This window comes from Myiozetetes cayanensis, unplaced genomic scaffold, assembly GCF_022539395.1.
Source record: "Myiozetetes cayanensis isolate MyiCay16 unplaced genomic scaffold, myiCay2020 scf18, whole genome shotgun sequence".
Taxonomy (NCBI): Eukaryota; Metazoa; Chordata; class Aves; order Passeriformes; family Tyrannidae; genus Myiozetetes; species Myiozetetes cayanensis.
In genome coordinates, this window is record NW_026087389.1 from 4,807,842 (window position 1) to 4,944,381 (window position 136,540).

The window sequence follows — 136,540 nt, forward strand, 5'->3', positions numbered from 1 at the left end:
TGAAGATGGAGTAGGGTTGCTTTAGAGCAGGAAGAAAACCCAGTCTGGAAAGGGGGACAAGAGTCTAGAATAAACCAGGGGGAAAAGGAGGAGAGCAGTGAGGCAGAGTCATTGCTCTGGACTGCGCTGGGCACTGCACAAAAGGCAGCTGCCATCCCAAACCTAGCCTTGGGCTGAGATCAGAGGACGTTGATGTATTTTATGTGACAAAACACCTCTAGAGGCATAGCAGTGCTAAATGTGTAGGTTACTGGGACACGGTTACTGCATCTGTCTGAACAGTCCTGCTTGGATGTTATGGAAGGCAGATGTACAGATGTTTGGTAACTGTTGTGCAAGAGCTGAGTCAAACTGGTAAGGAAAGCAGCTCCTATAAAGGTAAAATGGCTTAAATATCAAAAGATTAAAAAAAAAAAAAAAGGTAATGTTCATATTCAAGGTCTGTGACATGGTCTATCAAGCTTTTTGTTCCTGAAGGTGAAAGTGATGAAAAAATACGTGCCCAGAGCTTGGGAAACATCTCTGAACAGTGCCCAGGGCACAGAGCACAGCAGTTGTCTAATGATCTGGGGGCTTTCTCCTTCTTATTTTCTTCTGACACTTTTTCTTTATCTGTTAGTTTAGATGTCTGTCTCTAGTTTAGGAAACAAACTACAAAGCCCTCTGGATTGCAGACCATACAATTCAAGCATATTTAATTCCGACGCCGAGTTCCCTCTTGTGCATAATACCAAGGAAATGTCTTTGTTTGCAGGAATGCTGCCTGACAGCAGGGCCTGGTTAAAAGCAAATTTTAAATTACCTAGATCTTAATAATACTGTTTCAGTAACATGACTGCACCACATATGATAGCTGCACACGGAGCGGGAATGGGAAGCGTGGGAACTGAACAAGGATGTGCTGCAGTAGGAGTCTTTCTAATCAATACCATATTTCTCAATTTTACAGTAAAATAGACTGTGTTTCAAGTAACTTGTTCCTCCTCCACTGTCAAAAAAGCTTAGCAGAGAGTTCACAGAATCTAACATTTTAGCAGCTGAAACACAATTGGCATTTATTGTAAGGATACTTGTTAGTGGGATGGAGAGATGTGTATATGTTGGGTAGCTAATGTATTAGATTCTGAATGCCTGCACTTGGTTCATCCTTCTTGCTTTCAAAAAATATTTTCTAACTAGGTAACAGAAATTTTTCTAATTTTGCTGTTGTCTCTCTCACCTTGAAAATCAGTTACATCTTTATCTGATTTAGCAGTCTGCAGTCTTGTGCAGAGGAGAAAGTTTGGAGAAGGAACTTCTTCTAACCCCTTCTCCAGCCCCACCTGAATTTGCTTACATGGGAGGCAGAAATGGGAAGCTCCAGGAGGTGTCTGCTTGGCAGCCTCCAGGCTGATGCATTATCTGGCACAGAGTGAGTGGTTATGTGCTTATCTGTCAGTGCTTCCTAATGCTGACCGTGTGAGTCTGCCTCTCTTGGCAACAGCATAACTCTTTTTCCATGTTTTTACCTTCGTTGCGCTTACAAGAAAATCACTGTGAGGCTTGGATGTGAGGATCTGCTGGAAACCAGGGAGAGGAGACACCTGTTGCTGGGTTTCCCTGAAACAGAAGGTGGAATGAAGTTGACATCTAATTGTGTTGTGTTAGTTTAGGGCATTCAGGAGACACCAGCAAACTTGGACAGCTGTTTCTGTAGGCAAGAACGTGGGCCTGATAAACACATCAGTGTCAAGGCTTCTTCAGGTTATCACTTAGATGAGTTGATTGTCATTGGGGGAAGGAGAAGAAAACCAATGGGCTTTCTCAAGTTGACCTGACAGTGGGTGTGGGGAAGGTAAGAGGGTATGCGTGAATGCTGGGGGTTACTGGTTTGATGCAAGATCCTTCTCCCTTGCAATCCTTGCACCTCTTTAAAAGTATTGATGGCCACTGCTTCAGTAGTATGCACTTCCATGAAGATTTGTCGTGTTGTGCTACATTACTTCTTTTAGTGGTCTTTTGGGACGGGGTTTTCATGATTGTCCACCTCTAATGAGGAGAGGATGTGAGTCAAAGCCATGTGGGTACATGATGGGTTTGGAAGGGAGGGGAAGGGTCTTGAGGGGGTGTGTATAATCTAGATCCTTGTGTGGAAAATCAAACTGGAGGAAGGAGAAACCAGGAAGCAAAAATGGAAAAGGCTCTACTTTGGTATCTGGTGTATCAGATTTGTCAATTTGTCATTAAACAAGTTTCATAACAAATGTATTTGGAGAAATCTGTAGGGAAAGCTATTCAGTCAGGTGAAACTAAGTGCATTTTTAATACTGTTTTGGAGTACTTTGAGGGTATTTTGCAGCCTGGAGTTAATTTTGCTACTAACTTGGTTCCTTCCCCTTTGAGCACTGGGGAGCTGGTGCTTAGACTAATTTTAACTCCCTCATTCTCAGCCTGAATCTCTATTTTAAACCCAGCATTGATGCTTAATGATAGAAAGTTTTGTTAGCAGTGCTTTAACACCTTGTCTTTCACAAATTACACCCTGTCACAGCATCATACCCATTTTGGGGGGCAAGCTGCACCTCTTCTCCCTGTGTGAGAAATCCCTTTCCCTGCCCCAAACTGCTCCACAGTACTCGAACAGAGCCTGGGCTGTGCAGCAGCTGAGACACGAGAATGTTTATTCCAATACATCTGAGTGTGTCATCTTTACTCTCGTCTAAACCATCGCTGCGTGGGATTTCAGTGGCACCAGGAGTCAGGCTCCCACTTTGCTTTTCACAGTTGTTGCCTCCCGCTCTGCCGTGGAAGTGCGGGTTGTGCTGTGTGGCAGACTGTGCGTCTGGCACTTCCCCGGCAAAGTCGTACTTGTTTGGTTTTGTTTTTTGCATGCTAGTGGTGTTCTGTAGTCCTGCCTTAAAATAAAACGTTTTTTGGGGGAGGGGGGCGTGGATGGGAACCAAAACAAAACCAACAACCAAAGGAGTAAGAACAGCTAACCATGGGTGGGACTGAGCTGGGGAGAGCAGCCAGAGGAGGGACTGAGGCCAGCAGTGCTCAGTGAGCAGCGAGGGTGGAAATGCTGCAGGGAATGAACTGCCTGCCAGTGTATCCTTAGAAAGCTTCACCCAGCGAGTCCAGGTAGGTGGAAAGGCAACCTGAGGTTTGTAGTCTGGCCACTGCTATGCTTGGGGTGTGCAGTCCTGCTGCAGGCTTGGGGAGAAGAAATGTGTTTGCTTTTATGGCTCTGCGTAATCAGTCGGGAAAGATGTTGTGTCATTCCTTTCCCTTACTTGTGCAAAAACATGAGGGTAGGCTTGGGAGATGTGTTCTGTTCTCTCAGCTGAGACCTGAGCTGTGGAGGCTGCAGGGGGAGATGTGGCTGCCTGGAGCAGGGTGAGAGGCTGCAGCCTGGGACTCCTCTCCTCGGAGTTTACAGCACAACTCCCACATGATGAGTCTTTTAGAGATGTGCCTTATGAAGGAGCAGTGGTTGCAGGTTAAACCCCTACTTTGAGGTGCCAGAAGTTGCATTTAATTTCCTTTTTTTTTTTCTTTTTAATGTGCCAGTAATTTCTGTGGTTGCAGTCCAACCTTTTAAATCTTAGATACTTGGAGTCCCCGACTAACACTTAGATGTGTTGGCCTGGGCTGTAACAGCTAATCTTAAACAACAGTGGGCATACTTTACTCAATGATGGAGCTGTTTAGTGACTTTAAAGCACAGCAGGGAGGTAGTGAAGGTTACTGGGAGAGGAGGAAGGTCAGAGACTACAGTCTGACCTGGCTGTGTTGTCCTCCACAACCCTCCAGCTGCAGAGCAGTGGGACTTGGCCCTTACACACCTGGATTTTAGGTACAAGCTTTCCATGTGGCTTCACATCCTCAGGCTGCCAAGTGGGGCTGTGCAGAATTGCCAGGTGTAAAGAGGAAATGGCAAATGAAGCTATTTGCAAAAATTTAGATCCTGGTTCCTTTCTCACAGGACTAGTCTTGAAATCAGGAGGAGGAAATGGAGCCAAAGGTATGAACTTCAGTCATTTCCATTTAGAAGAACATACTGGTGGATCTAACACAGTGTCTACTGGTGGCACCACTGGCTGTGCTGCTGAGATGTTCCTGCAGCAGCCTGTTCACCCTGCTGCAAGGAATAGCCAAGTATATTGTTTTACACAATGAACTGGAGAGAGTAAGGGGAAAATGGGATATTTGATTCCTCTGAGCATTCTACAGGACAACAGGGCATGTGGTTTAAAATACACCTTATGTGTTTATGCTGTATTTGGTACTCAAGGGCTGTCACTGGTGCTTCACCAGGATGCCAAGGTCACACTGTGGTTAAAAGGGATTTTCCTGGCAATTTATCACCTGTGCCTGTCACCTTTGCAAAGCTTGTGTGAGTGAAAGCACCGTTCTGGGTACCATGTGACAGTAGTGCTGGGCCTCAGGGGGTGTCAGGGATGTGCTGCAGGAGGGTGTGTGAGTGCTGGACACAGAAGAGGGGGATCTCTGCCTGATGCCATCTCCAGCTGCTCCACACAGCACTTCCCAGTCTTCTACCCTGCAGCCATCAAATCCCACGGCCTCTCCCAGGCCCGGGGAAGGGGTTCAGGGCTGCTCTGCCTCCTGGGGCAGGCAGGAGTGGAAAGTCCTGTTGTAGAGAAAAAGATGTCTGATAACACTCCAGGTACTGCTCTGCCCAGAGCAGCTGATAAGCTTCTGGAAAAGAATAAAAGGTTTGAGAGGAGGAGGAGGTGGTGTCTGATGAGGAAGTTGGTAGTAGATGAATCATAACACCTGTGTGTAGTCTGCTTTCTTCCGCTCAGGCTAAGACAGTTGCTTTCAGCAGCAGTGCCCATCACCTCAGGCTGGAGGGACTTTGGCTTTTAAGGCTGCACATCACATTCAGTCCCTGCTGTCACTGGCTCTTGTGCAGGCTTTGGGCTCACGCAACTCGCACCACACCCCCTCTGAGCTCTGGATGTCCTGAGGTCAGTCCTGATGCTGGTTATCGTGTTGCTTTAGCATCATTTAACCCTCAGAAAAAGAAGGAAAGGCTCTTGGGAATTAGCTCATCTTAACTGGTTTCCTTATCCTGAGAAATTCTGCAAGGTTGCAACTCTGTACCTTCATTTGTGGAATGTGAGAGGTGGTCCCCAAGGCTTGTGACTTTGAATTCAGAGTTTAATTCTGTGTGGAATGCCAAAGATATTTGTGCACAGGGAGAAAAACCATGGAAAGTTAAAAACAAAGCAAAATCTGTTTTTCAGGAGTTGGGAAGATGTTCTTGAAATAATTCCATGGTTTAGTGGTCTCTTATGTGAGCTGCTTCTTGTAACTGGTGTAGAGTAAATGAGTTTAAGGGCTGCAATTCTGAGTCGAGGGGCTCTTTACAGCACAGGCCGGGGCTGCAAACAAACATCAAAGCAAGAGGGGGTTTGCACAGGGCAGTGAATTAAAAACCATGACAAATGTTGGATGGGGCCGAACCTGAAGGCAGGAGAACTCCTCAGTACAGTGCAAGGAGGAGTGATAGCACAGAGAGCTGAGGCAGCAGGTATGAGCCTGCTTTGGGGATACTCTGTGTTAGGGAATTCTTCAGATAAAAATCCCTGCCAGGCCCCAGGATGTTGGCTTGAAAAACGAGCAGAGTGTTTAAGGCAGAGCAGAGGCTTTGAAGCAGATTAATCTTGGGCCAGACATACTGACGGGATCCAAGGGGGTGGACTTTCTTTGTGACTTTGTGCAGTTCCTCAACATCAGCATCTCCCTCCTGGTGATGGGCCAGGGCTGTAAAACATATTTGTAACAGTGTCCGATTGTAACTGTGTCAGTTATCTTCTGGTTTACTGTGACTGTTTCTTTTGCTTGAAACTGTTTTGCTTTTTTTGTTTTATGTTTTTGTTTTGGGGTTTTTGTTTGTTTGGTTTGGGTGGGGTTTTGTTTTGGTTTTTTGTTTTGGTTTGGTTTTTTTCGGTACTACATCCTGATGGCCTGGTATTGTGCTTAAGTAAGGTGTTGGTTAAATCATGGCACCTTATTCTGTTGTGAGGAAGGACTCAGAGGGATTTGTTGATGGTGCTTTGTGCCCTTTTCAAGGGCAAAAAGTTCTGAAAGTTTTGTTTGCCTTTTCGCTGTGTAATTAATTTCAAGCCATCTGTGACACCCATGTCCAATCCGAGGATGGGGCAAGATAGGTAGAAAAATTTAATTAAATTCGAATTTGATGCTGTCCAGTAAATTCTCAGTACTGATATGACACGAATACAACATTATCAATGGCTTCATTACCATAAATCATAGGTTCTTTTCTTACAGGACACTTTTTTACCTGCAAGAACCTCCTGGCATTGGTTACAGCTACCCTTTTGTCTAAATGCAGTTTAGAGTAACCATTTACTGGGATAAATGTGTCCACTAGTGGAATTTAATTATATTGATTAGCAGGGGACAAAATCAGTTGTCATGTCCTTGCTTTTAGTGAAAAGCAGCAGCAAGGGGAGAGCTTTCAGGCTCCGCTCCTGGGATTAGAATCCAAGCTGTTTGTGTGAGCTGGGCAGGAATGTGCTGATATTTACCCAAATTTTGAAGAAGACACTTAATGGAGGAATGTGCTCTGCATGCTCACCATTCCACCAGGGAATTCTGCATATAAAACAAACCTCAAGCAAATATTTAGAGGGCTGGGGTGGGGGCGGGGGGGGTTGCTTCAGAAGAACAGCATGTCCTCCAGATTTTAGAGAGAGTAACTCATCCCCATTTATTCAGTTGTTTCTTGTCCTCTCTGCAAGCTCCATCCCAACCAATGCTGCTGCCTGGGTGGTTACAATAATCCTCTTTATTTCATTTTAATGCGTGTCTGTGTGAATACCTGATATTCAGAATGGGATTAGGAGAGATGAATTGCTGCTGAAATTGGTAATAACAGAAAGCAAACCTGTCTGACAGCATCTGCCCTGTGATCTTCAGAGAGCAGGTAAAAGGATCCTTAATTAACTTTTTGCCAGGGTGGGGTATGGTTTTTGTGAAGAATTCATTTCGGGAAGTTGCAGCATGAATTGTTGCTGCCTGACTTAGAATAGCCTAATGAATTGCCATAAATTAGCTCCTAGCCCATAGGGAATACCGGGTGTAAGGAAAAAGAGCTGGAAGGTTTGCTCTAGGCTGAAGGGAGGCAGCTGACTCAGAGAAACTTGTTAAAGGTAATACAAGTGTGTGGTGGTTCTCAACTGTTGTCAAAACATTTTCAGAAGCTCTTTGCACTGCTCCTGTTTGGCTTTTCTGCCTCCTGTCTCCGTGAATCACCTCCAAGCCTTGCAAAACCTCTGGTGCAGGCGTGATGTGCTTGTCACAGATCCCAGGCCAGTTACTCAGTGAATATTTTATCTGACTTGTGTCTTGGATTGCTGCAGTTTCCTTATTAAAAACTAGTTGAGTGATGGAAAATGGGAGGGCATTATAAAGCAATATAGAATTAAATATTTATCTGGGGACTAAATCCATGGAAGAAGCATGGGGTGGATGGAGAGCAAGTTTGGAAAAGCAAAGGCAGGAAGGGTCCCAAGATGAGTGTCCCTCTGTATTGTCATACTGGAGATGGATCTGGGTGGCCTTACACTGGTGGGACAGAATGAGTCAGAGACACTTTGCTTCCCAAGAAATCACTGTCTCAAAGCAAGGTACTCCTCTTCCCAGACAATAAAACCACAGGGGGTTATTTGAATGGGAGGCAACAAGTACCTTTAACTCAGTACAATTGCCTGGGAGGGTTAACAAGCCTGATGTTTGTGATTGAGTGCCTTCTGTGCTGCTATCTTGGTGCACCATGAAATTCTTGTGCTTCTCATGTTAAACGCCCTTTCACCTTGGCCACTGCGAAGGTGATGAAATCTTCATACAAAATTTAAAGTCTCAAGTGAAGCCTGTAGAAATTATCTGAATTGATTGGGTAGTTTAATATCCCATCTCCAACAGCAGGAGATACCAGCTCCTTCAGGAGCTGATCTATCAGAAGTGCTGTGTGTGCTGGGATGGTTTTTCCCAAAAAGTTATTTCTCAACTCAGTTAGAAACTGGCTTGTGTCCAGAAGTATCCAAGTGACTTTAAGTCCTGGTAAAACTCCAATTTACTTAGACCTTGCTCAGGAAAAAGGCCAAATATTGTCATGCCTTTATGCTTTGGAGGTGCAAGAATTTAATCATCTGTGTGTTTGGCTTGCTGGAGGAAGTCTGAATTCCTGAATTCAGGGAGGTGGAAAAAAAGGCTGTAGCATAAATTAAACATAGCTGGTATTTCTAAAGGCATGGTGTTCTTGACTGAATGGTTTTAATCAGCATCATTTAAATACTGTCATTGCTTTGCAAACAAAGTCCTAGTTGGCTCACAGAAGTAGTGAAAAACTAAACTAGGCAATATCCCTGCCAGGGTAGTCTTATCTTCCCAATTTGGTTTCTGTCTGTGCACACAAGTAGAAGGAAATTGGTGCATGTGGAGGAGGAGGTAAGGGGAGCAGTTTTGCATGAATATGGAGGTGTCTGTCCAGAAAGCAGCTGCCTGTCTGCAAAAGGGTTTGAGGCTCCACTTCTGGAAATAGCCCCGGGCACCTCCTGGTTTTTGCTGTGCAAGTTTTTTGGGTTTAAGCATGTTGTGAGCAGGGAGAGTCTGGTTTGAAACAGTTGGGCAGAAACGTGGAACCCCCTCAGGTATATCTTAAAAGATTCATTTAAAGAAGAGAAATTGCTAACATAAAGCTGTTTGGTGTGTTCTCTAAATGCATGCACAGCTCTGCAGTGTAAACTACTTCTTCTACCCTTGTTTTGACAGTCTCTGCATGAGAACCCGGGTGCCTCACAAAGCCATTGAGTTAGGCAGGGAGATGTACTTGAGCTCACTCTTCCTGTGGCTCTACTGCTTGCTCAGAAATAAATGGGAAGATGGCAAATCCTGGAGGAGAGGTGTTACCAGGAGATAGGGCTCATTGACCTCCCCCTGTGGCCTTGGAGGTGGGTGCTGCATTCCCTGGCAGGCAAGCCTTGGCTTGCTCTCCTTGGGGATCCCAGCACTCCCAGGGGTGTTGGCAGTGTGTTCCCTGGCCATGTGAGATGGGTGCAGCTCCTGGATCCGAGAGGGGTGAAGCAGGAGGTTGGAATGATTTGGTGCTGCGTGGAATGACTGCCAATAGCAGGGGGGATGGAGCAGGAGGAATCCCCGTGTCTGGTGCTGAGCTGGCAGGCTGGTGCTTGTGCTGCCCTGGGGCTGCAGTCAATCCTAGCTCTGAACAACAGACATGGTGGCCTCGGTCCTCTTCTGCCAAATGAGAAAGGATGAAGCCCTGAGAACCCTCTGAGAAAGGATGAAGCCCTGAACTTTCTGACAGTACCTTTCACTACCTCAGTTTAAAGGTAATTTAACAGGCAAACACCTCCCACTGGTGTGTCTGAGGTGAAGGTGCCCAGCACAGCCACTCCACGGGGTGTGCAGGAACATCCCTGTGAGCAGGAATAACTGCATGGCTGACCTCCAGGAATTCCCACGGATCCAGCTGCTTTTGCAGGCAGTTGTGTTGGTTGCACAGCCTTGTGTGTAAGCAGACTGTCATCTTCTCGTGCCCCTGTATTTCTGAAAGCTGATCACTGAATGCCTGGTAGTGTTAAATGGAGTATTAATTCTCAAGGCTTTCCAGGCACATCAATGCTGTTGTGCAGGGATGTGTGCCAAGGTGTTCCCATTCAAGCTGTTAGTGAAATCTGACCCTGTTTGGAGCTGTCTAGCTTTCAGGGTTGCTCTGAACCAACGAACCTGGGCTGCTACTTAAATATAAAGGCTGCTTAATCCAGAGTTTTCTGCTAAAGAAAATCTAAACCAGCTCCAAAATAACCCTAGAAAAAGTGATGCTACTGCTTTGAGGGACCAGAAGAAATATGACAGACCAGTGTCTGTGCCTTTGCTAAATTACACAGGGAGCAGGAAAACTGTCTTTTGCTGATGCTTCTGTGAGTTATGACCACATTATCCTGGTGCTCATGTGGTGCCAGGCATGGCAAGTGCAGCTGTGGGGATACAGCCTCTTTAGTGGCTCTGCTGTTCTGCAGTGATCCACTCACTGGAAATACTCCCCTATATTTTTCTTGCTGCTTACAATCTTTGCTCTGGTGTGGCTCCTTGTTTTAGGCACTCTGTTTTGGTGACTGTCACAAGGTATTTTCAGAATAATCTGCCTCCTCTCGTCCTGCACCATCCCCATCCCCCATCATGATGTGGTCTTTGGCTCTTTTCATGGGTGTTTTGCTTCCTGCATTGCTGAGACAAAGGAAAACTCACCTTCTGTAGGCTGGTTTTGGGCCAAGCCTGCCTTATTTAAAATTGGTGTGGGCACTTGCCAAAAAGGAGTCCCAAGTCACAGTGTTTGAATTACCATGGCACTGCCACTGGCTGTAAATGGGCAGAGTGAAAACATACAGAAAACGAGTTTTATACTTTCATATCTAGCTGTGGATTTACATGATGTGAAAGTTTATAGCCATGCCATGGAAACCAGCTTGGGTAGGTATGATATGTTCCCAGGGAGGTCTCTGCCAAGGGCAGGTACAAGAGCAGCATCCTGCCTGCATTTCTTGGGCTGCTGGCAGGGAAAAGCAGCAAGGTCACTGATTTTCCCAAAAGGGTCGTGTTTTATGAGGATGTTTGTGGCACATGTTCTCCTCGTGTCAGTGGAAATAAAGAGCAGGTCAGCCCTCTGCTGAGGTCTCCTTGGCCAGGGAGCAGTGTCTGTGCACAGGATGGTGCAGGGAAGGAGGGGAGAGAGGGGCTCTGGGTTTGCAGGGCATGTCCAAAAAAGCATTTCATAGCCCCTTTCCTTCCTTTAGGATAAGGTAAGGAATATAAGCAGCAGACAAATCCTGGAGCTGTGTTGTTATTAAAGGGCTGGATGTGTTTGTTGTGACGGAAAGCTCATTGCTGCTCTGATTTGTTGCTAATAAGGGTCCTTTCCCTGGCAGGTACATAGGTCACTGTGGCAGGAAACAAGGAACATGCTGCTGCTGTAGGAAATGTACTTCTTGTTCTTATACTCTGTCTTCTGGACATCTGTGGCTGTCTGCACTGGGGATTCAACATTTCAGACCCTTTTTCCCATTTTGGAGGGTGAGTGCCTGGCCCAGATGGATGAGCACCCTAAGAGGGGACTAGGTGTTGTCCGCTCTGGCTCCCACACAACCTCATTGGGAACAACTGGAATCCCCCCTGCTTTGGACAGTTTGTGACATTCACTTGCTGCTGTACCTCATCCCCAGCTCTTTGTGGCAGTTGTACTGTCTTCCCCCTGATTTGCAAAGGGGTAGGCTTTTGTTTTCCCCTCTGGAGAGCAGCCTTGTATCCCCAGGAGCCCTGCCTGGTTTGCCCGGGCTGTGCCTTAAACATCCCTTGTTTAAAAGACATTGCAATAAATATTTCATTTTCAGCAGTGAAAACAGCTCCATACCTTGCACCTGTAGTGAGAGCAGTGGTAAACTATTTCACAGTGTGCCACCAAGGTGAGCAAATGCCATTCCTTCTGGGATCCCAGCTCCTGGATCCGTGCATGCCTCGGCAGGAGCACGGCGAGCGTTCGCTGCCACCGTCTTTGTTCCTGGTTTATTGGACCTGTCTAACAGCAGAGCTGGGATTTGCTCTGCCATGGTTTCTTCTGCCTGTTTAATACAGGTGCTTGTGGGCATCTAATAATCAAACCCAGAATGAAATGCATGAGAAGGTGAGGCTGCCAACGGGAGATGTACGAGCTTTCAGCTGTGTCTGCGAGGGATTCGCATCCCTGGGGATTGCATCTTCATAAAGGCTGGATTTGTTGATGGCACAACAGAGACATAATTACAGGTCTGTTCTCTGTCACAGCTGTGCTGTCCTCTTGTATAGACCAGGCATAAATTTGGGGTTCCCAGGGGAAAATCTGTGTAATTATGTGTGTGTGTGTATTTTAATGTTACCCACGTAAGTGAAAATGAAGAATTTCCCATCTTTCTGCTCTCTATCACATGTCAAGCCTGCCCTGCTCCTTTGCCAGTAGCTGTGGATTTTTAATACTTCATTTTAAATTTTTCTTTCCCCTCTCCAATTTGATGTTCTCTATTTCTGAACTTTAGAGGGTGCCTTTTTCTAGGTCAAAGCAGCAGGATTTGTATTTCTTGCTCATTGCATCTGCATGTCTCACAAGTCACAAGTCATCTGATGCCTTTTCCCCCCAAAAAAAAGTATTTTTAAAAAGGGTCATGTAACAAAATTTCCTGCAGTAAAGATGGTTTTAAATAGAAGCCCCCCTTGGAGCTACTGAACCTCAAAGCATAGTGCCACCCAAGGCTGTAAAATAAGGAGGTGGGGTGGGATGTAAATCTCCATGTTAAATCACAGTAAAACCAGAGTCCCTTGAGTATCTCTAATGCTTTGTGATGGATGAGAACTTCCTAAAATAGGCATTTGGATATTTTTTTTTTTTTTTGAAAGGACTTTGTGTCACTGTGCGGTTGCTGACAGTGATGCAGAAAAGGAATACAGGGAGTGAGCTCTTCCCTTGCTTTCCTTCTTCTGTTAGAGGAAGAGAATAAATAGTATTTTGGATTCATATGCCATGTTTCTTACTGGGGCAAATGTTTTAAAACATCTGGCAGCAGGTGTGGAGCCTGACTGCAGTTGTCCCATTGTGGCTGTGCAGAGAACCTGGTTGGATTTCTGTGAAGCCACTCAGGACAGAAAATGGGGATGGAGCTCAGAGTACCACCTTCCCAGGGGCTGCGCTCACAGGAGCATTTTACTGCAGTGCAGAAAAAGAGGGACTGGATTTGAACCAGTGGTACAAATTCTTCCACACTGAACTGCTGTGTGTGTGCCTGTGACATGTGATGAACACAGCCAGGGCTCTGCAAGTGGAGTTAATGGATTGGAGTGAGGCGTTATGGTTCACCTGAAATGGGACTCAGACCATGTAATACCTTCACATAACCAGTATGCTTGGTATTGAATTCCCAGGTCTACCTGAAGAAGCCATTGGAAAGATTTGAATTCTTCAGAATACGGTAAAAATGTTAATGATAGGCAATACAGCAGCATAGGCAAAGTGCTGTGTCTTGGTGCTTACTAAGTTGGTGGAAAATAAACAGCTTGAACATGCATGTCAAGTCCTAGAGAGGTTGAGATGCCCAATTTTCTAAGCTATTCAACAAAGTGCTGCATCAAAGAGTCCCTTGTCACAGTGTGTGCCCTGAATTCATGTGGAATTAGTAGTGGAAAATGAAGTCATTTTCATTGACTGGAAAGTGGCCAGACAGGGGAGTGTGGACCACAGAGCTTTGAGAACTTCAGGTAGAGAGAACCAAACTTGGCTGTCACTCATCAAACTTACAGGAGATTTAGAATGCAGGCCCTGGTTCCATTGAAATTAAAATGTGCAAGCTTTTGTTCCTTATGGAAAACAGGGAAAACTTTCTACTGTGACAACAGGAGCCTGTGTGTGTGTAGGTGTCATTTACATAATGCACCATATCAGGACATCTACTAAATCAAAACTGGCATCCTCAGCTGCAGTCAGCCACCTTATTTTCTGCTATAAATAATAAATACTTTTTTATTATTAGTTATTTCTGTGAAAGTAGTCCCTTTGGGGAAAACTGATCAAGGCCATATCCAGGGTCTTGAAGCTTTTAATGTGTTTTCCAGCTGGGATGCTTTGTCTGCTGTGCTGGTCCTCAAGCTCTGGCTGGCAATGGCACAGCTAAAGGTGAGCTGTGCTCCTGCCAGAGTGACACAGCTCTAGTGCAGGGAGTCACCCTGTGAAGCTGTGAGGGACTTGGTTTGTGTCACATCTCGTGCTAAGGACTGGAGAAATCCGTGCTCAACTTCCCACCCATTGCTTCTAGTGGGACAGCAGTAACCTGAAACACCCTCACTTTGCCTGTGTCAGGTATGTTTTGTCCTTTGAGACTCTTGAAAGGATCATTATTTGGTTGGAGTTTGGTCTGTGAGGATTCACTGATGTTTGTAAAGCAATCTGTGATCTGTTACTAAGATGAAATCATCTTTTCTTACAGCTGTGAAAATGTAACTGGTGCTGAGTTTGAAAGCAATAAAGCTTTTGCCAGGAAAGATTTCCCTGACTCTGTTCTGAGGATAAATTACTTCTTAGGAGGACTCTATTACGATGGGGTCATGTGGGTAGGAAGACTCATGACTGGTGCTGCATCAGGCTGAGAAATCAGAGGTGCTTGAAGGTACAGCAATTTTAAACACAGTTCTTGGAGGGAAGTTGTGGTGTTAGCTGGTGGCTCTTGCTGAGAGGCAGTTTGAGGCCTTTAAGATGTCATTTAAGTGCCAGGTTTCATGTAAAAGGGTAGCAGGGCAGTACTGCAGGTTGGGGCTGCAGTGATAGGTCCTTCACCTTGGGAGCAGCTTTCAAAACTGGAGCACTTTAGTCTTCATTGATACTGCTGGAGACAGCAAAGCATATCCTGAATGATTAGAAGCTTAATTAGCAAAATTCAGATGAGAGGGAGCTGTTTTCATCATGTGTTGTGAGCAGCCTCAGCCAATAAATAGTGGCTTTGTGGTCACATAATGGTTTGGGTTGGAAGGAACATTAAAGATCATCTAGTTCCAACAAGCAGGGCCACCCTCCACTAGATGAGGTTGCTCCAAGTCTTGTCCAACCTGGCCTTGAACACTTCCAGGGATGGGGCATCCACAGCTTCTCTGGGCAACCTGTGCCAGGCCCTCACCACCCTGACAAGAAAGAATTTCTTCCCAATGTCTCATCTAAGCCTGTTCTCTGTCAGCTTGAGGCCATTCCTCCTGTCCTGTGCATCCCCCTGCCCTGGCCAGGCTGCAGAGCTGTGGTTGCTTGTGCTGGTGGGTGCCATCACTTTTGCTGCTGTTCTTATTTTAATTTGCTCTCCTACTCCAGCTCTGGGCTTTAAATACTTGCAAGTGGAATGGGGTGGATTTTGATTAAAATAAACATGATACAGCTGTTATGCGTGTGATCATGGGATTTGTGCTCCCACCATCGCTAGGTGGGTTAAGCAAAAAAAAGGAGTGTTTAAAAGTGGAACTAGCTTGAATTAAAAAAAAAAAAAAGCTGAGTACTTGTCAGGGATGTAAATCTGTTTGTCAGATTTCTAAGTGCTTTGATTCAAGCAAAGTCCATGAGATACTGAAAACCAGGCTTTCTGTTGCTGCCCTGAAATCAAAATGAAGCCAAAAATCACAGAACTGAATTAATCATCTTTGAGTTAAATCTTGCAAGTAATACTGTATAAACACTTCAGATCCAAAGGGGATTACAGGCAAATACTGAACTGATGGAGGAGTTTAGGGATGCTCTGAATTGCAAAACGGGCATTTAGAAAGCATTTCTGGAGCTGCACCTCTGGGCTGGGAGCACATGGCAGGGGGGATGAAGTGGTGCTTAAGGCAAGCAGCTTAGAGGAAATTAGACTTGGCTGAGCCTGGAGAGACTGAATGGGAGCAGAGGACAGAGAGTGGCTGAATGCCTGTGGGTCAGCCATGCCTTAGTGTCTGCTCCATCCCATCCCTTCCCAGGTGCTGCCAGGGATGTTTCCTATGGGCCATTTGGGTTTTGGGGTGTTTTTTTCTGTCAGGTACTGTGGCTGAGGAGGGTGGGTGGAAGCTCTGGCTGCTCCTGGCACCAGTGATCTTTGGGCAAACATCTTTGTATGGATCTGTTTACTCATCTGTGAAATGAGCATCAGCTCTAGCAGGAAACTCAAATAAACTGATCATCAGTGAGTGCTTGGGATGGTGTTTTGCTTTGGATCACTGTGTAGCACAGAGGAGTATGAAATTCTGTGTTACAGTGATGTACCAGAGGTCACCTCATTGTGATGGCAGGGAAGGGGAGCAGAGACAGCTTATGTATTTTTTGTGATGAAGGAAAATAAGTGTATTGTGTAGTTTTTAGTGCTGTATCAGAATGGGTATCAAGTGTCAGATTTTTCCTTGTAGGAGACAAATTCTTGAGTTTTTTATCCTCTGTTCATCTGCAGCAGAGCACACACGATTAACTAATGGCTTCATTTCCTAAAGAACAGCAAGTGCATCTAAAGTCTCTATTATCCTTCCTGTGCAGGCACCTACCCAGATTTTGTATTTGTTAGGGAAATAATTTGAAATAACTTACTTTGTTTTCCTAGCATTTTGGAGTTTTTCCTCTGTTTGAAATGCTTTGACTTCTCTGTTCTCATTTCTACCTGCTGTGACTTGCGGTGCAAGCTCCCTGCACAGTTAATTTCCTTGGATGATTTATTTACCAGTGACACTGCAGAGCCCTTGACATACTAATTGTGATGATGTGATCATCTGAACATCAAAGGCAGGAGCCCCTGGTTTCTCATCTCCCTCATGCTGCTGCAGTCCTCCCACCTCTCTCTTTGTGCTCCCTCTTTGTTGCTTTAATCCTTTTGGGGAAGGAAAAAATTATGTCATAATTGGATAAACACTGGGTGAGTGCTGGAGGAGGTTTCTGTTCAAAACTGCTTCCATGGCTGGCTTTGGTCAGAGGTGCCAGAATGCTGTGTTACACTGTTTGGGATTTTTCTGTCCCCCTGTCCCCTGCTTGCCCCAGTGCTTTAAGTGGCTGTGTCCCAGCAAAGATGGGTTTTGTTGTGGCTGAGCAGAGAGCAGGAGTGTCGCCTGTACTGCTCTCCCTGGAGGTGACGTGGGAAAGTGGGGGTGGGTGTGTGGGGAGAGCCCTGGTTTGCCTCCTCACCACCTGGTGAGAAGCAGCTTTGTTTGCATCTTCAGGGATCAGCCAGGTCTTGTGGAGGAGGGGAAGGAGCTCACCCCTTGATGGCCTGAGCAGGACCTGGCTGTGCTCCAGTCCTCCTTCAGCTCCCTGAGACTGATCTCATAGCATCATTATGTTTGGAAAAACCCTCTAAAACCATTGAGTGCAACCATTAACAGAACACTGCCTGGTCCATCACTAAACCATATCCCTGAGCACCACACCTGCATGTTTTTTGGAACATTTCCAGGGATAATGATTCCACCAGTTTCCTGGATGTTCTGCTCAGCCTCTGCAGGAGGAAGACCTCTGCAAAGCCTTCAGCAGTGGCTTCTTGATATTTGTGCTTAGCTCAGACCTCTGTCATTGTCAGCTCTGCAGTGTGGAGCCTGTCCCAGGCAGGAGTGATGCTCTTCCTGGCTGTGAGTGAAATTTGGGTCTTGAGAGCAGTCACCACTCTGCTCCAGTGTGCACAGCTCATACTGGGGTACAGTGACTGCTGCAAATCAGAATCTGAGCGTGCTGGATAAACACAACTTTGTAGCTCTTAGAAACGTTTTCTACTCTCCCCACCCTCCTCTCTTTCTTCTCTTCTTTCACATAAGATGAGAAAATATATCTTGCAAGAGAAGATGCTGGCTGGATGAAGCAGAATCAAAACCAGGTTTTAGCAGGAAGGAATCTTAAGTTTTAAACCTGCATCAGTAGAAACTTTGGTACCTTGAAAATGAGTGTTCAGTGATCTAAATGGGAATTAGATGGAGAGCTCACCTCTTCTGTGCTCTCCTGTTTATCTCTCTGTTGGTGTGAGCAGATGTTCATCTGTCTGCTGTCAGAGTGCTGTGCTGGTTCCCTCTAAGCTCTGCAGGTTACTCCAGCTCCTAAGCTTAGTAGGGAACCTGGATGCTTCTATCTTGAGAACAAGCTCCCAAAGAGCTTGAGGCTTGCAAGTGACTCCTCAGCAGGCAGCTAAATGTTAATATGGGGGATTAAAGACCTCTTGGACGGTGAAAGTCTGGCAGGCAGTGTTGAAGTGCTAAATCACTGCTTAAGGCATGCTGATTTCACCAGTTTGGGCTGAGACCATTAATTAACTCATTCTGAGTGTGTACATCTCATTTAAGCACCTCTCTGTTACTTGGGAGAACTACAAAAGGGGAAAAACAAAAGGGGCCAAAGCACTAGGAAACACATTGATAGTTTTGGGGTTTTTTCATCTTGTGAAAAGCAACTGAAAGCTCCAGTTCCTGCTGGGAGCAGTGGATTCCCACTCCCAAGAAGATGTACTCTGGGATTCAGAGGGACCAGCTGACCCAAGGCAATGCACTTACCCCTTGGCACAAATTCTTATCTCTTCCCAGGCAGCAGGAGCCAAGGCTGCTGCTGATCCATTACATGCTAATAGTCTGAGAGATAAAATACAATTATTAGTTGAATTGTTAAATGGACCTAGAGCCTGCACCAGAAGTCTCTTTGCAACAGCAACTGGAGCATTCAGTAACACCACCACCAAAAAAAAGCTGTAAAAGCAGGATGAGTGCAGAGTTTATTTTTATATGCTTCTGAAGTGCAGTGCAGTGGACTGTTTGGTGGAAGGGATGCAGCTCTAGATGGGACTAGAATGTTGCTGCGCTCCCAGCTCTGGAGCTGGCTTTTTGTGTGCAGTCAGGTCTGTGCTTCAGTTCCTCTGTGAGAAGGGAGTGGGGTTTATGAGAAAATGGCAAAGTATATCAAATTTAATGTGTTTTTTTGAGAAGCACCTTCACAGATGCACTGAAGTTAAATATCACTCTGTGATTCAGCCAAATACATGTCAAGCCCAGCACTGCCATCCTTGAGCAAAAACAAGTTCTGTTCTTCTGAATCTGACTGCTGAGTGCTTCAAAACACACAGCAAAATCCTTGGGGTGCTTTGGGAGGTCTTGTGGGCAAAACTCCCCTCTCCCAGGGGACTACAAGATGTCCTTGGATTCTTAGTGAAGGTGGTAGAATCCAGGGAGGATCCAGCCTCTACTTCTCCCTCTGCAACAGGAAGAAAGATTATGCTGTGAGACAACTGCCCTCACCCTCTTCCACATTGGAAAAAAAAAAAAAAATTGAGGCCAGTGGTGTTTAAGCTTGGCTGCAAAGCTATAGGTCAGCGTGGAATCTGCTCTTCCCAGCAGGGAATGCACGGTGGGGCGTGGAGAGAGGGGATGTTTGGTTGTAAGAGTTTTGTTTATGCCAGAAGCTTGGCTGGGTGAAGGCAGATGGAAGTAATTTTAAGGGACAGGAGCCAGCTGACAGTTGCATCTTGATTCAGAACAGCTATGGGTGAGCCAGTCCTTAGAGGAAGTTTTTATCCTAGCCCCTGTCATTTAGTGGTTGGTCTGTGCCCCAAGAAGGTTTTATGTGCCCTTACTGTCTGCCCAGGGTGTTTTTAGATGCTGCTGCAACTGCAGCTCTCCCTGGTAATCACAGAATCACAGATGATGTGGAATGATGATCTCCTTGATGTTTGCAGCTCTTGAAGGGTTGTGGCCCTCTGCTTTTTATTTCTCTTCTTACATCTTAAATTCCAGGCTCTTGGAGTATTGATGCTGCAGTAGCTTGTGTCCCTTTGGTAGGTTTTTGTATCTCAGGGCAGCTGAGGAGATCCTGGAGATAAGAACCTCAGAAGGCAAATGGAAAGAAGCCCAAATGTAACTGTATAATGCATTTCTCGCTGCTTTATGCAGTCTTATCCCAGACAAAGCTTTATCTTTCATCCCATAATTATGTGATTCCCTGTGGGCGACTTAAAATTATCGACTTTTCGAGAGCCTGCTTTATCTATTAGATGCCTCCTATGATCTCTTAAGTGTAGACATCGGTACTAGAAGGAAGGTTTCGAGGGCAAATTCCTGTAGTTTCAGTGAACTGCACTATGAGACTGAACTGCTCTGAGCCTGTTTAACAGGATTGTCCACCACATTTGCATTTGTAATTGATATGTTGAGTAATGTGCTGCTGAAGGGGGCTGCTTCCTCTTCCCACCTTCCCCTTCAGTTTAAGCTTTGAGTGCATTCCATCCTTGTCTTTTGCTGTAGTTGTCCCAGCAAATAAGCAGAACCAACAGCTGACATGGTTTTTTGCTCTCAGAACTAATATTTTGCATTTGATACGCATTTTGTAATGTGTCCACTCTTATTTTGCTTGTCATCCTCTAGATCCTATTATGTGTAGTGGTTCATACTAAAAGAAAACAAACTTTCATTGGTGGTGAATGGCATAGATGTTTTTCCAGGACAACACTTCCAAAGAGTGGCTCAGAAATGTGGTTCAGGGCAAGAGAAGTCACTCAGACCAGTAATTACAGAGCCACGTCCATTCATCCCTCCTTGCTGCTGCCTAAACCCACAGCCCAAGCTGGTACGTGGCCTTTCCCTAAGGAGAGGGGAAAAAGAACAAAGTTGTGAGCTGTAGGCTAAAGCAAACAGATAAGAAGCTTTGAAAACAGATGGGACTGTTTTGAATCAAATCCTGGAAGGGGGAGCGAAAGGCGTTTGGGGCTCGTTCAGAAGGGGGATGACTCACTGCTGTTGTCATCGAGGTCTCCTCTGACAGGATTAGTGATTGTTACCCAGGAACATAATTTATCAGAATCCAAATTGAAGACAGAAGTCTCTAGCCTGAGATCCCTTAGCTAAGGCACAGGGTGCTGCGTGGTGTCAGCTCACTTCTCCAGCAAGGCCCTCCTGCAGGGCTCTGGCAGAGGGACCCTCAGGACCCTGCAAAGGGACCTTCAGACTGTCAGGGCTGGAGACTTGCCAGCCCTGCTCCTCAGAAAATTATAAGCACCAGGAGCCCCATGGAACTGCATCAGGGATTCATTTGGCTGGTGCAGAGATGAAGTGAAGTTGTTGGAGCTGTGTTTGGAGAGGAACGTCTCTGATCCTAAAGAGCCTGACGCGATGGGAAACTGCATTTGGAGGATGCTGCCAGCTGAACCTCTGCACTCCTCTGTCAAAGTATTTTCCTTCCTTTTGCCCCAGTAATTGTGAGTTCAGATTCCTGGTACCTTGCAAACTGACCCATCCATGGGGTACATCTAGATGCGTGTTGGGGTGAGGGCACCTCCTCACAATTCCTGGTCCTAGAGCAGGCCCCTGCTTTGTTGGAAGTGCAGCATGGCTTTTAGGCACAACTTGCCATTGCTTAGTCTTTGCTAGGTCTAAACCTTGGTTTTATGGTGAGCTTTTATTTCACTATAACAGAGCAGAGCAATGGTTTGGTTAGATGGGCACTTCTCAATAGGGGATAAAATCTGAAAGCGTGGGCAGACAGTGGCAAGTGAGAAAATAACTTGAAGTCACCCAAAATCACTTGAGTCCAGTTTTTTTCCTTGTCAGGGGCTGCTGCAGCCTCCTGCTGGGCTGCTGCTGAGCCTGGGTCTGTCCCTGCACTCACACAAATTCCAGCTTGAATGGACAGGAACAGCTCATAAATACAGGGATGCATCTCTGGGCAGGAGGTTTCCAGCCACTCTGGCTCCCCACATTAAATCTTCCTGTGCTGGGAGGAGATCAGTGTTTGAAGATGCATGGTCACAGGACCCTGAGACCTTTCTACCAAGCCACAGCCCTTCCCTTGCCTTAATGTTTAGGACAGGCATTACTGTGTATAATTTCTCACTGCCAGTGTGTGTTAGCAGGAGTTTTTGTGGCCCCTTCCTAGCTGGCAGGTGACAACTGATGGAAAGTGGGACTTGTTGAGACACAAGAAGAGCTCTGAAGAGTTTCAGCACAGCAGCTGCCCTTGTGTGCCCCCCAAACGTGGGATTTGCCATAGGGTTACTGCTCCAAGGAGGGGTCTTCTCTAGCTCTGCTTCGTGCTGGGTGCACGGAGGACGTTTGTCTTCTTCCAGGTGTTGTGGTGCCTTCTCGGAAATGGCACAGCCACCTGCCCTGGGAATGACAATCCCAGGTCTCTGACTTCTGAGCTTTCCTGTCTGTTGTGAAAGGAAAAACCTGTCCTCCTGCTGGGGTTCCAGCATGTCCCTGTGGGCTCTGTGCTGTGCAGCCAGGACTGTGACCAGCTGAGGTCTCCCACCCTGGGATAGGTTGGGAGCAGCTGGGAGGTGGCATCTTCCAAGAGTGTTGAGTGAGTCTGCATATGCATAAGTGCTGTGGATTGCCCTCTTCTCCCCAGCTGGTGCAGGATGCTCATCCTGAGCAGAGGTAACTTCAGTAGTTTCCCTCACTTTTTTCTTTTTTTTAAACACCAGCCCCCCCCCCCCATCCCCAAAAACAAATCACCAACCCCTCCCTAAATGTGGACATGTCATGCAACAGAAGAAAGGAAGAGTTGCCTTTTTAACTTCACCACTGCTGCACCTGTGCCTGTTTAGACAACATGACTTGGGGAATAGAACAGTGCACGACACACACAGCAGAGTCACAGCTCCACAGGACCTGAGGTGATGTGGCAAAGACTCCAAACTGTGCTGTGGATCAAAACCAGCCTCTTTAGAGACTGTACTCAGCAACTCGAGCCAAGCCCCTTGTTGCCTTGCAGGGCGCTGCAGATTAGTGCTGGTGCAAGATTGGGCTCTTACCACAATCTCAAGCATTTAATTAAAATCCCGGGGAACAAAAAGGGAGAATTAGTTAAAAATAACAACTCTCGGAAGCCCAGCTTGTCTTTTTATTAGACTTGTCCTCACTTTCTCTGCTGCTCTGATAAGAAGGATGTTCTCCCTCTGGGATAGAGTGAATAAACTGGGATGAAACTCATTTGTTGGGGCATTATGTGTTAATTAATTTTGAACACTAATCCTGTCCCCATGCGCTGTTTCTTTTTTCCTCTGGTTTTAGATACTAGAATACAGTTCTGTTCCAAGGAGAGGATGGGCAGCTTTTGTTGTGTTACAGAGTGGAGAAGGTTGTGTTGTGCCCCTTTTCCCCAGGCCTAGGGGAGGGTTTGCCTAGTCCTGTGCAGCAGGTCATTTTTGGGAAGGTGGGAGGTTTCCCAAAACCCAATCCAAAGCATGTGAAACTTAATATTCACCTCAGTTGATGCCCTGAGCCTCAGGTGCTGTACTGCAGCCTCTTGCAGGTGTGAGTCCCCAGACAGCAAGGTGAAGGGGCTGATTCTGTGCACTGCATGGGAAAGCACCAGGGTCACTGCCAGGTAATGTTTTTAGTGTGTGTGAGGGGGAAAGAAAATGTATATTTTCTATAAAATTCTCCTTTTAGAATAAACTGAAATAATCTTTGAACCTCTGGGCTGGTTTCCTTTTTCTACCCAGATTTCTTTTGGAAGACATTCTGTTTTTAAGCAGTCTCTTTAATCTGATGGGAAGTTTGCCATTCAAATGGAGGAAGATGTGGGCTCCCTTTTTAATCTTTTTTGATTAAGTGATTTTATTTTTTTCCTATTCTTTTTAGTCCTTTCTCTGGCTCAGCAGTTATTCCTGGCTGCCCCTGCATCCTGCTTACTTAGCTTTGCCCATTCTTTCAAAATCAATATGTGCTGCTAAATTACTGGAGCTAGAGAAAAAAATTTTGAAAAATCCAATTTAATGTTTTGGCATGTAAGTATTGCTTATAAAGTCCTAGGATGGTCTTTCATACAAACCATCTTGCTTTCTCATTTCTAGTGTATACATAAGTGTCTGACGGTGAAAATTCCTGTTCAAGGAGAGGAATAATAATGTTCAGCAATACTGGAAAAGGCCTAATTTTTCATTCTGTCCAAGTTTCTAAGCTACTACAGGTGTCTTGAGCAGTGACTTCATTTACTGCCCTGCAAATTCTTTCCCACACTGTGATTCCTCTGGGCTCACTTTCTGGTAACAAAGGGGTGACCTCTGTCCTGTCGTCTTGCTGTGATTTCAGGTGGATTAGGGGACAGACTGGAAAAAATGTGTATGAAACAAATTCCAGCTTGCCAGCATGCTCTTAACATATACAAAGCAAGAAAACATTAATTACATAGTGACTGTGGGAAGGACTGACTTGTCATAGGGGAATTCCTGGATACAGTGTGTTTCACTCTTTGAAAGCAAGGAGATGTTTGGGATCTGACTTGGGTCTGAGTGTGGAATTGGGACTGTGGTGGCCCTGGAGAGCTGAGAGCAGCTCATAAAATAAGGAGGAAAATTGCCCTCTTCTTAAAAAAAAAAATCTATGTTCGTTTTTTGAAGTGTATTTTAAATTGTGTTCTTTTCTAATCTCACAGCAGTTTTGTTCTAACAGAGATCAGTTTGCAAAGACATTGATCTGTAATAAAACTGAATTTGGGTGGTTAAAACATGGAGCAGAACTGATGGAAGGGCTGCCCCCACTGAGATGAGCTGGGGTCATCCATGGGACTGTGCTGGGTTCAAGCCCCTCCAGAACCATCTGTTGGCACTGGAGGGACTGATCCAGCATGGAAAGGCTCCAGTGAGCTTTGGGTCAGGTTGCTGGTCCCTCACATAAATAGCATGCCATCAGAAAAGGTTCCATTGGGAATATTTGGTCTGTTTAACTATTGATCTAAGCAAATCAGTCCCAGTGGAGGTTATTAAATCCTGGTGAGAACTTACACTATCTACCTTAAGTCCCTGTTCCTATGGTATTTCCTAATAGGATAACAGATCGTTTCCATACAAAGGCCATTACACCATGGCAAGAATTTACCATGAGAATACTTAAAATGCAGAGTACATCTCCCAGCAGTGGGCTTAGGTCTCACTGCTTCTGGCATGAAGGAGTTCAGCAGGTGAGGTCATGGGTATTCCCATCGGAGAGGGAACCTCCCTGGGAAGAGGGGGATGTGTTTGTGGTAGGTGGTGCTGCTGGTTCATTGATCCATATTTGTCTGGTATAATCAAGAAAACAAAAAAATATGGCCTGGGTTTTTTTTATTAATTGCTGTTTTTTTCCCCTCAGTAGGTAGCTGAATAACTCTATCTCCTGGGGTCATGGAGACAAATATAGAGGTTCTGCTGAAAAGCCTGCATTGTTCACTAAATATTGGCACTTCTGTGGAGAAAACAATCAAAAGTAGGGTTGTTATTGGAGCTGCTGATTAGATTTGAGCAGTCAGGGTGTTGGGAGCAAGGTACGTGCCTCTGTTTGAGAGTCCCAGCCTGTATCTGATCCACACCACATGCACAGAACAGGGTTAATAAGGTTTTTTACTCCTCCCTCATTACACTATCCCTTCTGAAATCCCACTGTGCCGTTCATATGTTTATCCTGGAGCCCTCCAAGGCCGAGGCTCTCTGCTGTGGAGGTTTGGGGTGTTGGAGTGGAGCTGTGTGCCGGCTGCCCTCTAGTGAGCCACTGCCCGGGATGAATCCCTGTGGGAGCGGAGATCACTGCTCTCCATCCGTGGCCTCCCGAAGTTTTTGATCAGCATAATCCTTTTAATCTCAACCTGATGATGCTTTGCCTTCCTGCACTGACCAATTAATGTGTGTTAAGTGTGTGTGGGGGCTAAATTTTGCTTTCCTGAGGAGTCTTGCTGCTGCAGGAGGTGGGAAGGTGCCTGTTGGGATCTGGTATCCATAAAATAAAATTCAGTGAAATTGTAGGGTGGCTCTTAACAGCTGCAGGATCGAATCAGTGGGCTCGGGGCAGTGTGTGCCCTGTGTGCTGCCATGCCTGGTGGTGACAGCCCCCACTGGGGCCGTGCCCTGTGTTCCAGTCACGCTACCCTACGGGACAGGCTATGACCACCACGGTGTGCTGGCATCCCTCTGTGCCAGCCACACCATGCAAGCACTGGGAAAGGTTTTTATGTTTCCATAGGGCTGAAGTACTTCAGGGTGGGCTTTTCTGTGCTGTATTTCTCTGGCTGTTTGTGTGTTATGGTAATCGTGGTGTGCACACGTGTGGGGAGGGTTGAAACTGGTGCAAGTCCTGCCAGCTGCCATCATCATAGGGATCACTAGGATCCAAAATACAACTTCTGAGATGATGTTGGCAACCCAGAAATCCCTGGGGGCCAGGGGCTACTCAAGCAGTGTGGCCTAGAAAACTCCTATAAACTACAAAACTCCTCCAGGCTTGAGTTTGGTATGTGAGGGTCCCCAAAACTTGTAAGCAAGGCATGCTGCAGCTACCGAGGAGAAAAGCCAGGGAGAGCAGGGGATTTTGGCAACGTTGGATGGTTTTAGTGCTGGAGCTGCCCTGTCTAAGAGCAGGTGTGTGGATGCAGGAGGGGAGTCAAAGCAGAATTCACCCAGGAGGTGAGTTGGATGGGTTCCCTGCATGAGAGCAGGCTTGAAACAGTCGCCGGTGCCCTGGGCCATGGAAAGACCGGTCCTGCAGCAGCAAAGTGCTGCTGCATTTTGGGGATACCCAGGGGCTGGAGGGGAGAGATTAGGTAAACAGGGTTGGAAGAGCTTAGTCAGGATGTGTTTGTTTAAGGGATCTGCTCCAGCCTGACTCCTGTAATTAGGTAACATATGTATATTTCTGTTCCTTGGAAACACTTCGTTCATTAGGCTAATGGAGGGAAGGATTATGCAGAGATGAACATAAAAGATGCTAAGAAAGGTGGGGTTTGCATCTGGAATGAAGCAAGGCATGCAGCAGGCAGAGCTGCTGGACAGGGGGGTACAAAAGTGTTATCACAGAGCTGAGCTGCAGTTCAGTCTGCACCAGTGTCCTGGCTGTGTACCTGGTGTCATCTGTAGATCATGTCTGCTATTAACAGGCAGGGACAGGGAGGTTGTTCTGCATGATGGTAGGCAAAAATTTGGAAGAATGTTCCCATTAAGGATGCCTGAGATTTCTGTAAGGAAAAATATATATTCTGTTTTGTAGTGTCTCGTGAAGACACTGCATAAAAGAGTGAAATAACGATAAGGATTAAATCCATACCTGGTGTATAAAACAGGATAAAAAAGGCTGGAGAACTGCAGGTGTGAATTGATCAGGCTTCTCCCAGCAAAGCAGACCAATAACATGCCAGAGGTACACTCATGGATCTCCAGGTGGAGCATTCTGTATACTGTAGGCAAGGCAGCAGCTCCTCTGGGGGTGCTGATTTCACAGGCACCTCTAGGATGGACAGTGAACCAGGGGAATCTCTCCCCAGACAGCAACAAGTATCTACTAGAAGGCTGAAATGCAGCAAAGCACAGACACTCCCAGTACTGCAGTGATGAAGAAAGAGGCATCCAGGAACTTGATTTCCCCCTAGACAGTCATGTTATTGGGAGAAATGAGGAAAAGTGACCCCAAGTCTGAGCTCCCTGGGCTAACGTGAAGAACTGAAGTGAGAGTTGTTTCTGATGGCATTGAGGGGGAGTCCTGCAGCCACAGGTGGGCCAGTGGCTCCTGTGCTCATTGCTACCCACCACAACCAGGCTGGCTAGGCTTGGGATCAGCCTTTCCCTTGGCACTCTGATGGCTCAGAGCTGCAGCAGCAACTTGCTTTGTGTTTTGGTACATTTGTATGGTCCTGTAGGCAACTAAACAGCTGCTAAACTGTGGGAACTGAGATATTTAAGGTATAAGAACAGGTTTTACTTCTAGGTCAGATGCACCTTTATTAATGGATCCTGTCCTTTCCTTCCATGGGAGGTGTGGGCTGGTTGTAAAGTGATGCTGGTTGTCTTGATTCCTTGCAGCCTATGAGATAGATGAGGCTGGAGGGGAGAGAAGTGGAAACAAGACTCCCCATACCTGACTGAACAGTAAAACTAGGGCTGCAGAGGAGGAGGTGTGTATATGTGGAAAAAAAAATCTGGGAGGAGGAAGGGTTTGTTTTGTTACAGCTTTGGCATTGAAGTTCTAACTCCTGTTTTGTTCTGATTTCGGTCATCAGATATCCTCTTTGAAAGTGGTTAGGAGAAAGTCTTAAATCCTATGAAACCACTTTCTGGTTTGTTTGTTTGTTTTTTTTTTTTCCCTTTCCAAGCTGGGGCAGGAGAAAACACATGACTTAAACACCTCCTGTGCCGAGCTGGCCTTCAGCAGAGGCAGCAACAGGCTGAACCAGTTTGCTCTTTGCTTTCGTCTCCTGACAGGCGCTCTCTTGTCCCGGGCGCCCTGGGAGGTGCTTGGCCTCTTCTCCCGGTGCTGCAGGAATTCCCCTGCCTCCAGCCACCAGCTTGGGTGCCCTGGTGTGTGACCAGCAGCCTTTGACCAGCAGCAGCCTCACGGAGGAGGCTGTGCAAGAAGACCCGAGCCGAGGCTGGGGGGACTGAGCGGAGTATCCAAATACAGAGTTCAGGAGAGGTTTATGGCGTGTGGCAGAGGGTGAGGTGAGCAAGCAGCTTTCGCTTCCAGAAGGTGCCTGTCTCCTGAGTCTCAGGTGAGAGTTGACAAGTTGAGCTGCTTGAGCCTGGGAGGCTGTTACTGCGTTAGGAGCTGGGGGGATGTTCCTGTGGTGGGTGGAAGTGTTCCCGGGAGCTCTGATCAGAAGTGACTGTAAAGGGTATTCAAAGGCTTCTCCCAGGTTTACTTTGCATGGCTGTTGCTCATGGCAGACCCACTGCTGGTGTGGTTCTTATGCTGGGCTGGCTTGTGGGTCAGGAATTCATTTGGACACGATGTCTACTGTGGGTGTTGAGGGGATGGAGGCTTACCTGTGTGGGAATGCTGCCCTGGCTTGGGCCAGGTGCTGGAGCCTGTACCAGAACCTCACAGGCTGAACACTGCAGCAGCAGCCAGCACTGCTGAGCACAGAGCCCCACCAGCTGCTCCACAGGCAGAAGAGCAGGAATTTGGGTTGAGTTGGCAGTGAGTTTTGCTCCGTTGCCTGCCGGGTCTGCCCTTCAGCAATAGCTCCGTGCTCAGACAAAGGAGCTGCAGATGGGGCAGCTCAACCTCAACCCAGAGCACTGGGAGGGCTCTGCTCCTCCAGCACTGGGCACCCACTGACCCCTCTGGGGGGATAGTCACTTTTGGGGGCTGCACTGAGCTCCTGGTGCTTTGGCTGCTGTTTGAGATCTGCCTGAAACCAACAGACATGAGAAGCTGAAAGCTGCCTGACAAATGTCTGAGGCTTTCACAAGTACTTGTGCACAAGTCCCTTATATTAATATCTAAAGATGTGAAAAGGTTGGCAGCTTTTCTCCTTCCATTTTATCAGAGTGCAAAAGCTTGCAGCAATCCTTGGAATATTTAGAAAAGAAATTGCTGATCTAAACGTGCTCTAGCATAAGGCACAAGCAGCTGGAAAATGTGCCATCTCCAGCAGTATTTTAAGGATGTGTGTAGCATCATCAAGGGCTATTCACTAGAGCTGGCACTGGGAGCCTGTGCTGTATGACAGAAAATAGATGATCTGTCCCCACCTTTCAGTAGGTTACATCCAAAATCTGCAGCCAGCAGGTGACAGATCCCTTTCTCTTGTGACAGACGTTCTTGCTCATCAGCTCAGCTGTACCTCAGAAGGGAGATGTGAGTAAATCCCTGCAATGGAAGCTGGCAGCAAGCATATTGAGGAACAGATGGTGCTGTGCTACAATTTTACCTGCTGTAAGGCCAGTGCCTCATTCAGCAACACAGAAACAGGAATTGTATTCCAGTGGCTGATGTGTTCTTGTGGGCAGGCGTGGGGGGTTATCTGATTTAACAATCAGCAGGAGAAAGGGAGGAGGAAAAGGATGTTATATGTAACTATATTTTTTTAAAAAACTCCCTGAGGATTTGGAAAGGTAGCATCCACTAGATTTGTTTCTGAATACCTGAATTTATTTTCCCCTCACCATTTCTGTGTGAATCCTAGCAATGAGGTAGTTGTGTGCTGAAGGAGCTTCTCTCTCTGTGCAGAAGGGACAAGTGTCCCCATGTCCTGCCAAGGCCGCTTAGTGCATGAGGAGGGTGGGAAGGACAGGGTTGTGTAGGGGAGGGACAGTCCCCTTGTTCTGTGCCCCTGATGAGCAATATTAATCTCTCTACAGGCAGCCTGTGGGACATTGGAACCCCCCTCAGCATTTAGCTGTGCTTTCTTTGCCTCTCCAAGACCCTAGTCCTGGAGTTTTTCCCACCCTATAGTTACAACTTGTCTCTGATAGTTCCTCCAGCCCTTTTTTCCCCCTCTCCCAGTGGCACAAAATACCCTTGTTTGCCTCCCTGAGGGATGAAAAATGTTAGGATGTAGGGGCAACCTCAGCTTTGGTGGATGCTGGAGATGGGGCAGGACCTGGCAAGCCACCTGATATCCTGTAGTTCCTGGTTTCTCATACTGAGAGGGCCAGGTAAATGTAAGGAGAGGGAAGTCTGTCCCCACTGTTCCTTGTGTGGCTTTTCAAGGACTTGAGGAACAGGTACGTGGGGCTGGAGATAATGAAGTAGGAGTAGCAAGGTCCAGTCAGCAGGAGCTGTGAGTTGTTCTTCCTCTTGCAGAACTGGAGGAAGAGGACCAGGTGCTTTGGTTTCCCTGGGCTTGATGTCCCCTGTCCCCTTCCCTTCCAGCCACTTGTGCAGGAAGGGATCAGGGTTCCTGAGAAGCATCCTCCAGGTACAGCTGGGCAGGGCAGAGTGATTGCTCAAACAGGCAGGAAAAGAGCTTCTTTGTGCTACTGTTTTTCCCCAATAATGTGAATGAGAATAGCAGAGTTTTAAAAAATTTTTTGAATGTCAGTTTCATCCTCTGACCTCAGAAAGGGCCTACTATGAGCACTCCAGCTCTGTTTCCAAGCATCCCCTTCCTGCTCCAAATGGCTTCCTTTCCCTGGCTAAGCTCTCATGTCCTCTCCAAGGAGGAAGGGAAAAATGCATTATAATTCTGCAGTCTTGGCAAATGAAGAATCACACCCATGAAAACAAATACCCTTTAATTGGGACCATGAAATGCTGATTGAATCACAGCTCCAATAATGGCAAGGGCAGTTTTCACGCCTGCTTTACATCCTAAGGAGGGTGAGGAGGGAGAAGCAATGGGAATTTTTCTTTATGAAGCAATTTCAGCCGCTCTTATCCATCCATTTAAAAACTTCTTTGCCAACAGGTACTACTCAGTTCCTACATTGTTTCCATTTGCAGTAGGAGGGGGAGACTGAAGTTATTGCCTGGGATAATTGTTAACAAATGCTGACTTCTCGTTTGTGCCCATTATAGCAGGAATCACTTTTTAAAATATGTGAATGGTCTCAGATTGACCCCCATTGGGGAGTTTATGCTGTTGCAGAATGGCCAGAAGAGAGATTAGGAAACTGTGGGGAGCCTGGCTGGGTAAAGCCCCACTCCCAGCACGTCTGTCCTGCTTCCCTCTCTGCCAGTGTGACAAGGGAAGAGTTTAAATGAGTTAAAAACCAGATCAAAACATTGGATCCAAACTATATTAAGATGAGTTTTTTATCAGTAACTCTTTAGTAAAGTTCACTCTCCTGTTTTGCCATCACCTCTGTCTTGCTCTCCCCAGATAGCTACAAGTGAGTGATTCTGAGTCACTGGTTGGGGTAACCCCCTCCCTGCACTCATGGTCCTCCCCTCTGCAGATACCAGGATAAGGGGCTTGCACAGCTTTACCTGCTGGATCTGGCCATGGCCATCAGCTGTGTGGACAGATGAGCTGGCAAGAGAGGAGCTGGGCCCTGGTGCTGTGGCCCCATGTGTGTCTGGGGGGGCTGTGAGAAAGGGGTGAGATGTGGGTAAACCTCACCTGGCAGGGTCAGGGCTCTGTGCCTGACACCTGCACCCTGCTTCCTGAGGTCCTGCTGACCTGAACTGACTCAGCAGAGACCACACCACCGTGTCCATCCCATCCCTCCGCCTTTCCCTCCCGCTTCCTGTCTCATTGTTTGCGTTTCTGACATTTCCCAACGTCACTGCTCCCGCCCTGCTGGCATCAGGCCTCTCTCTTGGTGCTTTTATTAAAAAGGGAGGGAAAACTGGACCAAGACTCCTTCCTTTTGGAGGAGCTCTGCTCAGCTTGAACATGCAAAATAAGTGTTGTCTTAACTTGACCCGTCTTTCCTGGTGAGAGGAACTTTGAATTTCTGTGGTGTCACTGTGGGTTTCTTGTCCAACTGCTGGAAACTTGAGGGCAAATACAAGGCTGGTGACTGCAGGGGGAAGGAGGAGGGCTGACCTGTGGGGTGGCTCCAGAAGGCACCTTGTGAACCCCAGAGCAGGTTTTTGATGCAGATCCTGTGGGCCACAGCTACGTGGGTGATTGGTTTGTGACCTGTACATGTTCCTTTGATAAATATATATGTTACTTAATATACTATAATTTTGGATGGCTCGAATAACTAATGATTGCAGAATGCCTGCAATCTGGGGGCCAAGGAGAGGAGAACTGAGCAGTGGCAGGAGGAGCTGTGGGAGGTGGTGGAGAAGAGTCCCTGCTGGGGTCGGTGTGTTGGGGCAGCGCGTGGAGCTCCCATGGCATTCCCGGCCTCACCATGAGCCTATTGAGGGCAGCTGGAGCCTTTCCATTGATTTCAATGGGCTTTGGATCAAGCCCGTGGCGTGCTGCTTGTTTGTTTTGGAGGCCTTCTGAGGATGAAAGAGTCCTTTCAGCGACTGCTCTTTCTCCTTCCCCTTCGGTTCAGCTGTTCCTTCCCACCCCATGGCTGTGATGTGACCCCTCGTTGGGAAAATGCCATGAGCTGCTCAGCTTGTTTCCACCTCCACAGCCAAACACCCAGAACCCAGGCTAACCTGCAAGAGATGCTTTACACCAGAGCTCATCTGATCTAACAACAAAACATACCGACCTGCCTCCTTTGATCCTTTCATCACAGTTCTAGATGGTTATTGCCCATTTATTTGTCCAGAGCTGGCAAATGAGCTCTGTACAGGTACTTTGTTAGTATAATGAGGCACTAATTGCTGTAGCAACATATGATACATTGTGAAATGTTATTTTGCTTCCTAACTTGAGAAGTGCAGTTGCAGCTGACCTGTGTTCTTGGAAAACATCACTCTGTCACACCAAGAGTGCTGGCTATTTGTTATATAGATTTACAGTACCAATTCCTTCTTGCCTCTTCTATTTACCAATACTGTTTCTTTCCCCTGGTTTGTGGTTCTCCTGTGGCAAAAATTGTCTGGGAAAATGCATTGCTCTGCCTCCAAAGGCTTTGAACTGAGCTCACCTATAGCAGGTGCAACAAGATTTGTTGACTTCAGGGTGTGCAGGATCAAGTCCCAGATTAAAATTTACACAGGACCATTCTCTTGAAAGTGCCAAGAGAAGAAGGGAGAAGAGGCACAAAGGCATCCAAGATGATGTCTTGGTTTGTTTGTGTTTGATGGGATTCAGTGATCTAAACTCTGCCATCTGAGCACGTAGGGAAGGGCAAGTCCTTCTCTGGGTGTACACCTTTCCTAGGTGAGGCATGGCCCATAACGTCTAATCAAGGGCAGAGCATTGCTCTGAGTCATGATTTTTCTGGAGGCTACAGCATTCTGGGTTACTCATCCTGAGAGAATGAATGCACTGAGGATATAATTACAAGAGTTAGACATCACTTATTCTCACTCCTTAAAAGATTCTTGTCAGGGGACTGATAGGTTTGAGTTGTTATTTTTGTCTTCATATATATATGTCCTCATATATATCATGTGAAATGCTGAAACTTTACTATCTCATTTATGCCTCCTCTTACAGTGCTGTAGATCTCTGTCCAGTATTTAGGTTATGTAGCAATTCTACCTCCATTTGCCACAGATTAACGAGGCCATAAAATAATCATAAAGCTGGGGCAGCCCTGGATTTTCACGCTCCTCACGTACTTCTATCTACTGTGAAATACTTCATCCAGAAGTAATTACCTGGCTTCTCCAGGCTCCCTTTAATACTCCTTGGCGACTCAAAATGAAGGAGACGCTGCCCCATTTTTGTCTGGGACATCAGCAGGGCGATGCTGACATCCACCCACCCATCGTGGGCCGGTGCCTGAGGGAAGCTGAGCAGGTTTTGGTGCCTGTCAGGGAGCCCAGTGTCCATCCAGGTGACCGGTCAGCAGAGCCAGGGGAGAAACCCTCCCTCTGCCAGGGAAGGGTGGGACAAACCGGTGGGGCCGGATGTGTCACCGTGCCTGTAACTCCAACCCTTTGGTCCTCCAGGCTTCGAACCTGCCACTCCTCTGGTAAGACCCCAGAGCATTTCATGGCTCCAGTGGGACGATGGGCAGGAGGAGTGTCCAGCCACAGAGAGAGGGATGTGGTGTCGCTGTGACCTGCTGGAAACGCTGCTGCAGCAGGTCTGGGTGGGAGGCAGAGGGGACTGTGCTGACCCACCTCAATATTTGAGAATGGGAAGTGGAAATATTCGTTGGAACAGTGTGGCAGTGCACAGAAGCTATTACAACTTTGCCTCCAAAATTAGGATGGTGAAAGCGTTTTGTGCACTTTATTACTCCTCTACCAGTTTGGGGGAGGTACAAGGTTGTAGGGGGAAAATGTAGGTTTATCCATTTATCTAATTCATTTTTATGGCGTGTCCCTCTGCTCTGCAGGGTCTCAGTCCCTCTTTGGAGGATCCTTGTACTTTCTCAGGCTTTGGGAACCATCTCTGAGGGCTGGTTCTTGGGGTAGGAGGCATGGCACAGCCTGAATGGGAGTGAGAGTGACCTGCTACGGGGCTGGGCACTATTTCGGAAGCAGTGAGGTGAAATCAGCAACTTGGAGAGAAGTCACTTTTCCTGCTGCAGCTTCCAAAGGCAGCCACAGCCTGTCTTCCCTGTGCCATCACTTCCCATGGATCCTTTCCTGAGAGATGGCCCTGAGCTGGGGGTTGGGGTGTGCCTTTCTCTCGCAGGGGGCTGGTGGTGGTGAGTCATTTCCTCAGACCAGAGAGGCTCTGGGCAAAGCCCTCTCCAGGAGGGCCCTGGTAGTGCCACTCTCTCTCTCTCTGCAGCTCTGAGGATGCTCCTTGTTTCCACCCTGTGCTGTTTGATCTCTCATTTCCTCCAGATGTGACTTGGGAGTAGCCCCAAGTGCAGGATGGGTTCCCACGTCACCGGTGGTGACTCCCCTCCCGATGAAGCTTTCCTTGAGAAGGAAGCCCTTCCCATGAAACACAGAACAAGAGGGTGGTTTTCCAGGCTCCTGCCCCATCCTGGAGCAGGGATGGCAGTGTCACACCCTGACCTGAGGTGGGTCTCTGTGCCTGGGAGCTGCAGGCAGCTGTGCTGGTGATTGGGTAGAAGTCAGCCTTCCTGCTGGTCCCCAGCCTGCTCCACTGGCCATCACCCATGATGCTGAGAAAGGGCATGAAGTTGTAGCTTGAAAGCATTCACAGGCTCTGTGTGATACAAACAAATCCCCTTTCATCTGGAGATCAATTATTTTCTCACCTTTTTCTTCATCCTTCTTTCCCCACAGGTCTGGGCTGGTGTTTCCCCTTGTTACGTATCTTCTCAGTGCAGACTGACCTTATGAGGCTGTAAACTTGTACCACCTTAGAAATACGTGTGTATAAAGATTTAAATACAATTTGTATGTAGGTGTGTGTTAATAGTGACCTGCATTAGAAGTCATGCTCCCTGCTGCCAAATGGCACGTAGACTCCTGGAGCATCCTCACCTGATTACATGTGCTTGGACACGTGAGGTTTCGCTGAAGCCAGTGGAGCTGTGCCAAATTATACCCCTGCTGCACTGGCCATGGGGTACTGGAGGAACTAGACTGGTGTTACAGAAACTGGGTGACGTGTTCTGCTGGTGATAGCGTGGTAGTGACAGATGATAAACCCTGACTCGTGAAACTGGAGCATCTGCTGCTTGTTTTGAACCTGACCTGATTTCGTAGTTCTAGGTATGGCAGGTATGAAATTTGCTGTTTGAGGAATCAGACAGCAGCTGTTTAATCATTTATAAAGTTAAAAGACAGTGGCACTTCAGTTCTGATGTGAAGTGCTAATTAGTTTACCATGGGATCCAGACTGCAAGAAATTCATGTTTCTGGCACAGCGGCTGTTCATCTTTAAAAATGTGTTTATCTGTCACGGTGTTATGTTTATATCATTAATGTAGAGCAATATAGTGCAGCCCAGGCTCTCAGAGAGGAGGGAAAACATCAGCATCTCATTTAGAAGTATGTAAGGCTGTTGTTAAATAAGCCTGTTAGGGGCTGTGCCTTACCCAGAGAGGAGGCACTGAAACCTCCCTCTGCAACCCTGGATCACTTTGGGTGTAGTTGTGCCTTTCAGCTTCATCAGTTGGGTGCAGCTCAGTGGACAAAAGCTGGGAATCAAAATTCCTGGTGTAGCACCTGGGGAGGCATCCAAATATCTACATTAGATACTTTTGTTAGCATTACAGGAGAATTGATGGCCCTTTCATGCTGATTTAATTTGCTTTCTAAATTAAAGTTTGGTAATGTGAATGACAGTAAATAAATCTTTGTGGAAGTGTAGACTTATTCCTGAGAGATCCCAAATTTATGCTAATGCAAAGGATTAAGTAGGTCAGTTAGGAGTATATTCCATTTTTTCCTCCCTTCCCAATAATCTCAAATAACCAAATTGGTTTGCAAACACCTTTTACCAGATGTTGAATCTTGCTTGAAAAGCTCTTGATCAGGGCAGGTTGGATTACAGGCTTATCCTCTGCACTGGTGCTGCTGCTTAAGCATCTTATGTACCGAGAGGTTTGAACATCAAAGACAGGGCACCCGATGTCTGCATTTCACTTTATCTTTAAGTTGGTAATTAAGGGCCAGAGTGTAGTGAAAATGGTTTTTGAAAAGTCACTTCATCTTTATGTGGGGTTAATTGCATTAATGCTCACAGCTTGACAGACTTGGTTCATGACAGGAATTTAAAAAAATTAAGTTGTAGGGGATATGCAGCTTCAGCATTGTCTGAGAAAGTTCTAATTCCAAAGTAATCCTGTTGTTCATGCCATGAAACCTCCTATAAAACAGCACCTTTGAGCAGCTTTTAAATTTATTTTCAAAGACAATGTAATCATGTGCTGTTGGCTTCTAACTTGAGCAAAGTGGGGAAGATTTTGATGAAAATCTGCACACAGACTTGTACAGAACAGACAGACACGTCTGGGTGAAGCAGGGTGAGGTGGGACTGGTGGGAATTCAAGGACAGGGTGGTACCACGTGCTTTTGTATCCTAGTATGGACCTCAGCAATGCCTATCATTGCCCTGAGCCCACCCCAGGGTATTGGAGCTCGAGGGTTTGAGCCCTTGGAGTTGAGGTAACAGCAGATGTCAATAGTGATGTGTGCCATCAAACAGAACTGTCTCTCATAACCTTGTGAGGGCGCTTGATATTTTATATTTTTCTCTTTCCTGAACTTTACTGCTTGTGCTGCAGAATATGACGAATATGGGTTGCAGTCGTGTAGTCACTGTGAGTACAAATTATGGATTAAAGCATGTTTTAGAGCATGGGTCAGGACAGACATCTGCTGGCCCATAGAATTAGGCATTTTGTGTGTCTGTACAATAAACTCAGTTTTTATAGTTGAAGGTTCAGAGACCGAAAATGATCAAAGCTTTAATTTCATTAGCTATCACTAGGGACTGTGTGTGTGTATTTCCTTTTCTGTATGTCTAATCAAAAGTCTTATCTAGGAGCAATGTTGCTTTGTAGATTTTAAAAAAGATTGATGGTCTTGTCCTCTGGCCTCACAGGTAGATGAATTCTTCATTCATGTGAACTTCGTATGAGTGACTTTGAAAACAGAAGCAGCGATTCAGCTAAGCCTCATTCTGTTCATTTTGGCACAGAAGATAACATGCAAGGAAGCCTGACAATCCACTTGGGATCATCTTTTCCTATTATGTTGGTAGCAGACCTTTGTTCTTTTTAATACTCATTATTCTGGACCTACAGTCAATAACATAAGGAAAAGCGTGAATCTGCCACACATCAAGTTTTCCGTCGCCTTTTAAAGTGACATTCTCCTCAGATCCCTGTGGTGTAGGCTTATTCCTTATCAGAAATGAATGCTGTGTTGTTCACATGACTGTACATCAAACAGATCTGCAGTAGCTGCCTGTTGTGTTCCCTTGACAGTGGTACATATATCTACAAAGACCTTCTCTGAGATCTCTCTCTTCCCCTCTTTTCCTTATGGAATAGATATCTGGGTACTACAGCCTCTGAAAACCACATGGGTATCTATGCTACTGACTTTCCCTTGCTGAATTTTGTGATCTCTGTTCTGACTCTGAGGAGCTTGGCTATTATTTAGGTATTTCAAATTAACTCACTTGCAACCAGGTTCTGAAAGTGGAAGTCAATAAAAGATTGATGTGAATAGGTAATTCATCAGCTGCATTATAACCCCCAGCTCACCAACCAAAATTACCCTAAATTGCATTTAGCTACTCTTTGCATCATAAGCTTTCTTTGCTCTTTTTTTGTTCTGTGGGTGTTCAGTGCCATCCAGGTTCAAGGGACAGTGCACTCATGTACTTGGGTCAGCTGAGAAGGCGAAGTCCAGATGGCATTTGATTCATATCTTTCATCACCTACATCACCTGCTGAAGGGATGACAAGATGGGTGAAGTTCCTATTCATGAGACTGGACTTTAAATCCATGTTCCCAAAGTAAGTGTGGGAAAATGGCTCTTGCTTTGCTCAAGCCTACACATGAAGCTGTAACTTTACTATACTGAGGAGGGAAGGCTTGAGTACACATGGCTCTACCTTCTGAGGTGGAGCCATCTGAGGCCATCACTCAGGTTCACAGTAACTTGTGAAGCATAAAGAATAATTGTGCAGAACATATAGGTTCAATTTAAAGATACCATGAATCATAGACCAATTGAAAACAAACAAACAACAACAAACATGAAAAAAACCACACAAACAAAAAAAATGCTCAAGAAATCCCTTGTGCTCTCTTAGAGGGGGAAAAACCTCACCATCCTTATTTTTCAATCTAGTTGGGTGATGGGGAGGAAAAAAAAGGCAAAACAAAAAGGCACTGAGGTCTGCAGGCACAGTGCAGAAGCACGTAAACTTTTCCTAGTGGGTTGGTTGGATTTTCCTGGCGCGGGACAGGGGACTGTTCCCTGCCCTGTTTCTTTAGCTACAAAGCTCCTTTTCTTTCCTTTTTGAAATGCAACTTGAAAATTGGATTTTCTTTCCTTTTTTTTTTTTTTTTAATCTATGTTTAAATTTGGATATGACTTGACCACAGTGCACAGATGCCACTGGAGATCTCCCTGGCTGGTTCCTCTCCAAAGCAGTGTTTTGTGAGGGAATGGCAATCGCCCGCTGCCAAGCCTGGCGCTGGTACTGGGTTAGATTAGTGGAATAACCCTGTGGATATTTGTCACATCTCTCTCCCAGTGGAAGATGGAAATTTTTTCCATTTAGTACATTTGGTTGATGTCAAAGTCCTCTAAATAGAGAACAGCGTTGGGCAACACTGGAGGAGGAGGATTTGCTTGTGGCTACAGGCTCTAAGTAATTCCAAAAGGTGATAAAACCCTTAGGGTGGGAATATTGGTGCAGGATTTCATTGTAGAGCCCAAATCTTTACTTGTTTCTTATTATATGAAGCCATATCCTTCTGTGAACCAGGTCACTTTGTAACAGCCTCTAATAACATATGAAATATAGTTGTTGTTTTCCCCGTATGAAAGCAAGGCTCGGAGGGATTGAAACTCCCTGGCAACAGCATAGCCAAGGGATACCAGCACCTGAGAGGGGCAGAGCTGCTTTTGCTCTGTTCTGTGTGCAAGGAAAACGTGTGATCCTGGAGACACAGGTCCAAAGCCTGAATGAAATGGGCTTCCTTTCTGTCTGCAGAATTACATCACCCCAGCTACGACGCCGGAGCTCACTGTGCATGAGCATCGGCTCCTGCAGTACGGAGAAGGCTGATTAATAAGGAATGAAATGGGATTTGTGAATACTTGCACTGTGCTGCAGGCATGCAGGTGTCTTCCTCCCTTGAGGATCATTTGGGATAGGCAGGCAGTGCCCTTGGGGAAGCAGTGCCAGCAGTGCTGTGGGATTTACTTCTCCCATCCAGCCTCTATACAAGCTGTTCCTGCCCCTTTCCGATCATCTCGTTGCACAAGAGAGTTTACTCTTACATGTTTGTCTTGCTGATGTTTTTAGCCAAAAATCTGCTCTTTGAGTGGTTTCTTCAGCAAGGTGCTGATGGTGGCATGTGGGTTCCCCACGGCTTCTGTCCCAAAAAGCTTAGGAAGTGTCAGATCCTCTGAGGGAGTCTTAGAAAGAGTTAATCACCCTTTGACTTCCACCCTCCCTTAGCTTGTGCTAAGAAGGAGCTCACAAATGAAAGGTGCGGCTTGGCAGCATTAACAGTTTAAGCCCCAGAAGGGCAGGGTGCTGCTTAATTTTAAACCGACTAGAGGCAAGGCTGGAGTCTCTCGTGGGTTATTATTTCAGTGTTTATTTGCTGTGGGCTGTTTTCAGAGAGCTCAGCTAGAACATCCAGCCTTGTTTTTCTCATGCAGCAAGTGCTGTGTTAATGGAGTTGGTCTGAGCATAGAGCAACATCATCGCTTTAGCAGGTGTTGGGTGTTTAACCTGTACGGTGCAACAGCTGAGAGGGAAGTGTTGAACAGAGGTGGTTCTGAGCTGTGGGTATTTGCCACATTCTGAGCTTGAGGAGAAGTTACTGCTTCTGTGAGGTGGTGTGAGGGTGGTGAGGCTCTGCCACAGGAGCCCAGAGAAGTTGTGGCTGCCCCATCCTTTGAGGTGTTCAAAGCCAGGTCGGAGCAACCTGTTCTGGTGGAAGGTGTCCCTGGCCATGGCAGGGGGTTGGAAGGAGATGTTCTTAAAATACACCCTTCCAAGGTGTATTCTATGATTCTGTTTCTGCAGGACTATTCTGATCTCTTTTTATTCCCTATTCCTCCACTTGCTGGCTCCCAGAGGTGGTTTTTTTTTTTTGTTTGTTTTTTTTCAAGTAGGATTTCTAGTGTATAATTTGATCGTGGGCTCAGCTGGGAGAAAACGATGACAGCTTTGTTCCCTGCATGGCAGATAATGAGGTGTCGGAGGCAGATAGCGCCGGGTGTGTGTGCAGCGCCTGCCCAGCTCACTCAAGTGCGGCAGCGCTGAACGCCGGCGAGCGACTTCGCTCTCCTCCCACAGCGCCTGAACGGGGTTGCTGTCAGGGCATATGGCAAAAGGGTTAAAATTTAATTAGAAAACACAGTGGTAGCTACTGGGGCTTAACAGAGCTTTATATAAGCTGCTAAGAAGGACAAGGCTGCTGTGTGAGCTGCTGGTAGGGCTGAGCTACTGCAGCCGCTGGCTGGGCGTCAGGCGCCGGGGCATGCCTGGGAATCTGCCCAGGAAGCGCCGTGAAAGAGGAGTTTGTTTTAAGGCTTGACCCTGGCTCTGTGCAACACCCCTGCCCGCCGCCCGCCGTATAAAGCCAGGCTGCCGTCATGCCAGGCGTCTGAGCGAGGCAGCGGGAGCCAGCCGGGACGGGGGGGTTTGCTTTCTTGCTTTCCCGACGGAGCAGCTCATGGCTTCGGTGTTCATGTGCGGGGTGGAGGATCTGCTGTTCAGCGGGAGCCGCTTCGTGTGGACGGTGACGGTGGCAGCGCTCAGGCGATGGTACGCTGCCCGGCTGCGGGCGTGCCGGCAAGCCCTGCGAGCCTGGTGTGGCCTCCGGGATGTCTACCAGGTAAAAAAAAAACAAACCTAAAAAACCCACCCTGCTCATCGCCCCAGGTTTTGTTTGGAAGAGCATCGTGGCACCTGACGGGTGCGTGCTCGCTCTCCGGAGCGGTACCGCTGTGCGCACCCCGCGGTGAGGCGGGGACGGGATGGAGTGAAGAGCATGGAGGCAGAGCTGGGAAAGTGCTCAGCGGTGCCTCTCCTGGGTCTGAGCTAATGCCCTGAAGTCAAGGTTTGGGAGAGATATTTTTTTGTGCCAAATATGTTGTATAAGTCAGTTTATCTGAACGTGTTTCAGCAGCCAGCTGCCCCCTATTATCACAGCCCCTCGGAACCCCTCTGGCTGCTGTCACCATCCTTGCACTCGGATCTGGGGGACAGAGCTCAGCTCTGGCTGCCCTGCCATGGGGCACTGGGAGCACGATGCCCCCATGGGAGAGACTGGCTGTAGCTTTTTCTGCTGTGTTTGTGTCACTGAATAGTGACAGCTTGTAACGTGATAGTCTTTTGCATTGCAAAGCGGCTGCTGCCTGGGGGGGCTGCAATGAGTCCTGGAACAGCAGCTGGGGGGCTCCCCTTCCTGCAGGCAGGAAACACAACCCATACTTGCAGTGACTGTGGTGTCCAGTTGCAGTGCGGGTGGTGTCACTCTTTTTGGAGTCTGTTCTTGCTGGCAGTTGTTTATTGCTGTGTGTCTCTATATCTGTCTCACGTGTAAACTTGTGCTGCGTGCCGGGTCCCAGTGTCAGTGTGCGTGTTTGCTACGTTACTGGAATGTTTCAAAGCAGCTTCTTCCCTCCTCCTGCTGTGTTGCAATACAGAGAATGACACAGCTCGTAGCAAACAGACACAGCTCTCCAGAAGCATCAAGATGTAACTTCCATGGGAAAGTCATGCTAACAAGACATCTGTGCCTATTTAATCCTAAAGGGATCTGTTGCTGTTTAGCTTTAAGGTATGCTCAGGAGTGGGAGAACAGCTTTGCAGTCATAGAATTGCTTGCAAGTGCTGGAATGCATCGTGGCATTTTGTACAGATGATGGATGTAAGCACTTTGTGATGTATCTGACACGGGTGTCACTTCAGGAATATGCATCATGAGTAGTTAGGGAATGCAGGAGTCAAGGCATCATTGCTCCTCATTTGCCCATCTTTACTGAGCTGAAGGAATGTGGTGGGATGCAGTCCTGGTGCTCTGCTTTGCATAGGTGTTGTTTTTGGAGTCCACTCACATAAAGAGTGTGGAGCTCTGCCTCCGTGGGGATGCAGTGGAGAGCAGTCTAACTCCATCCCTCCAGGGCTGGAATAACGGCTTGGTGAGGACCAGCTCTGACAACAGCTGTATTCAGCCTGTTCAGCTGCCATTCTCTGATGGTTGGCCTGAAGTGAAAAGAGATGTTTCAGAAACAAAGTGTGACTGTCTCTCTGCCCAAAGTTACTGTGTCCTGGTTGCTGTTTGTAGGTTAATCTTGTCTTTGTGAAAAGCATCACTGACTTGTGCCTGTGTCCAAAAGTGAAAATGGGTAAAGAGATAGGAGGTTGGTCTTTCTGTCATCTTTCTAGGCAGACCTTGAGCCAGAGCAGTAGACAGGGAGTGCCTCTTCCCCTGTCCCCTCTACCCACAGCTTGTCAACTTCAAACTGCTGGGGACATGCAGGGACCTGTTGCTCCACACTCACTGCTCCAAGGGTCATCCCTGGGAGATGAAACCCAGCAGGAACAAGGCAACTCTCACGTTTTAACATCAGGAATTTCCTAGGGGTAATTTGGGGTCTATTAAAGTGAGATGGCTGAAAAGAATGCCCTGCAGCTCTTCCTCGCAGGGTTGCGTAACACTCTGCTTTTTGTGCCGGAGTCTTGGCCACTCAAACCTCTGGCTGAATCCAGTGCAGGACTGAGTACACAGCATTAAATGTCACCCAACTGTTTAGGAACCAGAGCCCTGCAAGAAGTTGAATCAAATATATTTTTTCAATGCTTTTTAGGCACTTTAGGCTATGGAAACAGATAGAGATTGTAGCTGGGTGACCTTTGTGTGTAAGGATGAACTCTGAGCTGTTCTGGGTTACACTTGTTCACCTCGGGCTCAGTGGAGCAATACAAGAGCAAAACATGCAGTGCAGAGCTCTCTGTGGGGTTGTTTCTCTGAGGAGGTGGATGTTGCAGCATCTCTGGGGCTCTGCTTTAATCTTGGGCATGAGACTGTATGTCCCATCATTACCATAGATCCTGCATTGTCTTGGGCAGACTGTCTTCCTCCTCTGTGCTCCTGTATAATGGGTATAACAGCACTATCCCACCCACCAGGGATGTTCTTTGTCCTCTCAGATATTTGCTAGAAGTCCTGTATTTAATGCAGCCACATGAAAGCACCTTTTTGTCCTGTGTTCTTATTGAAATTGATGCCTGGACAGGTGCTTAAACAACTCCTTTCCCAGCCTGGCTTCTTGGGGACTGCTTATATTTCTGTAACTCCTTTGCATTCGTATTCCAGATGTGAAAACACTGGTTTAATATACAGGCTCTTCTGACTAAAATTACACTTTTGCTCTCTCTGAGGACTCCCTGGGCTGCCTGTGTTGTAACTGATCAGGAAACAGGGCAGAACTTGGTCACTGAGCCACATTCAAGTGATGAGCAGGGAAGGGTGAGGTGACAGGTGCTTGTGCTACTGGTCAGCCCTGGAGACTACAGATGGCTTTGATATGTATTTGGAGTTCATGTTGTTTTGTGGGCACGTGGCTATTTTTGGGTGAGCTGGACACTGCTAGCAGGACTCTGTTTAATCATCAGTGCATTATTGTGGTGAAAGGAAAGCCAGCAGAATTCCTTCTCCCTGGGCTGTTACACTTGTTGTTCTGGTGAGGGGGGGTTTCTGGTATTTTTAAAATACTTCCTTTAGGCTCAGGGGGGACCTGAGCTTGAGTCCCAGCTGGAGAAGCCACTAACACCTTGGTGTGCCCGTGCAGGGCTCTCACCTCTGAAGCCGGCAGGTGCGGAGGTGGTCACGGGGCTGCACCGTCTGGGCAGGGGAGGCTGAAATCCTCTCTGCCACCATAAAGCCCTTACCTGCCTTAGCAGCTTTAAGTACAACTAAAACCCACCCCAACATTGACAAACCTGCCTCTGTCAGTCACTTTCTCCATACCCGTTGTGTTCCTGGCATGTGTGTGTGGGAAACACCTTCCAAGCTATTACCTGGTCACTGGTGCAGGGACTTCAGCTCCAGCCCAGCAAACCAAGCTCAGGCATTTCCCAGGTCCCTGCTCCAGGGTGCTTGGCATCATCTGTCCCACCTGCCAAAAGAGAAGGGGTGTCCTGTTTGCCCACAGCCTATTCATCTGGAGGAGCCTGTGAGCCAGAGCTCTGCTGGAGTGTCCTGTTTCACTCTGAAATAACCCCTGAACCCAAGCAAGGCTAGGGGACTGTACAGGATGTGAGTTTATCCTCAGAGAGCTTGGGTTGTGTGCCAGGGAACATTGTCTCGTCCATGGCAGGGAGCATTTGAAGCCTGTCCTAGAAATAACAGATTTGCAGAGACAACTGATGGAAAAGCTGGCACAAGTCTTCTGTCTAACAGCAGCAAGTCAATATGAGTTATTGGGGCTGTTAGGGCTTGGAAAAAATCCTGGGTGAGAACTCAGCATAAAGCCTTCACACAAGGATTCCCATTTCCTGCCAGAGAAAGGAGTTAGGGCTGTGTTTTGTTGTGGAGCTGTGGCCTGCAGCTGGGCTTTTGGGGTCTTCCCAGAGTCCCTCTTGATGTCCAAGATGGGATAGCATGGCATTTCTAGGTGTCCTGATGCTCTCCCAAAAGAAAGCTTTCTGCAGGGCTCTCTGCATGCTGGTTTTATAGGCCACCTGTCTTAGATTTAATTATAGAGCAGTAAAACAAAGTGAAACTTTTATATGAATGAGGTTAATAAACAGTGGCAAAGCCAAAAAACTTTGAGGATCAACATCTATCCCATGTTTAGTCAACTGTATTACCACTAGCCTGATTTTCATTGGGATGTCAATGCTAACAGATTTTGGTGCAAGTCTTCCCCTGGTGTATCAGTGCCAGTTTCCACCTATACATCCCACATCAGAATGATTACTCATTATGTTCTAAGCATGAATGAAACTTTGCATCAAAGTCTATATGCAACTAACTCTACAAAATAAAAAACTGGTCAAGTGAATGCTTTAGTGTCAGGGTTAAATGTGTGTCAGTCAGTCTGCTCTCTGCAAAGTGGAAGAGAAACCAGGCTAACTGCCCCCAGACTCCCTGCAGAATACAATGGCATGCTGTGATTGATCTGCTGGACGTGAAATCAAGTATGAGAGCATCTCTGTGATTAAGCAGTTTACAAATAACTGTGATTCCCAGTTACACTGGGAATTTGGCTAATAAATTCTGGTGTAAAAGTGTAAACTTTTCATGTGGGTCTTTCGGACAAAGTGCTTTTTAACCTCTGAAAGGTCACTTCCGCTGTGTGAAGTGAAAAAATTTTGCTGATGAAGCACAATAAATCAGCTCTGTACGTGTGTCTGGCCCGTAAGTACCTGGGGTGGAGGAGCGAGAGAGGAAGAGGCTGACGACTTCTGTTTCCTCTGGTGCTAACGTAGTTGGTTTGGATAGTGAGCACCACGTTTCCTCTGCTACCACACCTTAACTTTTCATTATAAAAAACGCTGACATGAAGTTGAAGTGCCTTTTCCTTTTCACAGTGATACAAAGCAGCGCTGGAGCAGTGAGGGGGAGCGTGGAGTGGGGGCTGCATTGTCAGGGCAGAGCTTTCCTTCTTCCCCTCCAGACAGACCCCACGAGTGATGCTCAGCAGAGACATCTCAGGTGTCCTAATGGGTCAGGACTTTCCAGAGGGAGCTTGAAGTCCTTTTTAGAGGACACTGAATATGTGCCTGTGTCCCTCCAACGATTTAAACTTGCGCACTGGGGATTACCGGTTGCCCTGGAAAAGCTTTACTCTGCCTGCTTTCATCCAGATGTTTTTCTTTTTGAAAGGATCTGATCTAATGCTCTGATGCTGCTCATACGTCACCTGCAGAGCTTTGACTCTGCTAAAACCCCCATCACGTCCAAACAGGGCATGGGGAGGTGTCCCTGTGGTTGGGATTTTGGGGGAGCCTCCAGCAGAGCTGAGGAAGGACTGGCTCTGGGCACTGCCTCTTGACAGCTTAGAGTTAATCTTGGCTCTACAACAGCAGCTTTCCAAAGCTCTCTGCCAGACATATTTTCATCTGAGCTCATGATATAGCATTTGCTGTTTGAGAGAGTTTATTCAAACCAAAATATGATTTCTGTACCGCTTCTCCCTCTTCCCTCACAGACAAACTTCACAACCAGACTGTGAACTTCATCTCATTTCCTTCAGGGTGTCACAGTGCCAGTTTCAAACAGAGCCTTCTATTCATGAGCCAATTGGGCCTGTATAAATATTGTTTTTCCTTCTATGTGACGCAGCTCACAAATACGTTAGATTTTGAACATCGCTGGCGCCACTTTTCAGAAGCAGAGTCCTGTACAAAGGTATCACTGTATGAGCTTGCCTGGATAAATCTCCAGTTTGGTCTTGTGCAGAGAGGCTGGTGAGCTCTCTCTGACTGGACAAGAACCATATGAAAAGATAAATTAAAAGTGTTTCAGGCACATGCTTCATTTTTGCCCTTCTGAGTGTTTAGCTCTGTCACTCCTTTTGCAAGCGCTGTCACTGCAGTGCTTTGTGATCTTGGATGGACTGTCCATGTGCTTAAAATAACACTGTGCTATCTTTGTCTCCTCATTTTCTGAAAATCAGGCCATGCTTGTACAGTCTGCATTGCTCTTAAAACCTCTGAGTCATAATTAGTGATTAGTAATTCTACTAATCTCCTGTACAGATGGAGGCCAGTTCATTCTCAGGGACTGCAAAGAGGATAAAGCTATCAGTGCTGGAATATATTAGCTTAAATACCCTCCCACACACAAATACACATGTACGCTTTTCCCCACTGACTGATCTGTCGTTCATTTAAACATGCATCGATGGTGGTGCTGGGGAAGGAGATGGGGAGAGCAGGGGTCATCAAAATGCTGAGAAGAGCCTGAATGTGCTGGTTTTAGCCATTAAAAGCCACCGTGGAAAGTCCAAGCAACATTGGGATTAAGACTGTGACATTTCTGTGGTTGCTTTCTCAGCTGATGTGGAGTAAGTGCTGTCCTGGTGATGGGTGTCCAAGTGATGGGTGCCCCACTGTTGCTACTGGGCACAGGTGGGGGCAGAGCTGGCAACAGTGATGGAGAAGCCACTGCACACAGCGCTTACGCCCATGGCACTGCTGTTTTCTGAGCATCCTGGCTTTACCTTTTGTTGGGCCAGTGGTTTTCAGGTAGGGTGAGGTGGGCTGGGCACAGGGTGTGTGGTTTGGAGAAAGCCATGCTTGGTGGTGTCTCATGCAGGCAGCTTACTGGCTTGTGCATGGGCAACAGGAGGCAGAGGACTAGAGGATGGGAGTTAAGCTGGAAGAGTGGGAGAGGGTAGTGCAAGAATTACATAGAATGAGAAGTACATGCTGTGTGAGCAAGGAAAGAGAGGGGAGAGACCAAGGAATAAAAAATTAATAATCCTGACCACCTTCAGGTCTATGTCAAACCCCCCAGTACTCCAAACTGAGCACAAACTTAAAAGAAAGTGCAGGAAAGCAAACAGGTAGGAAAAAAAGGCAGCACTTGTGCTGTGGGAGATGAAAACTGAGGTTGGAGATAGGCAGGAAAAAAGAACAAGGAGAACAGTCTTTCTGCCTGAATGGTGGAGTTTGCTAAGCCATAGCCAAAGTGGCAGTAATTCCTCTCTCATATCAAGCACACTGCATCTGTTCACCTTATCAGAGAGGCTGCAGTGGGCTGCATTCGCTGTAGGGTCAGGTACCCTTTGGTGAGTTTTGACACTGCCATCCCCAAACCCGGCTCGGAGCTCTTCTGGGGCCTCAGAGCTGCAGGGACTTCCCCCTGCTCAACTCCCAGCAGCTTCCCACCTCTTATGGGTGCACTGTATTTCTTTTAAACTCTAATTTTTCTCATTTAGAGAAGTTTTTCATACAGCTGAATTACACAGCTCAGGTTGGTGTTTGTTTGGGAGCCCTGGATCCTCTGAGGAGCTGTGCTCTTCTCCTCCAGCTGTTCCCGTCCCTGTGGTTATCCCAGCAGGGCAGAAGTTGGCACCACCCAGGTAACCTTCACGTCATTTCTCTAAGGAAACATGACTCATTGTCTGTTTTTCATCTTATTTTTGGGGCTTTGGAGTCTGTGTTTTGGAGACAAATGCAAGTTTGTTGCTCTGAAATCCTCTCCCAAAACTGTCTGGGCTGCCACCCCTTAGGTTGCTGGTGCAGTCTGGACCAGCTGGCTGGACCTGACCTGGCACCCTCCTGCCTGATGTGGGGCCAGCTTATGTTTTTTTTATGAAACCTGTGATATTGAGCATTGCTTGGAAAGCTTTTGTAGTCTCATGACTATGAGAACGTTGGCTTTTACAAAGTAACTTTGGGAAAAAAGACAGCTCTTTGTCTGCAGCTATTTAAAAGGTGGATATTTGATCAAAGCCAGTTCTGAATTAAACAAGGAGGGTGAGACAGCTTTGGCACCTCACTGCTTCCCAGTTAACTGGGGCAAGTTGCCCTCTGGAGGTGTCTGGGTTGATGTTAATTCAGGGAGGCAGCTCCAGGTGAGGGGATCTGGGATGACACACTGTGTGATCGGGTGGATCAGCCCTGCTTCTCTCCCCAGCAGGGTTGGGAAGGCTCTCGGTTTACACAGTGCTCTGCAGCTTTGTTGAGCCCCTTGTTGGCCTCAAACACTCAGCACACAAAGTCTCCTCTCTGGGGGACTTTATTTGGACCAAGAGGGCTTGGACCCTCTAAGAAGTAGGAGCTGTTCCTCTGAAGTGTTGCTTTCAAAAGTTTGACCCTGAGGTTCTTGCTTTCCATTCTGACACGAGCAAATTAGTTTGTTCCAGGTGTTGAACTTTTTTTTTTCCTATTAAAACAGATCCCTGGATTATAAAAATTAGGATGGAAAGGTCTTCATAGTTTGTCCTCTCTGTGCATAGCGACTGCTCAGCTGGGAGCATAAATAACTGAGTAAGAGCATCCAACTAAACAAAAGAGATTGTTCCTGGTCCCGGGTGAGGTTGTTTTGGTGCTCTTCTGCTCTGGTAGTGTTCTGTGATGTTCTCCCAGCCCATGTTGGATGCTGTGGTCCTGGGGTGGGTTGTTCTGTTGGTATCAATCTTCCATCAATAAATTATGTGGCCAGAGGATGTGAGTCAGTGATGTTATTTAAAACCTTGGGTACCCATACTCACAGCACATAAAGGGAAATTAATAATCCTGGGCTGTGTCTGTGAAATAGGAACAGATTTGTATTTTGAAGTAGCTGTTGTGTAGTAGTGTAGATTTGAGATCGTGTGCCTCTTGTGTGCCTGCCTTGCAGGTTGCAGTGGAGCTCTGGAGGTTGCAGCCTCCTGGATTTGGGTTGCAGAGTTCTGTGTTTTGATGTCTGTAGTGAAAGCAGTGTTACTTAGTTGCTTGACATTTGTTTTGGGAGGAGAGTTCAGCGTTTGTGCCTCTGTGAGATACCCGTGCTCTGCCTGGCACAGTTACACAGTTAGTGCTGCTGTGTCAGAGCCCGGAGGTGTGTGAAGCCTCGCAGGTTGATGTGTCAGAGGAGAAGAAATCAGGGAGATGAAGCACACAGAGAACTGCCTGCAAAGGGAGCAGCAGAACAGCAGGTAGATGATTTGCTCTTGCATCTCTAGCGGTAGCAAAGCGAACTCGTGGAGCCCAGCTCTGACCCCCAGACAAATTCAGGTTGATGGCCAAGGGTGTAAACTCCATCTGCACTCATGGTTCCCTCTCCAGAGGGCAGCACCCCACATCAGAGACAGCAAACCTGTGCCTTGGAAAGGAGTCTGGGAGAAATCCACTGAAACGCTGTACCTGGGGGTGTCTGCAGGGAGGGTCTGTGGAGTTGTGAGTGGGTGAAGTGAGGGCAGGAGTGCTGAGAAGACAAGCTCTGGTTATCTCTGTTCCTGTATCCCTTCAGATGGGTCAGTGAGGCTCCTGCTGCCGCAGGGCTCAGCCTTGCTCCAAGGGGTTGAAAGTGGGACTGATATGAAGTTCTAATGCTGTGCCAGATTTCAACAAAAAGGCCTCTCCTGTCCCCTGGATGAGTGGGGTGGAAGAGCTGGAGGGGTGATGGCAGCTCCCAGTGAGGACAGAGCTGTTGGTGTGGGGCTCCTTGGCTGTGTGCTGCGGTGCAGGGGCTGGCAGGGACCAAGGTGTCACTGCCTCAGGACTGGCACCTGTGACGTGTCTTCAGTTGGTAGCTGCTGGTTTTTAACTTGGTTTTGTTTCACAATAAAGGGGTTAATATTACAAAGGGAAAAAACCCCCACAATTGTAATGCTTTCTCAGCTCGCCTCCATTTTTAACAATCGCATTTCAACCCCTTGTGTCCCCTGACTCACAGTGGAAGGGCTTTTGTTTCTGAATCTGTAATCAAAGCAACAAATGCGAAGGTCACTTCCTTCAGATTATATGGCAGCGGAAGAAGTCCGGGATTGTGTCTCCCTTCTTCCCCCAGCACGAATGTACAGAAAATGTGAAGGCTTAGCACATGCACGCTGTGAGTGCTTCTTGAGTTTCTTCAGTCCTTTTAAACCAGCAGGGTGTGTGATGTGGAGGTAAGAGGCTGTATTTTAATTTTTGATGTTTAGCAGTGGTGGATAATGTTGTTTAGTGTTGTTCAAGTGTGCCCCCGAGTTAAACTCTGGTGCAGAACTCGGAGCAGTGAGCGCAGGAGAACTGGCAGCCAGAAAGCAGCAAAGAGAGTTTGTTTCAGGGTACTTGGGTGGTACAGGCTAAAACTTTTCTGCTTGCTCTTCTCTTTGCCTGGGAGGATCAGTCCATAAAAATTTATTTTGCACTCCACTGTGGAGATAAGGGGCTGTTTGTTTATCCCAGCGTTTACAGCTGCTTTTTCCTGCCTTTGTTGTAAGTGCTGCCTTGGCTGCTTTAGCAAAGGGCTAAATCCATGCTGGATTCTGATAACTTTGCTGTAGCTGGAGAGCAGCTCTGTAACTTCTTGTTATAGAGAACCTCTTTTCAGAGATTACTCTTACAGGCTGCTCTGAGATATGACTTGACCCGAACAAAGCACAGATTCATGAGTCCCAAGGAAAGGCGGTCGGAGCCTGGTACAGTAACTCCTTTCAGCATGCAACTATTAAATGTCTCCTCAAAAGGTCCCCACCCCTCTCACCCCCCAAAAAACCCTTGTGAAGAGGTTGGCTGGAGATGCAGCAGCACGCGTGGAGCTGGGTAACGGCTGCTGAGAAAGAGTCTTTGATCCAAAGCACTTGTTTTGCTTTAAAAGCAGAGTTTGGAGCCCCTCAGATCAGCCCCCCTGAGCGCCTGGCAAGGTGCTGGCACTGGGCTTGCTTTCCCCTCACCACACAGAAACCCTGCTCCAGCCCACTACCTGCTATTTTGACTTGTTACAGAAGGCTCAGGATTTTAAAAAAAGTTATAGATTCAAAGGCAATGCAGATGGACTTGAGCTATAGCCTTTTTTAAAATTATTTTTCATCTCCTTCTCATCTAATGTCTGTTCAAGACTGGCATCTGGGTTTCCTGAAGGGCTGCTGCCAAGCATGAGTGGCTGGAAAAGGCCAGGAGTAAGATGAGCACAAGCCTGGAGAGGATGGCAGATATTTGGTAGGGCTTGCTTTGCCTGTGTCTCCTGCCTCAGAAGCCTTCCCTCAAAAACCCAACCGGTGGGATGAGCTGGAGGCAGTGGAGGGGAGGGAAACAGAGGAGAAACCTGTGAGAAGCCACCAGAGGTGGGGGAGATCTTCAGGGCTGGGGAGAAGCAAAGAGGCATAAAGGTAGGATGCAGGTGTCCAGGGATGGGAAACCCCTTTGTAAGAGTGTTTTTTAGTTTTCTGTAACTATACCCATTACAGGGAAAGCAGAGTTTGTTCAAGTGGCTCAGGGATGGCTTCTGGGGTGGGATAAAACACAGGAAAAGTTGACAGAAGCTCTGCACAGAATATCTCCTGAGATTCATGTTGTGGAGACTTAAGCAAAGAAGCAGGAGCTTCTTAACTGATTTGCCTCCTGGCTGAGGAGTGAAGGTCAGAACAGGTCATGGGGAGGGCAGATGTCCAGTCCTGCCCCGTGGTGGGCACTCCTCGTCCAGGGACAGAGGATGCTGCTGCCTCCACTCAGTGTCCTTCCCCAGGCTGCCGCTGCATTTGTTCTGTCAGGGAACATCAGGAAAGCTCTCTGATCCCACAGGATCTTTTTCTCCCCTGAATTCCCAGGAGATTGCACTGGAACAAAACATCACCACGGGCTTGTGTGCAGTAATGACCTGCCTGCAGTGTCTCAGCGCTGCTGGTGATAAGCATGTCTCCACCAGACACGAATTTATTAGCTGTGTTCTGCCAAGGAAAGCAGATGTTGGATTTCATTGACTTGATATTTGTGGCAGATTTGTGCTGATTGTTTCCTATTAATTTTCCTGATATTTTTTTTTTTTAGCTGTAGAGTTGCCTGCCTTTTCCTTTCTTCTTGGTGTTTTAAATACATTGTGAAATGGCATGACCTGTTTGAGAAACACTTCAGTTTTCAGCATGAGACACCTTTAAGGAGAATACTCATGCAGCAAAGGGGCTGTTCCTTCAAGAGGATGGCTAACCTCTCCCCCTCTGTCAGAGGGACTCAGCATCTCTGATAACACTGCCTGTGAGATCCCATGGCCTTTGGCAGTGTCAGGAGAGGTGAAATGCTACCTGAATACTGACTGTCAGCTGGAAAGTCTGGGGCCAGCAGAGCCATGGAAGGCTTTTCTGCAGCAGATTGTCCCTCTGCCTCCTGCCTTGGGAGCCAATGCTGCCTGTGCACTTGAGTGTGCTCATCCCCGTGCTGCTGCACAGGCTGTGGGTGAACATCTCCTGCAACCCACAGGGGCTGGAGCATCAGCAAGTACAGGAAACAACCATGGGCAGCATCAGGAAAGGCAGCCACACTGCAACATTTCCTTGTGGGGAGTAGAGAGAGGGGTGAGTTTTTTACATTGCATGTGGTGGTGAGCAAGAAGCAGCAATTCTCTTGGCAATATTTTGCTCTTGGCAAAGGGCTTTATCTCCTGGCTGGAATATTGGATTTATCATTTTGAGGATGATTGAATTAATTTATTCCCTGGATTTTATTTTATCACTGCTCTTTGGTTTTGTTGAGTTTTGGTTTGTTTTTTTCTTTTTTTTTATTGCAATGTGCTCATCATTATTTCTGAGAACTTTGGGAGAGGGGGAGATTTAGAACCACACGACCTGCTCTGCTGGGTGGGATCTTTCTGATGACCACAAGAGAGGCTGTGTCTGTCATCCTGTACAAACCATCAATAGAGAAAATGAAGGAATCCCTTAGATTTGCTCTCCCCTGCAATGAGAAATAATAGAATTAATGGGAAAAAAGCAGAACTGCATGGAAAGTGTGTTGGCACTTGGCCCTGCAAAGCCAGAGTGCCTGCGGTGAGGGAGAGCACTTGAGCTGTTTGTTTGCCAGACTTTTTCACTGGCTCAGCTGGTGGGGCTTACATGAAAGTCAGTTGATGCTCTGCAGGAGCCAGTTTTTTCATCGTATCTCCAGTTCACATGGCTATTTTAGGAAGGTGCCATGCAACCCAGGGAGCCTCTCAGCCCCCTGTTCCAGGCACTGTCTTTTATCTCTAACTCTTTGCCAAACTGCAGCAGAGCCAACATTTCCATGTAAAGCATCATCAAAGGGGCATCAAAGTACAAAACTTGCACTTAAGATGAGACAGGCTGGAGAAAAATAAAACATTGTTTTCTGTACATGTTGTTCAGTCATCTGTCCCTGCCTGGTTGGTCCTGAGGAAGAACACCCTGAGTCTGGGAATCGCTCTGTCCAGTCCCTACAATGGCTGTGGGTAAAGCAGGGATGGGAATATGAAGAGCCAGGGTGGGCTCTGCAGCACTTTGGAATGATGAGGGTGGCACTTGGAGTCAAGCTGGTGAGGTGAAATAGAATGGGCCTGGGTTGGGAGTGACCTTAAAGATCATTTAGTTCCAACCCCTCCTGCCATGGGCAGGGACACCTTTTGACTGGGTTGCTTAGAGCTCCATCCAACCTGGCCTTGAACAGTTCCAGGAATGGGGCATCCACAACTTCTCTGGGCAACCTTGCACAAAGGGTGAGAGAGGAAGCCAGCTACTTCAGTGCATTACTGGCTATTTAACATTAAGCAGATACTGGCTTCTGTTAAAGGTTAATAGCAAGATAACAAATGATTTAAGGCAAAATCCTGACCCTGTTAAAATTAATGGCAAAATTAATTGACTACACTGGAGCCAGGGTTTCAGCCAGAGGTTTCTTTATGACTTAAAGATTAGGAAGGAGAGGCAGCATGTCTGGAGACATGGTCTGTCCCTGTAAAGCTGGTGGAAGCTCTGCCATTGCCTTCAAAGGCATCACAGTGGGTTTATTGTGTCTCTGTGCCTTGGCAGGAGCCCACTGGCTGCCTGGGCTGGTGTGGGCAGAGACTGGGAAAACCTGAGTTTTTGGGCCCCGAATGACTCGTGGTGTTTTGCAGGAGGTGTTGTGAGTCCAGGAGACTGTGAGGGGAGGGCAGCCATGCAGAAGAGGCATCACTTGGGAGCTCTTGCAATGCACCCCTCTCTGGCAAAGGAGGTGGTGGAGAGGCACGCAGTGGGGTGGGATGAGGGTGTGTTCCCCAGATCTTCACCTGTGGGAGAGGGGAGCATTTCTAATCCTCATCTGTTTCCCCCTGAGCACCTCCCACCCTGGGACACTGGGTGGCAGGCACCCACATTGATCAGGGAGGACCTGTGTGCTGCAGACAGGCTCCCCAAAATGTGCATTATGGTGTTTTTGGAGGCCTATGGAGATCCTTTAAAAATCTTCCTTAGAAGTGCTGGTATAAACCCAAACTTCTGTTTGTTATTTTTCTGCTTGTTCTTTAAAGTTTTGAGCGATTCCAAGTGCTGGAATATGATGAAGCTTTGCTCTCCCAACAGACACACCAGGAAACTCTGAGGTCATTTAAACCATTATAACTTTTTCCCTCTTCCCCCCAGCTGCATGCAGGCCCCTTCCTTCCAGAAGGAAAAGCAAAGGCTTTTATTTTCCTGAGATGTGCCTAGTTAGGGCAAGCTCCATGTTGGAATACATTCTTGCATCTAATTTCGTATTTTGATCAAGCCATGCCCATTCAGGGGCCCCACATAAGCTGGCTGGTTGTACCCAAGTCAGTGAAGCAGTGCTGATCTGAGGCAGCTGAGGAGCTGATCCTAAATACCTTCAGGACCAAAGGAAAAACCCACCTAAATGCCAATGAAAATCTGAAGTCAGTGTAGGGGCTTCAGTGTTAAGCTTTGAAATCTCTTATAGGCTTATGATTTACAGAAGAGAGGTTTGGATAAAAAACCAAAGCCCTGACAGGAAATTACTGGTGATGCTTTATAGGTGGTTAACTGCAGCTGAGTCTGGGATTTGGAGATGAAATCCTTTAAAGTTCCAGGTTGTTCTCTGGGCTCATGCACCTGCAAAGCAGTGCTGCTGCTTCTGAGTCACCAGCCAAAAGCAGGATGGAAGAATTTTGGGACCCCCTCATGGCACAGGCTTTGTGGCAAAGGGACAGCACTGCCTCCTGTGAGTGGGAATATTGCTCTTTGGCTTTTTGTTATCTACAGGTTTTTCTTCAGTGCTCTGACTGCTTGAGCCACAGTGTTGTGCCTGTCTCAGGAATAAATGAGCCAGTTTTTATAAGCTTATGTACTAATGATGCACCACATTCCAATTTCTCACTTTTAAAAGTGCAGTTTTGCTGGCCATTTAATTAGTCAGAATGGTTCCCCTTTCTCTCTCATCACTGGATGCATCAGTGCAGGTGGTTTTTCTTGCCTGTAAAATACCTTCTGGAGCTACTTACCTGCCAGTGAAGTTTAATTTCTCGTGGTTACCCTGCCAGGAGCTAATGGAAATAACGTGCACAGTTCAGTGCAGCTGGGACTGAATCCCTGGTGTCACACTCAGATGTTTCCAGGCAGAGCCCTTTGGGTGCTCAGGAGCAGCACCTGGGTCTGAACAAAAGGGTTTATTTTGGGAGGAAGGGAAGAGGAGAACTGGGTGAAAAGGTTCACTCAGTCCAAAAGACTTGTCATGGAATGTAGGGTGTGAAAGGTGTTACATGGTGGGGCTTGGTTTTAAATGTTCTGGTGATGAGTATTTAGGTGGATGCAGGGCCCTGGCACAACCACCCTGTCCCTGGGCAGGTCACACTTACCCATCAGTGCAGTGTGGGCTGCTGAGCCCAAATCGTGGCACATCCCCAGTTGGGAGCAGCTGGGATGCACATACAGACCTCTGAGCATTTCACTGGTAGAAATAGTTCCCAGTTTTGTCTTAATTATGTGCAGCTTATGTATAATCCTTTCTTCTCTGGCCAGAGAGTTGTGTGAGTTTGGGATTTTTGTTTTGGTTTTTTTTTTTTTAGTTTTGTTTTGTTTTGTTTTTTCTTTCCCTGGGAATGAAGACTCCAGACCTTCTTGGAACAAAAAAGGCTTAAAAATAGAAGTCAGTGACAGATATGGCCAAGCGACTTTTCTGTGATTTGCCCAGTTCTGGGAGGAGAAGTCTGGCCTGGAGGGAGGGGCAGCACATTTGGGTTTGCTTCTGACTTGAACCCTTCATGATTCCCATTCCTAAGCTGCCCTTCAGGAGATGTGTTATTCTGACAGCTTTTCTTTTTTTCTTTTTGGCTCAAGTTTTTTTTTGAGATTTCCTGTTTACACCCTGTCTAATTGCTCTTTTCTTTTTCTTACTTTTTCCCAACTGGATGACACACATGGATGTCTAAAAATATTGCGTGTAACAACCAGCTTCGAATAGGGAGGATGTTTCTGTCCAAGAGAAATAGCATAAATATCCTGCATATGCTTTTTTTTCCCCAAATAAACATTCAGGCTCAGGATATAATAGGGAATTGGTTTAAGTAGCCAAGAAGTATTGTTTTTTTTCTCTCTGCCTTGTTGATTTCTTTTTCTTTTTAAAGGATGGAGGCTTTAGAAAATCCGCCTCGATGATTTTTAGATGGGGGATTTCTTATTTTTGTCACCAAAAAATGGAGGACAAAATGTTGCTTCTTCCAGCTATATGAAACCTCTATGATAATGTTAATTTGCAGTGTAGAATCACCATCTTATCCTGTACTTTATTCCCACACATGGATATTCTGGGAGTTGTGTGTTTGTCTCCTTTCCAGTCCTCTCCATTTCTGAGGTTTTTATTGCTTACTTGTGTGCAGAGCATACAAGTGACTTTGGTAAGCAATAAGAACCCAGCATCCCAGTATGGTTTTGCCAAAAATAGGGCTGTGTAATGCCTCTCTGCCAATTTCCTATTGGGAATGCGATGAGATACAGGGATACTTCATGATTTTTGTGCTGCTACTTCTTTTACTGGATAATAGCTTAAATATTAGCAAGGCTTTTAAAAATAACTGCTAAGACGACCAATTTGGGGGCACGTTGCTAAAATATAGCAAAATTTGTTCATTTGTACAAACAATGCAAAATCAATGAGAATAAGCTGAAAACAGATGTGTGTGTGTGTATATATATCTCAAGACTGCTCACACCAGCTCTTGACTGAGCCAGACAGCTGTGCTCATCTCATGATGGATTGGTCCAGCCACACAGAAAATCAATTATGTTGGTCAGATTAGCAAGGGGTCCTGAATTAAAGATGAAAGAAAATGTATCAGGGCATTGGGTCTTTGAGGAGCCCAGCGCCCTGAGAGCCAGGGAGCGCAGTTTGAGTCCCTTCCAGAGCCTGAGGAAACGGGCCTGTGAGCGGATGTGCCGAGGGGAAATAAATCACACCGGTGTCACTGGGGGAGTTAAAAACGAGTCCTTTGCTGCTTCGGCTGCAGGAGCTCAGAGTCTCTGGTCTCTGAGCTGGAGGGACTCTTCCATGGCCAAAATCCCTATGCAGCCATAGTGATGAAGTCCTCTTTATGAAGCTCTCCAGCTCCTCTTCAGGCGAGAGGAGGGGTCCAGACTGGTGATGCCTGTGCTGGAATGAATGGTGTTGCTGCACCACAGCCATGTCACACCTCTGTGTCACTGTGCTGGGACCATCCAGGGCTGGTGGAAGGGGATTGACACTCCAAAGCTTGTGAGGTGGGCTTGGAGCTGCAGCAGCCTCTGAAGGTTTTGGTTCTGCCTCCTGTACGAAAAGGGCTTGTGAAATGTGAGTACTGCCTTGTATCTCAGAGCCCTGTCTGCACAGCAGGGCAGCTCCGTGTGGGGAGAGAGCTGTCTCCTGGAGATGACCTCTCTGGTGGGCGACATTCCTGATGTAGGATGGGCTTGTGCTGCTCTGTGGTAGAAATTGGGAGTGATTTGCTTCTGACTGTGTTTGTGAGAATGGAGTAAGCCAAGTGAAGTGCTCTCTGCCCCATCAGGAATGGGGTGGGGATACTTGGAGTGAGCTCCTGCACAGCTGCAGGAACCAGGGTGCTGGTTGCTGAAGCCTTGGGTCAGCAGGAGGGAGGATAAGGGCTTGGACTGTCTGGGTTAACACCACTTTGCTTAGGGACTGGAGCCTGCAGATGCAAAGCTGGTCACCACGCTGGCAGATTCGCGTTCCTCGGTCAGGCTGTGGTGCCACACAGTGAGTACACCCATGTTGTACCTCAGCCCAGGTGAAGGCATCTTAGTAGGATTGTAGCTCTCAGGTGTGCAGGGGGGCAGAGGGATGCAAGCAGCAAGGGGAAGGAGCTTCAGAGCCCCCCTCTCTTCTTGGATCTACAGTCAGCAACAGGCATTTCTTGGCCCTGGACATTGCTGTTGTGTCCCACCCCGTGGCAAATTGTCCTGGGGGTAACATGAGCCTGTGGCCACAGAGAGCTCTGGGGATGCAGGTGGGAGCTGGTAGGTTTGTCACGGCAATGGCATTTCATGGTGCTTTGCCACTGAGCACTCTGACATCTTCTGCACTCCTTGACTGAGCTTTCCAGTACTCTGGGAAGTGGCTGTCTGATTTCTGAGATGAGATTCCTGGAGTCCTAGGTACTAAGTGTTGTCTGTATCTAAGCTGTTTCCTTATGTTTTCTCATCAATAAAATCAGGGATAATTATATCATGCCTGTCTTCAGGGGTATCATGACGTTTAATTACTTTTGAGTTGCTTTGCAATTACCTGGAATAGCTGAATAGAAGTACAAACTATACTTGGTATTTCTTTTGTTTTATTCCTCCCGGCTACCTTCCTTTCTCCTCGGCACGAGGCTTTGTGGATGTGTTTGCTATAATAGAAACCTTTTTTTACTTAACAACAGACAACTGAGGCAATTAAAACAGTCAGAAGTGATTAATGTGATTTCACTGGGTGAAAGCTAAAGCAGCTCACAATTAAATAATGGCAGCCCTCGTGCTATCTCAGAGCAACAGATGGGGAACGATTTAAAAACACTATTGGATCAGACACTTCGCAGCAGGGGCAGATTGGTAACAGTGTGTCGGAGCCAGAAATGTGCTCCACCTTGAAGGGTGCCTTGATGAAATGATTAATTGATGGCAATGTGTGACTTAGTTATGAGCGTGCGATAGGAGACCTTCAGCTCTCGGGAACAAATGGACCTGTGATCGGATCCTAATGGACTTAGGGGCTCTAGATGGTGTGTTCAGAGAGCTGACAAGTCTCAGGGAACCTGCTGGAAAGTTACAATTGGGATGGAATTGGGAAGCTTTTCTTCCAGAACCTGAAGGACGAAGCGCTGGGAGTGCAGAGCATGGGAGGGGAGGGGATGATGCCTCTGCAGGGTGCAGCACCATGAGGTGCAGCTATGTTTTTGCATGGAGATCATCACCACCATCCCGGGATGGTGCAGCCTGTGCTCTGCACTCCTGCGTGCACCACGTGTTGCTCTGCTTTTTTTTTTTTTTTTTTAAATTCCTGTTCATAGCAGTGGGAGAAAAAGAAAGGAAGGGATTTCTTCTCACTAGACTTGCTCTGCAAACTGTCCTTGTACCAGTATTGCTGTTTTGGTGAGCGATGTGGTGTTTAGTAGTGCCGTAAGTTGCCAGTGCTGGTGCTGCAGATGGTGGAGAGAGTTGTACCCACAGATGGGTCGTCTCTGACCTGCTTGCAGAGCTCCTCAGGAGGGCACTCCCTCTCGGCTTTTGGTCCAAGTGAGCTCAATTAGTTGAAACAACGAAGCTTTGTTGGTTTGGGCTCTCGGGGCTGAAGGGCTGGCTGGTGACAGAGGCGGCTGTGTCTCGCTGCACAAACGGCTGCGCGCTGAAACAGGGGCAGCACAGGGGGGAGCTGGGAGGTCCCTTCAATTATACTGCAGTTACGTATAAATTGCACTTATTTTTAAGTCTTTTTAAGCTTTGGGTGTGCAGCATGTCCGGGCAGGAGGTGATGAGAGGTGCTGGTGGCACTAGAGTGCAACCCTGCCCCTGCAGAGCCGGAGGGACGTGAAAGGAGAAGCTGTTGTGTGTTGCTGTTCGATCCCTCTGGGAACCCCTGTCTAAGCAAACCACCCCTGGCCTCTGCTCACAGCTCACAATTTGTAGTCCATGAGAAGCTCGTGCTGTCAGGAAAACGAGTTACTTTGAGGCTGGGAGAATAAATCTAAAAGCCAGGTTTCCTTCACCAGCTCTCACCCAGAGAGTGTTGCGAAGTTGGTCCTCGCTGAAGCTGCTGAAAGGCCCAGAATTAGAACAGATATTAAATAATGTAGAAGCTTTCATCGAAATGTATTAGATTTCAAAGGGCAGATATTAAAAGGGCATAATGTGCAGCTATTTCTGAATTGCTCACCTCTTAAAGAGAGAAAGAGACTTTGTTTGCAAGAGATAAATGGGACACAAAATTGGTGGTTCAGATATAGCATCAGAGGTTCAAAGCTCACTCATAATCACGCAGTTCGAGCACCTTCTTGACGTGTGCAGCACCTATATAAGATTCTTATGGAGGCAGTGACTTGTAATGCTTCATGGAAGTTATCCCAGGGAAAATGTTAATGTGCTGGTAGAGACTTCATCTCAACTAGACACGAGGTCAGGGGACCAAATCTGGGCTGACACATCTGCAGGGTTGGATAGATTTGGGTTTCATGGGTCCTTGGTCATCTACTTACTAGAGCAAAAGGCCCTGCCTGCTGCTTGTGGCTGTGGTACTGGCCGGGCTGGTTCATCCTCAGGTTTAATTCTCACAGCATTTGTGTTGTTTTTATCTGATCCTGAGTGCTGCTAAGCACCCTTAATTCTGGCTTGAAGCTGAGAGTGCTGAGGCAGCTCTCCAGACTGAGTCCTTGGAGAAGGATGCTTGGCTTGGGTACAGAGTCAATTCCCTTATCCCTGCAGATTACACACTTGCTCCACACTGTCCTTGTCCCCGAGCTGCGTGTGCTCTGGTGCAAGGCAGGAAAGCTGGGAATCCTGCCCTTCCTGACAGAGCTGTGTTGTTGTCTTTGCAGATGACAGAGGGCCGGCACTGCCAGGTGCATCTCCTCGATGACAGGAACTTGGAGCTGCTGGTTCAGGTACAGACCTCGCTCTTTTGGGTACTAAAATAAGTCACAGAAGTGCAATAAACAGGTGTGCTCAGGCACATGTGCCCTTCCTCACACTTGGATTAGCAGGAGGGTTTCCCCGTCCATGGTGGACAAATAATCTTCCATCAGTTCTGCATTCAGCTTTCACCAATATCTGTAAAGTGTATTAAACACAACCCTTGTGGTGATGGTTTTTTTGTTGTTTAGATGGGAAGAAAAGTCTGTGGTTTCGAGGATGTTGTACTCCCGTAACAGAACCCAAAGCATGAGATTCTCAAATACACAGTATTTTATTAATTGAGAAATCTCTCCTGCTGTAAGTTCAGGAAAACCTGGGCTGCTGCCTTCTTCTCCAGAAAGAGGAAAGCCTGTGCTCTTCAGCTTAATGTCATGGATTAAGTACAGAATTGCCTCTCTGTGCTCCACACAGCTCCACAGAGACACCCTGAGTATGATGGAGCCACTTCTGTATTGAATTGTCCAACAGGGTTTTAAAGTGATCATGTGTGCTTAAATGTCAGTATTTGCAGAGAAAAATTTTATTTTATATGAAAAGCCTGGACTGAAATGAATTTTATTCTTTCAATAGCCCAAACTTTTATCTAGGGAGTTACTGGATCTGGTGGCCTCACACTTCAACCTGAAAGAAAAGGAGTATTTTGGGATAACCTTTATCGATGATACGTAAGTATGTTCATTTATTTTAGACAGCTGTGTGATTATTGCAATGTGAAACCTTATCTCTGACAGCATGGCAGCTTGGTGTGATGCAAGAATGACTTTTTTTTGAAGAACAGTTTTCCTATCTTGTGCTTGTGCTTGGCTGAGGAAAGGGGAAGGCATGAAACAGAAAATATTTGGAAAATATCTTCTGGGCACAAACCAGAGAATACTTGCAAAATACTTTCCTGATGCTTTCACTTTTCGTATTTGTCTCACAAGCTGAAATAACTGATTCAGTGATAATTTCCCTTGTGAGCTTTCCTCCTCTTTGCTTTTAGTAACAACAAAAAAGTTTTGCATTGATTTTTCAGAATGAATTGCTCCTCTTGCTTTGCACTTCAATTTCAAAGGTATTAGAGTCTTTTAAACCCAAATTTCCCAAGCAGCAGCAGCAAAATATGAGGTTAGTCCTTCCCATAAACAGCTTTCCTCTGGCTGGGGCTGGGTGTGATGCTCAGCTCCAGGCTGCTGTGGGAGATCTGCTTCCATGGCACTGACCCAGAGTCAGCTGGGTTAATTGAAATCTCAGCTGGTGTTTAGGCTCATCTGTCAGCGTGGCACTGAAACGTGGCTTCCCCACTTCTGCTGGGTGCAGGACCAAAACCCACAGGCAGGAGTCTGCTCCCCAGGGCCAGCGTCTCCAGAGGGGTTACCTCCAGCTCCCCCAGAAAAGCTGGAGCAGAGCTGCTTAGGGCAGCAGGAATGTGGAGTTGCGCACTGATAAATAAATAAACCTCTTCTTCTTCTCTAATGGGAATAACATTAGTTCTTGCTGCTCTCCATTGCTGCTTTTTATGGGGTCCTGGATGAATGCCTTCCCCTAAAGTTCATGTTAGAGCCGTGTTTGGGGCCACCCTGCCGAGGCAGATCCTACGTGCAGGTGCAGGACTGAGGAGAGGGCTGAAGTTCATGGAGCTGGTGGGAGCTGCTTGCTCTGGGCCCCTGACCCCACACTGTGTTATTTTTACCAGCCGCTCTCAGCTTGAGCTATCCCTGGAATATTTTTGCCACATCCTTGTCCCTTCACTTGTTGGAAAATACTTTCTTCCAGATCTTCTCCTGAAATCTCTTGAAGATGCTGTTTGCACTTGGCTTATTTTTTCCCCTGGAAGAACTGCCATGAAACTTTTCTAGAGGTTTTTTGGTTGCTGGAACTCCCTCACAGTGAGCTTTAAAGTGCTGCCCAGGGCATTACCTGGAAGCTGTTGGCTTCCCCAGAAACACCAGTGGGATTCCAGAGCCTGCCTTGGGTGTATGGCACAGGGGCTGGGTGCTTGGAAGGGAGCTTGTGGCCTCTGGAGGGCACCCATGGCCCAGCCTTTCAGGGCAGCCACAGGTTTCTGTGCTCCCCAGAGTCCTCAGGGAGGTTGTTGGGGTTCGAATCACAGACTGATTTGAGATAGAAGGGACCATAAAGCTCATCTTGTTCCAATCCTGATGTGGGCAGGGACACCTTCCACTTGACGAGGTTGCTGCAAGACCCGTCCAACCTGGCCTTGGACACTTCTGAGGATGGGGCAGCCACAGCTTGGCAATGTCTTAGGGGGATTTTTTGTTTTCTTTCTGGCTGATTCCCATTTCAGTCAGAGAAACCACTGCAGAGAGAACTGCCTGGTTTAAGGAGTCTGTCTCTGGTAAACCCCTCTGCTCTGAAACAGGGGTTTGTCATTCTGGGGTTGGGACAGAGTAGGAAGAGTTGAGGATGCAGCTGCAGAGCTGAGCCAAACCCATGCAGCAGAAGGATCAGACCCATTTCTGCCACTAGACATAGAAAGTCAGTGGAAGTCACTGAGAGTCAAAGAGCATTCTTGAACACCAAAAGTGAATGGTATGAAAATCTGAAAGTTAGGAGGGAAAAAAAATGAAATAATTTAATGAGATGTTTGTCTTTCTTGGAACTGAATCTTGACCTTTTTAAAGTAACACTTGGAGTAAACATGACCACCAAGAAGAACCCACTTCTGTATTTCACCCATCCCAGTTTTTAACCTTCTCCCTAACCTGTTTCCACAGAGGTCAGAGTGTGTGGCTGCAGCTGGATCATCGTGTCCTGGACCATGACTTGCCCAAGAAACCAGGACCGGCAACTTTGTATTTTGCTGTTAGGTGAGTAATTGTTTCCACCAAGAAAACATTGCCACTTGGGTTTATTTATCACCAGGGGGGGTTGTTTAAAAGAACTGATTACAGATTTGATAAAGGAAATAAATGTCAAAGCAAAGTGTTATTTTTAGAAGGAGATTAGGTCCTGGATAAGTGCTACTCTCTTTTGTATTTAACTATTAAATTAAGTAGGTTGGAACCTGCTACTTTTTAAACTGTTACTAGGACAGTATTACAAGAACTTTGCTGGGGTTTTGATTTTTTTTTTGGATTTTTTTGTTGTTGTTTTTGTTTAAAACCTCGTATTTTAAATATCTTCTTTGCTTGACTTGTCTTTTAAGTGTGCTAAATAGTAATACAGTTTATTTAAACAATCATACTTACTTTTTTCCTTCTGTTTACTTAAGGTTTGTCTGTACTTGAAAGGGATTGCTGATGGCTCTTTGCTCTCACAGCTTAACCAGTCCCCAGGAGAGAATGAAATCCCTGACAAAATGATGATTTTGGCCAATGTAATTGCATTACTTTAGGGCTGTTGCTGGCAAAGCTCTGCTGGTTAAGGGCCTGAAAAAAACCACATGTCCTACGAAACAGAGCTGTGCTGGCAGAAAAGAATCATATTCTTAATATTGTTGGAGTTTTTCTTTTCCTTATAGACTATGAGGAAAATGAGAGCAGACTGACCTCATTTGCTTTGCAGATCTCGGTAAATTTATGCCTTGTGTGCTTAATTATTTGAAGCACTTCCAAGGCAGAGCCTCTTGTGTAGCTGGGTCGGTTGGCACTGCTGTCTCACCACATCCCCCATCCCCTGCTCATCCAGGGCAAACAAATGGCACTTTGTTTTGGCTGAGTACGTGCTGATTTGTGATGGCATTCAGAGCTCCTCTTCCCTTCCACACTTTTAACAGAAAGAAAGAAAAAACAAACAAGCAAAAAAAAAACCCACAAAAAAACCCCAAGCATTTTAAAAAGGGATGATGGGATCTTCACTGTGTTCACTGTTTGATGAGGATCTGGGAGGCTAAAGCCTGTGGCTGCCCAAGAAAGTTGTGAAGGCAATCCTATGACTTGAGCATTTCTTCATTTGGGATTCACGCTGTTGGCTCAGGGTGTTCATTTTGACCCTCTCTACTGCAAGGTGGTCCTTGACAGGACAGGGTGTGCAGAGACCTGGGCAAGAGTTCACGTGTGAGGAGTGGGCTTGGAGAGATCTGGAAGCCAAATTTTAAGCCTGACTACTCTGGGGTCATGAGATACAAACCAAGCAATTAGGAGCCAGGGAGGTGGGCAGTGAGTGAGATGCAGAGGAGGAGGATATAGAAATAATTAGCACTACAGAAACTGGCTGATCAGTAGAAAATTGATATTCCAGCAGAAAAACCACTTCAAAACCTGCAGCTCTCTCTCTATTACAACATTTTGGTTAAGGAAGTGACTGCAGGCCTTTGCTCCATGGCAAATGCTCTGGGTGGTTAGTTCAGACACTTATCTTGTGTGAACACATTTACCTTGTCATAGCCTATTCCTTAATTAAAATCCCATGAGAGCAGCTGAAAATACACAATTACAGCTGAGTGTGCCCGTGTCTTGAGAGGAAAAGCGAGGCTGGGCGTGGGATGAATGGCAGGGAGAGGGTGGGCAGAGGCCCCAGCACTTGGCACCTGTTCCCTGGGCTGGGTGGGCTCCAGCCCTGCACAATGTGACCCCTGTGGGTGCTGCTGCAGGGGCAGGGTGTCCCTTGGCCTGGGAGAGCCCTCCTGTGCCACCCATTCCATCTGAATGTCTGAAATAGGCTCAACCATGAATAGAATAAATACTCAATACTGTTTCAGTTTGAGACACAAATGTAATGAGGTAGAGCACTGAGCTGCTGTTCTCCTAACCAGTGGCAAATGTGCAGCAGCATCAGCTCCCAGTATCTTTTGACACTGCACTGGACAGTTTCCAGTAGCACAACTGGAAATAGGGGAATCCCCAGATTCCTGGCGATGACCCTCTTTTTCTTCATCACTTCTCATCCCTGAGCTTTTGCTGTTCCATAAGGAAATATGTGATAATCCTCTGAGACTTGTAATTATTGTCAGCTGGCATAAACTCAGTCCAGTCACGTAAGCTGTCCTGTGGTACACACAGCTGAAGGGCTCTATAATGCAGATTTAGGACTCACAGAAGCGTCATTCTGGTTTCAGGGATGCTGACAGCTTTGAAGTAAAAGAAGGAGGTAGGCTTTGTGGTGTTCCCAAACGTGCCTGTCATCCCCTGAACGTCCTTATCTCTGTGATCCAGTGTTCCCCATCTGTACTGGGGTGATAAGAACGTACAGCTTGTACCATGGAGCAAATAGAGCACAGGGACATGGCTGGGCAGGGGGCAGTGCCCCCCAGGGCCCTCTCCCTAAATCCATAGATTCTACAGGCTCCTGCTCTGTCACAGCAGTGACTGGGAGCTGCCTTTCTTCAGAGCCAGGGGTCCTGTCCTGCTTTTGGGGGTAAATCAGCCATGTCTGACTCCGTTTGAAAGAAACTGCAAGTGCAAATGAGGTCGTTAGTTGAGGGCAATCATGTTGTGGTGCAGTGGAGGGAGGGAGGCTTTAGCAGGCTGAGAAGGTCCACACTGTGAAGGGCTGGTCTGGCAGCAGGATGGGAAAGGATGAAGAGTGAGGATCCTGCCCTCTGCTCTGCATTTCTGGAGAGTAACACTCAAGGGTATTTAAAGTAAAGTTTAGCAAAGCTGTTGGAAAAAAATATATCAGGTGTGATCAAGAGAGGGTGGAAATACCTGAGGCTTCAAGAGTTCACGTGGAAAGGTGAGTCATGGAAAGGTAAAGTAGCCTTTCAAGTGTCTGAGGCAGGCTACTGGCCTCAGGTCTGCCCCTTGGACAGGCTGCATGCCTGTAAAATGGGTAAATTATCTGCAGAGGCATTCTGGAAAGTGCTTTAAAATTAATTAGATGGAACATGTTGTAGGAATGTGAAATATTAAAAACAATTATTCTTTAATGTATCACTTGTCTCAAGCCACAGCATAAACACTGCAAACATTCCTAACACGTGTGGCAGGTCCCAGCTTCACTGCTCCCTACCACGTGTTCCATGCTGCTGCTGTGGGCTTCTTCCAGTGTCTTACGAATCATCCACACCAGGAGAGGAGTGGCTGGAGCCTGAGGCTGTGAGCTAAGGAGCTGAAGGACATGTATCCTGCTTTCATATCCAGCTAAAGGAGGATTGACAAGACCACCTCCACACAAATTTGTCTCCCTTTAAACTGACTTGGCAGTTCCATGCTCCTCAGATTATCTGTGTGTTTTCTCTGCACCATTTAAGGCACCTCAGCACTGCTGGGTTTGATGCCCCGGGTGAGTCAGAGAAGCGCAGGGGCAGGTTGTGAATGATTTTGCCAGCAGCAAAGGTGATCTTTGGTGTAGTTCTGTAACAAACTGGGGACCCATTTGGCAACCTTGGCTAGGCCAGAGTAACCAGCAGTGGGATCACTTTGATTTGTGCCTCTATGATGGATCCACGGCCCCGGAAAGAGGAGGGCTGGGAGGAGGGCAGTGAGCACCAAGGCAGTGAGTGCTGTGCAGAGCAGTGTCTTTAAGGCTGAGCCAGTTCCAGCCCTTCCATGTAAGCCCCTGGTTTTGGGGCTCTTATTGCCAGTAGGATGGATCAAGCTGACCCAAAAGCCTGGTGGCTTCCCCACCTGCACCACCTCGTTTGGAGTTACCCTTTCCACTGCTGTGGCTTTATCTGCATAGGAGGGATGGGCTTTTTGCTCCTTTAGTGTTCGACGGAGTTCTCATCTCATTTGGAAAGTCATCAGATATCCAGGATCTATTGAACCAGGAGCTGCTGTTCCCTCTGTGCTGTCAGCCTGTGATTTTCTGCTTGTTCTCTCCTAACAGGCCGGAAATTAAGTGCAGTAGCTCATAGTTCCTCTGTGCTATTTTATTGCTGGAGAACAAAACATGAGGAAATAAAATGACTTGGGAGGAAGATGAAACCTCTTCTTAGAGGAAACTAACTGAAGGTTGGTTTTTTTTGTTTTGTTTTGTTTTTAATTTTCAGGTTCTACATTGAAAGCATTTCCTTTCTCAAGGACAAAACTACAGTAGAGCTGTTCTTTCTGAATGCCAAGTCATGTGTACACCAGGTAAGGCTCAGTGTCCTTCAGAGCTCCTTGTTGTGCGTCTCCCTTTCATTGCTCCTCCAGCACCTACACTTGGTGGGAGCTATGTTTGATTTCTAGATCTGATGGAGATCAGTGTAGCCAGCCAAAGTTTTCACCTTTCATGTGCTTCATATTTTAGAGGATTCTTATTCAGTATCCAGTATTTATTATTTTATGGTGGGGTCAGAAACCTGATGGGAAAGTGGTTAATGGCAAAGTTGTGACTGTGCTTTGTACAGGAATTGCTTTCTGGAAGAGTGGAGTATATTGGTGCATTTTTACAACATGCTGAAGTTTTAAAGGTGCTCCAAGAACTTGTGGCCTCACTGGTTAAGGTTATTAAAAAGCAAATTTGCACTTGACGTATGTGCCAGTTAGAATGAAGGGTCTTGGCAACTCGTAGTCATCCTTTCAGACAAAACTGAGGAAGTTTAACTAGACAGACAGCACAAATGATTCTGGAATTGGAAAACGGCTCTGGTTTTGGGATAGAATGTGAAAAATTCCATTGCTGTTGAGTATCAATACTGAATTTAATATTGAAAAAATCAAGTATTTGTGTTTATGTGTGTGCATAAACATAAGAGAGATCAAAGGAAAAGAGAAGCATTAAGAAAATTTCCCTCACTGCCCATAGACAAGTATGTCATCAAACCAATGAGGAATCAGTTTTAGTAAATATGATTATTCAGGCAGCATAACTTCAAATCACTGCACTGAAATGCTGATAGCACCTGAAGCACTGATGGTGAGTAAGGCAGTGAGCAGACTGGGCATCATCCAGTGGAGTTCAGGGCTTTGGGAACTGGGAGAGGTTTGAAGGAAAGCTGGCTCATATTTCCCCCCATGGCTTGCAAGCTGCTCTTAATTGTAGCAACCCAAAGTGTGGCTTCCCTGTTCCTGCAAGCAAAACTGCTGGAGACAGAGGGGTTTCTGCTGTGTCCAGTTTCTGTGGGCAGCGTAGGGCTGAGCAGCATCACTTCCTCTGGAGAGGAGGAGCTCTGTGGGCAGTGCCAGGTGACTCAGCTCTGCCTGTAGCCCTCTCTGTGCTGGGTGGCTGTGCTTAAGCCTGTGGCTCCTTCAGCAGAATCCTGTTCATCTGCTTCCAAGATACTTTTGGTCCAGTGGCTTTTAACCTTCAAATTAGGTCTTGTAAAAATATTCTATCCTACTTGTCAAAATTCCGGTCAGCCTCTAGGTTTCAAGTAGTGCATCAAGTGCACATGGGAGAAATCCTCAAATTCTGAAGCCATGGGATGTGGACAGGAGGATACACAAAGGCCCCTCAGATGTGCTTGCAGGGAAGGAGCCACAGGATGAGCAGTGTGTGAATATGAGCAGATCCCCAGCTCTGTGGAGCAAGTGGCTGATGCTCACTGATGACAGCAAGGAATGCTCCCTGGCATTTCTCAGTCATTAATCCAGCTCCAAGAGGTTAGACTTACCTCAGCTTGGCTTTTTTTTCTCTTTTTTTTTTCCCCCCCCTCTCCTTTCCTTGCTGCATTCATGGAGTGAGGAAACCCCAGAGTGTCAAAAAGCAGGAACCCACACCCAGCCCCTGTGTGCTCAGGAATGCTCCCCAGTGCACAGGCAGTGCTGGAGGATGCCCTGCCAGGGCAATATCCTAACCTGGATCTCTGCACAGAGCCTCTGCTCTGTGTGGGCCAGGAATGTGGTTGGGGACAAATGCTGCAATACCTGGGGTGTGCTAAGACCTGCGTGGATAAGATTGCTTAAAAGTCAGTCATGTTTTTAGCTTTCACAAAGGTGTTTCCAAAGTTTTCACAACAGCTTTTCCCCACAGGGGAAGCCTAAATCCAGGGTGTTTGCAAATGCCTGATGCTTGAGTGCTCTTTTGACATTCCTGAGCGCTGGCACGTGTTGACAGCCAGCAGTGTGTGGGTACCTGTGGCTTCCACGGCCTCTGTGCTTTAAAGGACAGGGATGTTTTTCTGAGCAGAGGGGGGCAGGGTGATGGCTGCCCTGCATGTGACATGGGCATCGTGTCAGTGCTCCTGCTGGCACACAGGACACACCAGGAGAGCCAGATGAAGGCTTGGGGGAGCACAGCCAGCACGTTGGTGAAGCTCCACACCAGTCCCTCCTGTGGAGGGGATTTATCCATACCATACAAGGTTCAGAGGCTGCATCAGAAATGTATTTACAGTGTTCTTTGAGAGACTTGGTGTGAAATCCTGTAAGGTGGCTGTATCTAATGAAAGAGAATGGCATCTCCCTGATGGAAGTCCAGCATCTATGGGATTGGGCTGGAGCTGCTGGGCAGTGTGTGCTGGGCATCTTGCCCCAGATGACTCCAGAGAGGTTTTGCTCCCAGATGAATAAAAATTTAGAATAAATACCATATTAACTATATTATCAATTATATAATATATTACGAAATATGATTCTGGAATAATATATAATTGAATAAAAATCTGCACGACAATTCTGACAAGGGTGAAAGCCACAGTGCACAGCCACACTCCTCTTCCTCACCTTTCAACCCCACATTCCTTCTTGCAAATCTCTCTGCTCCTTTCTGCAAATCAGGTACTGCTTTACTTTGCCAGGACTTGAAGGAATCTGGGATTTGTGCATTTTGCAATCTCTGTAGACATTTTGGCAAGGAAGGGACTGGATAGACAATAAAATCTCAGCTGCCAAAAATGTATTTCTTTCTACTCCCCACCCACTCCCCCACCTCCGTGCTCTTCCATGCAGTCAAAGCTCCTTTTGTGCCTCTGGGACCTTTGCTGGCACGTGCCAGGTTTGTGCATCCTCTGTGACCTGTGCTGTTCTCCGTGTGGTCTCCTCTGCATGTGAGCAGCTGGGGAGCCGGGGGGAGACCCCTTTGCTGGAGGCACAAGAGGGCTGAGACCTCATTTTTACTTTTGTGAAGTCTCCTCATGTGTGAGCTGAAGGCAGCACTTGCTGCTGCACTTGCAGAGCAGCCGGTGCCTCCTCACCACTGGTGCGTGCACAGACCTGGCCTGCCGCCGACAGCAAATGCTGCCAGAGCTCTCGCCCTCCCTTCTTTTCATGTTGAGCTGCCCATTTTTTTTTCTCCCCTGGTCTGGTGCTGCAGTCCCCAGGCTCTCTGTCCTGTGTGGTCCAGCCAGCTGCCTGCTCCTGCTCTCCAGCATCCGCACTCTTTGAGCTGGAGCTTGGAGAAGTCACATCCATTGCCAGGAAAAGCCTGGGCCACCGAGCGGGAGGTGGGAGCTGGTGAAAATTCGATCTCCAGGTTTATGGAAGGGCCTCCCAGTGACTTAATTAAAAAACCTCATTTGTCAGGTGTATTTTTGGGAGAAGGGAAAGGCTAGAAGTATGCTTTGTGTACATCTGGGCTCTGTTTTCTTACACACCTCTCTTTTCCAAGGCTTTGAAAACCACTGCCCAAAAAACCTTCAGTGGTGACAACTTCAACTGAAAAGCTTTCTCCTCTGTCATTGACTTTTAAGAAGCTGGGTTAAGATTTATAGCTATCTGAAATCTCCTGTACAGCTGGAATTTAAAGGAGTGAAAGCCTGGCGCTTGGTTCCAGGTGAAATGGGTACCTCAGAATGGATGTGTTTGCACAGGGAGCTTTGTAACGTGTTCAGTGTGTTATTGCACAGCCCGTGACCATAGCTGGGATACTTTAAAGGAGGTGGGTCAGAACTGGTCACGCACATGCTGATGATAAATTTGGAAAGATAAATTAGTCTTTTCTCCTTTTGAAGCAGCCAAGTTTGGAAAAATAACACCCTACTTGGCCAGCGAAGCACTGTCAAGTTTATTATGCATTAAAGCTAACCTCCATATAGCTCTGCAGCCATACAGTTGACTTTTTGCCAGTCCTTAAAATATGTTCTGTAAACGAAGATCTTGGTCAAGTTGGCTATGTTCCCCTTTTCCCCTCTATATCTGGGTGTTGGGGGGTTTATTTAATTTCCCATTTGTTTCAAGGACTTGTAAGAATTGCTTTGAAAAAAAAAGAGGAACGTTAAAGGAAATGGAAGTTTGGAAGTTTTCAGAGGAGTCTGTAAATGTGATAGCTCCATGAACAGCAGTGCTTGTGAGCACTTGGCAGCCTGAAGACCAGTGCTTACCAAGAAGAGCTGTTGAAACAGACCCCTGGTGTGAGCATAAAGCCTGGCTGGCTTCCAGCTCGTGGGGAGCAAAGTGGTCATATATCAGAGAGCTCTCGAAAGTTTTATAACAGATATTTCCTAATTCTCCCCCATCTCAAGGGAGAGGGGAACGTTCCCATTCAGTCCTGTAACATGGTGTAGTCTGATGCTAGCCAAGGCTATTAAATATGTGCTGTCCATTGCCTGAATTTGCTGTTCAGCACATGGAAAGCCCAGGATGAGGTTCAGCAGGACCAGTTGGCTTCTGCTCCTTCAGGGTTGTCATCTCCCATGGATGCTGGAATGGCAGCCACCTCCTTGGCCCAACCTCCCCAGCAGCTTGTCAGCAGATGAGAAAGATGGAGCATGGCTGTGCCTGTGTACAGAACATGACAGGAGGAGGAGGCAGGACCCCATGCTGATGTGAACTGGCAGATCTGCATGGGACTCCCCACTCGCTACCCCAAGGGACCTCACATGGGGCTGTGCTGGTGGCTTGGGGAGGGACTTGGCTGTGGTGTGGGTATAGTCAAGGGACTCCTCTGAGAGGGGTTGAGGTTGGTCCAAGGCTGCCTGCTGTGAAGGGTGATTGTGTCCCAGGGACCTGTGAGGCTCTGGTTCAGGGAGGTGTGTGTTGTGTCCCAGCTGGCCCATTGCATATGAAGATTCAGTTGGTTTGCAGCCAAGGTTTCATACCTCACGTCTCCTATGTAGTCACCTCCTCCTGGGTCTAACTACTGGGTTTAATTGCCATGGAAAGTTCTGCACCTTTGATCTCCTGGCCACAGACTAAAGATGCTGTGACAGCTCAGCCAGTTCTGTTGTTGGTGTGTGTTGGATATCTCACCGTGATACTGGGGTAGGAAAGCGAAAGACTGTGATTATATGTTAAGTCTAATGACACTTGCTATATCCCCTGGCTTGCAAACAGGGAAGTCTTTATGTCTTTCCCCATTCTCTGCTTTTACTCTTACATTAATGAAAAAGAAAAGTGGCAGTAAATGTGTTCCTGTTGCACTGAACTGTGCAGACGAGTCTCAAAGTAGCTGCTGCTGTCTCTGGAATTTCACCCAAGTGTTGACTGTGGCACAAAAAGGCAAAGGGAGATGGATGAGAGTGTCTGGCAGAGACAGCAAAATAAAGGGTGTAACAGAGAAACCTGAAGCTGTTCCTCACCACGAGGCACTAACAGCTAATTTTTTGGGGGAGGGGGGCTGGGTTGGCCTAAGCTGCAGAGTTGGGAAGCAGCAGGTCCTGCCAGGAAAGAGCTGTGTTGGCCACTGCACGTGAGCCGAGCTGCATTGGGTCTCAGGCTGCACTCACTTGTTTTGGGTAGGAAGGGCTGTGGGGATCCCTGAGTGAAACTAAGACTTCATGGACCATCTAAATGCCATGAAGCAGCTGTGAAACCTCCTGAGCCACCCAGGCTGCAGTGCCCGTGGGGGAAAGGCAGCACGAGTGGAAATCCGAATTGCCCTTTTGAGGAAGACCAGGCTTCAATTTACTCCTTTAACAGCTCATATTCCACATCTCCTGCTGGTTTAGTTCTTTGCTTTACTTCCCTACGGGTTTGGAGGCAGACACTTGCTTTGCTGTACTTTTTCTCAGCCCAGGGTTTGGAAATGAGTCCCGGTTAAGATGCTCAGCAAAGCTTGGAGAAGGGAATGGGATGTGAACAGCAGGTGACACCACCAGGACTGAGACGTAGGTGTGAGTGCCAGTAATTAGGACAGGCAGTTTAAGGTTGGAGGTTATCCATGTGCAGCCTGTGTTTGTCTCTGTGCAGTAATTACCCCGCACAGCCACTCTGACAGGGCGAGTTGTTGGATCTGCCTGACCTAGTTCCTCTTGCCCTGCTCGGCTTGTGCCACGTTACAGGTTGTCTCCAGCCTGTCAATAAAACCTTAAACACTGAGAAGCTGCTAAGCTTTCTGCACTGCTGGGACCTGCCCTCCCATCCTCTGGCTGCCAGGACACACAGGGATACGGGATGCCTGGTGGGAGGTCGCCACGGTGCTGGTTAAGGGCACACGACGCTGGCATTGCTTTGTTCACTTGTGCTGGGTCCACACCCAGCTAATTGCCTCCCTCGGTTTGAACACCTCGTTGCAGACATTTGGGTCCTTTCTTTTCCCTCTGACTAATTGCACCCTTCTTTCAGCTTTTTTTTTTTTAATCACCTCCCGGTAATCACAGGTAATTGTATGCAATATTGTGGCTGTCTCGAGGCTATTCAATCATAGTACGTGCATATTTGGGGGTATCTTTGGTTAATAGAAATTTTTAAAGGGATTGGTTTGAGGGAACAGGTGTGTTGGTATCTCAGTTCTCAAATCTTCCTGTGAAATGTTTTTGTTGTCAGTCTTTAACCTGTGGAGGTTACGTGTGGTCTGAATAAACCACATCCGCTTTTGCTTCTTGCTCCGGCTCTAAAGAGTTAAAGCTGACAGTTCCTATGTGTTACTTATTTTTTTAAATCTGCTTTAATCTGAGTTTAAAGCCTAAAGATTTGCTTAGCACAGTTAATGCTCATCGGACTATCGTCACCCTTGATCTGAGTTTCCATCAGGATTTCAGACTTGTTTCTCTATGGCAGTAAATTCTAGTGTTGTTGCTGTGTGTAATGAGGGTTCACTGCTCTATTCATGAACAAGCTTGTGATTTTTATCACATTCTAAGTCTGTGTCTGTGCAGCAAAAGACATGAGCTCCTCTCTGAACTGGGGACTAAACTCTGCCCATGGGCACTGAAGGGCGAGCTGGTCTTGACCAGCTGCTGAGATAGTGACTTACTCCTGCTCTGCAGTAATTGCCACCCAGTTTGGACACCTGCTACGACCTTTTATTACTCTGCTGTTTGTCAGCATGACAAAAGCCACCACCTGAATCTGCTGGACCAAATGCAGTGTTTAGATAAGCCAATGGTCTTTTGGATGAGCTACACAGGGGGCTGAATCCTTCTTACTGGTTAAAATGATTGGTCCCTGTGCAAACTTTAATTGAAAAATATAATTTTCATCCCCTCCCTGGAGATGCACCCGCTAGTCTGTCTAAACTTATTTACATCTCAAAGGTAGAAGACTCAGATTCCATTATCTGAATTACATGCATCTACTTAACCTCGTGCTAGTGACCTTGTTCCCACTTGGGATAAATCTAGGAAAACCTTCCATCTTCAGTCTTGACACACAGCCATGGGAGCACTCACTGCCCTGGCTCTCAGGCCCCCCACTTGCTCACTGAAACCTGTGCTTGAATTACCCTGGTGATTGCAGGGATTGCAAATGAATCTTCTTACAGCCGTTTTGCTCATCTATTTTTGAAATCTGACCTTGCTGATAAAGCGATACTGAAACAAACCCCCATCTGCCAGCCTCCAGGCTGGAGGACGATTATAAAATCCAAATATTGCCTGAGTGGGAAGAGTCATGGTCCTGCACTCCAGAGTGACACGTAGAGCTGCATGGATTTGTGTCAAGCCAAGGGCTGTCCAAACTCCGTGAGAGCCCAGGGCAGGGCTGGATTACATTAGAGCAATGGCCAATTGGGGAGCCAGATGGCAAATAACGTTATGTTATGATGAAAAATAATTCCAGGCTCAGAGGGAATTGTCCAAGAGACTGTCACTTGTAGAGCATTAGTCTGTCAGATAAAGGCTGAGCTGGGCTTTGGATCCTTTGCTTCAAGTCCTTGCTCTGCTACTTAGCTACTGTGGGACTTCCGGGCAGCCCCTTTGCCTCCCTGCATCCTTTCTTCTGTGATTTTTAGCTTCTTCAAAGGGTGGGTGTTCTCCTTGTTGCTGTTTGGCTTTTTTTTTTTTGGTGCTGAGCCTCACTCAGAGTGGCCCCAGTCTCCAGCCACTGTTACTGTATGGTGATATAGGATAATAATTAGAGCTGGTCCACCCTGTTCTGAGGTTTGCAGCAGCTGGAGAGACATGGTGGCAGCCCTGCATCTGGGGCATCCTGTTTGTCCCCTTGGCTCGGTCAAGACACCTGCAGCATCCTTGAAAGAGGTCACATTAGGGAGGACCCCCTTACCTGTTCACTCCTCTACAGCTTCTAAGCAAATTTATTCAAAACTGCTTTGGTACAGCAAATCCCTCACTGTGAAAGCAAAGACTGAAACTTCATCACCTGGAGAAGTCAGTCCCCCCCTTCAGCCTCCCTTTGGTCTCCTAAAACCCTAAATAAAGTGGTTTGTGGGATCACTGTTAGCAGTTGTAGCAATGCCATAGCAGCCAGTGAAGTGACCAGAGTTTCTTAACCCTGGTATCTAAGAACAAGTAAAGAGCAGCCTCGTAATTACTGTTGCTAATTAGTTAATGGCTGTGAGGTGCTTTGAAGATGAAAAGTAAGCAGGTGCTTGGTTATCAAGTCCCAAACACGCCAGTAAGGCCAGCAGGAGCTATTGCTATGGGTCAGCAGAGAGTCACTGCTGCAGCAGCTCACTGAGTGCTGCTGAGTTTATCTGGGAGCCAGCAACAAATCAGAGAGGGCTTTGGAGAGTTAAATCTCCTTGAGTTTCTTGTAGGCTTAGAAGGTGATGAGCCACATGTAGCTGATTCTGCCTTGGGGCAGGGAGAGGGTCTTGATCAGTTTTTAAGGTTCCTTCTGGTCCTGTTTTCCTTGATTTTGTGGTTCCACAGACAGCTTTACTGAGCCAGATCCCGTCTTTCCTGCTGAGCTGAGGTTCCCTCTGATGGCACTTTCTCATGTCTGAGTTCCCTGCCTGCTGGTGCAGGAGCACACGGTGCTTGGATGACCTGATCTCCCGTAATCCTCCCACCACCATCGTTGGCTTCAGAGGCTGTTTGAGGAGGTGCTTTAAACAAGCCAGCTCAGATGTGCATGACAAAGCCTAACCTGATAGGGACCTGGAAGTAACAAAGTGCCTTAAAATTGCACCTATGTGAAGAGTTTCTGGGCTGCGATCTTGCCTCTGTTCTTACGCATCAACATGAAAGAGATCTGAAGGAAGGATGAACTTTCAAGCTATTTCTTTTTCTCTTAACTGGTGATGTGCCCCTCCTTTTCTTCTAATAAAATATGCCTGGGAATGCTTTGGAGGCTGCTCCTGCATAGCTGCTGCCACACCTGTTGGGAAGGGGAAATTGCTCTTGGTCTGCCTGTCAGAGAAGCCTGGGGGAGCGCTGCTGCTGGAATGTTTTATTGACAAAGCTGGCAAAAAAACTTCCTTTCCATGAAAATTGAATTATTTGTTTGTTCACTCTTGAATTTAGTCTCTGTGGGCCAGACCTGCAGCTGTGGTAAATTAGCTCAGCTCCAGATGTGCCCTAATATATTTTGAGATGTCATTTCATGTTTCTGTATGTAATTCTGTAGATCTTCCTGCTGCCCTGGTTTTGGCATTAGTTCAGCCTTCAGTCTGCTTTGTGTCCTCATGCAGCAAACAGATCCTGGGGACAAAGGATGTCTTGGGATCTCAGTGGCAGGAGATGGGCATCGTGACCATTATCTTCACTTGCAGAAGGTCGATAAGAAAAATCTGTGTTTGTGGGGTCCGTTTTGTTCTTCACGCACCATTTGCAGAGTGTAGGAGTGTAAAGGGTGGCTTGGACAGCCCAAGTCCAACTGTCAGTGCATCTCCTTTACCCCTCCAGTGTTATTGCTGGTCCCAGAATTGAACCAACACCTTGGTTTTTGTTGGTAAGAAACTAAGTTTGAAAGCTTGCACTTAAGCTTGCAAGCATGGGAAAAAAACAAACAACAACAACACAATCCTTTTGTAGTTTTGATGTTTTGGCACCTCTGGAGCTATTGGAAGAACTGAAGGCTGTCAGATCCAGACTGAGTGGGGCAAGGGAAGCTTAGTTATGCTTAGTCAGCATCAGAGGGCTGTGTACCACCATCACAGCAAAGAATGAATTGTCCTAAAACTATGAGCAGTAAAACTCTTTACCAAGAAATGGATGCAGTTTCTTGGTTTTCTCTTGGCTGTGACGTGGCTGTCACACTGGATGGCTGCACGACACCCAAGCCCAGCTGCCACGATTTGGAGAGCACTGAGCTGGGAAGTGCCTTTTCTTCTAGACCAAGTCAGGGGTTTAGATCTTGTCAAATACTGATACCTGTCAAGCTGGTGTGTGCTTGTGGGTGCTATCCAACCATTTATCTGCCGTGTCCTGTCCCTGGAAGTGTCCAAGGCCAGGTTGGGCAGGGCTTTGAGCAACCTGGTCTAGTGGAAGGTGTCCTTGCCCGTATCAGGAGGGTTAGAACAAGATGAGCTTTTAAGGTGCCTCCCAACCCAAACCATTCCGTGATTTTGTGAACTGTGGACCTTGCCCTGAGGCGGGTGTGTCCTTCGAGCCATTACAGTACTTTTGTTGCTGCGTGGGAAGGGTTGGCAGTGTGCGGGACCGTGTCCCCGCTGAGGGTGGGATGCAGCAACACGGAGCAGCATCCGGCGAAACGCAGTGAAAGCGAGATGTGTAAAGCAAGCTGCGGAGAGCAGGGCAGGGCTGGGGAGGACGGGCTGTATCGCGGTGGCAGCGGGGGGACACGGGGAGGGGAGCGGCTGTGCCGGGGCTGGTCTGGCACCGAGAGCCGGCACCGCCCCCCCGGTGCCCCCTCCTCCCCTGCTCCCTCCCCGGGGCGGTGCGGGCGCTCCCGGCTCACGCTCTGCTCTCTCCGCACAGGGGCAGATCGAGGTGGAGAGCGAGACCGTCTTCAAGTTGGCCGCGCTGGTGCTGCAGGTGAGTGTCCCTGCCCCTGGACCGCTCCCTCGGGCTGCCTTTGGATCAGCGCGTTCCTCCTGCCTTATTTCCTCCCCCTCTATGCAGACAAGACCCCGCAGGGTTGTTTATGCCCTCTGCGGCTGTGGGGGGAAAGCTGGAATACTTGAGAGTTGTTTTTTTTTTTTTTTTTCTCGTAGGCGAGAGAATTATTTATCTGAGGAATTTTAAATTGAAAGAGGAAGAGCTCAGCAAGGCAACTCGTTTATTTGGGCGGGTTTCCATTCAATTTATCACTTATTCTAATTTAAATACATTCCAGAGATCTGGGAAGAAAAGAGTAATTACTGTAGCTAAATCTGCTATATTATGCCTGTGAATCTTCCTTTCAGAGCATATGGTTTTGATACCTCTGTTATGTTGAAATACACAGTGTCAGTTTTCCCCTCTCGTTAATCAAGTTTCGTTGTATTCGAACTTAAACTCTGGTTATTTACTGCTTTCCCCATGGAATAAAATCCTGCCTTTAAAATACTGAGGGGTTATTTTCCCCCGTTGCATTCTCACTGACAAAGTGCCACAGCAAAGCTGCAGCGGCTTGATCTGCATGAGGGGTTGTTTGTTTTCATCTCCGAGCGAGCACAATTCCTCCCAAGTGCTGACCTGCCTGCACAGGCGACCTTCGGCTGCATGTGGTCGGCCAGGGGAGAGAATTGTATTTCGCTTCTTGTGCAGTAAAAGCGACATTTGGTTTGCAATGTGAAATTCATCCCCGTTTTGGAAGCAGTTTTATTTATGCTGTAGGTGGATTATCTACAGCTGGAAGCTTAAAAGGGCCAAGTTCAGCTCTTGAACACATGCAGGCGGGCTCGGTGTTGTGCAGGGAGTCTGGCGGGGGTCAGGATCTGGCTGCAGAGCTGTGGGAGTGGGGAAGCGAACAATGCTGGGAAAATCGAGGGCTTTTGAAGAGATCATGTTTTAATTCTGTCACTGTTTTTCAATTGTAGGAAGCTAAAGGGGACTATTCCAGGTAATAACATTTTCCTTTCTAATACTAGTGTGCTTGATGGATGTGTTTTTCTGTGTTGGCATTGTATTGCAAACAATCACAAATGGGGGTAAAGTCCAGCTGCGAGCAGTGCCTGAAGAAAGTGAAATGTGCTGCTGGGCTGGATAAAATCTGAGTCTGCAGGGTGAGTAATGCCTTTTGTGAGCAAGCTCTGAGTCAAAACAGTGTTTCAGGCCATCACGCTTTGCTCCCAAGTGTGGGTGCTGAAGTGGAAGAAGGGAGAAGCTCCCACACTCCCCTGACAGAAAGCCTGTGCTTTGCAAAACTTTTTTGCAAAGCAAACTTTTTTGCCTGTGCTTCTGCAGAACTGTGGTTTTGGGTCCATCTGGGTGACCTTGCCCACAGCCCTGTGCAGGGACGAGGGGCCGATCAGCTGCCCACACCGGGATCAATGAGCCGTGTTCTCCTGCAGCTGCCCCGGGGCCTCCCCCTCCCCACAGCTGACCCAACAGTTGTGTTGTGGCTCCCTGTGCTGGGCTTGGGCTGTCTGAAGCTGCATCATCAGACTGGGCTTCCCTGTGGAGGTGCTTCTTACCCTGCACTGATTGTGATAAGGGGGCTGTGGGGGGGAAGTGGGGTCACAACCGGACCTGTTGGAGCCAGGGGGAAAGACCTTCCATTAGAAACAGCTCACTAAGCAAATAGAGATTCAGAAAGTTGGCTTTGGTCACGTTAATATTTTACTACTTGCTGAGTTTCCATATGGAAAGAGAGGTGTGTTTCACACTTTAACTGCAACAGCTTTGGAGAACCACGGAAACGCTTGGTAAAGAGCTGTCTGCTCACATGCAGGGAGCGATTCACGTCTGACTGCCAAAGTGACATACTCTGCTTTCCCCTCAGTGTGCAGTTGTCAATTAGGTGCCAGTGCTGCTACCCAAGAGCCCTTCTCTCCAGAGGCCAGTCCCTTCTCTGCTGAAGGACACGCTCTGTTAAGTCTATCAAACCTTCTCCTCCTTTTTGTTGGCATGCTGTCACACCTGCAGGGAGGAAAAGACATCCTTGTGACCAGGGTGGGCTGGCTGTACAGACCCATTTCTGTTTCTGTGCATGCTGTAGACCTGCTGTAGACACTATATTGCTTGTACCTTCAGTGTGCTGTGTTCTTCTCTAGAAGGACCCGTTATCCTGCCTGATCTCACAGGGGACACCCTAAGATTACCCTAAGCTTAGCTCAGGTTAGGCACAGATCACCAGAAAACCACTGCTGACTCAGCAAGAAGTAATGTGTCAAGCTGTAGCAACTGGTGGAATGTGCTCTTGATAATCAGGAAAAGGGATTAAAGTTAAAAAACTACCTTTGTGGTGGAAACCTCCCTGATGTGGTTTAAACTTAACACTGACTCGTTATCATTTGCCATAAATAGGTTTGCTAAGTGGGGCTTCACGTGCCCAAGAACTGTGTCTGTGGTGGTTTTCTGTGCTTCCCTGGACCACGTTGCAAGGATTGCCTGTGGTTACCTTCAGAAGTATTTAAGGAAAATTGGAGGGAAGAACACTGGACTACCAGAGTGATTTCCCAAGTACAGCACTTCCCCTAGGAGTTGCACAAAAATAGCTGCAGCAATTGCTTCCTCTGTTGGACTGAGCATATGTTATGCCCCTGTAGCAAATGAGCATGGCCAGCTGTCCCAGGCCCAGTGAGAACGCCAGAAGTGGAGGAATTCCACGTCCCATATCACAAGTGGTCCTTTGGGCCAGTGCTGATAAAGCATTAGCTTAATTACCAGCATATCTTTACGACGATACCGAAGGATTTGCCTCCACTGCCCAATTTGCTGTAGTGCAAACACTGTGTCCTTGCAGTGGTGCTCCTGTGCAGTGTGATTTGCCTCCCTTTGCAGTTCCTTGGGTTTGGCGTGTTCTGTTTACTGTCATTTGTCCATTCTGCTTTGAATCATCTTCTGGAATGTGGCTCTTGCACCATTTTTGCTTACGTGAGAGCGCTCAGGTTAATTTTTTTAATACTGGATTAGTGCTGGATGAATGTGGGTAAATACAGGAATTGCCTGAAGTCCTAGAGATTAGCTTTCTGGGAGCGAGGGTTGAAGCAGTCCAGGCAGTGCTGGGGATCTGTGCCTGCCTGATTTTTCACACATCCCACGGGGAGCTTTTCCCTGGGGGTACATCCCATGTAGGGTCACCGTGTGGCATTACCACTGACTGGCGGCTTAGTACCAGGGCCCAAATGCTTCAGACTCCTGGGGTTCTGCAGGAATCCCTTTCCCAATCCACTGCTCGAATTCTCAGATAACGCCTTGATGGCAGAGAGCAGCAACTTCCCACGAAACACCCTCCCCTGGCCTGAGCTGAGTGGGTGCGTGCATTCCTTGGAAATCTGTTTATTTTCAGTGAGCAACTCTGACACGTGGGCGCTTGGAGAAAGTGAAAACTTCCAGTTTCTACACCAGAAAGGTCACTTGAGGGGCTTTGCAGTCTGGTACCACTGACAGCATGGAAGTATCAGGGTCTTTGGGGTTTGGCCCTTGCAGGTAGTTTGCAGTAGGACCCCGAGGTCCCAAGTTGGGCTGTCGCAGGACAAGGGTTTCACAGAATCATAGAATGGTTTGGGTTGGAAGGGACCTTAACAAACCATTTAGTTTTGTGCCTTATTATTTGGAGAGAGGCTTTATGTAAGGCAAGCCACCCCAGTCCCACTCTGAGAGGACTCTGGTTTTTAAGACAACTTGATAAAACTTAAATACGTACTTCAAAATTGTACGCACAGCATGTCCATGCACATGTGCCTGCTTTGGGCACCTCTGGATTCTCAGAGGCAGTCTAGACTGGCTTTGGGATGCAGGAGGAATGAGGGACAAAGGTGGCAGTGGACCATGGTTGGTGTGGGTCACCATGTGCCCGTTTCCTTTTCCTGTTTACCCGACTCTTGATCCCAGCTGAGATAATTCCCTGCTGAGTGTGATGAAGAGCTCAGTGAGCCCTTCCTCTCCCCCTTACATGGGACAGTGTCAGGGCTGCCAGGGGCAGGATGGTTCCTCTGCAGGGTCCTGCAGCTCTGCTGTTCCCAGCAAGGCTGGGATGCTCCAGATTCCTGCCCCTCTGCTTTCCTGTGCAATGCTGGGCACGCTTTGCTCAAGAGGAAGGATGTAATGCTTGCTGGTGTTTGATTTTCACGACTCATGCCTTCCAGTTGACTGCTTCTCAGCTGAGTTCCCAGCACTTTTTGTCCAGCTCCTGCAATAAGAACCCTGAGCAAGTATTAGTCATTGATTGGAGTTTTGAAACTCTGCGTGAGTTAATTGCATTCCTCCACTCTCCCACTGACAAATGAAACAGGAAAATCTGCAAGCCTGGTTTTACAAAATTTTGGCTTTTAAACTCTGTGCAAGGGTTTAAAAAAGAGAATGTGTTTCAAGTTACAGCTTCTGATGTGGCTCAGTTTTGGGGAAAAAAAGTCCATATTGTGTTCATGATAGGAATTTTACTTAAGTTTAGGAAAAACCCCTAATGTCTTGGCAATCTGTTAATTCGTGTAAATTTGCAACATATAAAGTCTTGCCTCTTTGGGAAGTAAATGATTTAGTTGTATTTAATTTACAGACTAAGCACCTACTCTCAAAAATGCTGTACAATCATGTAGAGTGTTATTTTCCTTTCTGGCTTGACAAGAAAGTTTATAACTGAGAAGTCTTAAATGCTGTCCTCCTAGCATTGGAAAAACATTTATTAAAATCAGATTAGCTTCAGGGACTATATAAGGAAAGTAACTTCAAAAAAAAAAAAAAAAAGTTTATTGCCTGACTGATAATCCTGGACCGTATTTTCCCCACCAGTACCATTTCCAGGACTGAAACCCAGCCATGCTCCCTGAAAGTTAATTAAATTGCTGGAGGAGGGCTTCTATTTTCTTTAAATAGCTGACTCATTTGATTTTGGTTCTGGCCTGTGGGCTGCAAAGATAACTCCCGACTGGTATAACATAGCACAGACAAAATAATGAATTCCTGATAGCTGACATGTGCGAGGCACCGGCGTTTATCGTTGTGTGGGTGATAAAGGCAGTTTGTAAAAGGAAAAGGTTGGTGTGAGAGATAGCCCTGCAACTGAGACTCTGGAGTAATTGGTTCAGAAACTCCTGAATTTAATAATTCTGCCGAGGAAAAAAATGAAGTTCTTGGTCTAGGTGCAGAAAGCCCCTATTAACAGTTTTCTCCTAACCAAAAGTGAGTGTTAGAATTTTTGGGTAGTGTTTTCTTGGGAAGTTTATGATTCTGCCAAACAAACTGGAAAATCTCTTGGTAGAAAAGAATGTGGAAACCATAATGTGGGCAGTGCTAGAAAATAGCTGTTGGAAAGGAGTTAATAATTGTCCGATAGCAAAGCACCTGCTCACTCTACTCCTAACCCCAAGATTAAGGTACCTTCAGGGACAGGACACACCTGAGATTTGTTGGAGGCAGCTTGTCCAGCCTGTTTTTGGAAGTCTTACCATGTTCATGTGACCAAAACTCCAGGTGTGGCCATGCCCAGGACTGGAGCTGGAGCAGGAAGACAAGTTTGGACCAAATCTCCTGGTTGTTTGTACTCTCCTCTCTCGTGTTGGCATCCTGGAGAGGTCTCAGGGCTCAGGGTGGGTCTGTGGAGTGGAACCCATCTCATGGGCTCAGGCTGTGGGCCAGACTAGAGCTGGCCTAAGGACAGCCCTGGAAAGGGCACAGTGTGGGTGTTGTGTCCCCAGCACAAACCCTGCTGCTCCTTTAGGCGTCCCTTTTGGGGAAGGAGACCTGTTGTGAACTGTTCACTGGAAGATCCTTTCCAGGGCCATTGGGATTGGGGATGAGTTAGAAGGGGACATCCATGTTGGTCTCATGCAGCAAAGCCCAATCCGGGTGCCTCTTTCAGCCCCCAGGGATTTTCTTACACGTGTGTCAGTGGGTGATACAAGAGAGGTGGTGGGTCACCAGAGGGTTCACTCTCAGGGCATCCATCTGGTGCCCGTCATAGGGCAGCACTGTAGTTCAATTTCTTTATTTTCTTTTCCATGCCAAGTGTACTTTTTAAATGCCCATGCACTGACACCCTTGGAGTCCTTTCCCAGCAGGACCCCAGCTCCCCGTGGGCTGTGTCTGCCTGGCTGTAAATCAGTGCTGGGCACTGGCACTGCCCTTGTGCCCCTTGTGCTCCTCAGCCTTGTTTGCCAAGTGAGTCATTGTGTGTTCTGCCTTTCAGCTTCGACTCTGAACACTTTTTCTTTAAATACCACTCTCTGAACCATTAACTCTGTCTCAGTCAAGCCCAGCTGTGTGCTTTCCTCAGCTCCCTCTTTTGCAATAAACAGATAATTTCAGACAAGATAACCAAGATCTACTAACTTAAACCTTTTTGTTGAGGGGGTTGATTATTTATTTGACTTTATTTGGGATCGTCTAATGAACCAAGGTAGTAAATGAGCAAGTTTAGGGCAAGTCATGTTTGGCATCAATTTCATGCAATCATGATGATTCCCCTATTACAGGTATCAAATAACCCACTTTCCCAAAGAGCTTTCTGCTTAATTGAATTTTATACCCTCTTCAAAGAAAGCTGGTCGAAGATTGCAGTGATTTTTCTCTAAAAGCATGCAAATCCTGCTTTCCTGCAGTTTGGTTTTGTGGTTGTACTCCCCTGATGTGCCATGAGGAATGGGAGCTGAGGGGAGCCAGGCAGGGATCTGCTGAGCTCCATCTCCCAGAGCACTGAGGCAGCGATTCTGAGATGAAAACATTGTTTTGTCCTGGTGTTTTATTTTTACAACAAAAAGTGGAAATTCACCATGTAAACCAGGTGTAATTACAAAAGAAAAAAAAAAGTACTTACGGCCCCCTTTTTTTTATAGACTTTTAACAGTAAGGGGGTTTTTCCACTGGTGCTACTTTAGATTCATCCAGTTCATGGCAGACTAAAGTGCGTATAGTCTCTGCAATGATGTAATTTTAATGTTTTTTTACAGTTCTCTAAAGCAGTGCTGTAAGGGCTCTCAAGGAATTTGTATAGAATGCTTATTATGTAGCAGATTAATTAGGTGGAAGCACTCTGGGTGAAATGGGCAAAAAGGATTAGATGAAGAGGAAAAAAAAAATAGATGTTTCCAGTAATTTAATAATACGATCTCATGGGATTTACTGCTTCCTTATAGCAACGTAACTGTTAATATTCACACATAATTATGGCAGTTCAGTAAGGAACAATAATTTTTTGTTTCATATGCTTGATGTCCATACAGTTTCTGGGTTGTTGTGTTTTGTCCACTTTAATTGTCTCTCCACAGTACTTTCTTCTCTTTTCTTTGGTTTTTCTTTTTTGTAAAGTTACTTTTAACTCAGAGAGCAGTGCTGTAGTGAGTACAACCCAGCCACCTAAAGAGGCCTTTTGTGTGTGCTCTGCATCCAAAACAGATGGGAGTCATGTCAAGCACAGTGCCAGGAAATCCATCGTCCCCAAAGTTGTCTCCCACACAGGGGACAAATTGTCAGAGCTGTTAGGCTTGAAGTAGCATCATGGCACCCACAGCTGTAGGTAAAAGATGCTCTCCCCTTCCTCATGTACAGGTTCAGCACTAAAACACGTTGCTTTTTCCTGTTGTACAGATCACATTTCATGGTTTGTGCATTGTAATGTTTTTGTCTTCCTTTTGTTGAATATCTGAAAAACTTAGTCAGGTCTGCAGGGAGTTTCTCCAGTCTTGCACCATCAGCTGTGAGCAGGAGTTTGGGATCTAGTCTGACTCCTAACAACATCCTCACTTTAGAAAAGCAAAAATAAGTCTTGTCCTTCCCATGGCTGTTGGGATCTGCCACGTGAGGTGTATATTGTGTTGTGAGGAAATGGAATGACAGCTTTTCAACCTCAGCTTTTTTGCCTTTGCAGATTTGTCAGGTCTTTATCGTTATTTGGATACTTTATTTTCCTTGTGGTTCCATGTATCTCTGTATCAGCACGCCAGGCTGTGATAACAAGCTTTAAACTCCGCTGCTGTACTCAGACATGCTAAAACCCCACAACTAATATGGCTAAGCTGACTTTTGTGTGAACAGGAAGGAAAGTGTGGCTGTTAGAAATAACAGTCTGTTGTTGCGAGGAAGAGTTTGGGATCCTTCAAGCGTTGTATCAACTGTGAATATCCCTCTTCTGCTTGGGAGTAAATCCCCAGGTAAAGCAGAGCTGTTCTGCTTCTGTCTGGTCAGTTGGGGAAGCACTGCTGACATGTGCTGTGGGTATGGCCAAGCAGCTCTTTAAACATGTACCAGGTACATGGGATGTGAGCCACGTACAGGGTCATCAAACCCCGTGAGATCAGTAGGCACTGTTGCTCCTCTTCTTGAGAGTCAGACTGTGCTGAGGAAGCAAAGAAATTCGTCTCAAGGAGCAGGACTGGAGCTGGAGGTCAGGCCTGGGACTCCCAGTCCATGGTCCACATGTGGGGAATGGTTGGCCAGTCCCAACCACACTTTGTGTCTGGTGCAGGTCCCTCTTGAGCTGTGAAACTAAAGGTGTTGTGCAGCAGCGCAGGGTGGGAACCCACACCACAGGCACAGCATAAATGTGCAACAAGCAGGAGTTTAAAGAGCCATCTGCACTGCTTATCACGTTCCTTTTCACGTATGGGATTTGGAAGGCTCTTAGAATGCTCCTTCAAATACCTCTCGGAGCAGGCGGCTGCTATCTGGTGTTCAAGTGGCAGACCCTGCAGCCCTGCCCCCAGCAAAGCTCCCTGCTGGCTGGGAGGAAGGTCAGGCTCTGGCTGTCCTGTGCCAGGGGGAGCCCCTTGTTTGTGGCCTTTCCGCATCCTGATCTTCCTTCAATAGAAGAATAACTTTCTTGAGTGTGCCAGCAGACCATAAACTGAGAGGTTGGGGAATGATGGGAAGCGCCTGGCATTTGTCACAAAAGAGGATTTGTCAGAGAGCACATTTCAGAATTCTTCTGCCAAGATCCTGCTGCTCTGGCATACTCAAAAGCTGCTAAATCCATCGCCTCTCCCTGTACCTCTCCTGCTCGCTCTCTCTCTTCCTTCCCCTCTTTTTTTTTCTCTTGCACTTTTAACCCCGCTCATATTTTTCCCCTCCAGTGCCTTGCTGCTTCCTCCTCACACCTGTTTCTCATGGCACCTCGAAAGGCAGAGCAGCCTCCATGAGAGCCTGAGTTTACCACACTCTGCCCTTCCATTCATTTATTTTAAAACAAACCCAAAGCCTAAGGACAAGGCACCTGTTGCTGAGGCATTCCAGCTGCAGCGGGAAGGTCCGTGTTGCTGGTTCTCTTCTGTGAATGTAAGGAGTGGGAGCACCTCAGAGATGCTGGTGATGCTTCCCAAAGTCTGGTCACTTTAGAAAGTCACCTTAGGACCAGGCTGGGTTATGGGCAGCAGCACAAGATGTTCTTGTACTGTTGCAGAATTGCAATTCAGAATTCAGTGGTTATTCTACAGAAACAGGACCATTACTGACATCAGCCTGATGAACCCTTGATTGTCAAGCTCTCAAGTATCTACTCTAATTCTGTGCTGTTTCAGTGTATTTATTTTTCTGGCCCTAAATATCTTGAAGGGAGTAAAATGGGAAATCCTCATGGAAATGTTTTGAAGCATCTTCATGACGCAGGGTAATAATGTATCATCCTTTAGCTGTGAAGCTCCACATTTTCTTGTATCTCACCTGCAATTCTAAGAAGTGTTTGTTGATATTTAGGTGTCCATGAAATAACTTTTAGGTTAACTTCAGAGGCTGGTTGATATTTTCTAAAAGGAAGGCCACTCTAAATTCTATCTGTGGTATGCCTAAAATTTATTTTAAGAATTAGTTTACTATAAAATAATGACATTCAGAAGGACCCAGGAGTGGCTTATTCCAATGATCCCGTAGCAACACGAGAGAAAGTATTTATGTGAGGTCAAGAGGCATCAAGAATAGAGGAAAGTCACTATGCAAAGCACTTTTCCCAGTGATAAATTCCTACTTTATAAAGTGTTATCAACACAATTCAGCAGAGGCAGACACACCTGCCGTCCATTTAGTCAGTTAAAAGTCCTGTCCTCATCGAGTTGTTAATATTTACAAAGAATCTGTGGGCTGATAAGCTTCTATGTTGTAGTCCAATATATTGCCTTTGCTGCTGGGTGTGTCACTTGCTCTTCATGTTTTCTTAATCTCATTAACCACATCTTACTCCATCTAAGCTCTTACCTGCGTTAGCAACAGGCAGGAGCTGGTTTTTGACAGTAGGCACAGGGAAATGCCTGGGCACCCCTTGACAAATGGTCCTAATGAGCACAGTTCTGTAAATCTTTGCCTAGCAGGGAGTGTTGTATCATTCCATTGCAAGCTGTCAAGATGCACTTTCTGGGACCGTAAATATGTAAGTCCTTTTTAATTTTCGGTGTGTGCTTTAGGCAGAGCGTGCCACAATCATCTGGCTTGGTTCCTTCATGGATTTCTGGTAGGGTTTTAGCAAAATGCCTAAAATTTCACTGTAACGTCAGCAGGTTGCAGGAAGAGTGCAGGATTGGTCCAGGTTTGCTGCTAAGGATAGGAGCTGTAAGTGGGAAGTGCTATTGATGGTATGGTACGTGATTAAATGTTGTTATTGCTTATTTTAGCATCTAAGTGCCTTCCCTCTCCATAGAGCTGGCACTGATGAGCAGGATGTGCTGCTGGGGACATCGTCCTGCTCAATGTTTGATCGTGTTGGGACAGAACATTAATTATGGGCAGTTCTGGGAATCAAAACTGAGGTTCAGCATGAGGAGGGTCTGATGCAAATTTTCATTATTTGCAGTTGCATTGCCCAGATTGATTCATTGCCCAGATTGATATCTGCCAGAGAGAAAGCACCCATTTAGAGGGTGGAATAGGAAGGAAAGGATCTGTCTGACGGTTTTCTTTAATTCTTCTCCATAGTGGAAAAATACTTGAGATGAGAGTTTCCTATATTCCCCTCTTGGGGAATAAACAAACGTTTTGCCAAAAAATGTTCGGTCCTGTTGACTCTGGGCTGTTTAAGTTTGTGTACTGAAATTATGCCAAGAACCACCAGTTAAGAAAACCCCCTCTGTAGCAGAGGTCAGATTAAATGCAAGGGGGCCTCCCCGTCCTCCTCCTGATGGGAACCCACTGTGGACATGCCAGATACAACACTGGTGTGTTTGGCTGGCAGATATCGTGGCTGGTTGGACATCTGGAGCCAGGGCTGTCTGCCCTGAGATTGCTGTATCGTCTTGTGGTCGTTGTGAAACCAAACAGGAACAGGTAATAACTCAAACCGTCGCTCCTGCTATCTGGAGTTGTCCCCTCTGGGGAATGGCTGGGTCTCAGAGGGCTTGGGAAAGTGATCCTGAAGGTCAAGGGGAGACGTGCTTGGTGCAGATGAAGTGATAATGGACTCTGTGGAAGGAGGGGAGGACCATTTGAGGCTTTTATTATCCCTGAAGCCGTGAATCATCCGAAACGCTAATCCTTGGGCGTGCAGTCAGCAGATCCAGGCTGCTGCTGTGCCAGCCCGCACCGTCCAAAGGCATCCAGCCTGCAAGGAGCTGTGCCCTGTTTCTCCCAGGTCTTTTAAATTTTTTCTAGGATTGTTTCATGCTTGATTTTGCAATTACGCAGGGCAGAAATCCTCATGTGGCTTCTCAGAGACTTTCAGACCTTATAAGTCCATTTAGATGGACTCCTCCTGGTGCACGGGGATGGGGTGGTGTGTCTGATCCTCAGGGTGTGAGGTTGGGTCCCTTCAGGAAGGCAAGTCCCAGGGGCCAACTTTGCCTCATAAAATAAGTGTGTTCTCTTCTGTTGGAAGACGTTGGGTGGGGTTGTAGGCTGGCAGAAGACAGAGTAGATCCAGTTCTCCTGTGAGTTGTCGCAGCTCTGTGGACTCTGCCTGCTGGCAGACTGCAGCAGGGCCTGTGGCTCTGGGTCAGTGCTGGAGGGATGTGCCCCCTGTCATGGCACAGATGTGGTTACAGCCCTTTGATCTCTGTATGACCCAGCTCAGAGCCCACAAGCCTTGTCGGGAGGCAGGTGGTGGGTGTGCCGGCTGGCCCTTGGTTTAAATTCCATGATGGACATTTCCCTGTTGATGAGCTGTTGCTTGTCACTCAGGCTTAACTGTTTTGTCATTGATGAGGATGAAGTTGCTACTCAACCAGATCCACAGAGGCAAGAGGCTCAAAAACGAGCAGGAAAGGGAGTAGCACTGTTGGAGGCCACAAATGGTGCAGAAGGTGGCATTTCAGAGCATAGTAGACACAGCTGCCAGGATTTGTGGCATTTCTGTGGAGTCTTGGCAATGAGGGCACTCCTGGCCCTGTAAGGGTTGGCAAAGCAGAATTTGGGACCTCTCCACCCGTCTATAGTGGTGGCAGCTGGGGAGTCACCCCATCCCAGTTGCCTCTGCCAGAGCTCAGCCCTGGCTTCCCAGCATGAGCCTCCTTATTGCCTCAGCCCTTGCAATGAGCTTTCTAAATAGGGGTTTAATGACCAGGCATTAACCCTCAGATTATGAATACTGCAGGCTGAGAATCTACATTGAGAGGAACAGCCCTTTTGTTTGGTCAAAATGAGCTATTTTGTTACTGCTTTCTTTCAAAACCTCTCCCACTTCACTCTATTTCCCTGCCAACCCTGCCTGCTACAGCAGCCATTGCAGCGATGAGTCAGGCTTAAAAATAGGAGGAAATTTGTATTTTAATAATAAGTTGTCCTGTGAGGTTATGATTGAGGCTGGAAGGGTCCTTAGGAAGTCATCAGGCTGAACCTCATGCTCCAACAGGGAGTTCAGGCCAGGTTGCTCAGGGCCTGTTTTTTTGATTTGGAGTGTTTTTTCTTTTTTTTCCTCTGGTTTCTGAGGCCTCAGGAAAGTGTGCTCTGTGTCGGAATTTTCGTGTGACCCTATGAAACCCTACTAATCTACCTTCTCTCTGCAAGCCGAGATGTCCTGCAGCCTTTTGATCCCGTCAAAATGAGCTTGTAAGGGATGAATAAAACCCTCAGCTTTTGTGAGCATTGGCTGTATTTGAGTGCTGGTAGGAGAGATCCTGATTTTCTACCCAGCTGTCCCCGTTTGTGGCACTTGGGTGCTGGCCAGCCTGCAAAGAAAAATGGATATTCCTGGCAGAAGAGTGCAGCAACCAGCGCTCCTCGGCGCTAATTGACCCTTTCTTGGCAGCTTCATCAAAGACGTTGAAGAATAAATAGGCTGTTGATTGAGCTGTTTCCTCGTCCCCAGAGGTGGTCCCTCTTACTCAGGGCTGAGGCTCATTGTCAGGGCTGGGGAAGAAGCTTGCAGAGCGATTAGGGGGAACAGAAAAACCTTTCATCTCTGGCACTTTCCATGTGGCATCTGGGAGATGGGATCGTGGTGGGGGTTTGCTGCCTCCTCCGGTGCCCACGGAGCAGGTTTCGGTGCTCTGGTCCACTCCAGTGATGCTCAGGGTGCGGATTTTGAGGGAAGAGAGGGGTCGTAGCTCGGGTTAAAACTCTTAATAGTGGAATCTGATGAGAACACAGGTCTGGAGCAGGAAAACACCTTCAAGGAAAGCCTGGATGCAGAAGTTGAGGCGATGCTGATGGACGTGGCTGGTGCATTCTTCACATACAAGAGTCGTGTTGGTGCTTGCTGGCCCTGCTGCAAAGGCACGCAGAAACCCGGCCGAAATGAGGCGTGCAGGTTTCAGCTGATTAATTAATGGAGCGTGCAAGGAGAAAATATTAACCATTTTGCTGATGCCTGTAAAGAGGTTTTTAAATGTTCTGCTGGGTCTTTTCTTTGTGATAAATTGCATTCACATACTTCAGCCTTCCCTTTATTTCGTTCCAGGCTGGACCTGGAGTCCAAAATATTTGAACTTTATGGGGGATGGGCAGTCCTTAAAAACTATTTTCAGTGAAAATATTTTAAAGTTTATGAACTGAAACCCTTTGTTTTGAATCAGATCACTGTTAAGCTCTGAGGTTTGACCAACACCATGCCGCTTCATGAAATTTGTTGTCTGGAGGTAGAGTTTTAGATAAAGACAGAGCAAAAATTAGCACTAGAAGCCCTTGCTTTTGGGCAGAGCCTTGCTTTCTGCAGCTGTTTCAGGGCTCATTCTGCACTCAGCAAATAGTGTGAGGGTGTGCAAAATAAATATTGATATGGTGCTCCCGCCACGGTGGCCTGAGCGTCACGTGTCTGTATAATGAGTCCCAACTGGAGTCTGAGTGACACCATATACATCCCTGTCATGTGAGAGGGCCTATAGAGTTACGTTGCTATGGCAGCCTGATATGGGGCAGCGTGCCATGTTCTTGGGCAGCAAACACAGCCCTTCCTTCCGCCCAAACTGATGAGTCCATCTCTGATTCACCAGCACTGACTCTGTGCCATTTTTTGGTTGTGTTTTTTTTTTTTTTTAGTGATGAAAACACTAGAAAAGACTTGAAGACGCTGCCAGTCTTTCCCACCAAGACGCTGCAGGAGCATCCATCGCTCGCTTACTGGTGAGATGTTTAATTTAAAATGTAAATCATTGCTATGAATGATAATGGCAAGAGGGCTCTAAAACAGTTTTGCAAACTCTCTTTTAAAAAGTTTTCAGCCTGCGTGCTACAGGACTTGGAGTTAATTGCTCGTGTTCAAGCATTTCCAGTTTTTTAGGAGGTTATAAATTATGCAAGATCCAATGCAAATTCCTCCTTGAAAGCTGAAATTAAATTGTCGGGTTAGAAACTGCTGGATCAGAATATGGGGGGACCACGCTTTAGAAGGAGCTGAAATCTGAACTGCAACCAAGCCTGGGTTTGCAGAGAGCACCTTGATTTTCATCTGTCACTCAGTGGAGCCTCTGTGGTGGGGTGAGCTTTGCTGGCTGTCAGATGCCCACCCAGCTCCTCTCAATGGGACAGGAGGAGAAAATAATTCAGAAAAGCTTGAAACAGGAAGGCACGTGCAATTCTGGGGCTTGAACCTGCTGTAGAGGAGCACAGCATTCAGGATGAATCAATGATACTGTTTCCTTGGAGTTGATGCCCTTTGTGCAAGTTTAACTCCCTCATTTGTTTCATTTTTTTAGGCTTGATTTGTACGTGATGGATTTTCAAGTATAGCAGTGCTTGCTTATGATTTGTTTTTCTCGGGATGAATACTGCTGGGTTTGTCTTTGCTTTCAAGAGTCTTGACACATAAATGCATATTTTATTTTGCATTCCACCAAAACAAAGTGTTGAAGTATATAACAGAAGAAACACAAAAAAAGGTCACTGCTGACAAATCTGTGTTTTTTTCGCCTATGAAATGTCAGGAGGGGGAAAATACACTGGAATGAAAACAGTTCTGGTTTAACTTCTTTTTAAATATGGAGCATTAACCAGCCTTTGAAGTTTGGGTCCTTTAGAACGTTAAAGTGAATTTATACAATTAGCACCATTGTTCTGCAGCAGCATCTGCAGCAGAACAGGCTGATCCAAAGCAATTCTTTAATTAGTCTGGAAGGCAGGATGCAGTGGTGGGATCAGCCAGGCAGCTCGATGCTGCCTAATGAAGGGTGGGAAAGAAATTAGTAAGAACCAGAATGTAAACCAGAGCAAGGAACGTACAGAGGGACACTGCTCTGCTGGCTGAGCAGGTGGCTGAGCTCCCACAGATGCCATCACACATGAACAAAGTCACTGAGCCTCTAAATTGGGTTTTGTGCTTGCTTTGCAGTGAGGACAGAGTAATTGAGCATTATACACAGATTAAAGGTCTGACCAGAGGACAAGCCATCGTTCAGTGAGTATGACACTTGTTAATTTGTGAAGATTATCTTTTCACTTTTCTTCTCCCTTTTTTTTTTTTTTTTTTTTTTTGGTTTTTGTTGAGAGGTGGCAATGCAGGCTGTTGTGGTTTTTATTGCCTGCACACGATACCATTTGTGTCTGTCAGATTTTTTTTCACTGAGTTTTATTTCAGAGTTGAGTTGCACTTTCAGCGTATGTTCTCATTCATAAACCTCAAATACAAAAGAAATAATTTGGACCTTTCTCTATTAGAAAACTCTACTCCAAACCCTGCTTGCTATCAGTTAGTTTTCCCAGCAGACTCTTCAGGGCGAGTATTACCTGAGTCCTGTAAAAAATCCTGCAATGTTCAGCATTTGGCTTTCAAAACAACCGAGTTTGTTCCGAGATGCACACAGAGCCTGTGGATTTGTAGTTTTTATTTGCCCATCAATATGACTGTACTTCCTACAAGGAAATGCAGTAGAATGTGTTACAAGATGTTTGAGATAATGCCCATGGCTGCACAGTGTAGACAGCTTGTAGTTTTCCCTCACGTGCCTCAATGCTTGTAGCTCTGTCTCAATATTTCAGGGGCTTTTCTCGATAGGAACAAGGGAAAAATGGTCTGTTCAGTGTTTGTCTGAATTGCCTCATGAAACAGTCATACAATGGCATAAACACTTTCATTTGGAGCCTTTCCCTTGTAACCAGAGCTCCATAATGGAATAATTACAGGCAGATCTTTACCGCCAACATTTCCCAAAAGGCTCACTTGTTCAGTTCAGAATTTTTACTTTCAGTTCTATGATCTGATAAGATATTGAATGCTCTGTTGTATCAGAGATTTTCCATTTGCTTTAGCTGGGCCAAAATATCCCATCTTTCCCCAAACCAGGCTGCTAAGTTTTTTTTTTCTGAAAACACAGGCCTTCAATTATTAAGGCCTTCCAAATATGCAAATGATAAATGACGTGTCCTGGATGTATGTGTGAAAAAAATATGTTAATAGATATTACTCCCTCCAGAGAAAATCATCTGATATGCTATAAATCTATCTGCAGGTACATGAAAGTGGTGGAAGCTTTGCCAACATATGGAGTTCATTACTATGGAGTAAAGGTCAGTAACTGCCTATAGATAATGTGATTGCTGAGCTTATTATGTGTGATTACATTCCTTTAGGAGCAGTTGGATGATTCAGTACTATTCTATCAGTATTAAAGCCCACATTTTTCAACCTCTGTAATTTTCCCCTCATTCAGTCTACTTTAAAAATTGTTTCCAGAGTGCAGCGCTATGTGCTACAGGAGGCAGAAAGGAATCTTTGTAAAACCTTCTGTAATCCTATCAGGATCTCAATTCCTATCACCTTAATTAAACTTCTATCACTTCTAGATCCGAAGCAGTTAATAGTTTCCCCAGAGACATTAATCAAGATGAGAAAAAAACACAGTGGGGAAAAGATTTATTTCTAAGTGGCAGGTGATTAGTGGTGCATGCTTGGAGTGGGGAAACGCTGAGAAATACCTTTGGAGAGTGATGGAAATACACCATTTATTCCCATTTGTAGAGCAGAGCCTGGGCCACAGTGCTTTGTGCCGAAGAGCTCAGCAGAGATGATATCTCCTTACTTTGAGTCATGGCCACGACTGTGGTACCTGAGAAGCTGATGTTTTGTGCTGTTCTCTCCATCTGTGGCTGGCCATGCCTGAATTCAGTGGATGCAGTCATTGGCCACGGTTTTTTCTGTCCCATGTCCTTCCCCCCTTCACAGCCACTCCTGCAACCGGTGAGACCCCGTTGTTTCAGCAGCACTGTTGCTTTTGTGTCCACCTTGCACAGCCACCACCTGGTTTTGTACCTCTGCCTGGAAAGGCAGGAGGAGAAAATGTCCACATTCACCCCAGCAATCCACTTCACATCAATTTGTTTGCCAGAAAATCTTTGTTCCATGCCTACTCGTGCTTGTCACGGAGCGAAAAGGGCTGTAATCTTGGAATTGCCTAATTCTTAAGTGGCTCTTGGTTCACATGGATGTGCATTTTTCAGGATAAACAAGGAATCCCGTGGTGGCTTGGAATAAGTTACAAAGGAATCGGCCAGTACGACTTACAAGACAAAGTTAAGCCCAGAAAAGTAAGTTTTTTTGCATCTGATTTTTTTTTTTTGGGGGAGGGGGGGGGGGGAGGAAGACAGGATGGTGTTGCATGTCAGAATGTACTTCTTTAAGCTGTTACTTAGCAGACTGGTGGGCAGAAGCCCAAGGGTGGGAGGCAGAAGGAAAATTCTGCTGGCACTGAGGCAGTAAATGTCTCCATCTCACACAGATAGTGGAAACTCCCTTTGGGAGCCTTGGCTTGCGTGTCTTGAGTTTGGTGGTCTCAGGAAGGGAATTTTGGCAGCCTCCAGGGATAACTACAGAAATACGAAACAACTGGGTTTCTGCAAGGCCTTTTACTCGAGCAGTGTTTTCACTTGGCTTTCGTACTTGTTTTGTGTGTGAAGTGTGAAAGGCCCCACTGATATCAGTGGAACACGAGGGGAGCTGCGTCAAATTGCAGGCTTGTTGAGGCAACTGCGCGTTCCCGTGAATGCAAAGGGGGGATTGAGAGTAAAAGCCAAGTACTGGAGGTCATACTTCTCCTTTTCCACCCTGCTGCTCCCCAGTGTGTCTCCTGCAGAGTAACTCTGCCAGCGACATCCCATGTTGTTTGAACAGGGCAGAGGGTCCTGCCTTGCTCTGCTGGCTCCCTCAGAGGCCCCGGCACCGAGCCCAGACAGGCTCTCCTGCCAGCAGCTTTGGAAACCCATCACACACCCAGCACACAGGATATTGGGATCTCACCCCGTCCTGTAGCTGCCTTGTGTCTCCTTGTGACAGGACTGAGCCCTGAAAATCTCTGAAGGGTGATTTAACCTCCTGGGGCTGGGGGCAAGCCAGGGCTGCACGTGCCAGAGCTGCGCTGCTGGGCTGGGGGTGTGGGGTGGGTTTTTCTCATCACGTCTTTGTTGAAACAGCCAAGCCATGAGGAGATGGAGACCTGGGGTTGTGCTGTTCTCCTTCCTCAGGAGTGATCTGGGCAGGAGTTCACATGAAGTTGTGCTCCCTGCCAGGGAATTTTACGTTTGCAAAATGATAGTGTTTAGTGTATTTGTGCCAAAAAAACTGAGCTTAACAAAACTTCCTTGTTAAGAGTAATTCCCCTTCAAGCTTCCAACTTGATCTTCTCTTTTTTCCAGAGAAGGCTATGAGTTGGTTTCTCCTGGTATATTTATATACCTGTGTGTCCAAGGTGATCTCTCATATCCTTCCTTTGCTTTCTTCAGTAAAGCAGCGTTTCATCCCAAATCTCTCTTTCCCCACCTGCACTAAATGACAGCGACACAGGAGGAACCCTGGGAAATCAAGTTATGTTAATGCAGCCATTGATGGTCAGAGGAGAACATCAAGGAGCAACTCTTGCCCCTGCGTGCTTCCCTGTTTTTAGGCAACATCTGTAAGGTTTTCCAGTCAGGAAAGGATCATTCTCCAGCCAAGATGTCCAACTGTGACCAGGAACGCTCTCCAAGAAAATGGAGCCTGCCTGGCTGGAAGCATTGCTTTGCCAAGCAGTTTTTGTGCTTGTGGGATTTCAAGTTTACAACATCAACCAGGCAGATTAAGAAAATTTTCTAAGGTCAGCAGGGCCCAGATACCAAGTCACACCCTGCTACAGTTAGTTATAAGGCGTCATTTTTAAATGCAGCAGGAGCTCTGTTTAAAAAAATAAATAAAAATCAGAGGTCACCTCTGTAGTGGAAGTGTTACAATGGAAATTACAATAGTTGTTGGCTTTACTGAAATCATAATTATACAGCAGAGGATAGAGATTAAAAGGGAAGGTGAGAGAGCAGCCTAAATGCAGATGGAAGGTTTAATGCCAGTAAGCTCATTTGAAAGTGTGGGGATGGATATGGCTGTAGTATCTTTAAGGATCTGTGTCTGGTGTCAGTGTGAGTGGACAAAAATTATTTAAGCCACAGCTTGTCCTGAGCCATGGCTGCTTTTAACATGTGTCTAAATATAATTGTAACAGGTTCTTTATAGGAGAAGTGTTTCAGGATTTGAAATAAAAATGCACTTCTGGTATGATCCATGGAAGTGATTGGAATCAGATCATTTTTGGTAGGAAAAGCAAAGGTCTAGAGGTTCACCCTGTCCAGATTTGGTTTTGGAATTAAAATGCTGAGATACTGCTGTTTATTTCAGTGTAGCTATAGCCTTGCTGCCTGGGATGTGGCAGGCAGAAGTTCCTTTCTATCAGTATTATTGTTTGCTCATATTTATGAATGTGTTAGAATTTCTTTCACAGAGAGAAGAGTATGTACAGCTTACCTAAATCTCCTAGGAATCAACAAGCACAGTCTTCTCTGTAGCAGTAGGCATGTGAACTATTCCTGTCTTTTGGAGCAGAGGTGCTAGTGCTATCCTTGCTGGATTTAGCAGAATTTTCTTGCTTTGCTTTTTGGGATGGAGCCAAACTCACAACTGCCATGTGCTGGTGTTATCCTGCTGTTTATACTGTGGATCAAAAGTTCTGTTGTGTTTATCCTTAGCCATCTGGGAAAGAGCATCCTCATTGTGTTCCACTTCTCCAGTTGGTGAGGTTTAAATATACATGCAGCTGATTAACTCAGTAAAAGGGAAAGGCTGAGTTCAAGTCTAATGAGCACCAAGCTGGCCTTTCCAAATTTTAAAGGTGCAAGTGGTCTCAGGGTCTGCAAACCTCTCTGATACTGGTTGTGGTGGGAAAGCTGTTGAGTTTTAGGCAGGAGGCTTTGAACAGGACTTGGTGCCTGTGCCCCATCTGAATTCACACCAGGGGGATTTATTCTGCTCCTCAAGTCTTTTCTGCAGTGCTGATGGCTGCTGTCAGATGTAGCTGTGTTTGCTTAATAACAGAATCATAGGCATTTAGCAAGAGCCAAGTCCATACTCAGAATATAATTTAAATTATAATAATACATATATATTTTAGCTGCACCCATTAATGCAGTGTCAGTTAAATCCAAGCAAATATAACCATCCTCCTCAAAAAGTGAAATCTTTTGGCTTTATCCAAGTAGGTCCTTAGGCAAAGAGACCTAAATATGAGCCTTGGAGCACAGTGGTTATCCCAAGATTTTGTTATTGGATCAACACTGTTGCACGAAGTCCAAAGGCTGAGAACTCTTCACAGGAAGCAACTTGCATGACAGCCCTGGATGAAGCAATCTCCAGATCCCTATCGCCCAGCCTTGCCAACACTTGTGCATCTGCCATCGCTCATCCGAGCGGGAAGCGCGTGGTGTCGGAGAGGACGGTGTGTGACTCGGGGCTGGACCAGGAGAACCTGCCGTGTCTGTCTGTCTGTCTGTCTGTCTGTGTAAAGCTGGCTGGGGAGGATTGACTCTGGCTATCCTGCTGGTTGACCTGAGGTAGTTTGGACGAGGGAGTTTTGTCGCTCCGGGAAGCTTGTATTGCTTTGGAAGTGGTTTCCAGCAAAGCGAGTCCCCCTCGCCCAGGGCTGCCAGCTGATGGGCACTGAGGGAGGCACTGTGCTCCAGCTCCACAATACACTGAAAATGGAGAGTTATTTTGTGGGTCATTTGTGGAAACTGTCTTTCTAGATAAAAGCAGTGGCTCCACGCTGGCCAGAGATTACATTGAGCTCACTTGATTATCATCCTGAAGTCTCACAGGGCATTAGAAAAGACTGGGTTTGGCAACCCTTGCTCAGATTTGAACTCAGACCTGGGATTAGCTCTGCTGTCCTGCTGCTTTGCAAACATATTCTCCCTTCAGCTGCAGTTAATACCAAGAGACACCTCCTGCTTGGAGAAGTGCCTCCTGCTTGCAGCGGGGTGGCATGCCAAGATCCTGTCCCCAGTCTCCTCTGAATCAATTAGGAAAAGCATAAACTAGGTCCCAGGACTTTGTAGTTCCAAAACAGATCTCCCTTTATCTCTAGCCTATTCTTTTCACTGGCAAGATAAACAATGCTTGTCTTGTTGATGGAGGGTGTATTAGGGCAAGAGTTGAGTTTGTTCTGCGTTCAACCAGTCTGTGGGGATCCTCTGAGGATTGGAGAAGGCAGCTTGCTGGCTTTTTGACTTGTTCTCCCACTTCATTGTGTTTCTGTGGGCGACTCCCTGGTGATAAATGAACTACAGTATCTGAAGAGAAGAACTAATCTTGCTCTACAGTGTTGTTTCAAATGTATAAGAAATAGATTCTGCTGCTTGATGCCTTGAATACATTGTATTGTCAGAAGTGTTTTTGTTAGTGTGTTCTACTTCTGAAGTGGGCAATGTTTGTCATGGGATGGTGTGGGCTGGAATGAACCTTTTAAGTCATCTAATTCCAACACCCCTGCCATGGGCAGGGACACCTGCCACTAGCCCAGGTTGCTCCAAGCCCCATCCAGCCTGGCCTTGGACACTTCCAGGGATGGGGCATCCACAGCTTCTCTGGGCAACCTGTGCCAGGGCCTCCCTACCCTCACAATAAAGAACTTTTTCCCTGGCTGGATTTAATCCTATCAGGGCTTTAGCTTTCCTAGTGAGATTCCTGGCTGCTCAGACAATTTCTGTGTATTCCTCCCGCCCTCTGTAGGGTTCCTTTTTTGTGTCTGAGTTTGTTCAGGAGCGTCTTGCTCATGCACACAAGCCTCCTGACGTTTTTGCCTGACTTTGTTGGGTTGCATTGCTCCTGAGCTGTGAGGAGCTATTATGATATATCTCTCTTAATTCAACATATGCTAAGAGCTGATGCTGAAAGTTTTCCCTTGCAGAACATTTACTTGATGTAAATTTGCTGTCGTGCTTTGCTGAATGGTTCAGAACACAGCAGCATTGGCTTCTCAGACAGTTCTAATTAGGCAGAAATTTCTTTTATGGTGTTTATTTCTCACCAAGCCGTTGATTTAGACAGAAGATACTAAGCTCACATAATTACTTAAAATAAACACAGAGCTGTTATGAGACTGCTCTGAAATTCAGTTGCTTCCAGATGTGCAGAAAGTTGCTTGAATGTCACCTGCCCCAAAACACACACGTTTGGGGACAGTTTGGTGCTGAGACATCTCTCATTAATGCCAGCACTAGTGAGGACCAGGCAGGGACTGATCATGATGTGCTATTAAAAAAAATGTGATTGAAGAGGTTTTTAGAGGACTGGCTTAATATTTAAGAGATGAAGGATGCCTGCAGGTGAGCTCTGCCAGATTATGCTGGCACAGGTGGGAGCTGTCTGCCTCCTTCCCTCAGAAGTTGCTGCAGGTGGGGCATTTTGGCTGTCTTGCCATCTCCTCCAATGCCTCCCTCCACAGGCAGGCACAGCAGTGTAAAGCAAAAAGATCCCAGATGAAGGCAGGATGCCAGACAGCAAAGTGCAGCAGAGGGGCTGAAACACAGCCCTCCTTCCAGCGCTGCTGGCAGGGTGGTAATTTCCTTCGTCGGGTGGGGTGCATTCCTGTGGGCAGAAATCTTTTATGTTTCCTTGCTCAGAATTGCCAGATTGGTCTGCAGATTGCTGTTCCCAACCAGTTCCTGAGGTGCTGGTTGCAGAACCTCCTTACTAACACTGCACGTACCACGAGGTGCTTTGGAAGTGCTTCCCGAGGGAAAGGCTGCTGCAAACAGTGCAGCGTGGCTTGCACTTCCATGCTGACTTCACCCAGTGATTCCCTTGGGTGGAAATTCGGAGATCTGGGTGATTGAGCTCTTGGTCAGGATTTGCCATCAACCTTGCAAAGATCTCAGGTACAACCTTGGCATGTGCTGTGCCTGGCACAGCATTGTGTGGCCACACAGCTCCTCACTCTGCTGCTCTCTGGATTTTCACCTCCTTGCAAAAAAAAAAAAAAAAGTTATAAAATACCCCCCTAAAACATTTTTTCTAAGCAAAATCCAACAGGCTCATAGGAATATTGAGCCAAGGCCCTGGAGCAGCTCTCTTGAACGCCTCTCAAGGCAGGGGCTCTGCCAGCTCCTGCCTGCAATCCTGATGGGGCCGTTTTTCTGAGCCAGTTTGTTCCTGCTGTCAGGCCCGGACAAACTTGCATTTTATTCAAAACTGGATGCAAGATCAGCCAGGTAAAAAGCCAGCTGCTTCTTTAGTCGATGTGCCTCACCCTTTAGGCAGTCTGTGTCTGCTTGGTCACCTTGGACCACAGCTAGAGCTCTTTTTCTACAGGAAAGAGGGTCATCTCTTTTTTTCCTTCAGTGTTCCCCTGGTATCTGGAAGAGGATCACGGTAGAAATGCAGAAAGCCTAAACTCGTGGGCTGGGAAAGCAGCAGCTGGGTGGTAGGAGTCTGGCTGGTACACAGAGGTGCCTGAGTAATGAGGTGTGATCAGAGCTGCACGTCTGCTTTTTCCAAGAAGACCCAGAAAACCAACTGTGGCCAGACCAAATTCTTCCCAAAAAGTCATTCAGGCAGCCCCTGTGATGCTCAGTGGGAGTTTTTGGGAGCCTTTAAGGATCTGGCAACATACGTGGATGGGAAGGCTATTAAGAAAACATTAATTAGCTCAGGTGGACTTAATCACCTGGTTAAAGGGAACATACATTGCAAAACTTCCACAAAAACATTTTAATTATTCCTAATTGTTCTTCCAGCCCTCAAAAACCAGTTCCAGATTTCCAGATTTATTTTTTTTTTTAACAACTCTTTTGTCTTTAAATATTCATGTAGTTTAGGTAAGATTGAAATTAGGAATTATTTAGGAGCATGTCTGTACAGGGTTAGGGAGTATTTGAAGGGAGCAGGATATCTCTAGTGCAGTGACAGTTTCCCAAGTGTTGCCTTTTGACCACAAGTTAGAAAAATTTAGGGGAAGAAGTTTATTGCTTTTTTTACCTTTGTGTTGAGGCCCTTGTCTTCATGAATCCAGGCTTGTTAGGCAGAAACTTGCAACACTGTAATTCAAGATTATTTTTAAGTGCATCTATATAAATATTATTAGCTCACAACTTATTCTGAAGCTGCTCATTTAGTCATCAGCCTTTTTTTTGAAGGACCTGACTAAGGAGGGTTTGTCGGAGGAGCTGATTGCTAAGGAGCTTATATTGTTCTTCAGTGAGATAGTTTAGGGACAGGGCACTTTTCAGTCCATAAAAGCAAAAATGTGTCCTGGGTGCAAAATTACAAACACTGCTCTGCCATCTCTCCTGCTGAGGAGCAGCAGAGGGGGGAGCTGGAGTTATCCCAGTCTTTGGGCAGGAAGGCAGATGTCTTTGTGCTGAATGTACCCAGCTGCAAATGCTTGGGGTGCCTGTCAGCTCCTTTCGGACTGGGATGGATCTCACAGGGTGGGGAGGAAACGGGGCAAAGCTCTACCCACATCCTGAGGCAATTCCATGCAGGTTTCCCTAAAAACGCAAAGGGTTTGTTTGGTTGTTTTTTTTCCTTCTCAGCACTGCAGATGATCACAGTGTGTTGGATTTGCACAGGCTCATGGAAGGGTCCCCCTGGACCCTGGGAGTGCTGATATGTCCCTCTGTCTGGACAGGAGGCTGCTGTATTTTGCCCTGCAAAACACAGCCCTCGTCACCCCCTGCCACCCTTTGGACAGGTGACCCTTTCCCCCCCGCAGCCCTTGGGAATGTCGAGTACGTCCGGAGGGGAAAAACCCAAAGGAAGTGATAAAGGGGACGGGGAGTCATCACCCGTGACGATAAGAGGCGGTTTTTTATCCAGAGGTCATGTTTGAAGCACGCCCATCGCTTTTACGAGCGTGGGAGCGGGCGCCGGGCTCGGCCGGGAACGCCGCGATGATGCTTCTGGTCGAACCTGTTGCCTCTGGGTGTGAGTCAAGGGCAGCGGGGCTGAGACACGGCACCCTGCGGACCCCATGGCAGCCCCCACCCCGCCCTGCTCCCACCTCAGCCCCCTCAGGGGCTCGGGGTGCTCGAAGGGGTGCAGCCCCTCGGTGGAAGCCGCCTCTGTTCCCTCCTCCGTCGGGTTTTCCCATTATCGGGGCAAAGGGTGTGTGGGAGGCGTTGCGGCAGAGGTGGTGATGTCAGGAGTGTGTCAGCAGTGGGAGGCGAAGCTGCCAAAGCGGAGCAGCACGAGAGGGACACGGAGGGACAGCACAGGCACCTCAGCTCTGCTCTGCTCTGCTCATGTTGCCCCTGAAGCTGCCCCGGGGGGCCGGGAATCCGGGATCAGTCCCGAGGGGAGGTGAGTGCGGGATGGGGGGAGCAGCCGTGACCGTGCTGGGATCCCTCCCTGCTGGAGCACCCACGGGCACTGTTGCTCAACATCCTGACATAATGCTTGGGCTGTTTCCTTTTGTGTCTTTTAAAATGTATTTATTTAAAAGTCCAGTGCCAGATTTGTAAAGAGGCACTTCCGAGAGCAGCGTGATCGGGCAGAGGGGCTGTAAGACAAACTTGCTTAGGCAGCAGAGTAAAACTTCCACGATCTTCTGGAAAAGGATTTATTAATTTAAGTAAATTGCATTTCCACTTGCTTCACTTTTCCTATAGCATGTTTCAGTATTCAGTTGTAGTCCTAGAAAGGAAACCTTCCATTAAACAGAGGTCAAGGCTGCTGAAAGAGCCACTTTTCCCCCCCATATACATGCTCTGTGTTATGCTTCATTGTGTTAAGAATGTTTGAGATGCAGCACAGTGGAACACGTTGTTTCTTACAAAACTCGAAGTGGTTCTGTAGTGGGAGGGAGCACATCAAGTCGGGTTTTGGCAGAGGTCAGTGGGAATGTTGTGTGTCCTCGGGGTTTCTGGTGTGGTGGCTGCACCCTTGGAGGTTTTGGAAAAACTCCACTGGGGAAGGGGGTGTTGCTGTGAGGGTCTGGGTGCCTCAGCTGGATTGCTGGTGTTGGAGGCTGATTTGCCACTGGATGGTGTCCCTGCCTGCCCAGCCTGGATGGAAGTGCCTCTGTGTGGGCTGTAGCTCTGGAAAGCAGCTGGATGTAAACTACAGTGTGCTGCTGCACCCGTGCACCCCATCGTCCTCAGGGGACATTGCTGGGGACACCCAAACAGCCCCTGTGCCTGCCCAGGCACCTTGGCACTGCTGGAGAGGGGCAGGAGGGGGTGCTGCCAAAACCTGCACTGAGGGGCCGGGGAACAGCTTGGCCAAGGCTGGGCTGAGAAGATGCAGCCCCTGGTGGATCATCCCCAGAGGGTGGCTGGTGCTGGTGCAAAGGGAGAGCAGATTCATATGAAATTCTGATCCCACGGGTGCAGCTGCCAAGCCCTGACTGCCTTTGATCTCTTCTCCCAGCTGGTCCTTTGCAGGAAATATGTGGTTTTCTGACAGAAGTGTGTGCTGGGGGGCGGCTTCCTCCTGTGGCCGCTCTCTCTCTGCACATGGTGTATCCCTGCTCCAAAATGTCACTCTGGATCTCACACACTGCCTTCAGAGGAGCAAGGTCTTGGTTTTCCCAAGCTGCTGCCATTCCCTGGGGATGTTCTGACTGAAGGACCATAGGTGTCTATGCAATTACTTTGTAAAAAGATTTTCTGTTTTAGTCAGAGACAAAAGGACTTGAACTGCCCTCATAATACTTCTGGGAACTTGTAGCAGTGAAATTAAATGTGGTATTGGTGGAAATGGGTGTTGTCACTGGCAGAATCCCCAATTTGCAATGCATTGTCTGTAAGAGTGTGAAATTACTGGAGGGGTATCCTACATATTTATATTTATGTGCTTCTTTTAATGGATGTTGTTATTGCTCAGTCCATGCCATAGGTGAGGATACACAGCAATTGTAATTTGCTGAGATTATATCACCTTGGAGAGAGAGGTCTGGTGGTTTTTTAGTGACAGTGTTCTGGTTCTCTCTCCCAATTCTCCTAGCTATTTCAATGGAAACAGCTGGAAAATCTCTATTTCCGTGAGAAGAAATTTGCTGTGGAAGTACACGATCCCCGCAGGTAAGGCTGGAGGAGGCAGCTGTGCCAGCAGGATGAATCTTTACCCACAGTGGGGATTCATCATCTGGTGTTGGTGGATGGGGTGGGAGGTGTCTCTGAGTTCAGCACAGACAGGAGTTTACTTTGGGCTTTAGGACTGATCCTGATCCAGCATTTGACAGGGGCTGGATCCGGGCTGTGGGTAAAGAGCAGTGCTGGGATGTTGCAGAGGGAAGGTCCCTGTCATAATGGGCAAGCTGGAGAGACTGCTGATGTGTTAGAGCTCTGGGTGTCCTCTCAGACTGCCTGTTGTGTCCACTGAGGGAGTTTGTGGAGCAGAGGGAGGACTGTTTGTCGCGGCCAAATTTGCGGCAGCACTGGGTGATGGGGAGAAGGAAATCTTGAGTTTTTGCATCTCCAAAGGCTGAGCCTTGCCTGGTTAAGAGAGAGGCATTTGGGACTTTAGGGACCTGTCTTGAAATTGCATTTGTTTTCACCTCCTCAGAATTTCAGTGTCGAGAAGGACCTTTGGCCAGAGTGGACTGGTAGTGCAGACCTGGTATGCAAACACTTCCCTGATCAAGTCCATCTGGGTGATGGCAATCAGTCAACACCAGTTTTACTTGGACAGAAAGCAAAGCAAAGTAAGTTATAAGGCATTTTACTGAGGACATGAGTTTCAGCACCTTTCCTGTATATACCTTGGTGTATGTTTTTCCACAAATGAACTGCTCTCCAGAGGAAAACTATAAATTGTTTTTTGTGAGTCTTTTGAGCCGTCTGTTAGTGACAGTATTGCTATTCGATCCATTTCAGCCTCCTGCAATTAAGGGCTGTGGAAGTATAATTACAGAAGAGGGAATTCCCACGTCTGGGTGTTTAATCTGCTTTTTCTTTTGTCTCCTTCCTGTGTTTGTTTTGAACACAGTGCAAACAGCAAAGAGATTTTTGAGCTGGGAGATTGGTTCAGGTTTTGGGGCAGAGGAGAGAGGGATGGCAGGACTGATGCTGTTTCTTTAGCCCTTAATTTTGCGGTAGATGAGGTGTGAAATGTCATCTTCCATGATCCCATGTCCTGAAGTTAATTAGAGGTAACTCAATGAGACTGGATTTTTTCTTTTTTTTTTATAACTCCTTCAGGCAAAAATTCCTTCAGCCAGAAGTTTGGATGATATCGCCATGGATCTGACAGAGATGGGAACACCAAAAGTTTCAAAGCTGGTGACTCTGGAGGCCAAGAACCAGCTTATCATGGCCAGCAATGGCAGTTTGATCTCATCAGGTAATACTGTGTGTAAATGTGAGGTAACCAAGTACAATAAGGTTTGTGTGTGTTAAAAGGAGACAGACTAACAGATGATAATAATGGCTTTTACCTGGAAATCCTCTGATAACAGAGTGTGTTTTCTAGGCTCTCAAGATTCAGAGGTCAGTGAAGAACAAAAGAAGGAGAAAATTATGGAACTAAAAAAGAAAGAGAAACTCCTTCAGGAAAAACTGCTTCAGAAAGTTGAGGAGCTGAAGAAAATCTGCCTGCGAGAGGCGGTGAGAGAACTGCGCCTTATGCTGGGGTGGGGTCGGTGGGAGCCCTTCTCTCCCACTGGACCTCACCTGGACCCTCTCTGTTCCCCAGGAGCTGACGGGGAAGATGCCCAAGGAGTATCCTCTGAGTGCTGGAGAGGAACCTCCCCAGGTGAGGAGGCGTGTTGGCACAGCGTTCAAGCTGGATGACAACCTGCTCCCAAGTGAAGAGGTGAGTGCGGCACTTTGTTTTCATAGCACGGGTGGGGTGGCCAGACCAGTGACCAAAGCCACTTGTAAATAATCCAACTCTTCCCTGAATGTTAAAGAGGAGGCAGCTGGGACAGTCACTTGCATAGAGTGGGAAATTTAGATGGGTACTGCCCTTCTTCTGCCTTTGAAATGACCAGGAAATTGTCTGCTTGAAAAGGCCTTAAGTTCTCCCAACCTGAACCTCTGATTTGTCCGTGCTGCATGAATTTTAATGGACATTTTGCTGCTAATTAGAGGAGAGCAGGTGCATGATGCCATTTGGCAGCCCACGGCTCTGAGCTTTTCTGGAACATTGACTCGTGTCGCGTTGGGATTGTGTTTAAACCCAGAAGGTGGCAGGGGTGTGCACTGTCCCCCTTGCAAAATCATCTGTTTGTGAGCATAGCTGTGTGACAGGTGACAGGAGGAGGAGTTTTTATCTCTAGCTTAATGCAGGTTCCACCTAAGTAAAGCCTCTGTGCATTGCTCAAGAAGCTAAAATGAACTTTGCTGGCAGAGACTGGCTCGGGTTATATGGTAATTCAGATATTTGCAGTTTCTGGATGCACATCGTTCCCCCTCATTCCTGGTGAGATTTGTTAACAAGCTGTATCATCCAAGCAGCAAGTAGGTGTGGGGCACTTGGCATCTGTCTTTCACCAGAAACTTGCTGCCCTGGCTGGCAGGGTTGGTGTGCTCCATGTCTGCAGCAAAGTGATTTTATGTGACTGCTTAAATGCTTTGAAACCAAAATCCTGCTGACCAGATTTAATAACGTGTTGCTTAGCGCTTCTGTAGTGCCTTTCATCTGAGCTTCTCAAAGCAGTTTACAAACAATTAATTAAAGCCTCCAACTCCCTGTTACGTAGGTATGGTGATACAAATTTCCATTTTTATTTTCTCCAAAGTAGAGAGAGATTTTGAACAAGATTATTTCAGGGGTGGACTCGTAGCAGGAGGTTTAGTAGCCTAAACTTGAATTTAGGTGTCTGTGTTATGTCACCCAGGCCTGAGAACTTCGGACTTGCCCAAGAGATCTCATGATCTTACACTACTCATAGAAATAAGATCTAAGAGTTTAATATGCTGAGATTTTCTTGTGTATAAACTTTGGTATTTCTGTATTTTGTGCTCAAGATTTCACTTCGTTACTGCAAAAATAGATGTTCTATTTAATAACTTTGATTGATAATTTCTGCCTGGAGCATGAGGAAATAACTCATGTCACAAATTTGCAGGATCCTACTTTGCAGGACTTGGAGAGCAATTTTATCATACACCAAAAGCTGGTGGAAGCTGCAAAGAAACTTGCCAGCGAGCCAGACCTCTGCAAAAATGTGAAGAAGAAAAGAAAACAAGAGTATGCTGATGCTGTAAAAAAGCTGCAAGAGATAGAAAATTCCATAAATGAATATAGAATCAAGTGTGGCAAAAAACCAACCCAGAAATCAACTCTTGCTCTACCAGGTAAGCTGGAGAATTCCCCACCTTCTGATGAAAACAGGATGGAAGGGGGGGGCCAAAAATAATTTGGCTCACTTAGAAGCTTTGTTTACATCTTCTCTGTATGGTTTTTATCTTCTCCAAGGCAGTTAGATAAGAAAATAAAAGATGCAATTGCTGCATCTGATACTCTCAGTGCACTGCTGTAGGCTGGGGGCAGAGCAAGCTGCAGTTTTAGGAACAAGTACGGACAAGTTCAAGCACCAGGTATGGACTGAAGGTGCTGCACACAAAAAGGCTGTCAGGAACAACTTGGATGAAGCTTTTCTGATGCCTGAATTCCTGGTGTATTGAGTGCAGTTGCTTGTCTGAGCAGCCACGTGCAAAATCTCTCCCCTTTTCCTCCCACAACGCTCCAGTTTGAGCAAAAATAGAGCAATGGGGGATTTTTCTGCAGGATCCAGGAAATAAGGATCAAAGACATTGTTTCTTGATTTGAAATACCAGATTTCCAGGAAGACATAAGTGAAATTCAGGAGTTGATGAATGTAAATAGTAGCAAACAGATTTTTGACTAAATCCATTTGCCAATGGTGAGCACGTTGAAAGCAGATACCCTTGGCTCCTCCATTCTGAAAATGTGATTTTCCTAAGGGAGGCAAAGTTCTTTCTGCTTCATAGGATAATGTGCAGAAACCTGATAGTATCCAAGGCAATTGAAGGAGTTTGGGAGTAGTAAAAACTCAGGAGTATTGTGACTCTTATAATCTCTATAGTTATTAACAATTTTAGGTCATGTTTTACTTCTCCCTTTCATGGAAAATGTATAGGAGTAATGGCTAATGTTTAACTGATTTATTTACTCACCCCTAGTCTGAGAGGAAATGCTGTTTTGTGAGCTCAGTGGGTTTCTTCCTGGGAATTACAGGGTGGGAAAGAAAATGCAAGATTTTTCTGCTGTTTATATTGGTACCCTCTTACTGACCCTGTTGCCAATGTGTGTTTTCCCTGGAAGAGAACCTCCTCCTGTGCCAGATGTCTGTTGGGGAAACCTTTGCCATGTCCCATTCTTGTTGAGGGCTTAGTTTGGGTCCTTACCCCTCACACGTCATGGCAGTGCTGGGCTGTCCATCATCGCAAGGTGCTTACTCTGAAAGGCTGATGATCTCTGTTTAATGTGGCCCAGCTAGTTCCTGATTGACAGAGAGGAAGGAAACATCTGTTTTTCCAGTCTCTTGCTCACCAGTCTGGGTACTGATTGTGAAAGGTCCTGTATTACCTGCGACACGTGGTGTGTGGTAACGAGCAGGAAGGGCAGCGAGCAGTGAGAGCCCAGCAAGGCAGCATCCATCCAGGCTGCTGTTGTTTTTGCTGGCAGCTTTCTGTCCTGTTGTGCAAACAGGCAGCTTGGGAGTTGGTCCTTATGCATTTAGCCCATCATTTAATATGTGACATCCTTGTTTGCTCTCTGAGAAGGTGGGCACAGCCAGACAGGATCAGACTCTGTGTCTCGGAGGGTCTCCCAGGAGTCAGGGACTGCAAGACAGGGAATACTTAGCCAGCAACGAGCACCTGCATCCCTTCCAGTTCCAGGTTCTTGCTCTGCAGTGTGTATTTGTTAACCTGAAGCAGAGCTGTCATCTGCTTCAATAATTGATTTTATGTGTAAACTTGTCACCATCACCAGCGGTACTCTCAGGCTCGAGGTACAGCTTTCAGAAGGCTGAGCAGTGATGAGTCACTTGTGTCTGTGAGTTTGGGGATGACTCGTTGGAAATAATGTGTTACATAGTACTATTGATTTATTGAATCAAATCATAGCTGTTTTCATGCCAGCCCCAAGGGATAGGAGGTGAAGGAAATGCTGGACTGCTCCCCATGTTCCACTTTCTCTTTCCTTCACTTCCTCTGTAGCCCAGAGTTTCTTCCCCTTTTGCAGGGAATTGCATGGATTTGGGATTCAAATTCAGATATGTCAGCATATCTGAATATGTCAGCACTGCAGACCCCACCTGAAACCAGCAGTGTAGCTTTAGGCTTTAGCTTTCTTCTTTTCCTAGGCAGGTTTTTTTCCCCTCCCTGCACCGGGCCCAGTTCCATCTTTACCACCCCACGGTCAAATCCACGTGAATCAGCTCCCCTGAAGCTTTTTCCCGGTGTCAGGTTGCAAAGAGAGCTGCAGCCCATCCTCGGTGGTCTGACAAGTCCCTCCAGGGCAGGGGCCAGCCCTGATTTTTTGCTGTTCTTGAACAGCTGCTCTCTTTACCAAATTCTTGTAACCAGACCTTTCCTCGCAGCAAGTTGTGACGGCGGGGGAGCAGCGTGCGCTGCCAGTGCAGCCTAATTTCTCTGCTGGTCTGCTCCAAACTTTAGCAAGGACAGGCTGTTTCTCAGTGAGGTGCAGCGTGCAGTATCAAGGTGAGAGGACAGGCAGGTGCATTGTAAAGTGCTTTGAATAAATAATAAAATGTAAAAGAAACCAAAAATTTGTATGTCGGTGCAACAGTTTCTGCTTTCTGTGTTGCTGGAATTTGCAATAACTTGGTGGAAATCAGTGGAATTATTCTGGATTGATATTAATTTAATTGAAACAGAATCTGCTGATGAAACATTCAAAAATGAATGCCGAATTTCAAAAGGCTTTTTGTACCTACCTGGTGGGGTTTCAGGTGTACCTGGGGGAGATTAGATGCTAACAGCCAAGATCTACATGTCTGTGTAGGCTCCTGATCTCCAAAACATCCTGTGAGATCTGTTGGAAGTTGGGTGGAAAACACCTTTGTAAATCTTGGCCCGATTCCTGCTGCAGATGAAAATAAAAATCTCCTTTGATAGTTGCCTGGGTCGCTTGCTGAGCTGCAGCAAAGACACGAGGTGATGACATGAAGCAGGACTGTCTTCAGGCTGTGGGGGCTAAAGCATATAGGTTGCAGCATAACAAATAATAGCTGGCTCTGAAACTGTAGAAAACAAACTGTGTTAGGATATTTTGATGTTGGGTCTCCTATGCCTAAAGTGTTTGTTTTCATTCACAGATGATATAATTCCATCTGAGAGCAGCTCCCTGTCTGACACAACCACCTATGACGATGGTATGATGTTTATCCTTCTCTTCCTATGGAGTGTGTCCATTCAGAGTCATTCCTTTGACTTCATGTCCTTTAGCATTTCCCACCCCTGGAAGTGTTCAAGGCCAGGTTAGGTGGGGTTTTGAGTGACCTGGTCTAGGTGGAAGGTGTCCCTGCCTGTGTCAGGGGTTTGGAATTAGATGATCTTTAAGATCCGTTCCAACAAAAATCATTCCATGATTCCATGATATTGGTGGCTTTCAATGACAAATTACTTTGTAGCAGAGGAATAACAGCTTATCAGGAATGTCTTTCCTCTTAATGGGTTAGTTCTTGAAAGTTTCTGCTCTGTAAGCTGATCTGAGTCATCTTTAGAGAAGGCAATTGGTTTTAACACAACCAACCTTCAAGCTGAGGGCACTGTGGATGGCAAACACTAGATCCTTAGGACCTGGCCAGAACTGGATGAGAGGCTGAAGGACATAGAGGTTTGGAGGGTTAGCCCAGCCCTTCTGTCCTCACAGCTGCTATAAAACTTACAGAAAAGTAGAATGGTTGCAGATATTAACGCTCTGTTTACATTTATTTGTTCCCTAGTGAGCTTGCATCTTGCTTGGGTTGGTGTTTGCTCAGCTTACTCATTTCACACACACACCCACAGACACATACTCACACCCTGTTCCACCAGGTGGAAAGGTCTTGGCTTGCCTCTCCCTTAAACTGGATAATCATCATTTGGGGACAAACATTATCTAAATTATTACTCACTTTTCAGTTCGGGCCGGATTCTGATCTCACTTTGTCCCAATTTTAGACTGGTACAACCCATCTGGTGCTTTAAAATGGAGTTACACCTGATTGCTGATTGTACAAGTAGAAATAGAGCCAGGCTTGTGAACATGTTCTCTGTGATGCTCGACCTGCATTTATATGTATTAGTTGGAGTTTCCTGTTGGCTCTGTCAGGACCTGAGTTGTGCCCTAAGCAAAGTGAGAACAAGGATCAAACCAGCATCTTCCCAGTTGCCTTCAGCCAAATGTGTCTGTCAGTTGTCTTTGCTCATTCAGTCACTTTTGAAGTCAGTCCCTTTTAGGTTTTATTTCAAAACTAATTCTTAAAATGTCATTTTCAAGTAAGAGTTAGAAGATGAGGGATGGGAACCGGTCTTTGCAGAGGCTAAGCTTGCCTGCTTGGCCCTGGAAAGGATTGCTCTGCAAACAGAGTTTTTTCCAGGGAAGGTCCATTTTGTGATCTGGCACAGCCCCAAGGTGGGTGTAATCTCTGTAGGAGTCGGTGGTGCTGGGATCTGTAGAAGCCTCCACAATTTCCTGTCTGCGTGGAGGGGAGCTCAGTGCAGGCAGGAGAGCCTTTCTAGACCCACAGCCTCTGCCCTTGTCTCTGTAGTGCAAAGTGCTTCTCCTTAGGGGCCACAGATTTGTATGCAGGGCAAAACCACCAAGGCTTTTGCTAACAAAATACGCATTCCTTTCCAACAGTCAGTGAATCGCTTCCTGTGGCAGCACAGAGACCCAGCTCTGCACAGCTTTCTCCAAGGCTTCCTCCACCCAAGTCCCTCGGGGTGGAGAGAATTCATCTCAGAAAGTCGTCCATAAACGAGCAGCTCTTGGAAACCAGACACTCCAGGTAGGCACATCCTGCTGCTGCAGTGCAGGTGGAGAACCTGCTGGCATGAGCTCCATCCTGCCCCTGCCCAGCCCCTGCCACTGCAGAACACTCCTCCCTGGCAAATTCAAAAGTCAGATTATAGCCATATGTAACCATTTATCTGTGATATGCTTCATCTTCAAACTCAATTCCTTTGCTTCTCTGTTACCTGCTCTGTCTCTTCTCCTCCATGTTTCTGCCCTTTGGTAGCAGCTTTTCCTACCAACCGTCCCGTGAGGATCGAGAAGGGGTGGAATTTTTCTTCCTATTTAACAACTTTGTCCTTTATACAGGGAAACACGTCCAGTTGTGCCCTTCCCTGCTTGTTCTGCCCTTCTTTTTTTTTTTTTTTTTAATCTCCAAGACTTTGGAGCTCATACACTCAGTGTGGTACAACCTGTGTCTAACATAAATGGGATTATCTCCTGTTACAGGGACGTGCTCTCGACCCACAGCAGCCCTTACCGGACACTGGAGCGGCCGCCCCAGCCCCACGGCGGGAGGAGCATGCCCACAACCCCTGTGCTCACACGAAATGCCTACAGCAGCAGTCACTTACAGTAAGGGGCCTTTGCTTTAAGTGCCATGTCCACCTTAGGCAGCAGAAAAATAAAAGTAAATGGTGTTGAGAGGGTGAAGGGTCCTTTGCCACGCAGCTTTCCCTGCTGCAGGGTCTGGCTCTCGAAGTGTAAGTCAGTGCCATTACTGTGGGAAGAGAGCTGCAAGAGCCCACCTGCATTATTAGACAGCTGAGAATCCACGCTGGGGAAGGGGGCATGCTGTGAATCTTCCAGTGTTATCAAGAGCCCAGGGTTGGTTGGTTTGGGGTGATGCAGGTTTGGGAGATAGAGCCACAGGAGTGCCACCTTTCCATGTTCTCCTATCTTGTTACTTGTGTAGGCTTTACCTGCTTAAAAACTGAAGGAGCCCTCCTGTAAATCATTACCAAATGCGTGTTTGTGACCTTCGCTGTGTGTGCCCCTGTCACAGATTAACCTTGCTCACTGTGACAGATTATTATGCGAGAGATCTCCCTAGTGTTGCAGTGAGAACAAAATTCAGCCAAACTGAGTCTCTTGCGGTGCAGATATTCTGTGAGGAAAGATAAGGCTGGGTTTGCGTTGTGCTTGGATCGGGGAGGCAGCTGACAAGTCCGTGCTTGCCCTCTCCAACTCTGTGTGTGTGTTTGTGTGACTGCCTTCAGCCGACCAACATCTGTGTTGTTTCAGGCCAGATGTTTCCCCACACCACTGCCGGCAGCGCAGCGGGAGTCTGGAATCCCAAACCCACCTGCTCTCCGAGACTCCTGCTGAAAAGTCAGCCTTCACCCTCTCCAAGTCGCAGCGAAGCAGCAGCACGGAGATCCTCGACGACGGATCATCCTACACGAGCCAGTCCAGTGCAGAGTATTACTGCGTGACACCCACTCCCAATCCATATTACACTACTCAGACACTCGACAACAGGACCAGGGGTCGAAGACGGTCGAAGAAACACAACATTTCCGCTGCAAATTCAGGCAGTATGCCAAACCTCACCCATAAGGATGTCCGCAACGGTGTCTACCACAAAAATCAGGAGCAGCCTTCCTCTAACTACTATATCTCTGGATATTCCCCGTACGCCGAGCCCGACGTTTATTACAATGGAGGGTATGTCTATGAGAGTGACACGGAGGGGCAGTACAGCGTCAATCCCTCCTACCGCTCATCGGCCCACTACGGATACGACCGGTACAGGGAGTTCAGGTCTTACCACGAGGACGAGGTGGACAGAGTGCCACACAACCCCTACGCAACCCTGCGGCTTCCCAGGAAGCAGGTTGCTAAAACGGAGCACATAACCAAAAACATTCACAAGGCCTTAGTAGCAGAGCACCTCCGTGGTTGGTACCAACGTGCCTCCAGCCAGAAGGAGCAGGGTCACGGCCTGCAGGCAGGCTTTGAGTCTGACAGAGGATCTCAGAGGAGTTTGGGCTTTGCTGGTCTGCAGACGCCGTGCTCTCCGAGCAGTCGGGTGTCGTCTTTCTCTTCAGGTAATGTCTGAATTCATCTGTGCTGAGTGGTGTTGTAAGTCCCTGCTGTGCATTCAGTTCTGCCTCACTTTGCTGCCTAAATGAAACCAGAGTGAAAGCCAGGCTAGAGCTCTGTCTTGAAAGGTGGATGAGGAACCGAGTAAGATCTTGTTCCGTTCTTGGGAAGAAGTCTTGATTGTTGCCTTCTCCTAAGGGTAAAACTTCCTTTTGCTCTTTGTAAGCTCAGTAGTCCAGAGAGGCACAAAGAGCCAAATGTGTTTCAAACAGGTGTATTTACCAACTAGAAGCAATGTGCAAAACTTCATGCCATGTAAATGCAGTGGCTGTGATGGCTTCCAAAGCACAGTCCAATGGACACCACTGAATGGGTCAGAAAGTCTCTTCAAAGAGATTCCCTAGCTTCAGGACACCATCTGTGCTTTCCTCCCAATTTTGTGTTTGCACTGTCTTGCCTGAGTGTCCTGCAAAAAACCCATAGAGATCACACAGGAGAATTGTCCTTTTTGCCTCTGCTGATTTAGCTGGAGAAACATCTAATTTGTTCTAATTACCTTTTTATTGACTTACAGCATCTTCTGCAAACACTGCTGGGAACTGGAGAAACCCAGTTGCACTGGGACTTTCAGACTATGATACGTTGTCTCATTCCTCTTATGCCAGCTGTTATGGGAATGTTTATGGCAACCTTCCTTTGCAGAGCAGGTGAGTAGGGTATATCCAGGTTTTCTGCCCTTCCTCCTGCATTTCACAGGCTCTCAAAACTTCTGAGAAAATCAGCTTTAAAATCAGCTTTCTTTCAAAGAGCCAGGATGGAAGAATACTTGTAAAACTGGTGTCTTGAGAGCAGGTTTTCTCTGTGTGGAGTAGATCAGCTGTGCCATCACTAACTGTGCCCCTGACTGTCAGGGAAGGGGGGAGCAGTCATAGTGAAGGGTGAACTCATTGGTTGCACAGCCTTTTCCTCTGGCTGATGCTGGACCATCAGAGATTTTGCACTCCCTGGTGGCTGTGATGCTCTGAGCAATGTTATGAGCCCAGTCCCTCTCATTCCCTGTGTTGGGGGGGGTCTCTCCTGCACCCCATCAGCAGGTTTGGCAGCACACAGTCCTGCTGTGTTTCTGAAGCTGAAGTGCTTATGCTGATGAACTTTTGGAAAAACAAGGAGAGGAAACAGCTCCCTGCAGCCTCATATCTTAGTGCTGGCATCCAAGGGCAGTACCACCACTGCCAAGTGCATCTTCCCTTGGCAGAGCTGGACCCAGGAGCTGGTGGAGTGTGCTGCTGCTTGCAGAGCCCTCCTGCTCATGAGGGCTTTCCTAAGGGCTGCAGGGAGCCCAGGGTCTGCTCGAGCCTTGCAGGAATTCCTGCAACTCTCTCGCTGTTTCTACTTGGCATTTTCATATTCCCCCCCGCCCCCACCATCTATAGTAGGCTGTCTGTTGGCAATGAGGACAGAGAGCTCCTGCTCTGGGGAGTGACTCTGCCCCCACAAATGCCATCACATTTAAATACATTTACACAACGTGGAGCCAGCCGTAGTAAGTACCCCACCCCCTCGTGTGCCTCCTGCTTTGTGGGTTGCAGTTTGTGCTGGCTGCCAGACCGACTTGTGTGAAAATACTGAATTTTTAATTTTGTTTGTTTTAAAATAAATGAAAGTGTAAGAGAATTTGTAAAAGCTGCTGCTAGATTTTTTTTTTTTCTGAGTGAAATGCTATGGGCTGTTTTATTGCAGTGATTTAAAATATCTACAGCAACAGTGTTTAAAAATACAGTTTCTACTGATTTCCTAATTTCCTATAATTGGGGTTTGAAAATTTGGCTTATATTGGCAGCTTAATCTAAATGAAGTTTGATAGCTATTAATTTTCCATATTCTGAACCACTTGTCTGATTGTTCATCTGTTTTATTTTCTGCTTTAATTTGATCATGGCAATCAAGCACTGTCAATACACTCCACAGTCTTGACAGTGCTCAAGGCTGGGCTGGATGGAGCTTGGAACCTGATCTAGGGAAAGGTGTCCCTGCCCAGGGCAGGGGGGTCGGAACGAGATGATCTTTTAGGTCCCTTCCAACCCAAGCCACTCTGTGATTCTGTGACAGTGTGTGTTGATCAGCTGAGGTGCCTGTTGCACATAATTCTACTAATTACAGCGCAAAAACCCGGTCGGTTGGTTGTTTGGACCCAAATTTACAGAGAGGTGAACTCACAGTAACCAATGTTGCTTTGAGCCCGAGGGAGGTGCATGAGTTTGGGGGTCCGGGGAAGAGCCTCAGCTGACCCCTGGTGCCGTGTCTGTCTTACAGGACGTACCCAGAGCCGAGCCAGCTGGGTGCTGACGACGAGGATCGCTTGGGAGAAGACTTGCCCAGCAGCGAGCAGAGGTTGTTCTGGCACGAGGACTCCAAGCCCGGGACGCTCGTGTAGCCCCCCCATGGCCCCACATTCCTACCCCCCGCGTGCCTTGCACAAAACGCTGTGACTCCAAGGAGGGTCTTGGGTGGAACTCCCGAACTGAACAAAAAGAGGAAGCAGGCTGGTTTTTTTTTTGGTTTTTTTGGGTTTTTTTCGCTGGGAAAGATCAAAATCAGCATTAGGAGGGACTGTAGCAAACTGACAAAAGTCTTACGGCGAATGGCATTTCGTTGTGAATCCGGATGGCCCACGAGAGCCAGGGCAAGCCACAGTTCATCCAAGACTAGATGCAGCACTTGGTTGAAGTATTTATATTTAGCAAGCACTTTTTTGGGAAGGTTGGAAGATGTTGAAGGCAAACCTCAGAGGGAAAAAAAAAGAAAAAAAATGTGAAAAGAAGACTCTTATGGGAAAACCGGGAATTCTAGGAGCACAATTCTGATGTCTGAAAGAAGAAGAAAATGAAAATTTATTCTGCCATGGCTTATGATGACCTGGAAGGACTTTCATAGGCTTATGAAGGATAGATACTGTGTGTGTGAGTGAGGCAAAGGGTGACTGAATCAGTATTGGAACACTACTTGAAGGAAGGCTGGGGTTTTTTTTTGTTATGGAGGTTTGAATGAGTTTATCCAGTTTTTGAGGTGTTGTTAGGAGTGTTTGTTAGCACCACAAGCAAGTTCTGGAGAGAAAACTTGCTGACAAAATATGTCATGTAAAACTGTAGGCGGTTGTGGATTTGGGAAACAGAAGCAGTAAACTTGAACTCTCTTTTCCATGATAAAGCATCATTAGTAACAACCCTTTTAATGACCCTTCCGTGGTACAACTGTGTGGAGGAGTAGGCAAATTTTCACAGTGGCTGCATGGTGACCCCTGTTCATCGGGTGACAATTCCATGTTACTCTGTCTCAGTGGATTGAGGATCCACGGGTGGGGAGCTCCAGTGATCGCACAGGGAACAGTTTGGTAGTAGTGGCCAGTATTTTAAGGTGGATGCAATCACAAACAGCCAAGTGGGTGCCTTAAACTGAGGGGCATTAGGATTGTACCGCGAGCCATCTGAACAGCCAGGTGCGTTGCAAAGTCACTAAGTGACAGAACAGCATTTTCACAAAACCATTTGTGTAGGGGGGGGGAAAACGTGACTGCAGTCTTGATTGAAGAGGGATAAACCTACCTCACGTCATCCATCTGTAGGAACAAATTGGCATTTGGGTTATCCTGCGAGATTCCCAGGGCCTCGTCTGCATACGGTAAAATCTCTCTCGTTACTCAGCCGTACTGTGCTTCGGGATTCCAGAAATGGTGCTCTTTTGTTCTTTTATACAAAGGATTAGTTACTCCTTGTTCATATTGTGAATAGAAAAAGTTTCTGATAAACTTTTTTGACGTTTTTTTACCAATATTCCAGAGCATGTAATATATACAGAAGGACACTCTTGTTAAGCTGGTACTTAGTCGTTTGTATTATTAGAGTCGCGATTTGGAATTAAACGAACAAAAACAGAATAAAAAAATAACTTATTTCCTTGGTTTTGCATATTTGTATAGCCTTCTAGAAATGCGAAAGCTCTTTTTGCTTATTCTTTTACTACTTCTGAATTTTTTAGACCTATTATTTTGTATAGGTCAATAAACTAAAAAGTGTGCTACCAAAACAACATCAGCATTCCTCCTGTTTCTCCTCGAGTGCTTTGAAAACTGCAGTGTGTGTTATTTTCGGGGCTTTAAAGTAAATCCCTATGGTGTGATTTCTTTTGGCCTGTGGTGTTAGGTTGGGTGCAGAGGGTCAGTGGCTTCGTCTGAGGGAAGTTTTTCTCAGGGGACTTCAGAGACTCCCAAAACACATCTGTAAGTTGGAATTTCTGCCTCTCCATCAGCTGTCCTGGGGGAGCCAAGCTGGGCTCACTCAGCATCCCCATGGGAGGGTCACAATCCCTGGACCTGCTGCCCAGCCCCAGCCTGGCAGAGATAAATAGAGGTGGCCTCATGTTGCTGAAAATACTTCTTGCTTGTCTATCCTTGCACCTAAAAATTGCCACAGCCTCTTCCGGTTGGAACATGGCTCTTGAGGTTGTGTTGCTCATCTGCTGGGTCCTCTTTTGAGTTTGTGCCCTCTGAGATGCCCACCTGTCAGTAAGAGTGACTTGAGTTCTAGATGTGCAACTGCTTCTGCACCCTGGTCACCCAGCAGTTGGGGTTGTTCAGTCTCACTCTTCTCTCTCCAGAGATTTGTCGTTCCTTTTTGTGACATCCTTAAACTTCACAACCACCACTGAATTTTATTCATATTTCCAGGTTACTGGTGAAAATAGGCATTAACAGGAACTTGTGGGCATTCCCAATAAAAATACCCCCATGACGTCGTACTTTTCCATTTCTCCAAGTAGTTTTTGCGGTTTGTCTGTTTGCAGATTCTTCATCCATTAACTCATGCTCCTGGCTGCTATAAACTGCTGCCAGGGCTTTGAGCAAGAAGCTGAGTGGTCCAAAGTCCAGTTCCTTACCCAGAGCTCACGGCATCAGTGCAGGCTGGCAATTATTTATCAGCCTGCTTTGAAAGCTTTTCATTTCAAAAGGAAACGAGGTGTGTAACGAAGTCCGTGCCCCGTTTAAAGCATTGTTTCCATTCCTCTATTTTAATGGTGTAGACACGGAGTTTTGTGTTGGCTTTTCCATCAGTGGTCAGGGTTTAGCTCAGCCCAACACATCCGTGTTGGCACAACTCTGGCACTCGGCCTGGCCTCCCTGCTTGCTGGGACAGGACCAGGATGATTTTGGATGATGTTGTTGAGAAGATGGGAATTTGAGGTGGGTTAGGGTGTTGAGGATGGTTTGCTGTATTTGGGGATATTGGGTATAAAACCCTCTAGGGTCAGAGTTCAGAGCCTGATTGCAATTTCCAGTAAGCAAGAGCTGAGCTGCAGAGGAGCTGGAAATGGAAGTGGAGTGGTGGCAGCTGCAGCACTTGAGACCCTTTTGTCACTCTCTGCATGCTTGGCCCTGCAAGAGCTGTGTTCTTAGGAACTTTTATGAAGGGTGGAAGTACAGAATGAAGGAGGCCCAGATGAGGAATAAATAAGAAGTTCCAACTTCTCTTTCTCAGATGTGGCAGAGTCAGTCTTGGCTGCCACTGGGAAGGAGAGGGAAGGCACGACATCCCCCTGTCACCTCCTGCCCATCACCAACAAGGGATCTGGTGATGCTGGCGATACCTGACTTGTGCCAGTTGTTCTCCAGGACCCTTAACTTTACTTTTTGCAGACATCCAGTTTGCTTTGTTGCAGTTCTGGAGCGATGTTTGGATGCACATGTACCTGTGTTCCCAGAGACCAGGTCTGTGTAATGCAGCTAAAGAGGTAATAAAGACATTCTCGTAATCATTATCTTATTTGTTTGCAGCTGAAATACAAATTGCTTGTGCTTTGTTTGAATTCCTACCTCATCTGTGTGTTTTGCTGTGTGACCACAGCCTTCCTCAGCAGGATGACTGAGGACATCTAGTGCCTGACCCGCAGTACTGAAGAGAAGAGCCTCCTTGATTCTGGTGCTCCTCTGGAATACTTCCTGCCTCTTCCAGTGTCAAGAAATATCTAAAAATTCTTATTTGGTATGATCAGAGCAAAGCCAAGAGGTGAACAAGGTGAAACACCAGACCCATAAGGTTCAATTTATAAACATCTCTCTGTTCAGAAGGAGATGCTGCTGATCGGAGTGTGGAGGGCAAATAAAACCCCACTTAAATCTGTATGTAATGGAGCAGTTCCAAGTGCTTTTAGTGGATGGATGAAGAAGAAGAAAACCCAGTCCTTGCCAGGAATCCTTAAAAAGGCATCAGGGCACTAAGCTAAAATAAGCCATGCCTCATGTTTTTAATTGCTGTCTGGTTTTTCTCTGCTGTTTTGAACAGAAATACTCAGAGATGTGGGAGGACATTCCTCCAGTGCAGGGACCATGAGGGGCAAGGCTCAGGCCAGGATCCCCATGCCTGAACACAGGCAAACCTTTAAAGATCACAAGTCTTTAAAATTCAGCCCAGAATATTTAGATAAAACTTGTTGGCCGAAGTGACTCAATATGTGATGTGACTCTTGCAGGTTTCTGCTGACGTTTCATTTATGATCTTAAACTTGTTCAGCATAAGTGTGAGCAACATTTACAGCTCCTGGGTGGGTGAGAAGCCTCCACTGTGGCCCATCCCATCCCAGAACGTTTGTAGGAAATCCTGTAAAGACTGAAGGTTTGCTCCATCTCCTGGGCATTGGGATCAGTGCAGGGAGCCTGTGGAGGAGCTCCCATCTCTGTGCTTGCTGGCATCTGCCTGGATAAGTTAACACCACTACTAGGAAGATTTCTGCTTTCTACACTATTCTTCCATCTCCTTTGTGCTTTTCTGTCATATTTAATAACTTTCTGAGGTAGAAAGCTGAGAGTTTCAGCTATAGCAAAGCCTCACACAAATAATGAAATCTCTCACAGCCAACAGGAGAAAATTTTTCCCCTCCAAGATATTAGACACAGATTTGGGACCACGTGAATCATCTCCCAGGTCAGGATTTATCATCAAAGACAATTACCCTGCACTCTGACTGAGCAAGTCAAATCTGAGGTGACATTTCCTCCTTGGAAGAAGGAACAGTGTGAGTTATGATCGGTGCTGGCAGCCCAGAAGGACACATGACACAGACGTCAGGGCCTTAGTGACAGAAGCAAGACCTTTAACCAAGAAGCACCTTCTTGCCATCAATCCAACTTCATTATCCCTGTCTGTCCCCCACAAAGGGAATCACCATAAATCCTTCAGCAAGCCCTTGACTGCAGAGGGATGTGCTCCGTGTCCCAGGACATCTCCTGCCCATCTCACACACAGCAGGCATGAGTCTCAATTTATATTTAACCATTAGAGTGTCATCGAAGAGCTGCAGAGGGAGAAGAGTTTGCAGCCAGCCAGGGCTCAGCTGGAGTAACTCTAGAAGAAATCCTTCCACCTGTTCCAGGGCTGAGGTTAGGGAAGGACGTGGCCTGTGTGTGCAGAACGAGCTGACCATGTGGCCTTTGCAGCATCCCTGCCCGTGGGCATGTTTTGGTGGTGGGATGATACGAGGTGTGGGGCTGTGATGGCTTTGGATGCTATAAAAGAAAGGTAAGCCTTAGTTTAATGTGAAGGGTGACACTGTTCCCTCAAACGACTCTGTTCCTCATCTGATCTGGCTTGTGCTGAATTCAGGGTTCATGTAAACGTGGAGGTGATTGCTCCTTCCAAAGGTTTTGAAGGTGGTGGTGCTCCTTGAGGAGTCCTTGGTGTTGTGTTATTGCAGTTCTGATTTAGCAGTGCTGCCAGGCAACGTTGGAAGGGAAACTATAGATTTGCCTTAAAAAGGGAGGGGATGTTTTAAAATGTAATTCTAGCTACTGGTTTTAGCATGAGGCTTTTATCACTCCTGAGGCTCTGCCATGCAAACCCAGAGCATAGATAAATCATGAGAATAAAGGTAGAGTTAGCAGTAAATAACTGCTGAATTGCACATGCTGCCACAGACAGGTTCTTACACAGTTTTTGGGGAGATGAATGTCTTCTCCAAGGCTCTGAGCTTGCATTTCTGATGCAAAGTATTGAATCTCCGAGCCTGTCTTGCACACAGACTTGGAATAATAAGCCCTCAGTTAATAGTAAATGTGTAGGTAAGTGGCCTGTGCAATGCCCATGTGTGGTGTGAGGTCCAGCACCACATTTGCCTTGTGCTCTGTGAGCTCTGGCAGTCAGACAGGAGCCAGTGCTGCCCCAGGGTCTCTGTCCCCAGGTGATCGCTGGCACAGGGGATTGGTGTCCCACTTTGATGGCCATAACCAGCATCAGCTCTGTCCCACACCAAGGGAAGCCACGTGGAGGCAGCTCAGAGCACATTTTGGTTTTGCCCACTGGTGAAAAGCCCCAGGCAGAGCCATAGCTCAGTCCCTGAAGCTGTGGTCGGACAATCAACATCATGAATCGCCTGCTCCCCATGAAATAACAAAATTCCTCGTGGTCTTTCACAGACTCAGTTTGATTCACCCCAGGCTGGTTTTCTCTTTTTTTGGCAGCTGTTAGTGCCGTGCTTTGGGAAGAAGAGGTAATGAACCACCACCCAGAGATGAAAATATTCAGGTATTTGGAAGTGCTTCACGAAGGTCACGTAAATAACACAAGCTGAGAGAGCAAAATACCAAGTTAGCAGTAACTAGTGCTGAGTATTTCAGTGTTTTGTCCATGGTTGTGCTATAAATGATATCTGGGAGTAGAAACTCCCTCCTGTAGCCACAGCCCTGCTTCTGTGTAACTGAGCATGGTGGAGAACAGCAGCATGTCCCCTCTGGCTGTGCTGGGGATGCTGCTCCAGCCACTTTAAAACATGGTCAGTAAAAACAGAGCATATCTGAATTGGCAGGGGGATGGTGGGGGAGGCACAGCGTTGTTCAGTGGTAAATCAGCACAGAAACTCAGGCTTTGAGGGTGAAATTTGGAACATGTTTTGGCTCTGAATGGGGCAAAGGTTTGGCCTTCCCTGCTGCTCCATCTTTCCTTGGTACCAGCTACTGCTGTGCCTGCTGCTTCACACAGGGGGTTGCCTTTGCAGCTCCCTGTCAAACTACTTGGGCAAGTACTTAGCAAGGCAGATGTCCTTACTCTGTTTAAACAACAAACTTAATCTGATATATTTATATCTGTAAGAGTTTGGAGGCATGGTGGGTGGGTTTATTTCCCCCTGGTGTTTTTCCCACAGGGTGTCTCGCTATGACTGCTCCTGTTACTTAGTGGTTGTTATTGTTAAGATCCCATCATCTGACCCTTTATAATTCCTGTATTGCATTACACTGCATTGCTGGACATGCTTGGTGTGTGCTACTGTTTGTCAATTTTAGATTCTCCCATCAGGCTCCGAGTTTCTCAAAAGTAATGCAAGGTTATGTTACACGGGGCACACTCTGACTTGTTCTGTGGCACTTGGGTTGGTAATAGGAGAGAATAAATATGGAGGGTTTATAAACAAAAAAAAAAAAAGAAAGCCAACATTTTAGAAATTGCTCTCAAATATTTGGCACCAGCATGTGCCCCATCAATAACCTTAAAAATAGAATCGTTTTAGGCACTTAAAGCATGGGATGATGGAGATGCCTCATATCAAATGGTGGCACCGGAGTCAGGCACTCTTGGTACTGGAGTTAAGAACTTGTCAACCTTTTTGCTTCCAAGAGAGATAGTCTGGAATTTTCTGAAGAAAATGTGCAAATGAGAAAAATCACTGGAGTGAAGCAATCCTGCCAGGAGAACCTGCTGAGTTTCATTCCAGAGCTCATCCATATATGATCACCTGCCTTAGAAACAGCGAGTGGTGAGCAGGAATTGTTCATTACCAAGGGCAGACCTCTCCTTCTACCAGTTTGCTCCTAAAGTGCTTCTGTTTAACACTTGTCAGGTACCTACTTAGCATGAATTTTGAGCTGCTGCCTGTAGGAACTGCTTGTGATTGCTGCAGGTGCCTCTTGTCTTCTGCTGGGCTTTGAGTGCAGCTGCTGGCACAGCACAGCTCTGCCCTCTGGTAACAGGGCAGCTCGTGCAGCAGCTTATTAGTCTGGGGATTCCTAAGCAAGTGTCAAATTGGTGTGAAAATAGCAAGTGCCACTGATGGAAGTGCCTTTCCTGTCTTAATGAAGGTTGAGGAACGTGTGATTATTTTGGAAAGCTCCAAGTGGGATACCAACAAATGTTATTTGGAAGAAGATGGGACTTTTGTCTTGAAAAAGGCTGCTGGATCTGCTGTGATGTGTCCCCAGCCTGGAGGGTGTTGTTTGTTGCTTTAATGTGCTGTTTCCAGAACACCAAAACACTAAGCAGTGTGTTAGGAAAGGAAGTACGTCCTGAACATGTAATTTATGGAGGAGAGACCTAAAGTAGGCAAAATGTGATACCCACCTTGGAAATCTGTGGGATTAGCGCCCGTGTCACCAGGAGAGGTGTCACCAGGCAGCTCCTTGCTCTGCATCTGATGGGGAAGGCATCACTCCCAGTATAGTGTTTCCTAATCCTGGTATTGACAAGTGATGTATTTCTGTTCAGAAGAAAACTTGCTTTTTAAGTACCCGATGATGTTCTCAGTATCCCTGTTTTCCTTCTCAAGGGGGACTTCATGGGTTTGACCCTGCTTGACTTAGATGATCTGACAAGACCATGGCCCAGGATGGCCTGGCTGGAGAGCATGGAAATCCAAGAAGGTGGCATGGGGCTTTATTTCCAGTCAAGAAATTAGCAAGAGATAAGTAAGCACTGAATACACAACTTCTGTGATCCAAACTGCATCGTTTGGGAGAGTAACATTCCAGCTACCATGGAGCACTGATTTATCTGAGAACATCAGGAAACTGTTTATGGACTCTATTATGGACAGCAGAGCTGGGGGTTAAAGCTGCTAGAGCTGATAGATTGATGTGTGGGTCTGCTGTTGTGCTTGCTACTGCATAATATAAAACAAGGATAAGGATGCCCTCCAAAATACCAAAGGGGCAGATGGAGCCATTACATTCTTGGCTCGGGTTTTTATTACCTTTTCCTTTACCACTGATTTCGTTCTTAAATTTTTGCCCTCTTCCCTGCTGTGCAACAGCGTGAATCAAATGAGAACCTTTGGATAATGGCCTTTTAATAGAGGTTAACAGGGCTTTGAACACCATGTTTCATGTTACAGAACGCAGCAAAGAGAGGCCATCATCATGCAGAGCCTGTTTTGCTGCTGGCAGACTCCAGCAGAGCGTGGTTGAGGCTGCAATCAGAAATATGGCTTAAAAATTGGGGAGTCTTGGTTTCACAGCCTCTCCTCTGTGGTTTCATTCCTATGGAAGTTGCATTTGCTGTTGCAAGGTGAGGGTTTGATTTGACTCCCCTGCAAGGAAAGTTTGAAATTATGAGAGGAAATCTTCCTAATCCAATGAATAGCCCAAACTGCGAGTGGAAAAATTACCCACTCACCTTACTGTGCTGTTACAAAGCAGCCGTGAGCACAGTGGTGTTGGAGGTGTGGCTTTCTGCTTTGTCACGTGAATTTAGAAGCCTATAAAATATTCTGAACAAAGAAGGGGAGGATGGAATGGACACCCAATGAAAGAAAGGATTTTGGGTAGTTACATCAGGTCTACAACTATAGTGAAGTAAATCTTTGTAGTTTCTTCTTAATTCTGAAAAAAGTGGTAAATAGTAGGAAAAGGATGAAACTGAGATGAGCTGTCAGCCAGGATGCATTGGCAGTTCAAATAATGCTAATAATGGAGACAGCCCAGTCAAGAAGCAGGGCATTGGGTCTGTCCCTGGGCAGACTGGATGGGAGCAGGGCATGGATGTGCTGTGGGAAATGCTCCTGTTGGGACTGCTCCAGGCTGGTTCAAAGGGCTGGAGCTGGTCCTTGCATGGACCTCTGTCCCCAGGCAGAAGGTGTGTGTTGTACCAACTGTTCACCTGCTTTTTTCCATCTTGGTGGATTTTACCCTAACCAGGATGTGGCATTTGGGAGAGGTCATCAACTGTGGATGGCTCTCACACCAAAACCACCTGTGGTGTCCAGCCAGGGTTTAGACCTGGCTAAAGGCAGTGCAGAGCCTGCAGTCCCTGTTGCTGTTGTGATAGATCAGAGACACTATGGATACAGAAAGAAACCTTGTGCTGATTCTTCCCACAGGTGCTATTAATGTCCCTCTGCCCACCTACAGCAATTCCAGCGTGGGGTGAAGCACTGAATGGCGCGGTGTCCCGGGAATCCTCTGGAAAATGGCTGTCTCCTGCCTCCCTCAATGGGGGACACACCAGCTGCACTGAAATGTCAGAAGGGTTTGCACAGCTGACAGGTTGCTGAAAATGGAGCATGGCCATAAATTCTCTTTATCCAGCCAAGTGCAGCTTAATATAGACTTAGCTGCTCGGGCTGTCCCCCACACTGAGACCGAGAGCTGCCACAGCTCATGACCAAAACTTGAAGTTGTTGATTTAACAGGATGAACTACTGCTAGTGAGGGGAGAAAGAACATAAAATCCTCTGAAGTTTAGCTTCCTCTGTAGGTTTAAGAAGTCATAGAGGAAGGAGAGAAGAATGAACATGTCTGAACTCGGCCAGAACTCCAACGAAGACGTGTGTCCTGAGGACATCGATGAAGATGAAATCCTGGCAAACCTGTCCCCTGAGGAGCTGAAGGAGCTGCAGAGTGAGATGGAAGTCATGGCCCCAGACCCTGAAGTCCCAACTGGGATGATACAGAAGGATCAGACAGAGAAAGCCCCCACGGGGAGCTTTGACCACAGGTCCCTGGTTGACTACCTGTACTGGCAGAAGGCATCCAGACGCATGCTCGAGGACGAGAGAGTTCCTGTCACCCTCTTGCCCTCTGAGGTAACGAGCAAAAAATCACAAATATTTATTGAGCATCTGCTCTGGGAGCTGTTTTATAGCTTTAATACCTTAACCTGCTTCTGCTTCTGTCCCTTACGTAAGGTATAGTACAAACAAATTTAGATTAATCCTAAAAGCCTCAGCAGTGACAGAATCCAGCTTGGACTGATGTCAGGCTTAGTAATTTTTTAATTGCTTTTCCCAAATATTTACTTAAGGTTTTTAATATAAGAAAATCCTAATTCTGTTTCAGCAAAGCAAATCATTGAGAAATTGTCACAAGATTAGTTTTGGAGGATGTGTTTGAGTTTGTATATGAAACAACACTATGTTGCTTTTCCATAAAAGACTGCATTAGTCATATTTATTAAATTATTAATTGACAGAATTTAATGATCTACTGGAGAAAAAAACCAAACCACTGTATTTTAACAGGGTGAAACATTCACTAATGACCAAGCATGCAAACTCCAGGAACTAGTCCGACCCTATTCAATACAATCCTTTAATTTATTTGACTGTCCTTATGACTTTGAAATAAAGTTAAGGTCATACTTAGATATCCTTCAGGATGAGGGCCACACTTAAAAATAGGTTAATAGAATTGAAACTTGGCCAGATGAAACACATCCATACCCAAACCTAAGTGAATTTGAGGTAACTGATTTATTTTATTTTTGTTTTAAATACCAGTGGTTCTGCTGATACAGACCAACACGATGCAGCACAGATTTCCCTGGGCAGGTTTCTTGGGGAAATTTGTGGTGTTTTCCCTTCCTGTAACACTCTCACCCTCAAAGAAACAATTTTTTTGAAACATTTCTGAGGTTCAGTCTGGAATTTGGGTGTGGAGCTGGCTGCTGACAACTGGTCAAGCGATCCCCACACTAATCCCATCTGCTACCACAGCAGACAGGAGCCACAGCCCCGAGGGCAGAGGTGACTGTGACCATGTTGTCAGACTTTGGGTGCACCACAAGCCCTGCCTGAAGGACTGCAAATCTTTGCAAAATAGCTTGAATTTGTTAGCATTTCTCAGTGATGGAGGATCCACTTGCAAAAAGATACTTGAAAAAAAAAATCTCAGCCTGGGGGGGATGTCTCTGGAGGTGGTAGAAATCTGCAACTATTTTTATTTGGTTGCTAGAAGCCCCACAGCCTTGCAACAGCTCTGTGCAGGATCTGCTTTCCCATCTCTGTACTCAAAACTGAGCTAATATTTTGCTTTATCTTCAGTGAGGTGTTTCCTTGGCTGTGATGCTCTCCAGTACCAGAGCAGGCGGCCTCGTTGTCCCATGTGCTGGGTGACTCCACTGTGGTCACAATGTGCCCTCTTAACTCCCCCTTGGGCTCAGCAAACCATCAGTGGTTCACACTGATTTCCAGTGATTTGTGGCCTATGAAAGAAATTTTGTCTCTTGTCAAAGAAGAGATACAAATGACACAAAACCCAGAAAGAGACTTTGGATCAGAGACTCGGCCCCAAAAGAGTTCAAGGACCGTATTAACATAGCATTAAATATGCTCAGGATTTAATTGTCAGGACCTAATTTTGTAAGCAAAGAAGAGAAACTGGTTTGCAGCCTCTTTAAGAACAAGTTGTTCCTGTGTCCGCCAGCACAGCCTGGGCTTCCAGGCAGTGACCCTTTGAAGGATTGTTCTCTAATGTATGGACATAGAGAGATCCAAGTCCAACTGCCACATGTTTATTTGAGTAGAAAGTTACTGTGACAAAGCTGTGTTCAGTTCTTTCAGCTGTGAGGTTTTATCTTCCCCAGAGAAGCGCTGCAGAGGAGATGGAAGGAAAGGCCGGCGGCAGCGGCGAGGCGGCCGGAGCGAGGATGCCGGGAGCAGAGGAAAAGAGAGACATTACCAAAATGAGCATGTGTCCAACTCAGGAACACAACTGGGGGAGACAAAGGAAGATGGAAATGATAAAGAGAGAGGGGAGGAGGAGGATGAGAAAGAAGCAGCAGAGGAGGAAGAGGAAGATGATGAAGAGGAGGAGGAAGAAGAAGAGGAAGATGAGACTGAATTGCAAACAAAGGAGAATTACACCAATGACAACTGTCACACTGATCAGATAAGTAAGAAACTGAGTACAGAGCCGGGAGAAATCGACGAAAAGCCAAATGAAAATGTAAAGAAAATATCAAAATTGAACATCCCCCAAAAGTTAGCGCTGGATACCAGCTTCATGAAGCTCAGTGCCAGGCCTTCAGGGAATCAAACCAATTTAGAAGAGAGTTTGGAGAAGGTCCGAAAAAACAACCCAGATGTGAAAGAGCTCAACCTGAACAACATCGAAAACGTCCCCAAGGAAATGCTGATAGACTTTGTCAATGCCATGAAAAAGAATAAGAACATAAAAACGTTCAGCTTGGCCAACGTGGGGGCCGATGACAACGTGGCGTTCGCGCTGGCCAACATGCTGCGGGAGAACAGGAGCATCACCACGCTGAACATCGACTCCAACTTCATCTCCGGCAAAGGGATCGTGGCCATCATGCGGTGCCTCCAGTACAACGAGACGCTGACGGAGCTCCGCTTTCACAACCAGCGGGGCATGCTGGGCCACCAGGCGGAGATGGAGATCGCCAGGCTGCTCAAAGCCAACACCACCCTCCTCAAAATGGGCTATCACTTCGAACTGCCGGGGCCCAGGATGGTGGTGACCAACCTGCTCAGCAGAAACCTGGACAAGCAGAGGCAGAAGAGGCAAGAGGGGCAAAGGCAGCAGCAAATGAAAGAGCAGAAAGAGTTGATAGCGATGCTGGAGAACGGACTTGGGTTGCCTCCCGGGATGTGGGAAATGCTGGGGGGACCTCTGCCCCAGCTGAGGATGCACGAACCCCCACAAGCCCCGAAACCACCCGTCCCTGCAGCTGTGTCCCTGAGCAAAAGGCAGGAGAGCAGGAGGCAGGCGGCCCCGGAGCAGCCCTGCAGAGAGAAACCCATCAGCTTCAAAGTGGTCAAGCTGAAGAAGACTCAGCGCAAACCCGCCGTGCCGGAATACGTGGAACCCGCCGAGAAAACCAACCTCAAAGACGTCATCAAAACACTTAAACCGGTCCCCAGGAGAAGACCTCCTCCCCTCGTGGAAATAACCCCGAGGGATCAGCTCCTCAACGACATCCGTCAGAGCAACGTCGCTTATCTTAGACCGGTGAGTGCCGAGCTGCGGTGGCGAGGGGAGGGAATCACGTCCACCCAGCGTGCCCTGAGCTGGAGCTGGAAACATCTGGGCACTCATGGGGCTGGCAATGCACCCGTGTGCTGCATCAGCAGTGCTGCATCACTGTGCCAGGCTGCTGTTCCTGGGATGCAGGTGGTTGTTTCCCAGCAGCACTAAGGTCTGGCCTGCACGGAGAAATGGCAACAGGCTGCAGCCTCGGGCACCCCTGTCTGCATCCATAAGGTAAAAGAGTGGAAATTCAGTCAGGAGATTAACAAACCCACAGAAACTCAACCTTAGCACAGTCCTAATAGTATATTAGTTATGATAGGCACATGCTATTATAAGATGCTTCTTTCAGGAAAGCAACAGGTATTATTCTTCACATTAGTCTGGCCTCAGTCCCCCATCAAAACCCCATGGTTCTCTCTTCAATAGCTGTGTTTTTATCTTAGCTCTCACTCTATGCAAGAAAGCACCATCACTTGGCCCACACTGAAATCCAGCTTAGACTCACAGCCTGCAGCTCTGCTCCTGCCTCCCTCACCCAGTAACAAGGAGTGTATTATTTTAGTGGTTCTTTGCTGCTCAATCTTTTTTTGCCCTTATTTAAATCAACTGCAAAATCCTAGTGCTATCAGGAAAAAAAAAAAAAGAAGGAAATTAGAAGCACCGGCAGTGAAGATGGAGCAAGGTTAAAGGAAGAAAGTAGTGATACCACAGGAGTTTTTATATTTGTTTCTGAGTAAATCTTTGCCACTGAAAAGTGCTCAGTGGTCACAACTTAGGTGAGCTCAGCATGAGAATACGAGTCCAAAACTGTGAAAACTGCCTCTTGGTGATGCTGTTACTTGGGTACCAAATTCATGGACCACTTCTCAAAACGTTGGCCAGCAGATTTAACCTTCTGCTCTCCTGACCTGTTAAATTTCCTTGTGTAGGATCATTATTCAAGAAATCCTAAAAGATGACTGATGCATTTGTAGCTCGTGATGTTGATGCCTGTTTGTGTTGCTAAGGCTTGAGGAAGAGGAGAGAAAATTCTTTGTAATTAAAAATGGACAAATAGTATTTTGTAATTAAGTTTTCTTTTAATATTGACATTTTAATATAGTGGGCCTCATTTTGCTTTCATTTATACCTACACAGAAACAATTATTCCCTCAGCAAGTCCCTCAGTGTTGGGGGTTTGGGGTGGGGTTTTTTGTGGTGGTTTTTTTTGGTGGGTTTTCTTTTTTTTTCCTACTTCTCTCATTGGGCCACTTGGCTTGGATTTGGGAGCATTAGGCTGTTATTCTCCCTATGCTGTGTGATGTTGGTAATTCCTTTTTTGCCTCAGTACCCTCAGCTTCATCTCTAAAATAGGGTTTTACTGCTTGAGCCAAGCTGGGTGTTTGTTTGCTCCATGAAGGGACTCACTGCCTTCAAATTGATTTCCTGGGCATAAAGCATCACAAAAAAAGAAATTCCCAACCAGAGTTCCTTGGAGCTCCCAGCTGCTATATTTTTGATCATTTTACATTTTCTGAAGGTTTATATTAGACTTAACTGCTTTGTGAAATAAGACTGAGAAATTTCCTCCTCCTCATACTTACTGTCCTTGTCCAGGTGCCGTTGCCAAAGCAGCTGGAGTGAGACCAGACTGACCTGAAGAAAACAACTTGGGATAAGGACTACTCAAGTTTTGCTTACAACAGTTTCAGCAGATGTTTTCTGCAGAACCCAGGTGGTAAATTCAACTCTTTGGGAACAAAGCTTGCGATACACACTTTTATAAGTGTGGTGGAAACGGCTGGCATGGGAAAACCCAGTGCTAAGCATTTCCACCAGGTATCAAACAATCCCGCTGCCATCTGTCTGCCAAGTGGATTTGAGGCTTCAGTTTGTTGTGGGAGTATTTTCTCAGAGGCATCAATAACCTTGTCTTTCTAGTTTGTCAGCAAACTACTTTGCTTCCACGTTGTCCTCCTGCTGCCAGATTCTGCAGGAACACGCTGTGCTTTATCTCTCTTTTCACACACATGCTCCCTTATTATTCTCTTGTCTGTGAGAAATGTATTTGGGTTCCATGTACACAGCTTCATTTTTTAGGCTAAGGAAACAGCAATGAAATAAAGCTCTCTCTGTAAGATGTGTGCAGCACTTCCATCACTAACCAGACGCTCGCTGACAGAAGGACTGCTCTGGTACAACAAACACCTCGCCTGGATGGTTTCAAGCTCCATTTCAGAACATAGTCTAGTGGGTATTGTACCTGATCAGCATATAAAAGATGCTGCTACATTCTGCTTCAAGAGCTGTGATCTTCATTCCCCATGATTCACCTCTGTCTTAATGTATTCCTTAATTGCAGCCACCTTGGAGTGCACTGAAATGCCATTTCTGGTTTCTTTCCACACTCTTCCTGTGGCAGGAGGATTGGTGTTTTTTCTCCTCATCCTTTATGATCACATTAGATTTTTCCGTTGCATTTTTTGTGAAGCAATTGCAGGTAAGTCACACTCTTGTAAAATACATCCACAAGAGACCAGTTTGGGGTTTTTTTGTTTGGTTTTATTTTTAAAGCTGTGAGGCTTAGGGAAATAATCAAGGCCAAAATGCAGCTCCCCTGCCTTCCTGTGGCTGATATTTGATCCAAAGGCACAGCTCTGCAGCTCCTGGCAGGATTTCCTTGAGGTGAGTTAGTCTCAGTGATTGCAGTCCCACCCTACTCCCCCTTCCCATGTTTATTATAATAGTCCTGTATTATCAGCAATGTCCAGGACCTCATTGAATCCAAGGAAGTCTCTACTATCATTAGTTAAAATTTTCATTTGTCCTTTCTGTGTCTATCACCTGGTCTCTTTCCAAGCTCTGTCTTTCAAACTTGTAAAGCTCCTTCTAAGCTCAGCTTCTGTTTGCCACTGCAATGCCCCAGACTTGGCAAACCCTCTTGATTTATTGCCTAAGACAGAGCAAGATACTTTTAAGTATCACCTAAAGGGAAAGGAAGAGCCATTTCTGCATGGCAGAGATGTAAAAAAATTGAATTTTCATTGCAGCTCCCACTTTTTGTAATGAGTAAGAGTAGGAATGGGAAGGAGCTTGGTACTTCTGACCAAGCCCTTGCATGGAGCACAGTAGCAA

General features: G+C 46.7%; 2 protein-coding genes across 7 annotated transcripts; both read left to right on the forward strand.

Annotated features, from left to right (window-relative positions):
- The first annotated feature begins 3,076 nt into the window (after positions 1-3,076).
- On the forward strand, positions 3,077-121,460 carry FRMD4B (FERM domain containing 4B). 6 transcript variants are annotated; one of them, XM_050313153.1, is made up of 23 exons: positions 3,077-3,120; positions 61,843-61,908; positions 62,510-62,604; positions 64,657-64,749; positions 68,814-68,898; positions 79,686-79,742; positions 80,729-80,751; positions 94,179-94,262; positions 95,467-95,532; positions 96,584-96,641; positions 97,572-97,658; positions 107,371-107,447; positions 107,932-108,070; positions 108,567-108,708; positions 108,838-108,971; positions 109,060-109,179; positions 110,438-110,666; positions 113,678-113,734; positions 115,207-115,354; positions 115,810-115,935; positions 116,605-117,410; positions 117,980-118,112; positions 119,719-121,460. In XM_050313153.1, the coding sequence occupies exons 2-23, from the start codon at positions 61,843-61,845 to the stop codon at positions 119,837-119,839; spliced, it is 2,946 nt and encodes a 981-aa protein (XP_050169110.1). In that variant the 5' UTR covers positions 3,077-3,120; the 3' UTR covers positions 119,840-121,460. The 6 variants fall into 6 exon arrangements, with proteins under 6 accessions (XP_050169110.1, XP_050169109.1, XP_050169108.1 ...); XM_050313152.1 differs by lacking the exon at positions 3,077-3,120 and adding an exon at positions 6,841-6,955; XM_050313151.1 differs by lacking the exon at positions 3,077-3,120 and adding an exon at positions 40,999-41,271.
- An 8,488-nt stretch (positions 121,461-129,948) lies between these two features.
- LMOD3 (leiomodin 3) lies at positions 129,949-135,049 on the forward strand. Its single transcript, XM_050313279.1, has 3 exons — positions 129,949-130,336; positions 132,018-133,405; positions 135,023-135,049. Exons 1-3 carry the CDS (start codon positions 129,949-129,951, stop codon positions 135,047-135,049), a joined length of 1,803 nt encoding a protein of 600 aa, XP_050169236.1.
- Positions 135,050-136,540: the final 1,491 nt, after the last annotated feature.

Excerpts from the sequence above, each read along its gene's own strand:
- FRMD4B (XM_050313151.1), top strand. The coding sequence starts at position 41,110 with ATGGCTTCGGTGTTCATGTGCGGGGTGGAGGATCTGCTGTTCAGCGGG. Across the intron at positions 107,448-107,931 it reads GAAGTACACGATCCCCGCAG|AATTTCAGTGTCGAGAAGGA; the intron begins GTAAGGCTGGAG and ends TCACCTCCTCAG. Across the intron at positions 117,411-117,979 it reads GGTGTCGTCTTTCTCTTCAG|CATCTTCTGCAAACACTGCT; the intron begins GTAATGTCTGAA and ends ATTGACTTACAG.
- LMOD3 (XM_050313279.1), top strand. The coding sequence starts at position 129,949 with ATGTCTGAACTCGGCCAGAACTCCAACGAAGACGTGTGTCCTGAGGAC. Across the intron at positions 130,337-132,017 it reads CTTCTGCTTCTGTCCCTTAC|AGAAGCGCTGCAGAGGAGAT; the intron begins GTAAGGTATAGT and ends TATCTTCCCCAG. Across the intron at positions 133,406-135,022 it reads ACGTCGCTTATCTTAGACCG|GTGCCGTTGCCAAAGCAGCT; the intron begins GTGAGTGCCGAG and ends GTCCTTGTCCAG.